Raw genomic sequence first — 138,286 nt, 5'->3', positions numbered from 1 at the left:
AAGAAACACAACTTTCCAACGTGTCCTCCAGACTGGCAACGAGTTCGAGAGAGATGTTAAGTCTATGCTTCTGAGAGCCAACCTCATCAAGCATGATTACAACCAAAGGACTGGACAACGGAAGATGTGAAATTGTGAGCAACGCTGCTATGCACGGCTGCCTGCCTCTCCTTTTGGAAATATCTATTCTGGACATAAAGGTGCACGGGGTCGTGTGATGAATCCTGCTGATGACTGAGCATGCAAATTTGTCTAAATGCCTCATTTTTTGTTTGTTTGCTGAAATGTCCTGTTAGGTTATGGATGTTTTGAGCATCAGTAGATGTTCATTTCGTGGGAAAGCGTTAGTTTGAACTTTAATGCTTCGAGGTGGTACATATGAGTCCATACAGTATTACTCGGTGGTTCTTGAATTAAATTCATTTCGCTACAGTGTTTCTTACTTGGATGCACGCTTGCTTCTGCTGCAGTGTTGCATCTATGGATGACGAAGCCGAAATTTAAGCGCGCGTGTGGCGATCTGCGCCGTTTGGTTTTTCTTTAATGCAGTTTTGACTGCGTTGGGTGATGATCTAGGAGTTATCTATTGCTAATCATGAATTGGTTAATCTGGATCTTCCTAGTACACTGTGTTCATAATTTTATAGTGAGTTGATTCAAATGGAATCTTCCGCCATGTGCTATTCAAAGCTGGCATGTTAGACACATACTAGTACTAATCTACGAGGCAACGGGCAGTGAGAGGAGAAAGACACTTCGAGGTTGTTGCTTGTCCACAGGTTCAAAGATGTGTTATACAGTCGTGCAGAGGGACAGGGAATAGGTTCCAAACCTCAATAATTGCAATATATAAAGAATGAACCAAATGAACAAGAGAAGCTCCCAGCGTGCCTCTACAGTACACGACCCATCGAGAGTGCCTTCTTTAAGCTATATACAATAAACAGAATATATGTATATATGCATAACACTGGATATACGAAAAATGGGCGGAAATTTCTCTGTCGTGCTCTGTTGCTCAGTTCGCACAGGTCCACCTCGAGGTGGGGACGCAGCTGAGGTAGTGGCACCAGTGGCAGCTGTCGTTGGCGTTGGCGCCACGGAAGAGCATCGCCATGCCAACCGCGAATCTGCAAGGGTAAGAACAACACAGAAAGAATGAGTTCAGACCTGCCATTTTGCCGACAGAAACTGAACTGAACTTCCGCGTAGTGGTTGAGAATTTGCGTATAAAATATGGTGCACAGCGCGGCTGTCAACACGGAGCATGTTGGCTAGTAGGTTGTTGGAGAAAAAAGAGAAGCGAAACACGTTGCTCTTGTACTGGAAAAGGGAAATGGCCAGCTGGGCAGGCATATATAGTATGCTAATCTAATATACTAACAGAGAGAGAGGGTGTCCTGTCTTTGTATCGTGCTAGTCTGGTTGTCATTCCACATGATGACACTCTAGAACAAAACCGGGGGCAAGAACAGCGTTGCCGCATGCCCATCGTATCACATCAGTGGGTGCGTCAAATGCTCAAATCTTTCAACGCATGTGGATCATCTAGTTAGTGCTTTCCCTGTGAAGTAGAAATCGATTCCAAATAATAACAATCCTACTGTCTTGAAGGTGGTAACACTGACGTGCACGTTGAGCTAGAAATTAAGGATTTTTACGTGGTGATTGGTGTGGTGGTTCAAATGATGAAAACACTTATTGTGGTGTGAAATCGGTGATTCTTACCCGACGATGACAAGGACCAACGCGACGGCCAGCAGGATCCACTGGTAGACGAGGCACTTCCTGGAGGTGCAGGGGCTGCCCGCCGGCATGCCGTAGCGCTCCATCCAGCCGAGGTGCGGGCGCATCAGCAGCACGAACCCAAGCAGGAAGCCCGTCAGGAACCCGCCGATGTGCGCGAAGTTGTTCACGTGAGGGAAGATGCCGAGCACCAGGTTCACCGCGACGACGAACAGCAGGGTCATCACAGCCGCGACCTGCAAATAGACAAGCGCTCAACTTGAGATGCCTCGACTTTTCTGGTGGTTGCAGAACGGCGAGGACTGAGCAGTGAGTATGTGAACCTTGTTTGTGTAGATGGTCCAGTTGGCGAGGAGCTCCGAGAGCATGGCTCCGAGGAGTCCGAAGAGAGCACCAGAGGCACCAACGGAGATGTTGTTTCTGATGAAGAGAGAGGAGAAGACACTGCCCCCGAGCCCGGAGAGGAGGTAGATTGCACCAATTCTCACTGCAAGAGTCCAAGAAACGGCAATTGAGATTGTTATCAGGTGATCAAAATGGCAGTAGCCTATTTGCGATTGAAGTGGTAAATTATAACTGAGAATTGGACTCACTGTATCCGAACTGCCGCTCAAGGCGCAAGCCAATGAACAGGAGGCTGAGCATGTTGGCCACCAGGTGCAGAACACCGGCGTGCAACCACATGCAGGAAACGAGGCGCCAGCCCTGGTGCTGGTGCACGACCTTGTCCCACACAAGGGCCCCCATCTTCGTGAGCCTGCAGAGACGAGGAAGCACAACCGTCAGGCCCCATCTGATCCCATATTCTCATGCATGAGCCCCATGCATGGACTGGAACTATGGTGCTGCGCCGCAAAACTGATCCAACTAAGTTCGTCGCACACTGTTTGCGTGACTGACTGATAAGATTAAAGTGATGTGTCATACTAATTATTTTCTAAGTGATCCAGTCATATATGCTCCATACCCTCCTGTTGGGTAAATCATTTCGGTTCTGGATCTGAACTAACTGGACCGGGTGCAATTCGTTCAAACTAATAATGTTCTGCTGGGGACAGACTATGAATTATCATGTTTCTCATGAAGGAATGGAAAAGACATATTACGATGCCATACACTGAACAATTGATGGTCTTAGCACGAAGCCAACTACAAGTCTACAACGACATTTAAAAAGGTAACAGAAAAAGAAAGGCAGAAGAATGAAAATGAATGAAGAGACAATCTGCAGCGTCTCATTTGTACTATTTATCACTTCTGATTGGAAAAGTTTCTCTGATAAGGAAAACAGATTGTAAAGAAAATGGATAATCCGCAATGATTAACCTGGAGTAAAAGAGGTCTGAGACTAAGCGAATTATTAACAACTTTGCAGCCATGCAAAACAACCAGTATGGATTCTGCATGGACAGAATCCATGTTCCAAATCATTCATTATTCCCAGTCCCAGATGACTAGATCCAATGCGGAACTACCCCAATCGAGCGATAAGGCCAGTAAAACTCCGAACTCCAGTCGATCATTCAACGACAAGTTGAAGAAAGATCGAGAGCAGAAGGAAGGAGGCACGGATTAATACTCACGTCGCGGAGGAGGGGCCGAAGAGCGGGTTCTGGCGCAGCGGCTGGAACGAGAAGCGGCCGAGGAAGCGCGCGATGCACTTGCCGTCGCGGGCCCGGGTGTGGGCGGGGCAGTTGTTGGCGTACATGGTGATCACGAAGACAGCGATGTTGGCGACGAAGAAGACGGGCACGATCCACGGCACCCACTCGCGCTCCCCCTCGTGCTGCGGGTACAGCGGCGACGGCACCTTGCCGGCCTCCTTCCTCACCCCGCCCTTCTCCACGTCCTCGTGCGTCGCCATTGTACGCTGCGAATTGGCGCGACGGCGAGCTTAGCTAGCTAGCTGAAACCGCGGTTGCCTTGCGTGTGGTGTGGTGAGGGAGGCCGAGCTCTGGAGGGAGGTGCTGGAGTGACGAGGGCGGCGAGAGGAATAAATAAACGCGCGGGCCGGACGCGGACGCGGACGCGGACGCTTCAGGAGGTTCGGCTCAGGCGGTCAGGCGCGCGGCTCACGGCGCGGTGGTTTCTTTCAACTTTTGAAGGGTGCACGGCTGGCCGGTGCAATGCAAAGTTGCAAACCGTGTGAAAGAAATCAAGTGCTGGGGCAGACACGCACGGAGCGTGGTGGCAAGACTCCAGGGTGGAGTCGAGCCGACGGGAGTTGGATTCCCCGTCGTGCACCCAGTGCAATTTTAGGAGGCACCGGTAAAAAAAAAAGGAAATCAAGTGCTGGCGGCTGCAGGTAAAACTGACCTCGCCTGCCTGCCTACCTGCTTTGAAGACAACCGTTTTTGCTCAACTTTACTACTTGCTTTTCATCAATGCTTCTGAGCTCTGATCGATCGATTGTCAAGGTAAGAAATCATCTGTCAGGACTAATCAAATCGATACGGTTAATGAAAAGATGCGCGACTCTGCTCTGTATTCTGGTGGGGAAAAAGTTACATATTAACCGTTAGGGAGCATGTGATCGCTTGGGAGTATTTTGTCCATGTGTGCTGTCACGTTGGCAGCTGAATTTTTATTTACTCCGGGATAGCACTACTTGACGTGTTGAATGTCAACTGTTGACTTTAACGGTGTTGCTGTGCCTGTGCATCCCGATCAATCATATGAAGGTGGCAACTTGGGAGTATCCTATCTGTTTAATGGTCAGTATCAGCGCAGACAACTGACATTAGATCGCAACCTAATGATGATGCTCTGGGTGATTATAAAAGGGGCGCTCGGTTTCTCCAGCTTTTTGCGATAGCAGTTGTGTAATTTGGTTGGCACCGACAGGGTGTGTGGAACATGCATCTTGTGAATAAACACCTCTAGCAAACATACATCATTTAGATATTTAATCATGTGATCAGTTACATTATCAACTATCAAGAGTTGTGTCTATCAGTAATAAGTGTCTTCCTAATAGATATGTCATTTTATTATATTCATACAATATATATAAATATGTAAACACCCTATAAATCAATAACAAGAATTTTCATTATCTCTACTTCTTTTTCTTTCTACAATCTCATGTAATAGGTTATTACGCAATTACTCTTACACCGCTAATCAGTCACTCCTCAAACACGAACAAGAATCGAGGCTATGCTACTTTTGCACCAAAAAGATTCACATGGTTGTTTTGTAGGATATGACATCCTTCTCTCCGGCAACCATGGCTGCAACAACAACGCATCTGTACCGTCCATGGTCACGACACCGGCCACTATAACAATGCCAGTGTTGACATCCCAACGGTGTACGTCTTCTTCACTGCCGCGCACCCACCCACTCCTCTAAATTTTGCAATTGAGTTTGTTTCTTGCAAAATTTACATTCTAAATTCATCTTAATTAAGCTCAATGTGCTCACATTCCCAAAACACTTAATTCAAATAAAATTACATACAAAATCATTCATAGTTATTACCTCATTTAATATTTAAGAAACATAAGGTAGTGAAAACAAAATATCTACTATATATTTGCATATTATACTCTCACTATTGTGAGGTCTACTTCATGTCATATGGACATGGTGACTACTTCCAATGTGCTATTTCAAATATTTTACTTAGCATAACATAAGGTAATAGAAATATAAGCATTTACTGAAATATGTTAGATTATGCCTCCTACTACTGTGAGATCTATACCAATTCTGGTGATTATCTCCAACGTGTTAGCTACATAATTGAGGTATACACTATGTAATTCAAGACTCAGCTTGACATTACAAAATTTGCGTTATATTACAATATTACCATAATGATTTTTAATTTACTCATGGTAAATTAATCAAATATATGGTCAAATCCATGTAGGACACAATGACCGGCAAAGAGTTCGATGAACTCATGTCTGACAGTCATAATTATCCAACATGCGCAATGAAGATCACGTTACTATTTCAAAAAAAAACCCTAGGTTTTTTGGTATTCGCAACACCATCCATTTAAATAGTGTTATATATCTAGTACATTTATTATTTGAGACTTCAGGTTTAAGATAAATTGCAATGCACAATATTTGCCTCATGTAAATATTCATTTCTGACCCACGTGTCCTCAGAAATTGCATCGTGATATGTACTGAAATTCTATTGCATTCCCAATAACATGCATTTTTATTTTCAGGCCATCATGTCATAAAAAACCAAACATATATTACCTCAGTAATACCAATGTTATACAATATTCTATAAATATGCAATTTTATTACACATTTCATTTTATGATTGCAGTTAATTGCAATTCAAAAGATTATGCATTCGTGTATTATTTAAGCCTTATTTGCTTAAATCAACAGTAAAATTAAATGCAAAAATATTTAATGCGATTTACTCCTTTAATATTGGGATAACACAAGGAAGTGGAGAATAAGACATCTATTGCAACTATACCAAACTATGCCTATAGCAATGAGTCCCTCACCCACTACTATGAGTCTACACCATGTTCTCCTGACATGGTATCTACTTTCAATGTGAGCACCCAGCATTCCTACTAGCATAACACAAGTGGAGACTAAGGTATCTACTGTGACTATGTCGTTTTCATACTATGCCTATAGCAGCGAGTTTCTCGCCCACTACTGTGACGTCTATACCATTTTAGTGTCTATCTTTAATGTGTTAACTCACTGCTACATAATGATAGAGGCTATATATTAGCAATGACTATCGTCCACCCTCGATATTAGCAACGATTTTATCGCCTATCCAACATGAGGTCTACATTACTTGTAATTCATGGCTCATCTTGACTTTACAAAGTTTTGCATATGTGAATTCAATACTCATCTTGAATTTGAAATTGTTTAAACCTCAATTTTTCTAAAAAGAAAATATGCAACATATTTTGATGAATACCTTCTATCATTTATTACACGGAGCCTAAGTTTTTAGCAATAATTCACACATAACCTATTATCTCAGGAATGGAGTCCAAAAATATTAGCAGTGTTCTTTATAGAAGGACTCATCTATAATCAAGTATCATCTTGACTCTAAAATATTACATAATCATTCTAGTCAATTTACTTTCATAGTAAATTCAATGAATACATTATCACCTAATGTAGTACATGGCTAACATTTCTGAATTTTTTGAACTTGCATTGGATGGGACCGATTATCCCACATGGGGGTTCGTGGCATAAATGTCACCATAACCCAACCACAATCCAAATACTCAGTCATTCCTAAAATTGCCACACATGCAATTTTGTATTTTTGCTACATCGTCTTTACTCAGATTTCTAAAAAAATAAGTATTCAACGGAGAACGATACATCTATTATTTGCAACTCCCTCAAGGAGTGATCAACAAAGAACGTATTACTACCCAAAACATAAATAGGTGCTCACTCATTCATTTATCAGGACTTCACGTTCATGGCAGTTTACAATTTTGCTGGTCAAATGACAAGCAGAATTCTAGTGGACCTAACAAAGGCAAAAACTAATTTGATAATAATGATCATAATACCAAATTCTCAAACATTTGGCTGAATTATACCTCTAACTCATTGGAAGCTAGCAAATTTACGTGAATCAATTTGAAGCTCACTTCAACAAATGAGACCTCTAACAAGTCTCCATATTATTCCTAGAAATATCATTAGCTCAATATTGTACTACCACATGTAATACATTGACAATCATCAAATAATATCATGTATCTTAGACATGGTATTTATATTATATATGAGTTAAAATTCATATTGAATTCTCATACTCTATGTAAAACTTATTTGGACTTTCAACCAGATATAGAAGGATTTTTGTTTAGTGGACCATTACATTCACTAATATAATATCAAGGGAGACTACAATGTTCATCGTGGATGCATCCATGTATCCAGGTTCAACATATAACCTACTCTATTTTCAATATATCCGTATGTATGGTTTCAATATCGAAACCCAATACTAAGATCTATGATGAAAAATATGATCTCAACCTAGTACAACTGTACGAAAACCAAGTATCTCAGAAAACTTCTTCATTATATCTAGGATGTATCACAGATATATCATTCTCATACCACATATTGCGTATAAAATAATTTTTCAATCTAGATCAAATTAAGACTTGATGTGATTTCCTTCATCATTCTACCTTAGAGATGATGAGAAAAATTATTAACAATTCTATTGATCCTATCATCAATTCACAAAATCCTTAGATATGTGTGCACCGTATGCATCACAAGGAATTTAATTTTAATACCTTCTTATCTTAAAATTCATAACATGACATCCAATTTCTTGAACGTATTTAAGAACATATGCGACTCTATTTAACAATTTTATAGACCATCTAAGTATTCTACAATGCTGATTGATGCATTTACAAACTAATATCACATGTGTTCCTTATACATAAGGCGTCATATTTATGCCAAACTCATTGCTCAAATAACTAAAATTAGAGCAAATTATTCTAGATGCAATATCAAATCCATTCACATGGAATAGTTTGATTTGGACATTACATCATTAAGTATCTTATGTCTATAATCATAATGGTCTATCTGAATCTCTCATCAAGAGAATCAAATTATTTGCATGACATATCATGGAATTGCAATTTGTATCTTGTTGTCTACATGCGGCCTTGCACACCATATAATTAACTTAAATTCATCCAACTGCAATCATACACTTCCCTACATTGCAGTTAGTACGTGAAAAATTAGCCTCAGCCAAGTATTTCACATCTGTAAATCAGTTACGTTCTGTATATACCGATACCACCACCGTACAACATACATCAAAGGGTATTAGGGATCCATATAAGGTATAATTATCTGTCAATCCTATAATATATCGAGTCCCTCACAAGGAACTTATTCATTGTCCGTATGCTCATAACATTTTAGGGATAATTTCCGGCATTAGAGGAGATTAATACCACAAAGAATGCAATGAATCAGAAGAGAATGTCACACACGTTCACATTTAGTCTTTATATCCACGTAACAGAGATCTAAACTCTTATTCAAAATATCTTATATTTGCAATATGTTGCAAATAATCTGCTATATGCTTTTACTCGTCATAAAGAAAGAGTGGAGGTACTTAACAAAACCATTTAACTCCCAAATCAAAATAAGAGGAGGAGAAATATAGTCACAAGAGATACAACTTCTTGCAAGCATTCACGAAAACAAAAGGAGAATATTCTCTAAGATAGTAAATACAAATGAACATTAAGTTGATAGACATCTTATGGATATTCACTATCTAAAGTTTATAGATGTTGAACATCTAAAAGAATAGCACAAATATGTACACAAATTCCGACGCTGGGTCATTGGAACATCGTAACTCTGTTGTTTTGGAAAATACATGAAGTTAAACAGGATAATACTTCCAAAAACTATATTGATTCCATAAAATCAATCAATACAAAGACTACAAATTATTAATATATATTTATACTCAAAATTGCTATACATCTTCAACTGGATCCAGATCAAAAGTCCTAGGCAGAGTGTTTTAGCACTCAAATTGGTTAAACCAAAGTGGGTAATTAAGGAGAATTGCTTTCGCTTGACAAACAATATCTTCCCCATGGAAGCAAAATAGATTTTTATTCTATAAGGTGGTGAAATAGTGAGGCTTATAGCAAAAGGCTCATGCAGAGATCCGACATCAATTACGATGTTACATACCCTATGATATACGTGAAAATTATGTTCTCATATTCAATGTATTTGCTAGATCAAATGACTTTGATAGATTTGGACATATAAGTCCCTAATGGGCTTCGTGTGTGTGTGTATATATATATATATATATATTTTGTGTAAACCTTAAGTCACTTTATGACTTCAAACAATTAAGTTGATTGTGGTACAACTGACTAATTGAGTTTCTTCCACAAAAGGGTTACTTCAACTACGATGATTGTTTATATGTGGTCATAATAAAATACCAATTGAATTTTGTATCATCTCTAACCACATACGAGAAAATTTGCAATCATCTTAAGATGGAATTTTAGATGAATGTTTGGGTAATACCAAATTTAACTTAAGTCTGCAATTTGAGCATACTCCTTTAGGAATATTTATCTATCAGTCCATTAATATCCAAATGATATTGGATATTCATATCCTTTAAAACATTTATGGTCATTCAATCTCTAAATATGAATCAAGATCCATTCATATATTGGGTTGACGATATTAAACCTAAAGTTCTATACCTTAGTGCCATCAAAGCACTCATGAATTTTGCAAATCGTAACATGCCTATATTGCATTTACATATAACTTGCTAGCTCAAAATAGCATAGCTTCAACAACACCATTAGGTGAGAGTCAAAGAGGATATCCTCAGATATCTTTATAGCGCCATAGATATTTGTTTATTCTATAAGAAAATTCAAGATATAACCTTAACGAGATATCCAAATACCGGTAATATGATCCTTATAATACAAAATCATAGACTGATTTCATGATGGTATAACCTTCTCATACGATTTATCAAAATAGATTTCAGTAGCTAGTTTCACCTATCATTTTGAAACATCACATACTTGTATATGGCTTCGTAGAATGATCAAACACATATAACAGTGGTATTGATTCCACTGAATCATCAAATATTATCTACAAAAATAATACTACTTGTGTTGCTCATATACAAACATATTACATAAAAAACAATATCACTAAATATATTGCCTCAAAATTATTTTATCCTTTTGAGTTATGACAAAGTGGGGAGATCAACATCTTGCAAACTAAATCTTATGATAACCTCGTAGATTTATTCACAAAGTCCTTACCAACTTTGACATTCTAAAAATTTGTTCATAGAATTGGTATACAATGACTTAGAGATTTGCAAAGTTCAAGAGGAGACTCCTCTTGAATTATAACATGTTTATACATCATATTATACTATTTTCCTCTATGAGTTTTACTCACAAAGGTTCTCAGAAAAAGATTTTAATAAGAAAATATCTACACAAGTATGTGTGTGTCTATATATATAGACATATTGATCCACAAATCATATCAATTGTTATTTAAACTCGTTTATAGGTTTTTTCTTTCAAGATTTTCTCATATAAGTTTACAATGAGACAATAATAAATATATACACATCATTTTATCCTTATTTTCCTACTGATTTTTAAAGGGGTTTTAATGACATATCACCATATTATATTTCTCATCAAGTTATTTTCACATGATTTTTTGAGTAGTTTTTTAGGTAATGTGTATGGATGACCAAATTGATCAATGAGAGTGTTGCGAATAAACACCTCCAGTAAACAGACATTTTTTAGTTGTTTAACATGTGATCAATTACACTATCAACTACCAAGAGTTGTGTTTATTGCAAATAGATGTCTCTCCAATAAACATGTTCTTTCATCATGTTCATTCAGCATATATAAACATGTAAACACTCCATAAATCAATAACAAAAGTTTTTATTTTCTCTACTGTCTAGATACAGTTACTTGTAATATATCCGATGCTTTTATGCCTATATATCTTCCTTACAGAAAAAAGCAAGACCATCTTGTCTGGTTTTGCCCTGTTAATGGCCGTTGACTCATTGAACAATTAGAATTATGATCGTGATCGCAACACAGTAAATATTGTAATAGATGTTGGTATAATAACAGTTCGTTCTCATTTTTAATGGAGTGAGTGGATGTATTTATAGGCATACCTCAATCACTCATGTTGTCATTACATATTTGCTCCTTATCTATAGAAATATTTCTACTAATAATTGGGAATATTTCAGGTATCTCAAAGGGCATTATGATTATTATCTGTATACATTGCCCTACATAACGAAATCTTGACACATGTCTTGGGGGTCTCGCACCGGACGTTTCACCGAGACTGCTAGTGATCTTCCTTGAGCCACCATTGTTAGATTCCAGCTAACGCGTGGGTCACTCTTTAAGCTAGATTTTGCTCTGTTACCGAAGGGCTTCACGCTGCCTCCCTTCGGTGTTAGGACTTATGCTAGATCATTTGTCCTTCGGATCTTGTCGCACCCCCTCTGTCTCAGGGTCTCGCTACACTCTTCTCATTTTAGACCTCGTTACGCCCTTCGGTCTTTTGGACTTCACATCCAAGCTTTGCTCCTTGAATTGTTACGCTTTATCGAGTCTAACTCCTGCAGGACATCGAGTCTCAATGTTTTAGTTTTTATGATTTAACCATTGGGAGCGAAGTTAACAAACGGGAGCACACGTGCCACCGTCCCCCCTCACCCCAAGGCAGTTTACCGCAGGGGCGCAGAGGAAGGAAGAGGAGGGCGGGGAGAAAGCGCCCAGAGTCGGAAGCCTCGCAAGTTGGACAGGGGAGAAAGGAGCACACAGCTTTTCCGTTGTCGCCCTTAGGATGTCGCGAGCTGAAACGGCGGCGCTGGTTGGTTCGGCGCCTCGCGTTGGACGTGCTCGCGTGTGTGAGTTGCCACAGCTGTTGCCATTTGGGACGGCAGTGCAGTGCAGCTGGCTGTGGCGTGTGTGATTTTTGTCCAAGTGGAAGAAATGCGCGAGCTGGGCTGGTTGTTTGCTGCGGCCGCCAACGAAGATTCCAGCGGGCTCGGTTGGTGCCCTATACTATCTAATTCGATGACGAGATTCTGCCTCATATGATGCGTAGGTATTCTTTTACGTGCATTCTTTTTGGTTTTTAGTTATGATTCAGGCCTCGGCATCATTATAAACCTCATACGATCGGCCGGCCCGGCTGCGGCTCTGCCCACGCGGCCTTGATTTGCTCTATCAAAAGGATCGGATCCATCCGCCCAGTTGACTGATAGTAGAGTCAACTCAGAACACCATGAAACCTGTAGATTCGTGACTTGTGCTTCATCATCTCGAGTCCCCTGCCGTCTCCGCTGGGCTTCAGCACCAATCTGGTGAACACGGCGAACCTTCCAATCTCAGAGGTATGCAGCCTTTATCGGTCAATTCATTGTCTACCCTTCCAAACAACTTGGCAACACACAAGTTGCTTTGCACTCACTTTTTTATCATGTAACATAGTACTGAAATAATTTTAAAAATTAGTTAATTATATAAGAATATTATTAGTGATTTTTATATATTTTTAGAATTTTATTTGAGACCATAATAATTGTTAGCAGCTATAAAAGTAGTCTTTTTTATAAAAAAAAATAGTTTAAATTCTACACTAGCTTGTTGGGTGAATTCTATTAAAATATGTTGCACATTATTATGGAACAAGTACAAAATATTCTATGATTTTTAGATAAACATAAGACTATTTTTTGGATGAACCTAATTAAAATCAGATTTTATATGAAATTAGTGCACAATACTTATAGTTTTATGTTACTAGATATAATACTTAATTTGTTATAAATAGCATAATACTTTTAGTTTTATGTAATTCACTCTTAGATATATGACACTCTCCACCAACCGGTATCAGTATTATGGAGCGCTGTAAAGTAGCTAGGTAAACTAAATATCTTTTTCCGAGAACACACGAAGGTGAAATCCAGAGGGATAAAAAACAGGGAGGTGATTACTAAACAAAACCGAAGCCTTCCATGGATGGATACTGACTAGGAAGCATGTACAGGTTTAGTGTGTTGAAAGAATGAGAGAAGGTAGCTAGGTAGAGACTAAGCATAGGATAGGAAAAAAAAGTATGTAAGGTTTAACCTTTCATTACGTAGTTAGTATATGTCTAACAACTCTTTCAATACTTTTCCACTCACCATCTATATACCATAGAAAAGCAATTATATTGAACATATGCGATGAAATTCACATGAACTTTTGTTGTTCATATGTTTTCTACAATCGCTAGCCCTTGCGCTGCATGGGTTGATAGACTAGTATGCTCAACCGAAAAGGGTCCTAAGAACGGTGTCCCCCAGCCCGGGCACCGACGACAGGAAGTGCCCGGTGCGGGGGAGCTCATGGTAGTTGACCCAGCTGAGCCGGCTGACGAGGTATCTCTGCAACACCACCGGCACCAGCCCGTCCTCGTCGCCCTGCCACAGATGCACGGGGCACGGCGGCTTCGGGAGGCTCATGGGGTCGAACTCCCACTTCCCGAACATGACCATCATGTCGCGGTAGTACGACTCGTGGATGCCTTGCTGCGTCGCCAGCTCCCTCTTCTGCTCGTACGTAAAGAATCGCGACATTTTTGTTAGGTGCTGCAGAATTAGCAATGGCGCTTACTGCACTAGAACAGGTAACTCGAGCGGAGTAGGTGATCACCTTCTGGAGCGTGCCGTCCGCGGTGAGGGTGCGGCGGATCTCGGCGTCGCGCTCGTTGGGCAGGTGGGTGGTGTTGGCGACGACGGTGGAGGTGGGGAGCCAGCTCTGCTCCATCCACCAGTGGAGGATGCCGGGGGCGTGATGTGACACGCGCAGCGCCCACTGGTCGCCCACCTCCTGCTTGGCGTACACCTCGGCGGTCAGGTCGGCGGGGAACCCCGGCCACCAGTAGTTCACCACCGGCGCCATCATCGCCGCCCCAGCGATCCTGCACAGAGTGACTTCCACTTGTCACTCACTCTTCTTGACACAACAAACCGACTGTTTGATCCATCGTGACCATCGCTGCATTGCTTACCTGTCGGGGATGTACTTGAGGGCGCCCCAAACGGCATGGCAGCCAAGGGAGATGCCGATCACGTAGAACTTGGGGCCCAACCCCAGTGCGTCCGCGAGTTCCTCGACGTCGAGAGCGGCGCTCTTCACAGAGCGGTTGGGGTTTGGGTCGCTCTCGCCGTATCCTGCGCGATCGAAGCCCACCATGTACACGCCCAGTTCTTCGGCCACTTCCTGAAGATCACAGCAGATTCAAACAAACAGTTAGATTATCCGATCCATTTCTTACAATAAGGGGAACCGAATTCATTTGATAGATGCAAAATGAACGCAGAATGTGGGTCTGCGAATTATACGCAATAATTCAAAGTTACTCACAGGTTTGAGTTGTAACTAGGACTTTGTAGAAAAAGAACACATCTTATTGACAAATTGAGAGAAAACGTAATCGGTTGACTTGTTCATCTTTCAAGGTCAAGAAGATAAAGTCACAAGTTGGGATGTCTGCGCACAGGATTGGTTAATCATCAGACCTTAAGGTGGTTCGGTTCGCTTGGACTTCGCTTTCTCTGCGATCAAACCGTTTTCTTGACTATTTTGCTTAGCTAGCCTATAAATGCAATTTCTTCCCACCGACAGAATTCGTGGCGATTATCCACCTGCTGAAACAAGCTGTATTTCCCCCAAGAAAAACAATCAACACATGCTGGGCATGCATATCAATGAACGTTGCATCTTGACTTGAAAAGATGGCGAGCTAAGAGACGCCAAGTTGCTATGGCAGTTGTTCTCATAAAAAGCGTGGCAATATTCATCCTGGTATTTTTAGTGGCTATGCGGTGTGCCTCTGGTCAAAGGCAAAGTTCCGCAGTTGAGAGAAGGGACCAAAATGCATCCACCTGATCTAATATTGAAGAGGTGAATTGCCCTAGACATTGGATACTGCAATCAGTCCAGCACATATACAATGTAGGTAATTTATCCCACGAACTGGCGACGAACACGGCACAAGATTCAGTAACAGAAAAAAAGCCACGAACTTTTCAATGGAGATTGCCGATTCCACATTCCATGCACCGAAAAGAATCGATTCAATCGCGCGCTCACCATCCTCGAAGGCAACAGGGAAACTGGACCTAAAATTTGCTCAAAAAAATAGCAAAGGAATGGCCCCAATGCCCAAAACTAACCGGCGCGGCGCGGAGGGTGTCGAGGCGGGAGCCGGTGAACCCGTGGGAGAGGACGACCCTGAACCGCGCGTCCTCCTTCCGCACCCCCGACTCCGCGTACGCCAGGTGCCGCCCGTCCCTGAGCCGCACCCTCGGCGCCGTCACCGGCGGGCCCCCCGGCGTCCCGCAGACCCTTGGCGCGGACGGCGGCGGCACGGCCCTGAAGATGCACCTGCCCAGCGCGCCCACGAGCGGGCCCATGGGCAACCCCGCCGCGCCTCCGCCTCCCCTCTTCCCGCCGCAGCTCAGCACGGGCGCCTTGGCTAGCAGCTCCATTGCCCCGCGCCGAGCTGGGCCTTGGTGGCGGGGCTCCAAGACGCCGACTCCAAGAGAGTAGAAGAAAGAAGAGAAAGAAACCGAAGTGTCTGTGTCTCTGGGCTGCAGTAATTAATTCGTGCGGTGTCTCCGGCTTAGAAAACGTGACGTCCGATCCGGCCTCGGTTGCCGTGGAGCTGCTACCATTTTCTCCGCAGATCTTGGCAGCTTACAGCTCATATGAGAGATGAGGGGAAGCGGAATGAAGTGACGGTGACTTCACTACTGGATCTCAGCGAGAGGTAGGATGATACAGCAGTTTTATAAACACCAAACCTCTTGTACAGTACACACCTGTAGATAACCGTATCCTTTTTCATAAATTACTGCACACATCTGACTTACAGGATCTGCATTCCAGGGAATACGGGCGGAGTAGGTGGAGTGATCACGGAAGCAAAATTTTATATGATTTGGTTTTATAAAAGGTCATCTTTTTACGATGACACGTATTTATTCTTTTTTTCTATTCTTTAATTTAACTATTAAATACAAAATAATATTTGATAAAAGTCTTTTTAGCTTAAAATAGATGTTATAAAATTTGTTTTCGATAACCACCGGCCAGCAGTACTTCCGTGTCCTCGGCGCTGACAGCTTGGTACTACCAGTAGACCGTGGACGTGTGGAGGACTGTGCACGTACGTTACGTCTTCTGGTGCTGGACCGATCGAGCCGGCTGGACGACGGAATGGTCCAACTGATCCGATGTTTCCAAATCGGCCGGAAGGGAGGAGGTGTTGGGCCATCGCTTCAAGGGTTGGTTGGTTCTGGCTTGGCTTGCTAACTCCAACTCACAAGGTTTCGGTTTCAAATCCTTTTGACCTCTGTGAGTGCAATTTTTCTACGGCATAATAGGGGTGGCGATTACGAGTTAGATAAAGGGGTACGCCCAGAATTAAGTAAGTATCAGTGTGACCATATCATCACTGGATAGTGTGAGCCTCTGATCGGAAATGAGGAGGTACTAATATGGCAACATGAACATTAAGTGGACTTATATTATTTACTTTCACTCTTTGCTTAGGAAAAGGAAAGAAAAAAAAAGTGGCTATGCATGCGTACTAGGAGTTCCTAATACTGATGGTACTCCTACCAAAGACTATTCCGGTGAATCTGGCCGAACTTCTGAGCCAAGACAAAGCAAACTACACGACGCTTTAGGCAATTCAGTCAGCTCCACAATTGCCATTTGGCCATTACTCCAGATAGCAACATGTACGAGTAGACGGACGGTGACACATGCGTGAACAAATTGCATGTATGCTTGCTTAAATCTGGAAGATGTCAGTAGTAAACTCATGTCCTGCACGCCACTCTGGAATGCCGAGGCTGTGAAAGCAAAAGGTCAATGATAGATTCCATCTGTCCCAACCGTTGTGAATAAAAATCCTATGGCTTCGAATGACAAGCAGGGTTTACGTTACCGACCGGAGCTCGGTTATTGAGCTCCGGCGGTAACCGAAAATACGCGATAACCGCGGTTACTCGTCAAAAATTTAAAGAAATTCGGAGAAAAATTATTTGGCAAAATTTGAATTTTGAAAAAAAAATCGCGATTTTAGCTGTTCGGTAACCGCTTGGTTTTGGTCGGTTACCAAGCGGTTTGGGTCGGTTACCGAGCGATTTTCTCGTATTTTTGAATTGGTCGGTTACCGAGCGGTTTGGGTCGGTAACCGCTCGGTTTTCTCGATTTATCGAATTTCAGCGCAGTTAAAAAAAACCCAAAAAAGGGCTCAACCTTGTAAAATCAATAACTAATTCATCTGAGCTTCAAATCAAGTGAAACAAATTTTGTTGGATTCCTTGTAACATGATCTACATGATAAAAATATTTATACTCATAAGAAAGTTCAAAATTTTCTGTGAGAAATTGTATTTGTTAAACCAAGTTAAATGCATAGTTTACTCTTTGCTAATCCAAAAATCATGAAACTAATTTTGTTAGTCTTCTTACATGATCCTATGTCTTTTAAAAATACAATGTCTTTTAAAAATACATGAACTCATGAATTAGTTATTGTAACATGCATGATTGTGTAAATGTGTTGCGACTAGATTAATTCATAACTGACCCATCACACCTCAAAAATTAGTGAAACTACTTTCATTAGCTTATTTAACTATGATTTACGTAGAAAAAATAATAGTAGACATGAAAAAGTTAATTACAGTGATGTTTCTTAACATATTCACTTTATGCTTGTGAACTTTGTAAAAATCACAGAGAATTTAATAAAACTCTAAATAAAGTGAAATCAATTTTAAAGATTCTCTTAAAATACGTTTTATACAAGAAAAATATGTGTTTGCATGTTACACTTTTCCTTAACGTGAGTTAATAACTGAGCCGCACGCTTCAATTTTTTTCATTTTTTTTAAACTTTCTCCCTATAGAATATGATGCAAACGACATTATTTTTGAAAAACATTTTCACAAAAGGTCTTAGAATTGTGTCTAGTTTTTATTAAGATTTTTTTAAATTTTTTTTTTTCGAATTTTTTGAATTCAAATTTCGGTTACCGTTCGGTTTCTGAAACCGGACCGGACCGAGAAGGTCGGTAACCGTGATTTTTGGGTGGTTACCGACGGTTTTTTAACCATGATGACAAGCACGCAACTGGTACAGAACTCCAGTCGGTCCTATAAAACGATTTATCTTTTTTCTTTCTGCATTAAAAAAGAATTAAATAGACTTTTTCCCCGCTGTTCCATCTTCCAAACTAACGGTACCTGCGACCTACCAACCATCAACGACTTTGTGAAGCCAAGGAAGCGTCGCCGATAATTAGGCAGCTCAGAGAATGAAAACGCCGCTTCACCTAACAAACAATTCCTTCTTCCAAGTCTAAGCTGCACACCAGCTCATCCATACCCGACTTTTCCTTCCTTTCGCCTTTCAACACCGACAGCCGCTCCTCTCGCCCGAAAATTCTCAGCTAAGGTAGCCTGACCACACGCTAATCATGGTTCACATGGGTACGTGATCACTACCTACCGTAACTATCAAAAGTTTTTGGAGGCGTGCCTAGTTTTCTTTGCATTTTTTCTGCTTAAATTGCACGCAAGAACAAAAAAAGACGCGAGAACAAGCATTAATTTCCATCCGTGTATTGGCATCAATTTACTTGGCGTGATCAGAAACGATGGCAAGAAATAAACGGGCCGGCATGCACGCACCAAGATGCATGCATCTCTGCAGCAGTAAGAGCAGGCGAGAGCGGCGTACCTGCGAGGCTCGGACGCTGTCTTCGCGGGAGCCGGTGAACCCGTGCGAGAAGACGACCTTGAAGCGCGCCTTGTCCTTGGGCACGCCGCTCTCGCAGTAGGCCAGGTGCCGGCCGTCGCGCAGCCGGAGCCTGGGCGCCGTCACGGGCGGGCCGCCCTCGGTGCCGCACACCCTGGGCGCGGGCGGCTGCGGCTGCACGGTGCGGGACAGCCATCCCGCGAGCGAGCCCAGCATCGCGGCGGCCGGCGCGGGCGTCACCACGCCGCCCTTGGCGGCACCCTCCTCGTCCCACACCTGCGGCATCGACGTCACCCACATGGTTGCTTCCGCGGCTACGAACCGTACGTGGACCTCTCGAGTTCTTTCTCTTGGGTGGTGGTGGAAGAAACGAAAGCGAGACGGTCGTGGTGGATGCCGCTGGTCTCTGCCAAGTCTCTACATGTCGCGGGTCGCGCTGCTTATTTATACAGGCGCGCCGGGTCGGGTTGGAGGTTGGTGAGTGGGGTGACTGGCCACTTTACCTACTCCCGTGGTACGTCTGGACACGCGCTCGCGGGACACGGACTCTGAGCAACAAATTGGGTTTGTGTTTGACGAGCCAGGCGAGCAGGTGAAGAAGATTTTTTTTTAGCACACCTCCGGTCAGCAGACGGGTTCGGGTTAGGGGTTTGGGAATTTTGGACTTTTCATCATTATCGAATTTAGCGACAGAGGATGGTCGGTGAGCCAGAGTAGTATGAAAACGATTCATTAGTGAGGGAGGGACGACGACCGTGGATCTGGCTGCAGGGCCGTTGTCGAAGACGGATGGAGGTGGATGGGAGGCGGGGGAGCGAGCTGGTGGGAGGCGTCGGTTGAAGAAAGTTGCATGCAGGCGGAGGTGGAAGGGAGGTTGAAGAAATGTCGTGAGCCGTTGGATGCCTATCTAATGGCTCATAACCATAAGCCTGAAAAAAACAAACAAAAATAGGTGTATGAAAAAAAGAATAATCTTTTTTGAGGTTGCACCATAGGGAAAACCCCTAGTGTGTTACTTTTTATTAACTAAGTAACTGTCACTTGTTATACATATAGAATCAATCGGAAGTCAAATAATAGAAAATTAAATGTAATTTTAGAATGTATGGAGAGCAAATATTGGACGTCTAGTATGAAAGATAAATATTGAGAGATTAAATATATTTTTTAAAAGATAAATATGATATAACTTTATACGGTGACCGTTTGATCAACTCGAGTGAACGGTGAAGATCGCTCTGATCAATTATAATTGATGAATTATATAGAAATATAGATATAAACAAAATAAATAAAAGGGAAAAAGCTATACAAAGAGAAGAAAGCAGCAGAAACAAAATAAGGACTGAAGAAGAGATCGACTAGGGGAGGGAATCAATCCAAGAAAAAACAGCTAGGCTTAGAACATTGTTCATATGTGAAGAAGATATTGCGCGGTGAATGGAATGAAATCCGCGGCAACGCATTGGCTGGCTCCCCGTTGTGTAGTGGCGGCCGGCGCGGCCCTGCGATTGGAAATATTATTTCTTCGTCCCTCTGTCTGCAGTGCACGACTGGCCGCAAACACGACGCCACCGCCGGCCGCAGCCCATGCAAGTCGGCTGAGGAAGACTAGTGCTTTTCTCGTCAGGAATCATGGAGATATATATAGATGGCACTATATATAGATTGCGCGTGATGAATGGATGAAGGGCGTGAACATCGTGTTGTCTCTAGCTGGCTGCCGAGTGCCCAACTCGCAGTACAAAATGTGGCTGCTGAGCTGAGCATGGCGGAGGACGCATCTTGTGCATGCTCGTCAAATAGATTGCCATGGCCTCCCACACATCACGCCATACTCGTGCCTGTGTTATAACTTGTAATATCCAATCATTAGTTAGTCTCTGAACCAACTATACATCTTCTGGACCTGCAACAGATCACATCTCATTCAGTCATTCATATATGAAAACAATAATCCAAAAGTAGGTCCGGCTGCGGCTTCAATTACGTCAGCGGGATACATATATATTGGTGTTTATGTATGGTCTTCTTTCGTTCCTGTTTTTGGTGGATATTTATGGTCTATGCAACGCTCAATCTAATCAAGTTTTAAAAAAATCATGGTTTCTAGCCTGATTTTTAGCGCATCAAACTTTCTTATTCCTAAAACCACTATGAAAGTTAAGTATGATAACGTGTGGTAAGCAATCAATCAAACCCTAAATCTTTGGATGCTTTACAAAGGCTAAAAAGCTGCGATTGCAACTTCAAGTAGACATGGCCTTGTCGCTGCTTTTCCCCTTTTCCTTTCATGATCGATGGATGATGGATGAAAGTTGCAGCGTGTGCGACATCTTGGTGTCATTGCTCACGCTACGAATTTTCGAACAAGCTAAGCCAACTGCCCAGCAAGTCTTATGGACTTCTGCCTTAGGCAAATTCTATAATAATGCGCAACATGTTTGGTCAATTCAGTAAGAATAGACTGTTTCTTCCTCCTTAATTCCATATTAAACGCAGTCTTTGCAATGTATAGATCGTAACTACTACCCTGACCAGCACTGGATATTATTGTGGGCAGGTATGCAGTTGTCTATATCATCCTCTAACAAGCTGCCTAATATTATAGAAACTACCATGCTATTTATCCGTATAATACCTCCATGGTCATCTCCCTTGCTATCTCTCCATGATCATTTTACCTTTTTTTTAATTTTACCAAGTGTTCTATGACTACCAAAAAATTTATTGCAATGTTATGAATTGTTGGCTCAACTTGCTGTGCTCGATGGTAAAGCTGACTCTAAAGGGTTAGATATGGTGGATTGGAAAAATAGATACAAGCTAGAAGAAAACTTTGAGAAAATTCTCTCTATGGAGAAGATTTTCTGGAAACAGAAGTGTAGAAAGACCTTGGTCAAAGAGGGTGACAACACAAGATTTTTTCATCTACTAGCCAATAGAAAAAGGAGGAAGAATCTAATCATGTCAATGAAAACTGATCAAGGTCAGATCACCTATAAATATCAAATTAGGGGGCATATTTATGACATCTATAAAACCTTGTTTGGGTCTGTCTCTAGATATGGCTTGAGGTTAGATGATGCTTTATGGGACAATCATAACGGGCTACCACATGAAGCGAAAGATAGTCTAATTCAACCCTTCTCTACTCAAGAGATTCAGAAGGCCTTTAGGGATATGAAAGAAGATTCTGTCCCAGACCCCAATGATTTCACTACTTCTTTGTATAAGTGGAATTGTGTCAAGGGAGACATCTTTGACATGTTCAATGATCTCCATGGAGGGAGGTTGGACCTAAAAAGAATCAATTATGGGGTTATAACATTGGCCCATAAGACAAAGGAGGTCAACACCATCAAGCAATATAGGCTTTTTTGCCTCCTCAATATAGATTACAAAGGTTTTACCAAGGTCTTTAATAATAGGCTGACCCCAGTAGTAAAGGAGGTTATTGGTCCAAGCCAAATAATTTTTATCAAAGGTAGAAACATTTTGGATGGTGTAGTGATTCTTTATGAAGTAATACATGAGTTAAGAAGAACAAGACAGTAAGGACTGTTAATGAAAATATACTCTGAAAAGGTTTATGACAAGATAAAATAAAGTTTTCTGAAAGAAGTCATGGAGGGGAAAGGATTCCCTCCTATGTGGGTACAGTGGATTATGCAATCTGTTAGGGGGGAGGGACAGAGTTTGCATAAATAATAATGGCTAAAGGGAGCCATATTTTAGAACCTACCAGGGGTTAAGACAGGGTGATCCTTTATCCCCCTGCTTTTTAACATTGCAGCAGATGTTTTGAGTGCTTTGATGTACAAATCAACAACTAAGGGGCTGCTAAGGGAGTTGTAGGCTACCTGATTCCAGGAGGGATCACCCACATTTAATATGCTAATGATACAATCCTCATGATTGAAGATTCTGACAGTTCTATTTTCGATCTTATGATCATGCTATATTGCTTTGAATGGTTATCTAGCCTTAAAATTAATTTCCATAAAAATAAGATCTTTGCATTTGGAATGGAGCAGGTTGATCAGGAAAGGGTGATAAATATGCTCAACTGCAAACTGAGAGAACTCCCTATGAAATACCTGGGAATTCCTGTTTCTGACCATCAGTTAGTAATTGTTGCCTCATTTGATGTCCTAACAAAAATGATCAAGAGATCAAACCCATAAAAGGGCAAAAACCTGACTTAAGGGGGTAAACTGACCTTGACGAATTCTTGCTTAACCAATTTACCCATGTATACCATAGGGTTTTACCTCCTACCTAGAGAGATCTATAGCAAAATGGACACTATCAAATCAAGATTCTTTTGGAGGGTGGCTGAGGATGTGAACAAATATCATATGGCGAAATGGGAAGCTATATGCAGGCCTAAAGACTATGGTGATCTTGGCATTTTAAACACTTCGGTTATGAATGAATGCTTGCTTGTCAAAATGGATTTAGAAGGTTTGCTCGGATCTGAGGACATATGGTATAAACTCCTCAGAGACAAATACATGTCAAATGATAACTTTTTCACCTTCAGATAGAGAGATTCTTCTCAATTCTAGAAGGGTTTACATAAGGTGAAACACTTATTTCAATGGGGAGCCATCTATAAAGTGAATAAAGGTAACAAAATTTCTTTCTGGAGGGACATGTGGTTGGGAGAAACTCCTCTAAAAGTTATCCTTTGACCTGTGTGCTGAGCCAAATGCTTCTATGTCTGATTGCTGGATCCATAGTGAGTGGGGGTTTAGATTCAAAGAAGTTTTATCGAAAATGATATGGTTCATTGGAAGGAGTTGATGCATAGGCTGCAAGATATCCAGTTTAATGATAGTGAAGATGAAGTGAGTTGGGCTTTGGATAAATCAAGAAGATTTACCACCAAATCATTGTACAACTTTATTACTTTTGAGGGCGTGTCTAGCATGGGGGTAAGAAAATCTGGGCTGCAAACTACCCCTCAGAATTAATATCTTTCTATGGCAGATGTTGCATAACAAAATTTCAATAGTCACATCCCTAAATAAGAGGGATTGGAAAGGGAGCAGGAATGACTGTCTACGTGATAGGTCTGAGAATATCAACTATATTTTTTTTGGATGCATGTTGGCTCAATTCTCTTAGTCTCTTTAGCTTTTTTATGAGGTTAATGTCCTTTAGCTATAAAACGCATAGAATTAGAAGAAGAGATGAAAATTATGTTAGTGGAAGAGAAAATTATTTATGTTTCAAACTTGGACTCAAATCATGTATATGTATTTGTTCGATTCGTATACATTTTGATCAACGAACAAAATAATACATCAGGTATAGACAGCCAACCAAAATCAGAATAAGTTTATCTTATCTGTTACTTACTTGATATGACGACTTTAAGCTAAATACTTATTAATCTATTATCTTAGTTAATTTTTTTGTTTTTTTATTTTTTATTATGAATTTTAGCTATTGATTAATTGTATTTTACATAGATTCTTTATTTATGTTTTTGATTTTTTATAGTAATTTAATTTTTTAAGACCATTTTTGATATACATCTCTCTCTTTTTCTATTCTAACCCCAATTCATTAGTTTATTTGAACTCTTTATTTAGATATTTTGTTTCCCAAATCGTATGAAAATCAAATTATTATCTTTTATAATTTTAAATTTCGAGTTTAGCAATTTATTAATCATATTTGATATGGACTCTTTGATTTAATTTAAAACATTAGATGTTTATAATAATAAGTGATTTAGATCTTTTTCTTTTTAGGTTAATACGATAATTTGTGACCTTAGAGCGAACATAATAGCTCTTTTTAAGACTCAAATAATAACATAAAGATTTATGTATTCTAATATAGGACTCAATCCTGATATCACGCAAATGCCTTGTTCATGCACCGCAAAAGGCTAGCAGCACAGCATGCGCAACATGGAGCGAAAACAAATATATCAAAAACATTGCAGAAATGACACCTTATCTAGAAGCACACAGTGCCAGAACATTAGCAGGGATCTTACTAGATCACTACGGGAGCTCCAGTATATTGTAATGCGGTAGTAATCATTTTAAAGGTGTAGAATTTAAAGTCGCATCAGAATGTCAGTTCTCTCTCCAAAAAATACACGTCGTTGCAAATTTACAGATACAAGCTCGATAAATCATTTGAGTTTCGAGCATCAAGCAAATACAAGAAAAACTATCAGTGACTGCTGCTCAGCAGTATCTATGATTGGTCCAAGGAAACACCATGGCTATTGTTAAACTAGTAAAGTTGTATCGTATTGCGAAACAATTTTACATGTCAAAATTACTCCAGTTTATTCACAAACGATAGTGGCCCCGTATGTTGGAAAAATAGCCACCTCTTCCAAATCAAATCTCAGTACAATGCCAACACATATTGGGTATCTTTTGCTCCCAACATAAAGTTACTAAGTCCCAAAATGAGGTGTGCTTCTTTTACTTCCATGTGAGCAAATTTACGAATTACTCTTGAGATTCACCTCTAGATTTAGCCCTGTTCTCAAGATCTCTGATACGGAGACTTAGCTCTGAGCTAGCTCCCTCGGATTCCTTGACTTGAATAGGAGAATCAACTCCAGGTATTGACTTAGGTCCACTCAAAAGGTTAAAAGCCTGCATTCGCGCAAGTGTGGGCTGAGATCCCAAGGGAGGAAGATCTAAACAGTTACTTACAGTCGGCTTCCAGAGAACTGAGAAAAATGAAATCAAGGTTTATAAGTTAAGGACTACACCGGGGGATAGAAAAGAGGGCGTGAACCCATGCTAGATGTCACCAAAGCTGGCAAGTGAGATACTGACACCATATACAGATGAGAACAAGTTTGATGAGACCCAGTAAAAGAAAATTGCCTGCAAAAGAAATCAAAGAGCCAATGTGTGATGTGTGGTGTTAAATTCCAAAGGTAATCACTAATTGAACATATTAGATAGGAGAATGCGTGCCAAAATTTGGATTAAAAAGGGCCTCAGCACATGTATGTATTTTTAGGTGAATTGAGAACACCTGGAATAAATTTTGGCACTACAAACTACAAAGTGTCCCTTGCCCCAGTCTTTACATTCAAGCAATACAACAAAGTCATCCTCCGATTATAAGGTGCTATGCTAAATAACAAAAATAGGCATCCCTAATTTCAGTCTTGGTAGTTCTGAAATGCAGCCAGCCCTAATTTTGGTCATGGTTGTATAGAAATACAGAGTAGACTTTACCAGTTCGGGGACCAATTTGGCAAGTTTCAACAGCTAGTCTGGGGCTGACCAAAAACTGGTCATGGCACTGAGCATTCTTATGGTGAATATTAAAATAACCCCACAAACCATTTATTTGTTTATTTATTTTGACAATACCATACTTAGTCATTAGGTGGGGTCAACTAGCTGGAAAACTTGCCAGCATTCCAATATTTTTCAGCGAATTAAGAGCTGTAGGTCCATTTACTTCAAATGTCCTTATAGATAATTTCCTATAAAATGTTGCAAGTATATGAATTCTGGATACTTAAGAACCTGAGTACTTCACATTTTCGTACCTTCAGAAAGGACATTGTAAATGGAACAAACAGAACACCAAATACTCTGAAGTTCTTCAGTTTTTGCCATAGGATTTCCCTCCATGCCATCTTGCATATTGAGCTGAAAACACTAATTTCTTAACAACAAATAACAGTTAAGACATCTGAGTTGTAGCAGCCAAAATGCATACCTCCACCGTAGCCAGAAAAAGTCAGTGATGTTAACACAGGGAGGATAAAAAGATCGTCAGGAGTTGTCAAATCAGTAAACCAATATGCTCCACCTCCTTTCATAGAAGGGACTTTCTCAACCATGTTTGATATCTACAATTGGAATAGAGAATGCAATACAAAGTGCTAGATGAGAATATATAAAACGGTGACAACGATAATCCTGATGAGAACTTTAGACGCAGCATGGAAGTGGTGTAAACTTACAGCAAAGAAAAAGCTCGTAAATATAGGCCCTTGTATGAATAGACCCTTCAATGGTGTAAAAGGAGTAACACCATTTCTGGAGGAAGACAGTAAAGAATTAAAACATAGTAATATCTCAAATACATTTTATGACCAAATAAAGGAACGACTACATGAAAATCCTAACTGAAAAGGACAGTCAAGTTTGTTCGGACGTGCAGTGATTTGGGAAGAAAGGAGAGACAATAGCAAGAGCGAAAACAACATCCAAAAAAATTCAACGGAGCTATGCAGGCATAGTTACTTTAAGGAGCAATTTTAAGTTTGACGGACTGCTGGAGTAGTAAAATGTTAAGTTTGTAAAATTGCACTGACACAAAACATTTGTAACTATGCAGAGATGAAACAAGAAACTCTAACAATTTTCAAATATAATCCAAAAGAGTTACCATTGAAAATTGCATACCTAAGGAATGCAAGACATTACAAGTTGTATATAATTACTAGTGTAACAAGTAATTAACATCAAGTGCAAGGTGAACTGAACGAATTATAAAAACTTACATTTCGCGTCTCTTCATTGATGGCTTCAATTTCTAGTCTCATTGCCTGCGTGATGTAATAGTTGTCAATATTTCCAACTAGATGCATAATGTAGCATTTTAGAAGAACATTGAAAAAGGAAGATATACATGGCTTATTTAACACCTCTTTCGTTATTTAAGAACTCAAGGAGATTATGTTTTGTTAATCAACAGTATCGTCGCAGCATGGATTTGCAGAATTTCGAGGGACGCTGAATGACTTCCTACAACTTACTTTTGGTCTCTTCAAAAATTCATTGCATTGTATGTCGCTAACTGTTGTGCCTTCAACTATAAGTCTACAGCCACAACTTGGTAATGACAATCAGGATTCAGGACAAAAGTGCTTTGACATGTTAAAAAAGGGGCAAGAATATTGAATCCTCTTTGATAAAAGTACATCAGGCGTTTGGGTTGACTCTCTACTCCTTGAAAGAAAAGGGTTACAACACATATAAATCCAATCCGTGTTGCTATAGAACTCATGTGATTCCAAATGTATTTCTTATCTGAACCAAATGCTGTAATCAGATTCTTTTTGTCCCTAGATAATTATTCAATTTTGGCTATTATAGGCCGGAGACTGCAGGATGCAAGAATAATTTGAGCCACTGCATTGCCTATGAATACACAAAGGCAATTTAGGAGACAACCAAGGCAACACATAGTAAAAAATTTAAGCCCCAAATTCACCCATCCCTTTTCGGGATTACATTTCCTCTATGAGCATAATGAAAATTCCAAACATCCAAAACATATGAGCTTCATACCCACTTACGTGATAACTGCATCCAAACTACATCATAACACCATGCATCCGTAAAGCCAGAAATGTGTTGTAAGTTTCCAGAGCTAATACCACTTGAAATTGCACAGAAATGGTATACTCCGCTTCACCACGCTCAATGTTCGAAGTTGATAAGTTTTAGAAGTTTGTGCGCTCCAATATAAATACCTTGACTACTAATAAACATGTATAAAACAGAGCATTAACTAGGAACAGAAATTATAAAATGCGTGGATTACATTTAACTTCACCGTGGCCTTCATCTGGTTCACAAGCAGAGGGACAGTCACTAACCGGATCATCACCGTCGTCAGCGCTATACAAGCCCACCTACACATCACGGTGCAGGAAAATATAACTTTATTACAGTACGTCACAAGATAAAAACCCAAACTTAAACCCAGCGCAGCCCCAACGAGGCATACCAGTTGAGCCCAGTGAAGGATTACACAGCGTCCATGAGGTGCTGCAGGGCAGCGACCGGCGGAAACGATTCGGCCGCGGCGGCGGCCACCTCCCCCGAGTACGGCGCCGAAGCCCAGGGACCGAAGAGGTGGCGGCAGTAGCCACTTCCTCCGAGAGCAGCTCCGGCACAGAGACCGAGGCGGCGGCGTCGGAGAGGGCTTCCGCCGCGGCATCGATGTCGGGGGTGGAGGCGGGGGAGGAGGTGGAGGTGGAGAAGCTGCGATGGGCCGCGAGGTAGAGGCCGAAGGGGAGAGGGAGGCCTAAAGCTTGGGATCTCCACGGCCGGGGAATGGCGGACGGAAACGACGTGGGTTGGGTTTGGGGCGGGACGGCGGAGGATGGGTTTTCGGAGTTGTCGTGGTGAGGCGGGAGGAGGTGGGAGAGGGAGGGGTGCAGGCGGCGGGAGAGGCGGTGGGAGAGGCTGGAGGCGAGGCTCCTCCGCGCGGAGAAAGCCATGGCGGCGACGGTGAGATCGCGAGGTGGAAGGAGAGGGGCTGAGGGGAGAAGAGAGGGAGGGTTAAATCGGAAGGGAATATTCGGCCCAATACTGACATCTGGGTCCCATCCAAATGAAGATGGAAAGCGGCAGAAAGTTAAATGGGCTCAGGCCCAGCCCATCTGGATTGCCTTCGGGCCTCCACAAATTACCCGAGTCCTGGGCCTTCGCCCTCCTCGAAACGAATCACACTGCAATGGTGATCCTCACTGGGCCATGCCGTTTTCGGCTTCTCGCGACCCCCCACTCCTGCGACCGCCCTCCGGCAGGTACCGGCCGGCCGGCGACTGCAGCAGGCAACTAGGATAGCGTCTCGCACCCGGCACTTCACTTCGCCATCTCCTCCTGTCCCCTCTCTCTCTCTCCCCGTTCCATCCCTGTTCTTTCTTTCTGTCTGTCTGTCTCTGTCTCACTGCTGAAACTCTGGAGCTTGTCGTAACAAGACAAGCTGAAAGATCTTCGACTTGTCCAACTCATTTACATTATACTGACCGACTACTGTACTCAGAGCTCTGGGGCCTCCACAGTCCACGCAAACATTGAATGCTTTATACATCTGCTGTACTAAGAAAGTCCTGTGCGTTCCTATACAGTTGCACTTTTATACAGTATAGGTTCTGATCAACAGAAGTGAGAACCTCCTGTCTCATCAGAAAGTCCTTGCTTCCATACACAGTGGAGAAGTTCTTGTGCAGAAGCTTGTGATCTACGGGGTACCATAGTGGAGTACTACAACATGCTATCATGCCCGTGGTACTACTGCATTGTTGACCTCATGTGTCTTCCATCCTTGTCCCCTGTACAGACTACTGAAAGATTTTCAATGACTTCAAAAAATTGTACATGTCGGCGTTGGGCAATGAACCAGTAATAGTCAAAGCGGCCAAACTTACAAACTCGCATACTGCTAGTGATATCAATCACAAATCAAGGAGTTGGTACCGGACCTGTAAGCTCCCAGCCGGACACAACTTTGGACTTGTGATAAATATTAGGTTTCTCTCATACAGGAGTTAATTACATGTCATGTGGTAAAGATCGATAAAAAATGATCTCTCATCTTCCCAACCTAAACCACAGACAACCAAGCAGAACTCAGCACTTCATTCTCTCCTACCTTGATCTCAATTGGAGTACTATTCAAACAGGTATCCCTGGATAAATTTAAGAAATGGGTAGATGCTCCATGGGAATCAGAAGGCACTTAAAACAAGATTGACCATTCCTCAGTTTTTACACACTGGATTGCTTTTTCTTTTTCCACCCTACCCAGACTGCTAGAGCATTCATCATCTGCCAAAGTGCCAAGACAGAACAAGAAACCCAGAGGTTTACGTATATGTTGACCAAATGACGTTTTTTTTATGGCGGGTTGATTGATACGCGAATCTTGCAACTCTGTCTATGCAAGGCCAATAATAGCCTTTTGATAATTATTAGCGGACCACTGTCTCTGACTGAAACTTATTTTAGTCGAACAGGATGCAACCGGACAACATAATATATAGCACCAAAGAAACTGTTTCATCGACCTATTAGGATTTAAGATATACGGATAGTGCTAATCAAACTAATTATATTAGCTTTGCAAAATATATATCCAGGCCCCTTTTTGGCTTCTCATGATGCAATGGCAACGAAAACCTGATTAGCTAGGTAACATCATAATAGGCTTACAAGAGACAATTATTCCCAGAGCTAGTCGTACCAATCTGAAGGTTTATACTATATCTTTTCAAGTTAGATGTAACAAACCACGGAGCAATCAGTCAAGGCCCGGCATAAACAACTAGCCGATCCGCATGATACGGTTGCAAATTAGCAACAGCATGACAAGGGATTTGGTGGTGAATAAAATTCAAAGGATTTTAAACGAGGGTGAGATCCTCTAATCATGAGTCTGAACCTCCCCCAAGTGAAGTGACACAACTAACACATGTGAAGTTGATCAGAGTACAGAAATAAATCGCAGGTTAGGATTTTGTCGCATCGACTTATTGATGAAGCAGCATGCAGAACCAACATGTGGATGTTGAACTAATGAAATACTTGCATGTCAACCACTAGGCACTAGTACAGCACTATCCAAGAAAAGACAAATTATGTATTCGAGTTTGAATTGGTCGAAATTTGGGTTGGTGGAAACAACTAATCTACCGAGGCGATGAGTTCGAGTTTTTTTTTCCCTAGTACACACCGGGGACATGGAGCAGATGAGGAATCAAAAAAAAATACAGCATCAGAGATTAGATAATGCATGCTACGTTGCTACGGTTGCGAATTTGGGATCTTCTTGACAAACTGACAAGATATGGTTAGAAAACGATCGGAAAAACCTGACAAAACAAAAATAGAAGAGGAAAACTTTGAGCAAACGTAAGTAGACAGACAGCTTCCCTGATTCTTTCTTCTTCTTTTGTTTGCACACCTATCTTTAGTTTCAGAACCAAAGAAACATTTGGTTTGTACACTCATGTGAATCTGTGTAGCCAAATACGGAGTACATAGTAGTACTGTTTTGCTTGCCATGTTTTCTTCGGCTCGGCTATCCAGAACTGTAAGCAATACAAAGTGATCTTTTACAGAAGCCGAAGGCATGCTGCCCGGGCCGGCCCCTACTCTCAAGAATCGACCGTGGTGAATTTCGATCTGCGAGGGTTTGGCCCATGGAGGAACACAGGGATCTGAACAATAATTGTGCGTCTCGAGGGTTTAGCTAGGTAGGGGACACAAGCAGCAGAACAGCATTTGAACAGTGGCACCGGAGAAGGTATCTAGGTGCCATGCATGGCCGGCCTACCTAGCAGATGGCATCGCATGTGTTGTCGCGATTTGCAATTGGCTTCTCCAGCAAAACAGCAATTGACTGTTGAGCACGTAATGAGACCATCCTAGCGAAACAGCAGTTGACTGTTGAGCACTTGTCGTCTTCCATTGGTGTCACAACGAGGCATGCGGTTCTAGGCCTGCTTCTTCTTTGACCAGATGGAAAGAGACTGGAGTAGCTAGCAATTGCTGTTCTAAAGTGCCGATCGATGGAGCAACGGGCCGGCTGATTGCCTCTTCGTTGTCTCTAGTAATCACAAACACACACCGTGCACTTGTTTAGTGACTGTGCGCGTGGCACCAATGGAAGACGACAAGTTCATGCATGGAGACCACAGCTTTTGACAAGTGCGGCGATAAGCATGTGCCCCTGCCCGCGCGCGCGCATGTGTAATCACGTACGTCAGGAACCATGCATATGCATGCAATGCAAGCACGCACGCGCCTTGTTACTTCCTTGTCTCGAGGAAGAAAGAGCTAGTTGGTCATGCATTTATAGGCAACGTCGTTAACGCCTAGCTAGCCTAAATCCTAACATGCCCGTACTGATAATTTTGCTGCCTAATCTAAAGGTAGCCGGGAGACTTCTTGATCCACCTTTGACAAAAGGGTACGTAGCACACGTGAAGTTGAATTGACTAGTATTCCTTGACAGGAGCATACAAGCATTAGAGTAATCATCGAGAATCAAAGAGCACTATGCAGCTCGGAATTCTGATCCGCGACGCGGATACATTAGTATTTTTTTCTCTTCTGCAAATGCTGGAATCCTAGGCGTTTAAACAAGTGCTGCGACTGACTAGGAGTCATGCGCGCCGAGTCATCGATGAGAGTGACGTGCATAGTTGAAGAACCAATCACTTAAGCATGTTTATACTTGAACCGTCTGAGTTATTTGGGTGCTTAAAATTTTATTATATTAATTCTTAAATGAGTCATTTAAAAATATAAGTTTTATAACATATGGAATCATAGTCATACAACAAAAGTTATGATAAAATAACTCCATAAAACTAACAATACATAAAGGATTAAGCTAAAACCTACGAAAAACACAATCTCCGACATCAGAGTGCATAGAAGGGCTAGTACGATGAACACGTCACTCCACATGTAACTCAAATCGGACGTGATCAAGACTATTCGTCAGCCTCTATAAAATCTAGATCTTCCTATAAAACTATAAGCAATGATAAGTACAAAGTACTCATCAAGTCTCAACCCATATCCTATATAAGGAGTATAAATATATGCTCACAATATTAGCAAGGGTTAGGCTATACGTTTAATATTTGCGAAAAATTAAGTTTACATATGCAAGGATTTATTTTTATAATACGGTTTTATGAAAAAATATATCTTTATTATTAAATGAAGGAGGGTTTCGACCGTGGTTGCTAGACACCCCGTCTATAGTAACCCACGGCACACTATCGGACCTATTCTCCAAAAACAAGCACACCTTGTCCACTTACACTCCAAGAAAACGCATACAACATATGCTAGTTGTCGGGACCAAATCATAGTTCGTTCATGACCGTGAACATGACTATTCAAAAAGTTTTTACCTTTGCAGAGTGGTACACTTTTACCCACAAGCTGAGTTTAGTAACTTACCACCGTCGTAGCGATATGACTCAACAAAGTCATTATCCACTACAACATCATCTCACTAGCCATCTATGGGAGCTAACAAGGGGGTCCTAACCTATACTAGGCCTCCAACCAGGTCGACAAGTGTACACATACTCTATGATCTCCTGTTGCACACCTATCTCCGGACATCTAGCAAACTAGCTAGTAGGATTCAGACTAAGTCATGCTTTATACAGAGTCAAGTGGTTGTACAATGAAGATTAGGCAGTATATCACACCAACTCAATCCTTAATCAAGCCAAGGCAGACATCTTCACATTATGCCTACCACATAGGTAACACTTAAACTCCTAAAATGTTTTCGACGAAAATCCTAATTTGCCATAGCTCTAACATGATCTCTGCTATTATAATTATTCGGTACATCTTCCTATCTCAACAACTCACTCAACACCAAAGTACTGAGTTTCACACAATGGGCGCCCTTTGAGATGAACCGTCAATTCTTCAAGGATAATCATTCATCTACTTTCTAATTCGGAGCAACAACGTCAACTATTTCGAAGATATCTTAGATGCAGCCCCTTTGAATGAGCACTGCATGGTAGATTTTGTTCACTTCTTGGACCAATCCTACTGTTGCATCGTTGCCGAGCTTTGGGAGATGCGAAGGCGCTACAATTGACCGCGACATGCGATGGAACCACAAGTACGCTGCGGATTGGTAAACCGCAGGGTGTTGTATGGAGATGGGCATATGATGTCATATGACATGGCACCTCAGACTCACCATTTTTCTGGTGGTGCAGGGCACATTGGTACCTTGTCCCTGTGGTCGAGGTGTGAGGGAATCCAATGGATTGCAAGTGTAGTAGTTCCACAATTCAGGCTACACGAGGAAAATGTTGTTAGGCGAGTCGCAACCTCTCATCCCCCCGATGGCATTGGCGACACAGGCTCCCCCCTAACATCATATCTTAGATGAATTTTCAAAGGACTTTGTTCTGGATCCGTATCGTGTGTGGTTTTAAGTCGATGGATTTAAGAATTATGTAATAAAACGTAGTTTCTTTTTGTAAAACCTTTGAGAATTTTAAATTTGCTACACAATGTCCTATGTATGAGACTTGTATGATATATCTTTATATTGTATGAGTATTATAACTATTTAATATGTCTTTTAATTATATTAATTTCTATTTATTAAGCTATCATTTTTCTCATGTTACATCGACGATAAAGGTAAGAAGGTAAGAGACGTGTTTCGATAGCGTTTAATATCAGAGCCTCTACCAGTACGAGACGGGGCCTGATGTGTCTCGTACGATGATGATACAGAAAGTGAATACATTAGCAATAACATATGAATATTCACCATACGATGGTAGTTATGGTTATCTACTTATGTGGCGATTACATAGGATATTCTATAAGACGAAGATACATGAAGTGAATATGATAACAATAACGTATGAAACGTCGCTTGTGCGGTGAGTTGAACAAGCACCGTCCGCGTGAAAAATATTTATTACCCACGAGAAGTGTGATGATTATGATTTTTATGTTTATTTAGGGAGTGTTACAATCGAGAAAGAAATGTATAGATAAGAATCGAGTATACTTCATTTCATATCTATCATTTTGCACGCAACCAGTTATCATAGGTTTGAAGGAGCCCGACCACATTCATGTTGTTTATCGATTCCTTGTCGTCACAATTTTTTTTCGTTATCTTCCTTATCAAGATCTTATCGTCACTAATCTTAAAATTGATGCAGGATAAGGACTTGCGGCAATTCAGTGATCTTCCTGAGGGTTTTAATGAGAACAATTCCTATACCGTCTTCGTTGTCGAGCATGACGAATGTACTTTTGTAAATCGAGTAAAATTTCCTATACCGTCTTTGTTATCGAGCATGGCGAATGTACTTTTGCAAATCAAGTAAAATCACCAAATACAGGCCACTTTGTTTGAGCTACTCGAGCGCAATGCGACCTCTTTAGGAGGAGGAGTAGGACGTCGTGACGGCTACTCAAATTTTCTCCACGTTAGTCCTCTCATCTTTACGTACGCCAAAGATTCTTTTGATACGGATCATTAACTTTGCATCATCGAGAAAAAGCTCGATCTCCTTCGATACCAAAACTATGAAAAAGCTCTCTTTACCCTGTATCAACTTTAAGACACACCGATACATGCTGAACGAACTATCTTGCTATGAACGAGGCTGATCATCGCGTTACGTTACGATACTTAGCTGATGCTATCACGATGAAGCAGTGTCCAATCGTGGCTCTCCAAAGTTCACAAGGAAAAGAATGGTCAAAAAGGCGGCGAGTAACAACGACAGCCTAGGCTAATTAGCAAATGCGTACTACTAGTAGTAAAAGAGATTGTCCGAGTGCCTGGCATGCATCGGTACGTACGAGCGAAGGCGAGGACGTGACGTGAGGTGACACACGCGAATGACACCTCCGTAGGAAACGCGCTCGTGCGGGCGATGGGAGTGAGCCTCGTGAGCTGCGCCCGGCGCCATATCGAGGACGACGACGAGAGCACTACGAGGGGAGGAGCATAAAGAAGACGAGATGGGCTGCGTGTACTGTGGCCGCAACAGCGAGCTGATGCATGGCAAGTTGGCGAGGCGAGCGGCCAGACGAAGGGAATAGGTCGATGGAACCTCTCGTCGCGGCGGGCCCCACGGCTTTGTTCCCCTCTTCTTCTTCCTCGGTCCGCATCCCAACGAGACACGACTATAAAGATTAAAGAATGAGGGGAGAGATGAGAGCTGGACTGCTGGTCTGAATGTGATGGTGTCACCAAACTGCGTGATCGAGCGAGGACACCGAGCTGGGAACTGTTTGTTTCAGCTGTAGACTATGAAAAGTAATTTATAGATTATTGATTGTAAGGAGTTGAATTGTAAAATCTGAATTGTAAAAAGTTGGATTGTGGATTGTTAGAATCCGGTGGAAAGCAGATTGCTGGATTGTTACAATCTATGTGTTGGATTGTAACAATCCAGCTTTTTCAACCAGCCGTTTGTTTCAGCTTTTGGATTGGTTTGTTTCAGCTTTTGGATTTTGATCACAATCCAGCTTTTATAATCTGAAACAAAGGCCCTGTTTGTTTCAGCTAGAGATTCTGAAAAGCAGCTTATAAAAGCTGGATTGTGAAAAGCTTTTAGACTGTAGATTCTAAAAAAATTTAATGGACATTTTAGTAAAATAGACTTTCACAATCTATCAAAAGCTGAGAAAAACCAGCTTCTCAGATTCTTACAATCCAACCAGCAGATTTTAAAAAGCTATAACCAAAAACTGCATGTTTGTTTCAGCTTCGGATTATAAAAGCTGAAAGCCAGAATCCGAAGCTGAAACAAACAGGGCCTAAGAACCTCTCTAACGTTTTCCTTCACCAGTCCCGTTATTTTTTAAAAGATTATCATTTTTTAGCACTCTAACAAATTCTTTTTGCAGTTTCCTTCTTAAAGGAATTACCTCTCATATTACTTTCACCTTGAGATTATCTTCTTTATCTTTATAAATACGTTCGAATATAAACAATTGAAGATAAGAAAAAATAAATGGTATAAAAACCAGGAGGAAAATCAGAAAATAAACGAAAAGAACAAAATATGATTGGAGATGGTTTAATCATCAAAGACTGTTGATTTTCCTTTTTTTTTTGAAAGATGGCTGCTACAAAACCAACTGTATAAGTATCTTTCATTTCGTTAAACCTATATAAAGAATAAGCAACCATGTATTTGAATTCGTCCTTTATGCCCTGTTCCTTGTCCTGAAAGCTAGTCTCCACTTAACTTTGATACTAACGCTGTGATTACCTCAGCATAACATCATGCTAACCATTTTTCTAATCAGCGCTTGCTTTGGATTACCTATGGTCATCATGCTATGGGGTCAATTACCGGCCTTTAATTTTGTCATCGAGCACCGGGCGCAAGGAACAGAGTTTATATCGAACCGATGCAAGATAGACAGGCCCAGGGCACCAGGTTGATAGTACTAGCTAGGATGAGGTCTGGCAATAGCATAGCAGTAGCCTTTCTTTTCCCTCAGCTCAGCTGCTCGTTCGACCTGCACTGGTCATCCACCCATCCCTCCTCCTCCTCCATCTCGATTGCCGTTCTCGCTGCCTGCCTCCATCCAATTCAATGCCCGTGTCCAAAGCTGTCTGTCTCTTCTCACAACAGGCATCCCTCAATTTACCGCCAAAACCCTACTGCATGCTTGATTATGTCAGCAGAACATCAGTCAGAGCATGCACGGTCATTGCCTCTGCATGCCCTGTCTGATGACGGCCTCCTTATCTCGAGGGTGAATGCTGCTCCCCATTAATGGCGTAATGTGCTTGTAATTAGCTGACCTGACCACCCTTGTCGTTGAGCAATTTGCAGATTTAGCAGCGCTGTTATCACAATCACGGCTCAAATACGGAGCAGGAGTATCTTTTTTCCCCGGGCTCGTGGCGGAAGGCGCGGAGTAGATCGGAGTGCGCAGCACTGTGGAGAAATTAAACGTTGGAGTTACTGCTGCTGCTACGAGTGCGCAGACTACAGTCTGAATCCTCAAGGGTAGGCTGGTCACGATGTACGAGGGCGCATGCAGTAGGGCTTTCTAACTGCACAAGAGACAACGATGGGTGCGTTATTAGAAAAAAAAAAAGAAGAGACAGAGCTAGCGAGGAGCCTTCTCCTCTTTGTCAAACGGGAGGACGCGGCAGAGCTTCCACATCTCTTCTCCAAACCGCGTAATACAGACTCACTCGTCGGTGACCTCCTCCTCTTGAGAGGTGCTATTAAAATTTATAATTCTACTAGGTGACTGGCATCAAATATGAATAGTAATACGACTACTATTTGCAAGAGGGGTGGATTTGGAGTGACTATATAAACAAAGAGGTGAAGATCGTAAGAGCAATCCAATCAAGTCAAGCCAACACAAGGTATCATCAAACACTTGCAGATGCAATTAGGAGCACTTAAGACAGCTAGCGTAGCTAATTTTTTAACACTAGATTCTGGTATAGGGCTATACAAGAATCTGAGAGTCCTAAAGGATCGAGTAGTCTTGTAAAAATGATAATTACTTATACTTTTTTGGAGTTATGCTTAAAAGAATTAGCGGCCGACTTTGTTAAAATATTGTTCTCTTGTTGTGGTTGCTTTAACGCCGTTATTTGGTTTTTCTACCAGATTCATCCAGCATTCTTAATACGGTGTAAGCTTCTGTTGTACTCGCAATATCGTGTATAATCAGGGGTGCGATAGTCTAATAGCCGTGCATGTGTACAATATTTTTTGGACAAAAAGAAGCGTGTATATGTCGAGATCTTGAGGTTGGTAGTACACGTGCGTGGTGAACTGTTGTTCGCTTTAACAGTAGTACTTAGTACACCGTACTAATCTGACGTGCTTGTCGCATGGAAAGATAGTACGTACGGGATCATATGAAGGCAGAAGGCATCAGCTAGCTTCAGTACCACGTACCATGTCTGTGAGTCGTCCCATCCATCAGAATTCAGAGCATCCCACACACGAGCTCCCATCGCCGGCGGGACGCATGGCGCCCACGGCTACCGTGCCAAAGGCCACACAATATTCACTCTTCTGCTACAAGTATATACGGCTGTAATGTTTAGAACTAGTGCTAAGTATAATTATTAAAACATGTTTTTTAAAATTTATATGGACCCACCGTTTCTAAGTTTCTATCTCTTGCTAGAGCATGTTTGGTGCTTAAAATTATCTCTGGATCAAAAGATTTCTCTCATCACAGTAAAATAAGATTTACTAATTTCTACCTTTACTTTCACTCATTTTTCTTCCCTCTACATTTACAAAATAAGGGCTAGCAGCTAGCTCAACTATTAGAGCAGCCCTTACAAATATGGTTTGTTGTCTAATCACATATTCATGCAAATTTGTCATTCACATTGCACAAATTTGAAAGAACCAATGTTAGTAGAGTGAAATGATTCGATCGTCAAATCAGGTGGGAAAGGAGTTAAAACCATGAGCATTCATACGAAAGCCTCGCAAAAAAAAAGGGGAGGCTAGCTGTGGCCACAACCAAACATGTGAGCAAGGAGAGGGATCAGGTGGACCTGCCGATTCCCACATGCCGATACGCTAGTACTCGCATTCAGCCAGTTGACCATATTCCTCGTGGTCTTGTGGGGCCCGGAGACGAGTGGCCCAAAACAACCACACGTTCGAAGCCAAGGAGTTGCACGGCAACACGACCAAAATCAGTCGGCAAAGTCACTGTTCAGAGAGAGAGAGAGAGAGAGAGAGAGGACCTTGTTTGTCGCTGACATTAAGCAGATGGCATCAGTGCAATCAGAATGAGAAGTACTAACAGCTTCGACTGCCGATTCAGCCGACCTTATTAGTTCCTGATGAACGGTGCCGATCGCGGACGACCTGCTCCAGCCTCCAGCCCGTGACCGGGCGGACGATCTCGTCACCGCCGCGCAGGTCGTGTACAACAAGGAGGATCACACCAAAAACCGCCGCACGGATACGGAAAAGTCGCGGCTAGACGCGCTGTCGTGCGTGGATGCGTCGGCTCCCTCGGCCGTCCCCGCCCGCAGCAAAAGCTAGCACCACCGCCGGCACGCCGCGGGGGCGCAGTCAATGCGATAAATTCCGCGGGAAATTAACTCCATCTCCTTTTCCAGTGCGCGCTTAACCTTTTCCCCGATCGTCTCTCTCTCTCTCTAGCTACTCACTTCTTCATGCGAGGCCCCCGAGCTTTATATAAATCGTGGGTCGGCGCCTTAAATTTCTCCCTGCCATCCATCGCCTCACGAGCATTGCTAGCTCGCGCGCGGTCGCCATGCTGCAGGCAGTCAAGTACCTGCTGGGCTCCCCGGGAGCGAATGGCTTCGGCTCCAAGTCCACTGCCGAAGACGTCACCGCCGCGAGCCCCGACCTCGGCTCCGTCACCGCCATCATCACCGGCGCAACGTCGGGGATCGGGGCGGAGACGGCGCGGGTGCTGGCGAAGCGCGGTGCGAGGGTAGTCATCCCGGCGCGGAACGTCAAGGCCGCCGAAGACATGCGCGCGCGCATCCTGAGCGAGTGCCCCGGCGCCGACGTCCTCGTGCTGCCGCTCGACCTCAGCTCGCTCGCCTCCGTTCGCGCCTTCACCGACCGATTCCTCGCCCTCGGCCTCCCCCTCCATCTCCTCGTGTACGTGCACGTCTTCTCTTCATCCTCCACCACCCATAGATGTTTTCCATGGATCGAGCACTTGCCCCCTGCCACCCGTGTATGTACATGCGTGTGCTGAGTTCGTCCGTCGATCGGACGTGGTGCTGATGCAGAAACAATGCCGGCAAGTTCTCTCACGGGCAGCTCGCGCTCTCGGAGGACGGCGTCGAGATGACCTTCGCCACCAACTATCTAGGTACGTACGCGTGCACTGCATAAGTTTCTCCTGCGATCATCAAGCATCCATACAAATGGCGCGGTACCGATCGAATTGACGGTCGAGCTGTGGTCTCCTTTCGATGGGTGTGAATCATCCAGGACATTTCCTGCTAACGAAGCTGCTGGTGGGGCGGATGGCGGAGACGGCGGCGGCGACGGGCGTGCAGGGGCGCATCGTGAACGTGTCGTCCAGCGTGCACGGCTGGTTCGCCGGCGATTGGGCCGAGTACCTCCACCTCGTCACCCGCCGCAAGATGTGAGTGGCCGCTTCTCCTCCTGCTGTTGATTCCTCACCAAACCCGATCAGATTACTTTACTCGTTAAATAACCTTGGCATGTGGATTGATTTTCTGCAACAGAGCTTACGACGCGACGCAGGCGTACGCGGTGTCGAAGCTCGCCAATGTGCTGCACACCCGAGAGCTCGCCGCGCGGCTCCAGGTCCGTCAATTTTGCCGTTTCCGTTTCCTTTGCGCAACTTTTGGTAGGCGGGGGGCGTTCCTGAGCTAGCTTTCCTTTTCGGGCGTGTGGTCGGGTTTGATTAGGAAATGGGCGCCAACGTGACGGTGAACTGCGTCCACCCGGGCATCGTCAGGACCCGCCTCAACCGCGACCGCGAGGGCCTCCTCACCGGTATGTATGCATTGCACAGCAGCACACTGTCACTCTGCCTCTGCCTCTGCCAACTTGCGATGCTCATGGAGTATTTGATGCACAAATGTACAATGATTTGGAAAATAAAATCTTGGCTTGTGCAGATCTGGTGTTCTTGCTGCTGTCCAAGCTGCTGAAAACGATCCCTCAGGTGATTAATTAACGTACCCGCCCACCAAATCTCTCTCAATTTATGCCCTGCTCCATGTGTTGGGTCCCGTGCACTGCCTCCCTTGCTGTTGCTGCTCTCTCTCTCTCTCCGTGCAAGCTGCAGCGGCAGCGTAGGAAAGAGACTGGACAGAGCTGCCTGAGCATTGGCTTAGGAGTAGCAGTAATTATTGCACCGCTCGTTATTACCAACCCCGCGGTTCCCACACCGGTCAATCAATCTAATCCCTTCTTCCGCTGGGCAGGCTGCGGCGACCACGTGCTACGTCGCGGCCCACCCGAGGGTGGCCGGCGTGTCTGGCCGCTACTTCGCCGACTGCAACGAGGCGCTGCCGTCGCCGGCCGCCACCAATCGCCACGAGGCCGCCCGGCTGTGGCAGATCTCCGAGGCCATGATCGACTGCAGTACGAGGAGCCAACAAAACGATAGTATTCCGCTATTATTCCCAGACAGGAGCATCTCCAAATCTGTTCAAACCTGACAAGCGGCAGCTTATCCTGATAGTAGCTACTCTACTTTTCCCCTTTGTTTACCACAGCGTGCGAGATGTACAATACTTATACATATTCCTACCATTGTAATTCGTAGTAGTATATATTGTTGGTCAATACTAAGTGATCGTACGTGTTGCACAGAGGTATTTGTAATGTAAGAGTTAGTATGAGCGTGTTGTACAGAGATAATCTGGTACTAATGTACAGTACTCCAGTGCTCTGCTCCAGTACTATGAGCTATACTACGTGCGCTTTGTCCTGCAGCACAAGTTCCTTTCGTCAGTCAGATACGCACGCACGCATGCACTCCTACTCCACATCTATCGACCGATCCGATCTGCCGGGCTCTAGTTTATCCGTCCGTGTCAGGAAAGGTGACATGTCGAGACATGCGTGGCGCACGCCTGCAGCGCTTTGCTTTGGAGCATCCGGCACCTCTTGACTGTTGCGTGCAAGTACATGGCGATGCTGGATGGCTGGGTGAATTGTCTTGTTCGATTAGATCCATCGATCAGGCCAGGGCAGCCGAGCCATGCGCCCATGTTGGGACGGACGGGCTTCGGAGTCGCGGAAAGCAGGTGTGGTGTGATCTCATGACCATGATCCTCATCCGAATGATTGCGCTCGTGGATGCGGGATGCTCCTGCCAAGGAGTTCCTAGTCTTTGGCCTTTTCGGCGCTGGGGATCCAAGGATTGGATGTTTCTCGGAACTCGCTTGGACTTGCTTTGTGGGATGAGATGCTGCTGCTTTTGGATGGTAGGTGACGTCCATTGGAATTTTTCCTCTCCCCTTTTTGTTTTTGTGGAGGATAATCACATCCTACCATAAAAAGGGTGACGCATTCTGTATGGGGCAAGAACTAGGTGGTCTATCAACATGAGAGGTACGGTTGAGGATTTGTGGCATCAAGGACCCTTTTACAGTATAAAACCAGATGCTTGCACGATAGAAAAGACTTCACAACGATCAACATCTATGTATTTGTGTACATAGAAGGCTCTGGATAGCGCGTCTTTACTATAAAAAGCTTAAACGTCTGCAGTGCAAGTCATCTGTTGAAACCCAACCTAGTAAAAGTCACTACTAACTCCACTCTATGAGCATAGTGAGCTGAAATGACAGGAAATGGACAGGATAACATACTAATTTAGGTTCAACTTAATTAGCTCCTTTCTATCCCTTTCATGGATCACAAATCATGACCAAAACAGGTTGATGAGTAGTATTTCTATAGAAGTTGTACATGAAGTATTTCCCTTTTATGCTTGCTCTACCAAATGTAAATATGTGAAGCTGCTAGTGCGCACGCAATTAGTACTATTAAGCTAATTCATATACAACCCTTGGGTTATGAAACCAAGGGAGGAGAAAGATCACGATACCTTCCTTCCGGAGACTTGAGTGCTGTCCAGTGGTGTGACACGACTAGGTGAGGATGTCTATCTGTGCATGGCCCACAGCTTCCAGGCCTTTAGACCAACAAAGGCCCAGTGGGTTAAAAAAAGAGAGCACTGTCTAAAGACGAAACCAGAAGGCCTTCTCAGCCTTTCGAAGAACCCCAACCTTGCGATTGACCTCAAACAGCCACTTTATACTCAACAGCAATATGTCCCTAGTGTGCGCTGCAAAGCGCAGGGACAAGTGTTGAGGCATGACTTCTGTTTGGCACCACCAGAATACCAGATCGAGTTGATAAAGAGAGAAAAGGCTGCCATTACTTTTCAAGTCTTCAAAGTAAAAGCTGAATACCCAATTTAACAGCCACCTTTGACCTATGCAATCAGTGCCACGAAGCTGCATTTGACTAATCCTGAAAGGTTGATCATGGTAACATGTTCATCATAAGTGCTAGATGATTGCATCTGCAGTAGCAGTATAGTCAAGATGAACCAATAGTCATATGGTCCCCCCAAAAGAAAGTCTAGAATTGCTATCACCAACACATGCAACTGGGGACTCATGTCTAGAACCGTTCGCTTCTCCTTTCCTTTTGCAATGGCAAAAATGCTATCGACACGTTTCTCCTTCTATCAAAACTACACTTCATAATCAGCAGCTGAGCTGAGCACCTGTGAAGCCACTGCAGCCACAAAGATTTTTTTTTTTTGATGTATTGCTCTGCACTATTAGAAAGAAAGAGCGAGCAGATCATGTGATGTGTCTGTCTTGGCGTTGCAGGGTAGTAACAAGTAGCAACAACCAGCTTTTGATTTCGACCGCTCCATTCATGGCCTGCCCATCCGATCTGAACTCCAACCGCCCAACGGCCTTGAGCTCTCTGGTCATCAATGTAACGGTAGACAGAAAACTTCGATGCTTCGCATATACTGATGGATTAAAGGCCAAAAAATGCCGTCTTTCTGCTCACACCAATAACTGCCAAAGCACCAAGCTCTTTAGCCATCGTTCAAAACACATCAAGATTCAAGGGTCCGCCTCGTTGCAGCAAGAGGAGTTCACCATCAAGGCGTTACTTTATGAACCAAGATCAAACACGAATGGCAAGCTACAGTTACTACTAGTAGTAGAGTAACTCATCTTCAAACCATACAGTTCAAGTCCTATACAGGATCAATCAAACATGAGCCACCACATTCTCCTTTAACTTTGAGCACAAAAGAGGATTATATTATCCCAAATACGCAATGTGTTGGCACGGACGGCCCTACCTGATGACCTTCACATTCCTCTAGAACCTTTCAAATGATCATCTTTCTTTTTCTAAAGGAGCCTCTGTTTTTTCCTAGCAAAGTCCTCGAAAAAGAACAAATTTATTATTGACCATTGATATGGGTACTATCCACTGATGCAGCGGGCAGCTGCAAGCTTAGGTACCAAAAACAGTACAGATATCGCATCTAGCGTTTAAGAAAATTATACTGATCCATAAGAAGTGACTTGCTGACTAAGAGTTCTCAACAAGATATCCCCTTGACATTAGTTAGCAATATTACAAGCATCTTGTATGTTCAGGTACATTAAATTAACAAATCACTGTGGTTCAGACAAAGGATTCTCAATCTCTCGAATGTATGATCGTCCAGAAAATCTCAAATGTATAAATTAATGACGCTCATCTAAACAATTTGAAAGGATAGAAAAGATACTAAATAACCAAGATACCTTTCTTACCATAAGTTCACAAACAAATATGTAGTCCCAGTTATGGGCTTACTTTCTCGGCCATCCAATCATAGGATCCATCTTCCTTTTGACTTCTTGTGAACATCATCCTTTGATTGTTCTTTAGGTTCAAATAATCAACCTAAGCACAAAATATAACAGTGCATATTAGATGGCTAACCATTGAAAAGACTTCCTGTGTTAGGCAAAAATTTCTAGTGCCTCTTTTTTTTTTTGAACCACAGGCAGGAGCACTGCCATTTCACATAAGAAGAAGGGAAACAAGGCCAAACCGTACAAACACGCGGTTAATTAGGGAAAGCTGGGCTAAACCCACAAGAACTGCGGGCGAACACCCTAGCTAAACTAGGTCAGAAGCATCGCAGAACAGCCTAAACCGCAATACCTGACCAACTACCTAGCTAAACTAGGTATGTTGCAGTCAACGCTGCCGCCAAGCTATGGACGCTGGACCCAAGCCAGCGGCCGAAATGTGGGGAGGGACCTCCAAGGCGATGCATCCAAGGAGGACATAACGTCAAAGACGTTGTCGTCGCCCATCTTGAAGCCCGGATTTGAATTTTCACCCGGAGAGCCCCCCATGGGTGGTGGGACGCAACCACGACAACGCCTCCAGGGAAGGGAGTGGCGTCTGAGGGTGTCGACGGCGGCGGCACTGATGGCGAGTTGGGTTAGGCTTTCACACGAAGCCCCCACACCCCCACACACCGCACATTCGAACAGCACATTTCAAATATGGTGATGTTGGATGAAGCATGCATTCTTGAATAAAAACGGTATGCTACCAAGATTTGCCAAGGTTTTCCAAGATTTGGGCAGTTACCAGCAATGCCACTTTAGCAGGGGATTAAAACAATATGGCATTGAGATGGAAATACTACACAAATGTGAGTTATATTTGGTAGGAACATAGTAAATATGTAAATGCGGGTGGGTTCAATAGGATTAAAAGAAACACAAATATCATCGCTTTCCTAATCGCAACCTAGTGCCAAAGTCATAGCCATAAGTTCTCGCACTATCTTTCTACTTAGTGTTGCAATTTTTATGCTAACACACATCCCATCCGATTTTGGCCTCTAACCAGTAACTATGAAACTAAAACGTCAATTCCAAATTCAAATCTGAATATAAATAATTTGTGCAGGAAATTATTATCCCGGTTGGGACAAAATAAAAAAGGTTCCTAGCAGTAAGTTACTGCCAGGATTTCCTTCCTGCATGCAACTGCCAAACTCAAGTTTTAGGTTCGTACTACTCCATAAGTTCAGGAAACACATGTCAGTAGAAAAACAGTGACCAAGCAAGAGCAACACCAGCAAAGTAAACAACAAGTTAACTAAACTAACCTTTTCCGGATCAAGAATCAGAAGGCAGAAGGCATCTACGGGGCCACCTGATGGATCGAGATGAACATCCTTAACAGAGTCATCTTCTACAACAGGAACACCTGGCTGTGGTCCTAAGTACTGCAATCTGGACTTGACTGAGCTTGCAAACCAAGCTTTCTCCCTATGCTGTATAAACAAGTGACAACCATTGTTTACCATGGATTGAACACATAATTGTACATTATATAAGCAAAAGAACACAGTAAGAGATAGTGCTATTTCTGAGCAGCACAAACAAAGACATTGACAAGTGAAAGTTGAGGCGACATGAACATAAGGCTAAGTCCGATGGCATGAGCAAACCCCAGGTGTGAACTTGAAGCTACATTAAACTGAACTACTAGAGCAACTGGATAGGGTGCACGTAACTAAACCAGTGCACTGCAGTCTGCAGTCATGCTTACATCTGTAACATACCACCAGTATATACAATATAGGATAAAACACAATGCAGAGTCAAGCTCTAACCTGAAGCTTTGCAGGGTCTGAACTGGAACCATCAATCACACCTATGCTTCCGGTGATACGGAATTGCTCCCAGCTGTCTGTGAAGTACCAACAAATCTGCAGGGTTACACAAGATCAGGAACTTCTCTATTTGCACTTGTCATCTGTATGCTTAATCTGTACCTTCATATATCTTGATTAATGGATTATACAGTGATGTAAGTGTGAGTGTGTAACAGTTTTTTTTTTTTGTGACGCTAATGTAAGTGTGAGAGTTCCGTACAGCACACCTCACCGAAGGGGCAACTCTTGATGTCGCCAATCTGTTCATTTTACACATCGAAGCGCACAAGGGAATCAGTGAGCAGAAAAAACAAAACCCCGCTAAATCAACACAGAAGTTATCAACAAGAATAGCAACATACCTTGTTGCTTCGGGCATCCGTGTTAATCTGAATCTTGTCGCAGTGTTCCTGGAAACCCCTAAGAACAAATTCAAATTCCAGATTAAAAGCAGTAGAAATTGGAGGGAGAAGGGCACGGAGGCACGCGCTCGCAGACACCTGAACACGACGGTGCGATTCGCCGGCCTGCCCCCGCCGCCCACCGTGGCCTGAAACGGATCGATCGTTTGAGAAATTTTCGGTTTCCCCAAAACGGAGGGTGTGAACGGCGATCGAAGCGTACGAGTTGGAAGTATGTGGAGTGCCTGAGGTGGGCGTTGGCTTTCAGCGCTCGCTGGAGAAGCGCTCTCCAGGGGCTCGAAAGCGCCGACGCGGCGGCGCCACCGCCGGCCATCTGCTTCTCGCCGCTTCCTCTCCACTCCAACGCGGGCGATGCTGTGGGCAGATGGTTGCAGATTAACGGACAGATTTGTTCGACTCCTGCGGGTCCCACGCGTCATTGATAACGAACTACTGTAGGGACATAGGTCAGTGAGATTAACTGACAAGCAAGGTTGTCCGAATCCGGCGGGACCCGCGCGTCAGTGCCGCACCAATGCAGACCTCCCGCCTTTACTACGCTTGCGGTAAGTTCTTTGTGAGAAAATGACATATGGTAACAAGAGAAAATAAATTATTTGTCATTGAATAGCGACTAATTCTACTGTTTACTATTGAATAGATCTGATTTCTTTCATGACGTTGAATAACACTTTTCTTTCTTTTATGACATCACCTCCATTAGGCAAGCTGTGGACCTAGGCGTGGAGCTAGGATTGGATAATAAAAGGGGCTAAAAAGAGTTAAATTTGAATCGGTTCTAGAGGCTATTGAATTTATCCTAGTAAAAAATACATAACTTTATCTTAATATTGGTCAATCTCTTTTCTATTCTTTAGAAGAACAAAATACAGGTCTTACATCTTACGATGGATCTATACTACATGATCAGATAAAAACATATTTCTTTTTCATACACAAATTCACCTATTGTAACAAATGTATGCCCTTTTATATAATAAATAATCTATCCATTCAACGTCAAGATATTGCATTTGCTAGTTCAATATAGGCCTACCATAATTTTGCTAAAAAATCTCTATAATTAAAAATAACTTAGCTTAGGTCAATAAAAGAGTAGAATAATAGAATATGAATCATGATCACTAAAGACAAACGCTTTAAACTTGATACAGTTTGGGAAGAAAAAACGCTTCGTTTCTATGCATAGTAAAGTAATTATACTTGACGATATCTAATGCCTGAAATATGTTAAAAATATATATAATATTTGAAATATAGATAATAGATATAAATGAGTTGTATGTCAATGAGCTCTTTTTTCTTTGTTTTAGTCGGTTATACAAAATATATTTATCTTTTAGTATAAATTTGTAAGGATCTCTTGATCCTTTATTAATTAGAGAATTCTTTTGAGAATTAAACAACATTATAATTTCTGATTACGCAAATGATGGAGACCCTGAACGTGCCAGACACTAGTTATCCATAGTCATAGTCATGTAAGAAATACTCAAATACATGCACGATGCAGTACATGCATAGGGGGCAGTACATACATGCTACATGCATAGGGTGGCCTCCCATTGTTTCCGCCCCTGTGTGGATCTCCGTTAGACAACGTTGTAAAAAACTATTTTTCCTGTATTTCAATATGTGAGTAATTTTTCTCATGTGGCTGCGAATTACCGATCAAATTTTTGTTGCTAGTATGTGACCAACAAAAGCTACAAGAAATTATTTTTTAACACTTGACTTAAAGTTGAAAAAATAAATTAAATACATCCTGAGATTCATAACCTGTCTAACGGAGGCGATGACATGGAAGGAAACGAACGTATTTGATGGCAAATCCTAGAATTGAGTGGCAAATAGTTCATTTTCTCTAACAATGTACACCGATCAAGAACGTACTCTTCAAATCTCTGAAGATACTCGAGACATATAGAATGACCTGGGAAATGGATGCCACGATGATTCATGATAAGTTTTTTTTTAAATCTGATCTGTTATCAGAGCCTTCATTGGAGCCTTTAATTGAAGAGGTACGACATAGGGATTCGAACGCCGGTGAGCTGGCTGCACCCTTGCTGTCTTACCGTTGTGCTCCATATACTCTCATATGATCCATGATAAGTTGATATGCAAAGCAGGAAAGATCCTATCCTATCGATCATAGATAGCAGCATCAAGTACACCCGAAAAGTATCATACATCATCTTCACAGAACGGGACCAAAGAGGAAAGGAAAATGAGTAGCAACTTCTCATCACTTGTGCAGCAGTACAGATGCAGCTTACCACATGGTTAAACCGAGAATGCAGTGGATTTTCCACAGCGAAATGCAGCTGCACGATGCAGCTTACCACATGGTTAAACCGAGAATCAGTAGCACTGAAGCAATGTAAAAGGCAATCAAGCCATCAACACTTGCATGGTGCCCCTGGACATTGTCAAGCTCCGTTGGATGCCACCCATGGCGAGGATAAGCTCCAGGCCTGTATGGCTGCTGTATCCTGCGTGCCTGGCTCATGAAACCTCAAATCATAACGAGAAACGCCATGCACATGGATATCTGAACAGCGAGCGTCGGTCACGAAAGAAAGCACAGGGAAGTTGGATCGGCCCATCACCTCACCCGCGGCCAGGGCAGCGGCCGAAGGGGACGCACTGCCATCACCAACCATGGCCATGGGCGATGGGTCCTCTCCTCGTGGGACGTCGCCCTCCGGCGGCCGGGCCCCGGTTTCACAGTGACTCGTCTGCCTCGAGACAAAAACTTCCTTCACGAGGGGGATGAGATGAGCGGATGCCACCATCATTCTCAGTCCTGGTGCAGGAGTGGCCGAGTGGAGTGTACCGCTGCATCTCTGAAAATTACAGTTCCTGGCTTCACTTACAGTTCACACGGCCTTGTCCCCCCGGAGGCATGGGGATCGTTACAGTCCCTACCCATCCACCGTCTGATCGTCCCCTCAGACTGGCACTGAAACAACATCAACTGCTGGATAAAATGAGACAGGCCTCAGGCCAGCATCGAAATTGACGATGCTGGTTTCGCTGAGCCGGGCATGGGCATTGCCATGGCATCATCGCCTAGTGGGCAACCTTGTCGGAGCATCGAGATTAGCGACTAAAGAGTCGGTAAAGAAATATCTCATTAATTTTTTTTTCTAATAGGATGGTCTTCTATTTTGCTTCATCCAATGCAACTTCAAAATTTAAGTGGAAGCATATAGAGAAAAATAGAGAAAAATTAATAATGTATGACTTCATATATGAACATAAGGTTCTATTTAAAACTATTTTATAACTCTAGTAAAAAAAACTCGTAACTTTAAAAGAAACTTAAGAAGATGTGCATCAAGTAAAGAATCTCTCTAATTTGATGACTTAGTGGCAACAGGATATAAGACTCAAATTTGTACTATTGTACACGTATTTTATACCTTTAGCAATAAAGAAATCAACTTTACTAGAGTGAAAAAACTACATCTAAAAAAACAAAAATCACAACAAAAATAAAAAAACTTGCAAGAGAAGCAAGAAAACCTAAGGAGTCTAGAAGAAGATGGACACACCCATACAAAAAAATCAACTTCATTAAACACAAATATTAGTTCTATTTTAGACAGATTATAAAGTATTTTTCTCTCATCCAAAACGTATCACTATGCTCAAATAGCTTATTCAAGGCTTTCATACAGCTATACCATTTTATTTATAAGCCTAAGGAGGTATCTTAACTCTTAAATTTCCTTATTTTCAAAATATCTCTTACTTACAATGATCTTCTATTTACCATTGAGGTATTTTAGTCTATTTTTTACTCCGTCCATCGAACGGTCAACACACTCCGCTCGGTCTCCTTCATCACCCGGTACCAAACTCCCTGCTTGACCCTGATCATCCCGCCATTAAACATCAAGTTGCATCCACCACCTGCACAATATTAGACAAACAAACATATTTCTCCAATTCTATTATGCGTTAGTCCAAAATCAAAATGCTCAATGGAAACACACATCCTGTAGAAAACGTCAACACCGGATGTTTCGATGTATTCACCCTCTAAACATCAGACCATCCGGTGAGAGTAACACCTTCTGCACTCTAAAAAATTTGCTCTCCATAGGAAATAGTCTGGTGCAATACTCCAGTATTCACTTCTGCACTCGCCGGACTATCCGGTGCATTGTATTTTCTTTTTCCACAAATACAACATTCTCTAATAAATACCCTCCGGTATTCACTATGCTCATCGCCGGATAGCTTTTTCTCTCTAGCGAAAAAAACAGACCTTTCTAGAAAATGCTATGATGTTCACATCCACTGAACACCGAACCATCCGATACACAGTCCAAATTTCATCTCAGAAAAGCTCGAGTGTATACTACCTCTGGTCACCGAACCATTCAATATGTATAATTTTTTACAAATTAAACTATTCAGTAAGTACAATTTATCTAGACTCAGAGACAAAAACATTAATTTCATTTCCTTTTCAACCTATAGACATACTCATGCAATCCAAAACTCATCAAATTAAGATTACAAACTTATCAATCACTCATCACAAATAAACCAAATTACATTTCCACTAGATTTTTCAATTGTATAAAGTCCTTGAAAGAACTTCATGATTCACGCAAATTCCGACAAAACCTGCTTCTGAATCGAGAGGAAATCGACCCTGACTCTTGAATGGAACGGTAAGATTTGCAAAGTATAAAATGCAGAGCAAAAGGTAGTAACTTCTTATGGCAAATTTGGGGAAGGTCAACTTCCTGAGCAGTTGAAGATCACCCCTAGACGCCGGAGATCTGAAAGAAAAGAGACATGACAATGCAGGAGAAAGAAAGGCCAAGATCTGGACATGGACCCAGCTTTAAACAGTCATGGCCATGAGTGGTGAGTCCCCATACTCCCATACCCATTCTGGTCCCTGGAGTTAGGAAACCCATCAGAGGATTCAGAGCCAACTGCACCATACCTATCCAGAAAGCCCTTCACAAAGGTCCCCCACAGCCACCTGACCATGTCCACCACAAAGGGCTGGCCTCTCCAACACAGAGAAATGGAAGCATCAATATGCACAGTTCATAAAGGCAGGCTATGATATGGATGACGGTATGTAAACAAATGAAATGAATCCAATATGTGCACCCCCGAACTAAATTTTCCTATCCAACAGTGAACTCTACCTCCCTGCTCGCCTTGTACACCATCAGATCAGGGCAAGGGGAATTCAACAAAAATATGTCCATCCTCTATATCGAAGGGCCCCAAAAGGAGCCAAAACAAAGAAAAGAAACAACATGAAAGTATTGCTGCCCTAACCCCCACTCTCATTGCACAAATCTGTGTGGCGAGCCATTTTCCCTGGGCCAGCCACAATGTATCGATGCTGTCGAGATCTTGGAGGACCACAGGACTTACATACAACTTTGGTCCGCAAGCAATTAAGCACAAGCACCAACCATGTGACTCTTTGTACTATAATCATAATCTGGACGAGCGTCAACTTCAGCCAACAAAGCTTCTGAGGCCATCAAAGTTTTTGCAATGGACTTGTGAGCTGCCATTTCTAGGATATCCACTGATCAAGCAAAGGTGAAAAGATGCATGTCATGTATCATGTCACACTTGCACAGGTAAACCATAATTCTGGAATGACCTGATGTGACCATCCCAACCTGCAGTGACTATGACCTGACCCCAAGCATGTGTGGCGGCACTCTGGCAAGAAGCCTTCAGGAACTTGTACTGAGATTTACACAAGGTGGATGACGGCGTCACTGAATTGGATGGCAGCTGCTCTTCTGGCCATGTTGCCGTTCCCCTTGGTGCAGACTCTGCAAAGAATGCACTGCTAAGAATGAAATTGCCAGATGGCAATTGGTACAAGTTATCACCATCAAGCGAATCTTCAGCATGGCAGTATGACGTAGTGTCTTGCAAGTTGCGAAAGTCATCCGAGACCCCTTGCTTTGAAGAAGGCATATTGCAGGCTAGAGAAATAGAACTCCTTGCAGGTGAAGCATTCCATGTTATTGCAACAGAAATGTCATTGCAGAAGAATCGCTCATATGACCATACGGTCTTTACATGGCTTGTGACTGGGGCAATTTGGTTTGCATAATTCCACATATAGATACTGGAGTCATCACTAGCAGAAATAATGTGATCTCCATCTGGTGTGAATGATGCAGCAACTTGACTCGAATTGCGCAACCCTGAGAACAGAAAAGGCATATTACCTTAAGGGGTCAAGAATGAATCACTTTCAAGAGTAATCTTCAAAGAGGTGTTAGTACCTTTGTAGTTGGAAACCACATGAACCCCATCAAGAATGCGAACTTGTGAGTCACCAGATGTCACCATCAGTTTCTTTGGATCAGATGGACAATACTGTTCATGCAAGTGATGAAAAAGCTATATAAGAATCAATGATCATAATAAAGATATTCAGAATATTAAATATAAGAAAATCTAGTGCACAAGGTCAGTAGCTCTATACCTGGAAACCAATTATTCTTTTAAGTGGAGATTTCTTTCTGCCGTACAGGGGGACTTGAGATTCCAGCTCTAGATGATTCTCTGAATAAATACAATTGGATAATGAATTAGAAACTTAAGACACATATGATTTGATAAACATCATACTTCAGCATATTTAAAAAGAAGGCAGGTAAAGAAATCAAGATTCTAGTACTTCATAAAAAAAATCAAACAACTTAACAGCTCTTCGCATACAATGATGCCTTTCTATAAGCCTTCAAAACATGTTTACTATTTGTTTATGATACTGCTCTTTACAAATACCCTAATCAGTGGATTAATGATATAATAATTTGAACGCTAAACCTTAGTGGTAACAAAAGGAAAGCAAATGTAAGGTGCCACATGTTCCTTAAGATCTATAAGCAGGACAAGAACTCTTTGGTTATGACTGTTAAGGAACCCCGTATATTCTGTCCTTACGTTTTATCCAAGAATACTTGATCATATACTCTTTCACTGATGAGTAGTACATTCATATTTCTGTAATCGACAAAATTTACTAAAAATATATCTATAAATAGATTTAGGAATTTTGGTGTTAGCTATTTAATCTCAACATAAAAGAAAATGCCTGTAGCAATTATATCTTTCCAGTATAAAGGAATCTGCAACATGGCTCTTGCAGCGCAGAGTCAATTTGTACGCATAGACAGATCTGAGACAATTTGTGTAGGAATCAGAGGATAGCAATAGTGCAGCCATCACTATTCTCAACCAAGGACAAAGCATGATATTTCCATCATTGGCAATTCGCGTATACATCTATGATGTCCACATGAAAGCAAATGATATTGACATATTAACAAATAAATATTGTTGTTGTTTGAAGCTACTTCTCTACAAACATTAGTTTACCAATAATCAAAAAGCGTGCAAACATCAAGCGAATCTCATGAACAGAATAACTAGTGATTACCTGACGCATCATAGTAGCGGCAAGTTCCAGTTATCGTCCCAACCACTGCACCCTGAATGAAACCAGCAAAAAATATGAATTTTAGCTTTCAAGTGGCCCAACAAAAAACCACTCGGTAAAATTTGATTATTGTAAGGATATTTGAAAGAACCTTTCCATCAGGGCGGTAACAAACTGCAGTGACTATCTCTTTGCAGTCAGCCCAGTCCACAACTTGGCATCTAGGAACATCCCAAATACGAACCATCCCATCGATACAACCACTGATGAAATATTTGTCATTGGTAGGTTTAAACTGAATGCATGTCACTGCATTATAGAAATATCCAGAATGTCAGCGCCAGATGCCCAGAGCCAAGCAGTGTAATCAAGCAGTTAACAGGGAAAGGGTTTACCATAGTTATTATGGCAGAAAACCTTCAGACAACTATTGCACCCAACCTTCCACAATCGAACAGTTTTGTCCATGGATGCAGAAAGTAATTCCTGCATAAAAGTAAGTAAAAGTTAGATGACCAAAACAGTCATAGGCACATAGAAACACAATGTTTAACTTCAACTGACCCTATTCTTGGACCATGAAAGATCCAAGATAACATCATCATGCCCATGGAATACATGCACAGGATCCTCAGATAGCGCAAAGGTCCGGTGAGGAATCACAACACAAGCTGGATCTGCAGCCCCCTTTGAACTCTTGTTATGCTTGCCCTTACCCCCTTCGCACAAATTGATGGGAGCCAATTCAGAGTTTTCATTGACTGTGAAGAACACACACGAAGGATCATCCTCAGCAAAATCACGATCATCAGGCCTCTCGCCTTCCATCACCCGCCACACGCGCACAACCCCATCCTCACCTCCAGTGGCCAAATACTGACCATCACAGCTAAACTTCATGGTCACAATTGCGCCTTCATGTGCCTTGATGACTTGGCCCTTGTACACCGCGGATAATTCCTTTGACCGCTTCTTGTGTGGCCTCACCTTGACCCGATCAACCTTCCCAGAGCAACTCCGGCAAGAACTGGAGAATGTCGAATTCATCTCGTCGTCTTCCTCAGCATCTACAACACAAGCACCAATGCCCAGCCTTCGCAGCCATCCAAGCCTCCTCCTTCTCCTCCTCATCACTGTCTTCTCCGGGGTGAAGGGCTCATCCGAATCGTCCACCCGCCGCATCAGCTCACGGATGAAAGGTGATGAGCCAAAGGTCTGCTCGAATTCTGCCGCAGTCACCGTCCGGTTCGACCGCCTCTCCCTAAGGCTCCGGAAGCTCCCATCTTTACCCATCTCGTCGACCACAAACACTGTGCCATCGTCCAGGTTCTTGAAGACGCACTCCAACTCCTCCGTGCCACCGCCACCGTCGCCGGAGGCTGTCGGCTCCCCTCCCCTACACGCAAAACTAGGGGCAGCTGAGAACAACTCGGCACTGGGGCTGGCCGGGAGGATCTCTTCGGTGGCCTCAGGCCTCGAGCACGGCTCCTCGTCGGGCTGCGCGCCGTAGGGGCTCTGATCCAAGAAGCCCAAGAACTTTACGAACCTCTGACGACGCTCGTGGACGCTGCAGGGGTCCCTGACCCAGACATCGAGCAGCATCTCGCCGAAGAGCCACCCATCGTCGTCGTGGTTCGAACTCGCCGGCGACAGGACCTCCCTCGAGTCAAAGAACTCCTCTTGCTTCTCACCCTCACCCAAGAAGCGCGTCCGCGCCATGGACACGAGCCAGCACCGCGCCGCAAGAAGCGGACCGGATCACCACGTCGGTCTCCGGGAACCCAAGAACTCGAGGCCGCACCCCGGCTGCATCAAGGAATAAGCTTTCGCCGGCGACGGCGGTGAGCGAAGGGGACGGCCGGATCTCACGGTTCTTGGATCTTGGGAGGCTCGGGTGTCGTCCAGCCGCTGCACTTGGGGATGGATGGCGCGTCCACTGCCGCTGGCGTCCTGCCTCCTCGGTTCTTGCCCCTTCTCTCTCCACTTGGGGATGGATGATGTACCAGTTGGGTTTCGGGGGTCTCACAACTCTCAAGAGGGGAACCAACCAACCAACAACCAAAAGCTAATGAGTGGAGAAGAGTAATAAAAAGCAGAGGAAGAGGAGAGAGATGGATGGGGACCGTGATCTCTGGGATCAGTTGGGAACAGGAGGATTGGAGGATCGGGGAGGCAAGCCAAGAGGGAGGGGTAAAGAAGACGACTGAAGTTGCTCGCCTTTTTATTTGTCCATGGATCTGCCAGTGGCATGCTACAATTACATGCACGATGTGTTTTCTTTTCTTATGAACATTTTGCTGAAAAATTATCTAATCTTTTGTGCAATTAATCGTCATCAATCCTTATCAACTGATGGTTATCAACTACTACAATGTCACCTAAATAGTTAGTAGGACTATCTGCAACTACTATCTCTTATTTCTCTCGAAACACTTCTTAAAAAAATTATTTCTAATTCTCCATACATCATAATGCCTAAAGCTATCTCTTATTTCTTCTCATTAAAAGTTAGTTCTCTAAGATTTCTCTCCACGTGAGTAAGATTTTTCTTCAAATCAATTTCATCACTACCTCACTCACTTATTTTCTCTCTGCATGTCATAGTAATAAGATATCGCTATTATCTATAATCAATGGAGTTGGCCTAAAGATTTCGGAGTTGGGCTGGTTAGCTAATGCTTGCATTGCCATTGTGAGACAAGCTTAACATATTTTGACCTTCTTGTCCTTTTCGGCGTGTTTAGAACGAGCATATGTATTTTGACTTTCTCATCTTTTATTCTTTCTCTTTTTATGGAAGGTATACCTTTTTTGGTCGTCTAACTTTTTTCTTGTGTCATTTTTTCGACCACATCTATAATTGATCTCGTGGTTATGATTCTAAGATGGCGTGGACCATCTTCAAACCAATCACATAAAGGGAAATCTGCCATCCTGTATTTAAATTTCGTATGTTCTTCGAGTGTATAATATGTTTATATTTGCTGTTGATATTTTCGTCTCAGTCACAATTTACCGATCTTTTCTATCACTGTTTATTTCAAAGGGCAATGAGTGTGTCGTTAGAAAGTAGTTCTGGGTGGTGTCTAATGGAAGATTGAGTGGTGGAGACAGATGTGAGAAATCCTTTCACAAGGTACTTTGGACTTCTGGATGGTGTCTAATCTCTATATCGCAGTTACTAATCTTCGATATTATCGGTATGATCAGTAGCTGCTCATGTTTGGACAGAACACTCTTGAGCCTCAACTCTTATTCGTGCCGTTGCACTTTCAGGAGTGGCACTTGATGATAGTGAGCCGGGTTTGGTTATCCCTGTACTATTTATTCCATAATATTATTGAATCTGATACGTACCTCTATCCAAAATAATGTGCTCCCACATGTTCGTTTTTTGTAGGTGCGTCTAGAACAAAACAATCGAATAAGTTTACTTTTTTTAGTGACAGAAGTGCTTGATGTTTTTGTGACTGTGAACTAAAATATCGAATCCCATGTTCCCTGGTAAGCTGGTCCACCAAAAAAAATATTTTGGAGTCTAATAAAAATGAAACCACAGAAAGTTAGGAAAATAAAGCCAAAAATATTTTTTTAATAAAAGGTGGGAGCTCTAGCATTAATAGAAGGGGGGGGGGGGGGTTAATCCTTGTTCCCATAAAGAATCATGAACAACTTTATGTAAGAAATCTACAGCAAAAACTTGCAAAAAAATTCCACACCAAAAAATTATACTAGAATAGTTTTTTTGTTTTGCTTGGAGGTGTCCACCTCAAGTCCCACTGGTTTCAGCCAGGTCGCAACTGGTCCAAGCCAATGGCGGTGGCATGTCCATTTTACAATTATTTTTCCCACATGCCTAACCTTCATTGCAATATGGCCTATACTATCATGGATCCTCTGTGGTGTAATACCTGATGCTCTACAGCACATTCCCGTACTGTATACAACGATGAAATACATAGAGCTTTTTTTAAAATAATATTATTTATTGGAAAATTGTGGAAATAATACCCAAAATCAGATATTTGCATAAGTATGCACTTATCGGCACTTGCAGTACCGACTAGGAATCTGTTGGCACTCTGTGTCCCAACATGCTATGTCATAGGGCCTGCTGACACGCGGTTATTTGTCCCGCAGATAATATTTAAAGAAAAATTCATAATTTTTTTCATACAATATCAAGTAGAAATGATTTTCATATGAAAATTATACCTATTAACGATATCTATAACTTTTAATTGAACACTTTTCATTTAAATCTGTTTAGATACCCATAATAGTGGCTATAAATTCTAGATCTAGCTTTTAATTTCTGATAGATGATTAGTCGGCAATTGAAGTACCGATTGACACATATTTTTTGTAAAGTTCCTATTTAAATAATATTTTTTAATTTCTAATAAAATAATACTATTTCAATAAATTCTGACCTAGCTAGCTTGAAGAAGTAGTGTGAATTTATTTTTTATTCCTAATTCCAGAGATACATGCATGCCTGGCAAGTGTGTCTGGTAAGTGGAGGTTGCATCTTTGCTATAGTTTTTGAACGAGAGCTATCTTTGCTATTGTAGTTGCTGTGCTGATACCCATTTCCTTTTTTCTCTGAGGTCGCGACATAGTGATCTGCAGGCTTGGTAGTTAAGAGTTAGGAGGGCACTGTATCTATAGTCGTAGTGTTGATTTGATTAGGCAGCTTGATTTTGACTAGTTTATGGTCGCTAAGCAATTAGGCATAACACGAGAGCTAGCGCGTGGATTCCAATTATTTTTTCTCACAGCAAATGCAAACTCCACGCGTCTCTCTCTCTCTCTCTCTCTCTCTCTCTCTCTCTCTCATGTTGCTCTAGTGCGCGGGTGATGATCGAGTCGAGATGCATGCGCAGTGCGCCACTACTTTTCCGTAGCTGTTACTGTCACTCATCGGTGCAAGTTCTTTTCGATCCTACGACTAATCAAATGGTAATCAGGGGGCGAGAAGAAGTAAAAGTTTGCGAATTAAATATTACCGGATGTTAAACTCCAAGATGCAACTTCTTTTTTCACATACAATAGAGAATCGAAGAAGATGAAAGTCAATGAAGATGCACGAATCGATAGGATCTCTTACCTGCTTGTAGTATTATTTTGTTTGGACAAACCACACCACTGTATATATCAGATGACTATATATATATATCATCAGTGTTGGTGACAGTTGACAAACACCGACCGCGAATGGTAGTCTATCTGCTACGTTACGTACGCGCCTACGCGTCGGCCGGCTCAGCGCGTGGTTGTGGTGGGGGTGGCGGAGGAGTCAGCGGCGATCATGTCGCTCGGGTTTGGTTAGGTCAGCCGCGCGCTCAGCTCGTGCCTAGCTAGGAGCGAGGGTTAGACGACCATGCATGACGAGGACCGTGTTAGGCCACCGATTATCTATCTGCTTATCCATCGAGCCCAGCGCTGTCTCACCCATCCCATGCATTCGATCACCATCGATTCGAAAGCAGCCACGCCACTGGCTCATTTCGTGCCCGTACGTGTGACACATGCTTTCATGCATGGTCATATCCACTGTGTGTTACGCTAACTTTACCGTGCTCATTAATCTCTAAAATCTCAACCAGACTATCAGAATGGTACTATATAGTACCTGATAAAAATGCAATGTCTATTAATCCACGAAAGGTGCTTAATTACAAGAGGGAAAAAGGCATCAAACGAACATTTATGATTGGATGGAGTAAAATTTACTACTCTTGGTAGAACCTAGCCAATTTACAAAACCTAGAACAATAATACAACTTGACACAGTTAATCCTACATGCAGCTAGAGAAAGGAGATTCTTCTCCTCCTTTCCATCTCCTTTCCCGCTGACAAATATGCTGGAGAAACCTAGATACAAGACGACGAGTTAGGGGTCAAAATGACACTGTTAATCCTACAGGTAGCTAGGATCTATATACTGGCATGCTTGATTCGCCTACGATGAGATATCTTTTGCTTTAGCATCTCGCTTTTAAGCACTGTACCTGCATCTGCATGGTGCATGCCACTGATTGTTTGTCGTATATAGGTGCATGTCTGCGACAACACTAGCTAGCTAGAAGCATAGAAGAGTGCCACATATGTGTATATTCGGAAAGCGTGCGTTTACGTCATGGAAGGTGACACAGCCAAAGTCGCAGCACGCGATATGGTCGTTGAGAAGGCGTTGTTAAGGTGTGAAACCGCGCGCTGGTCTTCTTTGGAAGCCCGGCTGCAGCCCTAATCACGGACTTTGAGCTTTGAAATTAACCGGCAATTCTTGTATGCCGTCAAGACAGTACCCAGGATTAGAGGAAGCTGATGACCAATAATCAATGTGATTTGAGCTGCAAGATGCACAAATGATAGTAGCAGCAACTATGACCAGATATTTGAACAATCTGATCCGGACTGCGTTTGACTCTGCGGCTAATATATATGATGCAGTCTGGACCACATGACACAACTTACGACAGCATGCATACAGTTTGTTCTGCATCTACCTGCTGCAATTTCATATGCTGGCTCGCTCTTGGGTTTTAATTTGCTTCGGTAGTTAATGATAATTAATCAACCAACACTTCTGTACGCCCGAGAAACTTCCTTGCTGGTCTCTTGTCGACAAAAGAAAAACTTGACCAGTCGATCTGATCTTTCTTTAAGCACATATTTCCAAATAGGTGGTTGTTCTTCATAAGCTAGCTCCTTTCCAACCAGAGATTTCAGAGACCATTCTACCAAATCAAGACAAATTGGTTCGAACTAAATTGCTGAATATATGCTTTATTGGCTCCATATATCTCTCTTTCTGATGACCCTTCTTAGTTTTCTTTCAGGAGAAATTAGAGACACGCACTTTCAAAATTTGAAATAAGAGGCGAATTGTGCTACTGCATCCAGATTCCAGAGTAGAGGACTATACATTCTTTCTTGAGAATTGCTACATGATAACACGAGCACTTGAGCTGCAGTATTAATACTGCAACATGTTGAAAGCTGAGATCTTGATGGAAAAGTGCTGTTAACTTGTTTTAAAAAATCAACAGCTTGATCTTGTTTATGCTGAAATCCTGGAAGTACTGCTTAAAACTCTAAATACAATAATAAAAAGAAAAAATATATCAATTTGCAAGTAGAATCTTGTACTAATTCCTAGCGTAGCAAATAGCAGCCGTACTGCTGCCTTGCTTAGTTCTACGCTTCCATGTGCTATCATGTTCATGATTCAATACTAGCAGTTGTATCTAGCTAGCTAGCTACTTCCCTCCCCTAAATGGCACATATAATGCAACTGATATTCACTTCCCTGTGTGTAACACTTATTTACCCCGCTTTAATCCTCGCAGTTTCAGTAAATAGTCAGCAGGACAGTACTACAAATCAAAGTGGTAAAAACATGCGGTCTTAGTTATCACCGGCAAACACTTTCTAATGAGGTGGTTTCATCGTACTTTTGTCTACGAAATTCCCTACCTCAGAGCAATCATATGATGCTGCACTAGTTTTTTTTAATCATCCAGTGTCTTGCGCTCTAATCAAGGCGCACCTTGCTATAGCTTTATTATATTAGTAAGTATAGTACACCAGTGCTAACTAGAGTGAGATGAATAATTAAGCAAAAACCCAAGTGCGATGTAACATGGCACCTTCCTTGATCAGTGAAGATAAAATTCAGAAGCAAAAAAGTTAAAGGAAAAAAAGCCACGCTTATTAGTGGGAACTCAAGTGCACCATTGTCATTTTGGTTTGGCTAGCTTCCTTGACATCTACCTTGGGGTCCCTCCTAAAAAAGTTGCTTAACTAGGTAGCGATTATGCGCACATGTGAGCTGCTAATCACATGCATCACCCAACCGCAATTAAGCTTAGTTAGCTGCTGCCTGCATGCGCGATTCTACGCGGGAAGAGCTAGCTTTGTGGCATCTGGCATGCTGGCTTCACTTGAGACCTGAGAGAGAAAGAGAATTGATTTTATCGCCGCGCGCCTAGTACGGCTCTCTCTTGCATCGCATGCATGCATGTGAGGTGTTGCAGGTTAATTACTGCAAGTTGGGGTTAACCTGGTGGCGTGTCTCATCTTCTGGTTGGGGCTTAAAAAATATTGATCTGTGTGTTGTGTGTCGATGTATCATCCATAGATAGCCACTGTTGATGCTTGCAACTGTTCACTGTTCATGGCCTTGTACAGCAAATCAGCTTACGGCCCTCCGAATTCAGCTGCACCATGCATCAGCCGCTGTGTTTGTGTGTGTGCGCGCGCGTGTGCAGCCCCGGGTTTTGAGCTCAAGTTGCTGGGAGAGAAGTCAAGAATTCATCAGTATATCCTGACCTGTGCCGTAGGCTATAGTTAGAGAATCATAAGCTTCACTATGCACAACTTGCAAGAGTCTCATGTGCCTTAAAGCTGAATGAACCGATGTTCGTACACTGTCAGCAAAGTGGTTAACCAGGTTTTATTTGCGAATGAACCGATGAAAGCAAGGCATGCAGGTGCCGGTGGATTATTGATATCAATCGAAATACTTTTGGATCCACATAACAGACACACGTACGATGCATCTTTGTTGTAGCCAGGACAGGTGTTAGCACAACGCAAATGCTCTTTTACTCCCAACTAGCTGCTAAGTATCTTCTAAAAGGCATCGAAACTATCATCATCTTGAGCAGATAGCCAGCTACATACACAGTAGGATGCTGCAACGTAACCTTTCTCAGGTGTCACGAATACTTTAAACCGGACGTGTGTGTGGCCAAAGTCTCGGCACATGTTGGCGCAGATACTGTACGTCCACTAGATACTACAGCAGATCAATCATGCATGCAGGCCAGGAGCTGGAAGTCGAAGAACGAGCGGGAGAACGTGCACGGGCTAGTTGTATATTCTCTTCTCCCTGCAGGTTTGTATATATATAAACTGGTCATGCCATGCGAGGTGGTTGCCGCCATGCGTGTCTGGCTACGGAGCACGGTACGGTGAGATCGATGCTTCTCTGCGACTCCGTCTGGTTTGGAATCTAGTACCGGGGAGAGGAAGGTGATGACAACTACGAGCGATCAGTTGAGAGCTAGCTAGGTTGTAGCTAGGGCGGTGACCCCATCTCTGAAACTTCTCTGTAATCACTTTCAGCAGTCACCAACACCTAGAATGCACTGTGTACATGGATGGCGTACTCTTGAGTTGTGACTGGAGAGCACGCACGATGCTTAGAAGGATCTATCAAAGGATTGATTGTTCTCTCTCTGGTCTCTGCATGGGATTAATAACAGGAAAATTCAGCAACCCAGTTGGATGGAGCTGGTCAGGGACGAAGGACAGCTGAGGTCACATTCCTCGCAAAAAAAAAAAAAAACCTTGGGTCACAAAAGGACGGTCGATCTGGCCAGCTGAAACGGAGCAGCTCATTAGAACGAGGGCGACTTTGAAGAATACAATCGCAAAGATCACCCAAGTTAAAAAGATCATTGATATTTTTAATATAGATATCTTTACAATAATATCCACTTATTTCTATTTTTTCCTTAGAACGATGAGCCTACTCCAAATGACAGAGAGAAGAAGATGCTGGAGCCCAAAAAAAGCGAACACTCCCAGATGGCAAAAGCCCGTGCATTCGGCCCAAAGCCTTACGAGAGGTAAGGCCCACGGGCCGCACGCAAAACAGCAACAGCACCGAGGTAAAGACGGGCCCGTGGGTTGGGCCGAGGGGCCCGTTTCCAGGAGCCCGCCCATCCCGTCGCATCCCACCGCGTGGCGTCTCCCTCCCTTGCTCGCATCGTTGCAAAGTTTTTCCCCTGCGGCCTGCGGCCTTCCTCCCGACCGCTCGCCCGCTGCCTGCCTGCCTCCCTTCCAGTCTAGGGTTTTTACCTTTCACCTCTCGCCTCCCTCCGTCCGAGCCTTCGCCGTCTCCGCAGGTTGGTAACTACACCTTCTCGGCGCCTTCCCGCTCGATTCTTCTGCTCTCCTCCGGTGGTGTTCTCTTGGACGATTTGTAAGGATTCATTTTTTTTTTATTGGTAGTGTGCCCGCGCCGAAAGGGGACAAGGAGGTTTTAGGAGTACGGCTGTGAGAGAGGGGAGAAGGAGAGATGACGAGGCCCGTGTTCTGTGGCAACTTCGACTTCGACACGCGCCAGTACGACCTGGAGCGCCTCTTCTCCAAGTACGGCCCTATCCGCCGCATCGACATGAAGTCCGGTATTCAATCTCATTTCAATTTATTGCTCGAAAAAAACCCTCCTCACAATCTCTCCCTTCTTGCTTGTCCGGTGCTCAGATTTAATGAAGGGTAAATTCACAAAAAAAACTAATGAAGGGGGAAAATGCTGTTTGTTTTGTCATCACCACAGCCTATAATAATACCATCGCATGCCCTGTATCAAAATCTTAAATCGAACTATCTTGGCTCATGAACCAAGCATGAATTCTGAATCCGTATTGGTTCCTTATGCATATTATGTACTAGTGGCAGCAGGGAGAAGGGAAACCCTAAAAGCCCTTGCTCAGTTTCTCCATCTATGTATCCATTGTAGGCTATGCTTTTATTTACTTTGAAGACGAGCGTGATGCAGAGGATGCGATAAGGCGGCTTGACAACGTGGCATTTGGTTATAATAGGCGCAGGCTCTCTGTAGAATGGTCAAGGGTAAATCCTTATCTTGGCACATGGATGAGACATTTCTTCATTTCCATTTTCTGTACAAGTAGACAAAAGAAATTTTGCTGATTGCCATCATTCATATGTGTACATTCTCCAGCAAGTTGAACCAGTGCCAAGGAGCCGTGACAGACCTACTGGGGATGTAAAGCCGACAAGAACTCTCTTTGTTATCAACTTTGACCCCATCCGCACTAAAGATCGAGATATTGAGAGGCATTTTGAACCTTATGGCAAAATTACGAATATCCGTATTCGTAGGAATTTTGCGTTTGTAAAGTATGAGACACAAGAGGAAGCGACTACCGCTGTCAAGAACACTGATAAGAGGTATGCTTGCTTCCTTATGTTGCCATTGACCATCCTTTAGTCCGTCCATTGCTGCTAAAAATTTTATTGCACAAAACTTGATTAGTGTGTAGTTCCATGCCAAAAGAGTTTCCCTACAATCTCAGTTATCGTCACTCTAGAAGGCCTGAACATGGCACTGAATATGCTTCTAGATTATAACTAGGCTGATTTTTTATTTTTTATAATGGATTGTATCCCTTGCCTGGTTGTCCCTGGATATTTTTACTTATTTGGATGATGATTTCTTATTCCTAAATATCACATTATATTATGCTGATTTATCTTAATGGCATTCAATTGCAACCGTGTTGATTGCCCTGATTCCTATAAAAAAGTAGGTTAGTGCAGCTGTATTGATTGCACTGATTCCTATAAAGAAATAGATCAGTGTCAATATGAAATATGAAAGTGATGAATACGTTGCATCTGTTTTATGCTTATACCCTCTGAAATTGTCTGTGGCCTCAAGCATCTTCTAGTCCAGCATCATAAATTTATTTGGCAAATGTTTCTGAGAGTCACTTTTACTCATTGAAGTGATACTTGCTCTTTTCTTGGGCCTTCCATTTTTGTTCCGATAGCCATTTGATGAATTTGCACATGCATTTCATATGCATTGTTTCCTTGTAATAAAAGTCAATTTTGACTTTTGACGTCTAAAACTTCAACTTTGTGACTGAAGCTCTTCCTGCTATTTTCTTTTGTTGCATGCCAGCAATAAGATAGATGTAATAGACATATTGGTCATTTCATTTAGTATATCTGCTAAGTTCTTGCATTTATAACTGCGGTTACTTACTTCGCTTGCCTTGAAGGTAATGCAATCGAGCGTTGCTAGTTTTCTTAACTGGTGTAACGTCATGAATTTTCTTGCCTACATCGAGTTTATTTTCAGTGAATCAACTTTGTTACATCACATTTCTCCTGATTAGGTGCTATTACTTTATATTGCTGCGCAGCACGATATTGGACAGGGTTGTGACAGTTGAATATGCCTTCCGGGATGATGACAATGAGAGAGAGGACAGATATGGTAACCCCAAGCGAGGTGCTCCTGACAGACGTCGCGGCAACCCATACATGCGCTCACCTAGCCCAAGGTACCAAAGGGACTACAGTCCAGATTACAATCGACATGGACGTAACCCTGGGTATGGTCGGGGTGATGGAGCTATGTACAATAGGAGAAGCCCTGTTTATGATCGTTACAACAGGAGCAGAAGCCCTGTTTACGATCGTTATGATAGGAGAAGAAGCCCTGGTTATGGTCAATACTAGGTAAGAACGAAGTTCCTTATTTTAGTTGGAGAGTGAATTTACTGTGCTGAAATGTTGAGTTTTTCTTTTGGTTTCTACTGGCATAACATCTGAAGTGCCTAGTTCTTGCAGCCATGATTCTTTACTTCATTGCTGCTTTGGAATTTGCTGTTAATCCGTTGCTCGAAATCTTTTGTAGTTGGCCGATTCTGAATCCAGTAAGGAAGTAGTTCCGTGGAAGAAGTGGTTGACAACATCATCTTGCTGTGCCAAGTATTCCCGGAGCTGTCTTTGGCGGCGCAAAAGAGTGAGAGAATGTAACGTGATGGTGTAGTTCCTGTTGTTGATAGGAACGCCTTTTTATTCAAGAAGATTGGATACATCAATGGATGCTTGCCCATTGCCTCCCTGCTGATTTCGAGTATCGTTCGTGGCCCCATACTGAAAATGTAATGGCTCCAACTCTCAGTTCTGAGGTAGTGATGTGTGTGAACTAGTTTCAGTGGTGATCTGTATCTGCATTCGGCAATCAGATATTTATGTTTGTTTTGCTGTGCTTGGTGGCATCTACCAGACGTGTGAGATCTGATTATTCAATTCTGGGATCTAACGGTGCTGAAAGTTAACCCAAAAATCGATGGCTCTGCTGCCCTTTTACACACATCGCTTCGCTTCCCTTCCCTTCCCGGGTGCCAGCGCCGCTCCCATCAACCACCTCGTCGTCCCGCCTCCCCGCGCGCTGGTCGCCCTGGCGGCCCACCACGGCAGCGGCCCCCGCCGCAGGCGCAAGCCGCCCTCCTCCCCGTCCACTCCCGATGCTGAGCAGCCGGACGCCCTCGCCCGCATCCTCCGCACCGTGGTCGCCGTCTCGGGAGTCTCCCGCGGGGCGGCAGTCCACCCGCGCCGTCCTCGAGGCCCTCGACGCAGCCCTTGCCTGCAGCCGCTGGGAGGCCGCCGTCGAGGTCCCCTCCCTTAGCCTAACCCCCTTCTTCCCGAGGATCACTAGCTTTCTTCCCAACGATGCTGACCCGCTGTTGCTTGCGCTAGATCTTCGAGCTGCTGCGGAAGCAGCAGTGGTACAAGCCGAGGTCGCAGACCTACGCGCGGCTGCTGCTGATGCTCGGCAAGTGTCGGCAGCCCGGTCCTGCGACCGCCCTCTTCAAGGCGATGCTCTCGGAGCGGCTCAGACCGACGGTGGACGTGTACACGGCGCTTATCAGCGCGTACGGCTACATCGGTTTACTGGAGGAGGCGCTGGCCACCGTCGACCAGATGAAAGGCGCCGCGGATTGCAAGCCCGATGAGTACACGTTCTCTGTCCTCATCAACTATTGTGGCAAATCGCGCCGCTTTGATATGATTCCAGCTGTTCTTGATGAGATGTCCTACCTGGGCCTCGAATGCAATTCAGTTATTCATAATGTGATAATTATGGGAGCAATGGAAGGACAGATGAAATGGAGAAGTGGTACAGTGAGTTTGAGTTGTTGGGTGTTGAGCCAGACACGAAGACATTTAGCATCATGATCAAGTCTTATGGTAAAGCTGGCATGTATGATAAAATGATGTCGATATTCAAATATATGAAGAAACGTTCTTTCTCACCAACTGCTGTTACCTTCAACACAGAAATAGAATGTTTCAGACATGCTGGCAACATCAAAAAGATGGAGTGCTATTTCCGGATGATGAAAATTCAGGGTGTCAAACCCAACCCCATCACTTACTGCTCGCTAGTTAATGGATACAGCAAAGCTGGGCTTCTTGACAAGGTTCCGGGAATTATTTGACAGACCGAGAACACTGACATTGTCTTAGATACTCCATTTTTCAACTGTGTGATCAATGCATATGCAAAGTCTAGCGATATGAAAATAATGGAGGGAATGCTACAGCTTATGAAGGACAAGAAATGTAAGCCTGACAAAGTAACCTATGCCACCATGATTCAGGCATACACTGCACATGGGATGGACGGAGCTGCTAGGTTGTTAGAGATGGAAGTTGCAGAAGTTTGTAACAAGTTACCAGTAAGTATCTTCTGTCGTTTTAATGACCTCATATTTATTATCCCATTTTGATTCATGGATGTCAGTGGTTATCTTTTTCTTGGATCAGGGACCAGTTTCTGAGGTTGATGGAAAATAATGCCTACAATCGTTCCTCTTTCGGTTCGTCCTATCCAAGATCGGAGAAAGATAATGCAATGCAAGAGGGGCTTTTGGAGAACATGGCTTGAAATCTATGACAGGGTCTTTACCAAAAGGAGTGCTCCCAATTAGATGCAGATGAAGACGGCAAGGTAATTAGAAGTCAAGAACTCTTTTCATATCCTGGTCCGTCAGCTAATTCAATGGTCAGATAATCCATCTATTTAGGGTTTCATGTTTAGTATCGCCGCACGGCATGACATCCGGTCAGTTTGGTCCATTGTGGTGAAGCCAAGGTCAAGGCGTGCTACTTATACTTCTTACCAGCAACCAACCTTTGTTGCTGATGGTCAGGATCACCTCATGTACTCGCACGCGCGAGTGTGCACGGGAGCAGACATGCCGCCGTGCTGATCGCGTGATCCTGCTGCACATTTTGATATATTGTAACGTGTTCCAAGTGGGACTGTAGGAGATTGGACTGTAGGAGATTACCGATGCAGAGAATGAGAAGCAGCATGGATGGCACCGTGAGCTCATGAACAAATCACGGGGAAACCGCGGAGGGGCCACAGGGGTTCCGTTGCAGACTTGGTTGAGGTGTAACCAATTAGCGGGTCCTTCAGATGAGGGGTTAATGGTTTATAGAGGGCAACCATCGTCAGTGCGTCAAGGAACACGATTTGGAACAATCAAGGTTGTCCATTGTCAATTGTCACTGAACATTTATTTGTTTGCTGATTAAGTGGTGTAACTTCGAAACTGCATATGCAACCTTATGTGCTTTGAGGCTGTAAACTGATGCACACTGTCTAGCTTCATGTCATTTCTTGATCAATCCTGCATTCAGAATTGTTTGTTTTTTCTCCTCCTCTGCTATGTAAAATAGGCAAAGCTAGAGCTATCTGACCAATGCACGTCACTGAACAAATCAGTGTCATTAGCCCTCCGTTGGACGCAGCAAAACGAAAAGAAAAATATTATGAAATCAGAGCCAGAGACCCATGAAGTGACTAACAGCGTGGTGATCTGGTCATAGAGTAATCTACAAAGCCAACCGTGAACACTAGCAGAAAACCTAGGCTTAGCTTGTATGGTTAAGTAAAGCTGGTTGTACTCTTTATCTATTGGTGATTATATTTTATTTTTTATTTTTTATGTGCCTAATAAAGGTAGAATTTTTTTCTTCAGTAAAAGACAATGTATCTATTGGTAACAAAATATTTGTAGCGACCTCGTCAATCTTCAAACTAGGCATCTTTGGACTTTAATACATATTGTATGGATACGTGCGTGTGGTAGTATAAGTGTGTACTGTTGGTTATACTATTAATTAACAAACTAAGAGATAAAAAAGGTTTGGACTCACATTCATGTGCCCTGATCGGAGGCGAAAATCAACTTTTGACTTTAGATCCCGTCCACCAACACTACATAAAAGGAGGGAATTGATGACCTGGCAGAGGTGCTCTCACCCGTGGCCGAAGAAAGCACCTGGTGGCTGAAGGCCGCTGACCGTTGCAAGGCAACCTCACCGGGGATCAAATACGACTCCGGCGATCGGCTACTACGATGGTGACGCTCATGACTGTATCATGTCGCTGCTCCCCACCGATCCATCAATACTAATGGCATCTCCTAATCAAGATTATCTCAATTGCGCCGCTTAATTTTGATGCTTAGTTAAATTGGGTTGATAATCAGCGGCTAATTAGTGTTGGATCAATTTAACACGTGCATGCGTGCATTCCATCCATACTTGCAGGATCAGACGGCTACGTATACCAGCAGCGTGCAGTACATGCCACGTATGAAGCATCTAAAGCCCAACCAGGATCCTCTGCAGTAGTGCAGAGGTATTGGAAGCGTGGAGTAGTGCAAGGGTCCGTGTCCGACAAAGCCTATTGGACACTAGGCAACCACCGTCTGGGTCCAACTCCAAACATTTCACATCTCAACGGAGTGGACAAATCAACCAACGCCGCGTCCAATTCCGAGGGGATGGATACGTCGTCGTCGGGCCACCAACGCCGCCGCCGGCGGAAGGCGCACACGGCGGAGGAGGCGGCGGCGACGCTGCGCAAGGCGTGGTGCCGGCTGCGGTTGTCGGCGCGCGACCCGGCGCGCGTGCCGCCCTGGGACGCCGTCGTGCTCACGGCCGCCAGCCCCGAGCAGGCCGCGCTGTACAACCGCCAGCTCGAACGCGCCCGGAGCCTCGGCCGCTTCCCCGCCTCCACCGCTGCCATCGCTATCCCCGACCCCGACGGCGCCCGCATCGGCTCCGGCGCGGCCACCCTCCACGCCGTCGCCTCGCTCGTCCGCCACCTCGCCGCTCAGGTCCTACTGCCTCCGGCCTAGCGCTAACGCTAATTTGATTGCACTAGCCCGCTGCTTTCTTAACCAATTAGGACATCTGAATTTGCAGGCTTCCAAGGAAGAGATTGGTGAATTCCTAACGGAAGCAAATGATTGTTCTGGGGACGAGGGCACACTTGCCGCCACAGCGAGCTCCATGGCGAAGAAGCACGTGCTCTTACTTCATGCCGGGGGTGACAGCAAGAGGGTTCCTTGGGCTAACCCCATGGGGAAGGCTTTCCTGCCTCTGCCTTACTTGGCCGGAGACAATCCTGATGGACCTGTTCCGCTTCTGTTTGATCACATTCTCGCGATTTCATCTAGCGCAAGGCAAGCTTTCAACAACCAAGGTTGTAGCTTAGAGAAAAAAAACCTTTTAATGTCCAAAAAAATGGACTGCTACTTTGTGCCCGTTTCTAATTGCCTGTAGAATGACCAGGTGGGATCTTCATAATGACTGGGGATGTTCTTCCGTGTTTTGATGCCTCAAACCTAGTTCTTCCAGATGATGCTGCTTGCATTGTGACAGTGCCCACCACTCTGGATGTGGCTGCTAATCATGGAGTGGTTGTAGCATCGAAGGATGGAACTGATCAGGAGAACTATTCACTATGTTTGGTTGATAATCTCCTGCAGAAGCCGACAGTGAGCGAGCTTGTGGAGGGCCAGGCCATCCTAGATGATGGGAGAGCACTACTTGACACGGGGTTAATAGCAGCAAGGGGTAAAGCATGGCAGGACCTTGTTACCCTAGCACATTCATCTAGCCAGACCATGATTAAGGAGCTCATGGATAGCAAGAAAGAGGCAAGCTACCGTATCCAGCATTGATATGTGAGCTATAACATTTTGCAAGCATGATTTTCTTTCTGATGGCTTCCTGAGACACCTTTGGATGTTGCACAACGGGACAGTTCATTTTTATTCTGCCAAAATACTTGCTCCATTCATAGCAGTTAGAAGTGTCTGTTTAGTGATGGCCACTTCTACTTTGTTTACATGGTTACTGTGAATATTAAATACATTTACTATGATAATTTCAGTGCAGGTTGTTTCTCATCGTACACTCTAAGTAGTCTTCAAACCCTGAAGATAACCCGATTTAGATATTCATTCATCATATAGATTTCGATCTATACTTTGATGTGCCACCATCCTGTTCTTAAACCAGTAGTTAAATTGGCTTCAGTTTTCCTGCGGACCGGTTCCAGCTTGCGTCTCTGGCGCATGTTTTGTAACTCTCCTCTTCTTATTAACTCATAAGCTGGACTAGTTCCAGGTCTTTCGAAAAAAAACCATCCAACCAAGTTTGGTGGTACAAACTCAATTGGTGAATTTTCTCTCCTAAAGAAAAGCACTAACATTAGTATAGGTTAGTTGACACTTTGTTCCATGTTGAAAGTGGATTTTCGGAACTCCATTAACATTAGTATAGGTTAGCACTAACATACTCCTTACGCTTCATTTGCTTCTTGTTAGGCACATTTATCTAATTGCAGATATGCCTTTTGAGCTTCAACTTGTGTGATCATACTTGCCAATATACTGCAGTTGAGCTTATATGAAGATCTTGTAGCTACATGGGTACCCACAAAGCACGAATGGTTGAGAAACCGTCCATTGGGCAAGGAACTGATTGCTGCTTTAGGAAGACAAAGGATTTTCAGCTTTTGTTCATGTATGTTCCCACTGATGTGCTGTCACCATTGCTTTGGGCCAGTGCAATGTCTTTTTTTTTAATATAGAGGTTATGCCTTCTAAGTTTTCATGTACTAGTGAAATGGTCATCTGTTCTCTGCCTGATCAGGTGTAAGAGATATTATTCCTTTCATCTTTCCTTTCAGTTATGCAAATGAAGTTCTAAGTTGGGACGGTTTTCCTTTTCAGATGACTTCTCATTTTTACATTTTGGTACATCTGCGGAAGTTCTTGATCACTTGGCAGGTTCCTATTCAGGACTTGTTGGTCGAAGACATATGTGCTCACTGCCAGAGACCACTGCTTGTGATATTGCAGCAACAGCTATTATTTTGTCTACCAAGATTTCTGCTGGGGTCTCAATTGGAGAGGATTCATTGGTTTATGATTCACTACTTTGCGGTAGGATACGGATTGGCTCACAATCCATTGTTGTTGGGGTGAATATACGTGAGTTTCATGGGTACAGTTCTCAGATAATTAGCAGTAGCGCTTCTTTCACATTACCTGATCGGCATTGCCTCTGGGAAGTACCTTTGGTAAACTCTGCGGCAAGAGTTTTGGTTTACTGTGGTCTTCATGACAATCCAAAAGTTTCTATTAAGAGGGATGGGACGTTCTGTGGCAAGCCATGGATAAATGTCTTGCAAGATCTTAGAATCCAGGATACGGATCTGTGGAGCTCAACCAACCAGGACAAATGCTTATGGAATGCAAGGCTTTTTCCCATCATGTCTCTCCCTGAAATGCTAAATGTAGGCATGTGGCTTATGGGATCAGCATATGACCCAGATGGAGAAGTTGCTTCCCAGTGGAGAAAATCACAAAGGGTCAGCTTGGAAGAGCTGCATCGTGCTATTGACTACAGTCAGCTTTGCACGGATGCGAGCAAGCATCAGGCAGATCTTGCAGCTGACATAGCTAAGGCTTGCATGAACTATGGCTTACTTGGGCGTAATCTGTTTCAGCTGTGTGAGGAAATGCTACAAAAAGATACCTGTTTAGCAGTCTGTAAAGAATTACTTTCATTTTTCCCAAGTCACGGGGATCAGTATTCTGGGGTTCTTCCTCAGAGCAGAGAATATCAGGTTAAAATGGATCTGCTTAGAGCTTCTGGAGATCTTTCCACTGCATGTATGGTTGAAGAGAAAGTATGGGCTTCCATAGCAAGTGAAACTGCATCAGCAATAAAATATGGATCAAAAGGTACGTACTACACAACTTTAACAATAACTAAAAACCTTGTCTTTCCAAAATTAACTGTTGTGCTTTCTGTAACTTTTCTCGAAATTCCATGATATCCTGATGGGCAATGAGCTAATTTTGGTTATTGTTGCCATTACTACTATTGATATTGCTATTATCCTAGTTAACACATCTCATCCTTTTATAGAGCCATCAAGAGATCCCATGTCTTCAAACAATGAAAATTTGCATCCTAGGAAGGCCTTTGTAGAATTACCAGTCCGTGTTGACTTTGTTGGGGGTTGGAGTGATACACCTCCATGGAGCTTGGAGCGTCCAGGTTGTGTTTTGAATATGGCAATAAGCTTGGAAGGAAGCCTTCCAGTTGGTGCTATGATAGAGACAGCAGACAACCACCTTGGAGTTTTGGTTGAAGATGATGCTGGTAGAAATGTTTATATTGATGATCTGGCATCTATTTCTTCTCCTTTCAAACAAAGCGATCCGTTCCGTTTAGTCAAGTCTGCTCTTATTGTTACTGGTATACTTTGCCATAAAATATTGTCAAAATCAGGCCTGAACATTAGGACATGGGCAAATGTTCCTCGCGGAAGTGGTCTGGGAACTTCTAGCATATTAGCAGCTGCTGTAGTTAAGGGACTATTTCAACTTATGGACGATGACGAAAGTGATGATAATGTTGCTAGAGCTGTGCTAGTGGTAGAACAAATAATGGGCACAGGCGGTGGGTGGCAAGATCAAATTGGTGGCCTGTATCCTGGAATCAAATGCACCCAGAGTTTTCCAGGACAACCGTTGCGTTTGCAGGTTATCCCTCTGTTGGCTTCTCGTCAGTTGATTCAGGAATTAGAACAACGTCTCCTGGTTGTGTTCACTGGCCAAGTAAGTTCATTCTTTCTGCTTGAAGCATAGTTTTTTTTTTGGGTCCGTTTCTTTTGACCATGCCCTGCTATGACTAGAGGTGAAGAAATACACATCATCCATGTCTCTGAAATTTTTTTATGCAGCATATTGAGGTTTTAGGTATTAGCAATTATCATGCAATAAATCATTTGACATTGAAGACCCAAATGTTGAAAGCACAATCAAAATGTTGGTCCAGTTTTACCAGTTGTATGATGCATGCTATCATTGAAATCGTTGTCTGCATCATACATCTGGTAAAAGCCATGCTATCCATGTGCCGCGATGTTCGTTGTTTTTCAACATTTTCCACATTGCTGTTCCTCCCTAAATGAATCTTACTACTGTACAGGTAAGGCTCGCCCACCAAGTCCTTCAGAAAGTTGTAACCCGGTACCTTCGCCGCGATAACATCTTGATATCCAGCATCAAGAGGCTTGCCAAACTGGCCAAAATTGGGAGGGAAGCCCTGATGAACGGTGAAATAGACGAGCTTGGCGGCATAATGTTGGAGGCCTGGAGGCTGCATCAGGAGCTAGACCCTTTCTGCAGCAACAAGTTTGTGGACGAACTGTTTGCATTTGCCGACCCTTACTGCTGTGGCTACAAGCTGGTTGGTGCTGGTGGAGGTGGCTTCGCGCTACTGCTTGCCAAGAACCTGAGCTGCGCTAAAGAACTTAAGCAAGCACTTGAAGAGTCCACCACCTTCGATGTGAAGGTGTACGCTTGGAACATCGCCATGCCACGATGAGGAACTGAGGTACGTAACACGCGGAGGATACATCACTTTTGGCATTCTGAAGAACAGAAACTGCCTATATGCTGTAATCATGCCACGATGATGTACGTTTTTTATCTTTCTTCTGACTAGTCCCTTCTTATTAAAAAAACACGTCGTGGAAAGAACGTTATTGGATGTATAGTGATCTTACTAACCAATCTGTGGACATGGGGATTGCCGTGCCGACAAGTTTTGCCGACAGTGTTATGGAGTGTGTCATGTTCCGCGATCCGTGTTTGGCCCCGGCGTCCCTGCCCCCAGCATGGTCATCGCAGCGTTGGCTGGTGGCGGAATTCACCAATCCCATTGCTCCTATGCTAGCTCCCGTTTCGTCTAGGCAACCCAGGGTACCATTGGAGATCCAATTCCCGGCCCATGGAATATGTTCTGTCTGCGACCGACACGATCGAGCACCTGTTCACTACTGCCACGGCCACCACATGTGGGTTGTTTGATCTCACCCACGAGCTTACAACCTAGCTAATGATCTGGTAAACTGATGAAGTGAGATAATCACTTGTCGCTGATGCTGCAGATGCAAATAGATTGTTGTTCGATCGATGCAAAATGATCCATCTCATTATTTGCATTGTACAATGTAATGAAGAGAGATGTAGATACTACTAGAGTAGTAGAGACCAATAATTTTTTTTGGAGATCCAAGCTCTGATCATCCAAATGTCCCATCTGCCTCAACCAATGGAATTCTCAAAAGCGAAAGAGACGAGGGAGCTAGCGATCACAGGAGGAGAGAGGCGGCGAAAGAGAGAGCAGCCGCAGCGACGACGGATCCAGCGGCGGCGACCGGCCGGAGCGCGGCCGAGGGGTGCGCGCCGGCCGGAGCTGACGCGGACAGGAATCCCGTGGGTGCCTCTGCCGCGGCGGGCGCGAGGGCTGCCAGGTCGTTGGCGGAGGGCGGCAGGTAGGTGCCGTTGGCCATGGGCACGTCGACCCAGAGCTTCTGGCCCTTCCGGCAGTGGCCCGGCGCGCCGCTGGTGTAGTAGAAGCGGCCTGGCGTGGTGAGGTTGAAGACGGAGTTGCCGTCGTCGAGCTTGAGCACGGGGTCGGACACCTCGCAGGCCGCGAACGCCTGCGGCGTGACCTGCAGCACCGAGTCCTGGCTCGGCGGGTACAGAAACCCTGCGCGGGCGCGAGCACAACAAGGAGGTCATCAGCAGCCATCAGCGAGCGGTCCATGCGGCTTTGAGGAAGTAGCAGCAGTAATCACAGCGGAGGTGGAGGTTCCTTACAGATTGAGTCGCCGAGCGCCAAGTGGACGGACTTGGCCCAGCGCTTGTAGACGTCGGGCTTGGACGGCGGCGGCACGCCCCAGGCGTCGAGGTCGCCCACCTTGTACATGGCACACCCGCAGCCGTCCACCAGGAGGAGAAGCACCGCCGCCGCGGATGCCAATGCCGCCCGCGCACGCATCCTGCCTAGCTTGTCTTGGTGCTTTTTCCCTCTGCTCCAAAGCCCGTTCGCTTCTTGTACAACTGCTGCTCGATCGGCAGGCAGCCTTACTGGTTTCCTTTCTCTTTTGCCTGCGGCAGTGACAGTGTGGTGCAGCTGCAGCGTGGTGTCTTTCTCTCTCCTTAGTCCTCACTTATGAACCAGGACTTGGATCCGGCGGGGGAGCAGGCAACGGCCGGGTTTGACCTGACCTCGAGCCATGTGCTTGGGCGGAATCCCCGGCGTGGCCATGTGTTTAGGCAACGGAACGGTTGGATTAGGGAGTGCTAATGGTGGTCCATCGAGTTTTATTAACGGTAAGGCTGCCTCCTTTGCTTTGGTTTGATTTATTAATGGCTAATGGTGCTCATCAGAATCCAGGGGCAGCACGTGGGAACGTGGGACCAGCACGTGGAGATCCGACTCCGAGTGAGCATAGAGTACTTTGCTTGCTCGTGCAGTGCAGCTGGCTCATGTGTTGAGGGCAGGCTGAACAGACGGAACAGTTGGTTCCGATCACTGCATGAAAGAGTAAACACAAGGATAGGGAAAATGAATTGGCCCGACACACAGATCCTCTCAAGATCTCTTCTATTAAATAGACGGTCTCTTCTATTAAATAGATGGGCAATTAACACTGCACACTCTGGCGTCCTTGCACACCTGCTAGGCTGCTACTGTGTGTCGAGCTCAATGTCACGGCTGGGCTGGGTGGAAGCGCGTTGCTGGAGTTTTCCGTGCCGCCGAACCTGCGCTGCGCTGCACATGGCGGTCGGTTTGGACGGCAAAATCCTCGCTGGGGCCGCAGCCCGTAATTTTGCGTCCTATCAGGTGAGTTCGGACGGCCCGGCCCGGCCCGGCCCATACTTGAAGCGACGGCTCTCGACCCTTCCTTCGTTGAGGTGAGGTCAGGGAGACGCGGCGCGGCCAAGCTCCCGTAGTCCCGTGCCGAAACCAAACCCTCCTCTCGTTTCTTTCTTGCCTCCCACGCACGCCGCCTCCGCCCCCGCCGCCATGGCCGATCCGAGGCTGTCCCCGTCGGGATCCGACGACCGCCAGGACGCCTCCGGACGCCGCCTCTACAACCCGTACCAGGACCTCAACATCCCCTACAAGCAGCTCTACGACCTGCCCACCTCCCCGGAGTTCCTCTTCCAGGAGGAGTCCATCGCGCAGCGCCGCTCCTGGGGCGAGAACCTCACCTACTACACCGGCATCGGCTACCTCGGCGGCGCCGTCTCCGGGGCGGCCCTCGGCCTCCGCGACGCCGCCCGGGGCGCCGAGCCTGGGGAGCCCGCCAAGATCCGAGTCAACCGCGTCCTCAACTCCTGTGGTAGCTCGGGCCGTCGCGTCGGCAACACGCTCGGGGTCATCGGCCTCATGTACGCCGGGATCGAGAGCGGCATGGTCGCCGCCCGCGACCGCGACGACTGGATCAACAGCGTCGCCGCGGGGCTCGGCACCGGCGCGCTCTTCCGCGCCGCCAACGGGCCGCGCTCCGCCGTTGTCGCGGGGGCCGTCGGAGGGATCCTCGCCGGCGGCGCCGCGGCCTTGAAGCAGGTGGGCAAGAGATACGTGCCCGCCCTCTGATGCGTTCGTACGGTACTCTCTCTGCTGTGATCAAATCATCCAATCAATTCGTCGCCGAGGATGTCATTTGTTCGTTTCTTGTTCTCCTGATTAATTATTTGGGAAGAGTCATGTTCTTCTCGACATTATGGTTATATCCAGTCGTATGCTGTTACAGTATATGTGGACGATCTGATCAAATCAGATCAGAGTGGAAAATTTTTGGCCTGCCTCGCAATGTAACGTCTTCTCTAGTAGCTACTTAGCTGGGATCGACACAATAATACTGCATTTACATGATGCTGCAGAAACCATGACATTTTGAAATGTCATGTTCAATGTAGTGTAGTTTGCCTGACGGTTACATGTTAAATTAGTCTGTTTTGATCTGTCTGTGAATGTCTTGGAAGCCAAATGCTGTACTAGTTACTTGAATTCGTGCATAGTTTGGTAGTAGCAAGCCCTTGATTCAGGTTACAGGATCAATCGGTTTAGCTTGTGAAAGTTGCGATCTATTCATCTTGCATCAGATGTTGCTGTTTAGTCTTTTGGTAAACAGACCTCGGTGTAGCTGGCAGCCCTTGGTGCTGCGTAAGTCCTTTATTTGTTTCTAGTTTACGGTCTTCAGTTTTCTTAGTTTCCTCCTTTCGTTTGTCGAACTGAAAACTATATTGTAATTTCGTTGCCTTGGTAGTGAAATTCGGTTATAGCTGTTATGGAAAAAGAAAGTTACAGGATCATTCAGAAATGATTCCTATTGATAACTATGATCCTTTTTATCCATTTGGATTCTGACCATTCTCATGGACTTGCAAATACAGCCTTGGTGTATCCTGATGCTGTGAATACGACATTGATGTTAGTATTTCTCTCGGTGATCATTACATCCTTGTTTCAGTTTGAGAAACCCATTGAATCGGACTTGATTTGTATGCAGATGTTGCATATGAGCATCACGTATTTAAGTCTCCGCATCAATGTTCAAACTATCGAATGTCTTGTTCGATGGTATCTTGCGACGCTTTGCCAAATGGATGTTTCATCCTACCAAAAATGCTGCATTCATGTTTTACGGTTGCTGCTACTGCAGTTCTCTACTGCCGCTCTATGGCCATGCTTATAGTCCTTGTTTCCTTGCACTCGAACCTTTCTGGGTCCTCAATTTGTTTCTTGATGTGAGTACATAACTGAAATGAGTCATAGCTTCAGATTCTTCAGTGACTTGATGTTAACACAAAGCTGAAATGTGTTGATGTTTGCACAGCGCTGAAATGACTCAATAAGTAGCAGCAAAGGGGATCACCAAAGTTTTAGGCGTGGTTGATGTATTTCAGCACCCCGCATGTTTTCCTCTCGTGTGGGTTGATTTCAGAATGAAAGTTGGCAAAGTTATCTTCCCTTCCCTTCGGTCTTACGCCATCATGTTTTGATGTTGCTGATTCTATTGGTTTCTTAACACGACGGTTGCACTGGTAAGCAACTTATTCTTTGATCCATTCTGTTGAGCTGCGCTGCCCTGAAATCTTGAGCTTTGCTGTATTCTGGCAAGTGTGGCCACCATCTGACTGATGAAATTGCGTCAGCTTCTGATGCTGCGTAGCCTCATCTGGACCTCGGGGAATTCTCCGCCGCAATCCAAACAAGTTATCGAGTAAGCCTTTCAGCTTTGAAGCCGTGATCGGCATGGTCCTATATATAATTGTGTCCGTGCCAAAAATGGCGTTATCAGCCCTCCGATTGTGTTCATTTGGCAAATTCGAACAAAGCAAAATTCTTGCAACCGAGGTATAGCTTCCTCTGGAGATAAAAGTCAAGACACAACAGAGCCCAAGTTCAATTACGATGAACATGCACAGACAAAATTTGAAGACCTCAGCACGACTGACAGCAGACTTTTCCTTTACAGCAATCAGCATTGTCATCAGATGTGGCAATATAGCTTTCATGAATATATATCCTAGTATCGTTTAAAGGCAGTGTCACGCTCGATATAATAAGAAACGACAATGCGAATCAATTCACCAGTCCCTCTAATCTCGGACATAGGTATAACTCAATGCTTGCGGAACTATATATTGCCTCTGGATGTGCGCAAATCCAGGGTGGAAACTAACGGCCTGGTCAAATCTACACTACAGAAACGAAGTTACAAACAAAAACAACCGGATCTTGTTCCAGGGTTCTAACGTCCATCTTATTCGGCAGAACAAATGAATTGCAGTGTCGATGCCATCTTTATATCTGACTTGCGTGTATGATTCGGTTGACATCTAAGGATTTAGTGGCTCGTCTTCCGCAATCATTTCTTGTGCTTCTGCAAGGAATGTTACCCCATGGTTAGCAATGAAGGAAACTGAATATCTATGTCAATTAGAGATAACAACTTAAGCCTTTATCAGTGCTGTAATGGAAGAAAGATAATAACATACTTGTTGATGATTTGTGCAGGTCAGAAACAACCATTAGCCGTCTCTGCAAGATTGCTGCCATGAAGAGGAAGATAGAGCACATTCCAAACATGACAGTGATAGGGAACGCATTCACCTGCAAAAAAAATGTTCACGGGCAAAATGTTAACTTCTTAGCTGAAGTTTCTGTATTATTCTTGCCTGCTGAATTAAACAGATCAGAACAGTAGGGTAGGGAAAGAACTCTTGCTTACGTTGTAAAGCACCACGCAGACAAACAAGTTGAGTGGTATGCGGAAGAAGTTCATGATCGTGCTTCTTGCCTCCTCAGGAATGTACTGAGACCTCATCTTCATGATTGATGGCCAGAATATGCCAACACATGCCTCAAAGGTGCAGAAACCAAGAAGCTGAAGAGAACCTCCAAACGAGATGCTACCTCCTTTGACAGAAGATGGCGGCACTAGAAACTGTTAAACATAAACAAACAGATATTAGCAATCTTTCAAAGGCAGAGAATAAACAAGCAGCAGTGAATGAAGATCGTACGTTGGTGACAACTGGGAGGGAAAGGGTGACGGCTGATATTGAGAACACAATCTGCATATAACCCTCAACCTTAAGTTTTCGGGCTAATAGACGTGACGCAATGGAGCTACCCAACATTGACGACAGCATGAATGTAGCAAAGATAAAACCGTGAGGGATGTCTTCATCATTTGGGCTCAACGCTGGAGTCCATAGGAAGACAAAAGTGTACATTGAGCCCTCAAACAATGACTGTATGGCTCCCAGCAATGCAATCTTTTCATCTGAAGATTTAGCGGGCAATGTTAGAATGCAAACGTAAGTCTCAATACATATTTGATTCTTCTGCAGTCGGATGAGATGATGGGTTAAGCATACCTGAAGCAATTGCCTTAGCTGCAACCTTGAACTGGGCCATCAGATCATTGCTTTCAGATGAATCTCCATAGTTTTCACTCCATGAGGACATTATGATAGCCATGCCGATTGCCAGGAAGCACGCAGCAGCATCAAAAGGAGCCACAGGACCAAAACCCAAGTTTTCAGCAAGCAGGTTCGCAAATAGCCCAGATATAATGGCAATCAAGCCATTCCCAAGAAATATGGCCTTGGAGAATGTTATGGACAGCCATTGCGGATCAAAGCCTCTCTGTAAAAGAGAACAGAAGAGTAAATATTCACATTGCCTGTACAAATCAACCAGGTGTAATGTGTGTAACGCGAGAATTGTCAAATGCAATATCATTAACTAGTACAGCTTTTGTCATGAGCGGAAGAGCTTGGCGTTTTGTATCACAGGCAGCAGATACTGTGCCAGATCCTTAGATTCTATTGATAATTATTGTAAGTGAATGAGACTAAGATCGACAGCACATGGCCGAATAAAAGGACAATTACCAATAAGACCATCCGTGAAGGCTTTATTAAGACTGGGCCATGCTTGTCAAATGCTCAGCGTCTTGGTCATGCCAGGTGTCAACCACCTGATCCACCGACACAAGAAACAAAACATGGTGGATTTGAGCTTGCAACCGGCGAGATTTCAGTCTTTTCAGATCCTGACAAAGCCATATTTTACCGGGCAACTACACATGTTCTCCAATTTACCATACTACGTCAGTTCCTTTTGTAAGTGTCCCTAACTCTCTATTGCATTAGCAGTCAAACATCCAGATCCAATACATTTAGCTGGCTTCAAGGACAAGCATGTGAATGAATCCAAAGGGTGTTCCCATTATAGTAGTAGTTTATCCACGACAATGATGAGGAATAAGATTACTTAACATAAACACATTCCAATTATGCATACTTTGTACAACTAGTAGCACATTAATACGTGTCTTGTGGATAGCGGAACAAGAAAAGAAACCTTGGGATTAAAGGTAAAGGCAGCCCAGCTCTAAAGCATCAGTAATTCAGTGAGGGAGACGGGTGACAGGCAGATCTGGGCCGCGGCGCGGTCATTACCTTGTTGTGCTCGGCGACGAGCCAGGACTCGAACGCGGAGAAGAGCAGCGAGGTGGCGATGCCCCCGAGCACGCGGCCGATCATGAGGATCTTGTACTGGGGCGAGTGCTTGGTGATGCAGCTGAGGATGTAGCTGATGCAGTAGGTGATGCAAGCCCTCTTCCGTCCCCTGCGGATCCCTCAAACCCGTGAAGCCACATTGGTTGGAACATGGAACGCGATTGGGGAGAGAAATCGTACTGCTTGTCGGCGAGGGACCCGACGATGGTGCCGAAGAGCATGGAGGACCCGAATCCGGCGATGAAGAGGCGGCCGATGTCGCCCTTGTCGAAGCCGTACTGGCTGTAGAGGTAGTACACGTACGGCCCCTGCAGCCAATCCCCGGCTGCAATCCATCCCATCCACGGAAAACACCATCAAAACCACAACATTGAAGAGGAATAGTGTCCGTCGCAGATCTGAACGCACGACGGATCGAGACGATTTTTGAGGAGGATGAAATTTCGTACGTACACATCATGAGGGAGTAGACGAGGACGTAATTGTTCTTGAAGGAGTTGAAGGCGGAGGTGGTAGCGACGCGGTCCTTGCCGCTCTTGCCGAGCTCGAGGCCCGTCACGACGGCGGCGAGCACGCCGAACACCAGGCAGTAGAACACCTCCATGGCCACCGCTCACTCAACGGAGGCCGCCCGGACCAGAGAGAGAGAGAGGAGGGAGGGGGGTTGGATCGGTGGTGGTGCCGCGCCTCGCCTGGTTCCGTCCCGTCGATTTATACGCGCGTTTCGTGGGGTTCCGGGGCCGCGCAGGCGCAGGGGCGGTGCGCAGAGTGCGGTGCGCGCGTAAAAATTCCTCCTTGGGCAGTGGAGTGGCAGTGGGAGTGAGTGTGCGCGCGCCAAATCTTTGGCCCGGCCGCACTTGCTCTTGGGGCGGGGGCGCTGCCACTGCTGCGGTTGAGGTCGTGTGCTCTGCTGCCTTGGGGTCCCATCCGATGGTTGGTTGGTGAGATTTCAACAGGTTGGAGAAATAATTTTGCTTGCGTTGGATCTGATAGATATTTCAGGGCGATTCTGAACGACCAATACTATACTGTCGATTTGGGTTCGCCGAGTGGAGTACCCACACGGTAGGCAGGCAGATTCGCATGCTCTCCACGGTACGGCCACTGAACCGGAATTCTCGGTCTGTCTGCAGTTGCACTCTCTGCGCAAGTCAAGTCGGCACCAACGTCTGAACATAGCCTAGATGCATAAGTTAGTGTTTGGTTAAAGTGTGAGTGAGATAAGATGATTTTATCTTATTATTTTAGATGTTTAGTTAGAGAATAATGTAGTATGAGACTAAGGCCAAGGGATTCCCTTCACGGTCAGATTCTCATCGTGAAGGGATTTTCGTTCCCTTCAGCGCTCCCAACGGTTTCCCTTCACGATGGGATTCGCAGGGTCATTCTCTTCAAGACAGGATTCTCTCTCCTTTTCCTTCGCGATTCCTTTCGAAGGGAAGCTGTTGAAGATGAGAGGAAATAAAGGGAATGGGAACAGGGAAGGGAATCGGGAAGGGAACGAAATGAAGGGAATATGGTTAGGGGTAGTCTAGAGAATCCTGTCCTGAAGGGAATGACCCTGGGAATCCCGTCGTGAAAAGAACCGTGAAGGGAAACCGTTGGGAGCGCTGAAGGGAACGAGAATCCCTTCACGACGAGAATCTGACCGTGAAGGAAATCCCTTGGCCTTGGTCTTAGAAAGCAAATGCCGGTCGAACCGACAACGAAGAAATAACAGCCAGCTCTCTCTCCCTTTCTACTGTTCTTCACATTCATTCGGCTCTTCTTCCTCCCTCGGCGTCTCTTCTCTGATCCCCTCCCTTGCTGTTCTACTTTCTTAACCTCCTTCCTCTATTCTCAGTCTAAAGTGCTTCTTCCTTCTAAGCTCCTCTAGAGTTGTACTGTGATGTGTAATCGAACCAGTTAATCAATATAGCTTCCTGTGCTAGCGGATTTAAGTGTGCAAGTGTTGATCTGAGTGATTGCTCGGTTGGCTACGTAACAATCAAATATTGATCTGGTTGATTGCTCGGTTGGGTACGTAACCGTTTGGGCGCAGGGCGGAGGAGGCAGCGGTTCGTGGGCAATCGGGGAGGCTACGGCCGGCGACCGCTCGCTGATTTTCTTAGTCCAAAACTAAAACGTGTAACAGCCAACTCAATGAAGTTGCCTCTCTTGTCGTGCAAATTCGTGGAGCAGCTAAAAGGGTGCTCCTGCCAGTGTCCTAGTGGAGTTGGGAAGGTAACCACCTGCCTGTGCCACTGGGATGATACTCCTGTCCGTCGCTCACCCTTCCCCATCTCCACTCTCTTCCACTCCCTCCTCAGGCTTGCCCATGCCGCTCATCGAAGCTCCTCGTCCCCGGCCTATTGCCGTCCATCCAGGCTCGGCACCGCCATCCCACCCGTCGCCCAGCAAGGTGAGCTCCATCCATCCCACCTCAGATTTGTGCGTTTTTCTTATTCTGGACGGATGAATGGATTAGGGCTTTACTTACGTGAATGGTGGACTGATGTATTCATGGTTTTTGTACACAAATTGATTAATACGTAGGCTCTATACAAATAGAAATCAATCATGTTGTTCTGCACATCTCTGAATATTGCACTTGTCTGTACAAATATTCTTGTCATGCTGCACAGATGTGGTCTGTTTTGTTGTCCTCCACCCCCTGTTGGTTGAGGTAAGCTAGCAAATTTGACAGTTCAGTGCTATTGTATCCTACTGTTTTCACTATTTATTTGCATTTCAGTAATCAGTTCTGTAATTTACATGGGTGCAGCAAAGTCTGATGAATCAAGATGTATTGATACGATCTTGATGCTTTGGAGAAGGATCGCATGCGTGTATAGTCTGTGAAGAAGAAATGAATGGAGATAAAACCTTAGAAGAAAACAATTGTGCTGCGCCATCTTGTATTGCAACTCTAGTTTTTTTCAATTATACGTATATGATCTGCACCGTCAACTTTTCTACTTTGAATGTGAATCAATATGTAAATGAATTATGTCCAAACCAGAAAATTCTATATACACAGTTTTTTCAATTCATGGTGTACTTCAATTCACGAAGACAAATAATATGTCCGTATGTAATTGTTTACCGGTGACTACGCCAAGGCTACTTGTAGTGCCCTAAAATTTTGGAAGGAAATTGGAAGTCGTTGTTTCCCATTTTTTTTATTGAATCGCTCTCGCCGGGAAAGAAAAGAGAAAAAAGTGAGGCAAATTGCAACAGTGCATTTTTTTTAAAATAGAGAAGCTTTAACCATGAGAGTGGGCTGAGCCAACCTGGGCTTGGGCCGGTTAGCCTAGCCCCTCCCCCAAAGGCCCATGCGCCCCCACCCCCCCACCCTTCTTTTCCCCCTCCACCCCGCCAAACCCTAGCCGTCCCTCTTCTATGCCGCCACCCCCCTGCTGTTGCTCTTGTGCAGTAGAGAGAACAGAAAGGAAGAGGAGAAGAAGAGGAAGGGAAGGGCAACAAGGAAAGCAAGGAGAAGAGGGGAAGAAGAGGTTTGGAGCTAGAGGATTTTGGGGTTTTCTTGCTGTGGTGCTTTAAAGTAATAATTCTCCTGATGTTCTTCATATTTTGGTTGATGATTATGGCCGGTAGATCTTGATTTGAGAGGTTTTGGTTAGGGAAATTTGTGGTTTGGGGTCGAACTGAGTGTTCTGCGCGCAGGCAGATTGAACAGTGTGCGTATTCTTGATGTTTCGGTGACCTATATGATTTTTCCTGTAGAAGTGATCAACTAGAAAGTTGTAGCTAACGTCTAAACCTATCTACCAGTGAAATTTTAGAATTTTTGGCCATGTGGTTTAGGAGATATTGCTGTCTGAATCTGACTGTTGTACCTCTGTCGAATTTCTATCAGTATTAGATCTATTCTGTTTTTGGGCATCTTAGTTGCCGAGCCAATTGTTCATAATGCTAGAAGGTTGTAGAGGATTTATTAAGCTTTACAATGGTGTAAACAATGCAATTTTTCATTGGTTGTAGCTCTAGTTACGATGTTCTGAACTTTTCTGCAATTAATGGTTGACAGACTTCATTGTCGAAGTTCAGAACTTGATTAGGTCTTGTTAGAGATGTTTTATGTAGATCCGAATGATACAAAAGTTGAATCTTGTGTTATGATCTACATGTCCACAAAACTTTAGAATTTTTCGTTGCGTATTTCTGAAGATAAACAAGTTTGGGTGGCTACTGTCTGAAATTGACGGTAGGTTTCTAGAGCTGTTTTGCTATGTCATTTAGGAGATCTTAGAGGCATGAGAAAATTATGTCGTCTCAATGAAAGTTGTAGCCATTGTTCTGTAGTTTCCGAAAATATATTCGTTTGCTATTATATCTGTGGTAGAAAAATAGTTACGAAAAAGATAAGTACTGCTGCTCCTGCCAAACTATTGCGTGTGTGCTGTTTTTGGTCGATATGTCTTGATTGAGGGTTTCGGGCGTAGGAGCGCTTTATTTTATGTATTTGCATATTATGAGGAGTGTTGGTGCTGAGTTATAGTTATGTTTAGGTAGTGGTTCTTCGTCTCACACTTGAAGTTGGCAATTATCGTCGGTAGAAGGCAAGTAAACATAGCTATGTTGTTGCTACCGTTTTGACTTGTTATTTTCATCACCTACACCTTTATTTCAGAACCATGTCAATTTAACTGTGATCTAAACTTTATGTTATGCTTTATATTTAAGCATGTTTAATCATTGACTTATATCTATCCTTACGTTGCTACAATTCTTGTGAGCTATATTGTTATTTGACTTGAGGATGAAGTTGAAGTATTATTGGTAGTATACTTTAATGCAATTGCAGCATATTTCTACCATGTGCACTTGCATTTACATATGTATTGGAAGTTATGTCGTAAAGATCACGACTGCACCGATACACATCGTACGTTGCCCGAGGAGGGGTGCGATGTAAAAGAAGACATATCATTGCATTCATATGCATTCTTGAAAATTAATAACATTTATATGTTATTGTGGATATGAAGTTACACATGTGGTTGTGATCTTTAATTGAAGTTATTCTTTAATATTGTTAATACTATCTTAATATATCTTATGTCTTGAGAAAACTGTATTAAATCGATGCTTAATCAACTTGTGGTTTAAATAACTTGTCAAAACAAGTTTGCTTGCTGGGATTTTATATCTCACCCTTGCATTACTCCTTCCAGGTATTTCATACATGTCGTGAAGGGATGAGAATTTAGCAGCACGTTTTGCACTTCATGCCTATATTTTTTTTTTTATCATTGTACTGTAATAATAAATAAAGCTTAGTCCTTAGAGTCGTACGTTTGAAGTTTAAAGTGTGGTGGTAAAGTTAAACTTAATATTTTTCTTTTGGTTCATGTTAGGATGTTTTTATCCGTTATTGTGAGAATCCGCATATCTTGTTTATCTATGTTAATGCTTTCGCGATGTTTTTTTTTTTATAGAGGAGATGCTGTCATTTTTTTTTATTATGGCTAGTTGTAGGTTACGTAGTTTAGTGACATCTCAGAATTTTGGTGGCCCTGGGGTGTTACACTATTTATATGTAAATAATAGTGTATATGTAACAACACCAAGGGCAAGACTGACAGTTCACCCCAAAACCCCTCATTGCTAGCCAAACACCTCACCGACAGTTCCAAATCCATCGTGAATATGCTCCACCTTGGATTTTCTGGAGCAGAGATGAAAAAACTGAAGGGCCTAAAGCACACGGACATGCAACACATGTCAGGATTCTGCATGATTGATTATTCAGCATATATGCAATAGCAATATCTGACGCTGCTCGACATTCTTTGCACCGAAAATTTTTATTCTGACGGACGGGTTGATGTTTGGCGGTCCATGTTGCAGAATCTTAGCTTGATGAAGCATCTTATTAGCCTTTTTCCTTTATTGTTCTGTGTTGGGATAGCCCAAATAGCCCTGAAATATACCCATATAAGAAATCAGTTCAACTCATGAAATAGCATGTGTTATAAATCATGTATCCAACCAAAGACAAAAGGAAGATTTACTTTCTCCTCATTCATATATATAAAACCCTAAGAGGATCATGAGCTCCTAAGCTCATTTCAGCACCACTACATTCTCTTTTCTATTGGGAAGTTTTCCCCAACATCCTTGTATCGTAGGTATTTTGCTCCATGCTTGGGTGGGACAAGTAATGAATTTCCCCCACGAGAATACCTTCTTTGGTGTTCATAAGTTGGTAACCGTGAAAAGTAGGACTCTACTGTTAATAAATGATGACAAAACTCGATCTCAATTGTTTTTTTAAAACGGCACGATCTAAATTGAAGACTCAAAGTGCGGGACTGAGAGCTCGAATTCCGCCGACTTTACCCTAACCTCGGATGTTACCACTGAGCTCCGTGCTCGTCCATCTCGATCTCAATTGTCAACAAATGACGCGTTTGCGTTGAGACTCCGGGGCCCAAAACGCATCTCCTGAATTTGAAGCTGTGTGCGTCCTCGTGACAGCAACTCTCGTCTCGTTCGTCATCTTGAATTGGCGCGGCAGTCAATCCATACGGCTTTTCCACTTTTTCGCACGCCGTTTTGGCGTTTTCGTGACTGCAAACCACGCGCCGAAGCTTCTATTCTGACCTTGAGAAAAGCCGTTCGCTCTGCTTTTTCTGACCGGAGAAAGACACCCATTCATATCCTACCGGAGTAGTGTATTGCCTTGTGATTCTCCGGTCCAGCGCCAAAGTTTTTCCAAGCATGCATGCGAGAAAAAGATAACTAGCTCGTGCAGTGCAACAAACATTGGTTGACATGTACCAGCAGTCGATGGTCCCGGGCGTATACGCATCATATGCGTTGGCGACGATACCGCGGGTCGCAATCGGACGGAGATCGAAAGCGACGGGAACTTAACGTGGCGGGCTGCACTGGCACCGGCGCAGGTTGGCGTATGGCCGGCGCCGGCTAATCGTCCGACCCATGCGGTCATGCGCGTGATCCGACTATTTGCCGTGGAGATGCCGACTCGCGATCGATCGAGGACGACGACGTCCATTCTGCACACTGCGCACAACGCTTTGGACATCTCTCTGATTGACTCGCCGTCCAGCTCCGGGCAGGTCTTGTGCTGAACACGCCGTCGCGCCGCCGATGCCGAACGTCCCGTCGAAAATGTCAACCGAGGAAGGCTCGACCTATACTCTACGTGCGACGCGAATATTATACATTAATTAATACATTCCTTAAGCCTTAACCACCCCCAGAGATGAGCTAGGATCCGTTGTAATTAGCGTTTTCACGCAGTGTGTGATGTAACGTTTTTTTAATAATCAAATGTGTGATGTAACCCAAAAAAGTAGAACCATGTGGTACGCACTCCCGTTCTCTTTCTCTTGCTATTTTCCCTTGCTACAGTAGAGAGTGACACCGAAGGTGAATCCAAAGCTAGTGTCAATTTCGCTGACTCTCTTCTCCTCTGATGGCTTCTCTGGCACCAGAGTCGTGGGAAACTAGTGAATCGACGTCCAGTGATACATGTAGTATAGGAAGTAGTTGTTAGATTTGTAAATCTGGTAGTTTAGTTGGGTTTTCAGTGGAGTCGTGGATGGCGACGTCCGGTCGACTTTTGATCCTTTTAAGTGTTCTTGGAGCTGGCGTCCTCTTCGATGTGACCTTCGGCGAGCTCTCAATGAGGTATGGTTATATTTATGTGTTGAGATCGGATGGGATGGCTTCGATCCCCTTTGCTTTGCTTCTATGCTCCCGGACTACTGGTTTTTGGCTTGGTGCCGATAATTTGGTGTTTCAGGTCTCCATTCTCGGTGTGTCCGATGGTGGATATGTTGGAGACGAGGTTCCTCCTTTGTTACTGGTGAGATGGTTGCCGATATCCGTTCAGTGTGCAAGTTGCGTCCCGACGGTGGGTATGGGGGTGTTGGATGATGTGGCGAACCAATGTTTGGAGGTCTGGGTTCCAACGTCGATGGTCTGCTTTGCTTCATTGTGAGACGACTCCACCGTCGGCAGAAGGTTTCGGAGACAAAGAAGATTGCAAAAATGATATTGTTGTTCTTTTTTTCTTTGTTTTTTGGAACTTGTTTGTAAAAGGATGTACTATGCTTTAAATTTTAATATAATCTCATTCTCTTCTCGCAAAAAAAAAAAGGTGTTACCAGCGTGCGTGGTGGGTGCATGTTCAATGGCTCATACAAGTGTTAGTTAGGCTACGGAAATCTCCAGACTCTGTCCTTTCTTTTCATATATGTTGATCGATTGGCAATTCAAGTACTAGGGATTGTATCCAATTGTTCTCCATCTTTCTCACTGTTGAGAGATGCTAGTAAGGTTCCATCTGGGATTGTTCGATCGTAGTTCTACTGTACTAGCTAGTCGTTCATGGTAACTGTAAATAATATTGTCACCTAAGCCCAATTACCGTCCAAAATTACATGTGCAGAGATCTCACGTATGTGTACAGTGCCAACTCGCAGAGCTGCTAAATGTTGACACATGCCGGTAGGTTAGAGTTGACTGTCACGTTCCTTCAGAATAACCGTTGACTTGAACAACTTTTTTTATGCAAGCAACTTAATTTAATTGGGTGTCGCATCAGAGGGTTTCTCATGGTGTAACTAGTTGGGGGCACATATGAGACCTGACTGACCCGCATTCAAAGCCCTCCACTTCTTCTTAATCAGTATTCAGGTTAACTGGTCGTGTCTTAAAAAGAAAAGAAGGCGAACTGTTTCGTACGAAATTACTGCGTTCAAAATAAAACCTGCAACGATTTCTGCTGTTCTTGATTATGTACGGTTTAGGTACAGTCACGGTCGACATCGCGCCGTCTGCCAGTCCCGACCAAACAGTCCAACAATCATCACGGTCTTACAGTTTTACACAACTGCCAGAGATGATGAACCGTGTCCTACAGGCAACAAATGAACAGTGTCTTGCTGGCAATAGCAGAAACAAACATTTTTCAGGTTGTTGCTGTCAATGGACAATAGTTGTCTACTTCCAACTGTCTTCTCCGTATCTGTAATTACGAGTCTCCTTATTTTCTGTAAATTTTGTGGCACCGATTTTGGCATACAAAAGTTTTAGGTTGGCATTCATGGTTTCATTTGAGCATTAACAAAATGAACCCCGTGAAACAAGGTTTCACTAGGGTGGTTAATTGAGGTGGCTGTACCTCGCACCAAAAATTAAATCTGTAGTAGACGATATATTCGTCGATAACAAGATATTTATAATAATTTTATTAATCTCTAAGATCTATATATCCAGTTTAGATTTATCGTTTCTTTTTTTTATTATAGTCCCCACTTTCTTTGACCCTGTCTGCGAACGCAGTTGCCAACTCTCTGTGATCAAATTTCTTTTTCTTGTTAAAAAGGCACAACTTAGGTGGTCAATTAAGATGGTTGTACCTTTTATCAAAAATCAAATCTCATATTTGTTTCTTATATATTTTATTAAAATATTTTTTTAATAATAGATGATGTACCTGTTAATAACCATAGCTTGATATCTTTAATAACTTTATAGACTTGCCGGTTGCATTCCCCGCCTTGTTTGACCCCTGCGATCAAATTTCTTTCCCCTGTTAAAAAGGCGCAACCCTCTCGCCTCGCCAACAGCCACAGGAGGATACCCACACGACACAGACCTGACCCGACGCAGCGCACCACCACAAAAAGCGTCATGCTGCTGCACGCCACGAGCGGCGGCGCCGTGGGCGTCCTTGCCTACGCCGCCCTCGCGTTCGTGGCGCTGCGGCTGCTGCTGTCCTACAAGTCCGTGCTCTATGCGCTGCGCAGGCTGTGGCGGTGGGCCGACGAGTGGGCGCAGGCGTACCAGTACCAGGAGGTGACGCGCTTCGCGTGCGACGGCGCCGAGAACCCGCTCTTCAGGAAGGCCGCGGCGTACGTGACCGCGCTGCCGTCGCTGGAGGACGCTGACGCCGCGTCCGTGCTCTCGTCCGCGTCCAGGACCAACGGCGGGTTCTCCCTCCAGCTCGGCCCGGGACACACCGTGCGGGACGCGTTCCTCGGCGCGCGCCTCGCGTGGACCTACCTCGAGGACGGCGGGCGCGACCGGCTGGTGCTGCGCGTGCGCCGGCACGATCGGACGCGCGTGCTGCGGCCGTACCTGCAGCACGTCGAGTCCGTCGCCGACGAGATGGAGCAGCGACGGCGCGAGCTGCGGCTGTTCGCCAACACCGGCGTGGACGGGACCACCGGCGCACCGCGCTGGGCGTCAGCGCCGTTTACCCACCCCGCCACGCTCGACACGGTGGCCATGGACCCCGACCTCAAGGCCCGCGTCCGCACGGACCTCGAGAACTTCCTCAGAGGCCGCGCGTACTACCACCGGCTCGGCCGAGTGTGGCGTCGGAGCTACCTACTCTACGGCCCGCCCGGCACCGGCAAGTCGACGTTCGCGGCGGCCATGGCGCGGTTCTTGGGCTACGACGTCTACGACATCGACCTGTCACGCGCCGGCAGCAACGACCTCCGCGCGCTGCTCCTGCACACCACCCCGCGGTCGCTTATCCTCGTGGAGGACCTGGACCGGTACCTGCAGGGAGGCGGAGACGGGGAGGCGCGGGCGGCGAGGGTGCTGAGCTTCATGGACGGCGTGGCGTCGTGCTGCGGCGAGGAGCGGGTGATGGTGTTCACGATGCGCGGGGGCAAGGACGGCGTGGACGCGGTGGTGGTGCGGCCAGGGCGGCTGGATGTGCACATCCAGTTCACGCTCTGCGACTTCGAGGCGTTCAAGGCGCTGGCCAGCAACTATCTGGGGCTCAAGGACCACAAGCTGTACCCGCAGGTGGAGGAGGGCTTCCACGCCGGCGCCCGCCTCAGCCCCGCCGAGCTCGGCGAGATCATGCTCGCCAACCGCGGGTCCCCGAGCCGCGCGCTCCGCAATGTGATCAGCAAGCTCCAGCACGTGTCCGGCGCCGCACCGCTGCGGAACCCGCAGCACAGGCGGAACACGAGCTGGTCCGGAACCGGGGTGCAGTGGGAAGAGCAAGCGGGCCGCGTCAGCGCGGACGCGACGGAAGCCGTTGAGACGGCTACCGCCTCTGCGGGCGGCGGGGTTTTCGGCAAGGACGCGCCGATGAGGGAGTTCAAGAAGCTGTACGGGCTGATCAGGATCAGGAGCCGGAGGGAGGGCGCCGGCGTCGTGCCATTGGAAGGCGAGGCGCATGGGACCGCCGACTTCGGCCAACGGGCACGGCTCGAGCAACCATGAAAAGGAGCGGTGATCATTCGCTCTTGGTGGATGGTAGAATTGTAGTACTCAGCAAAAAAACATTTTTGATTTTTATTTTTCTTGTTATAATTTACACTAGTAACTGGGGAAAAAATAGATTTGGGTGAAGATAAATGGTGGATTGGGTGATGTACGTGAGAGATATCACGTGTGGTTTCAATTCTAGCAGTCAAATTGCTACACATGATGAAAGAAAAAAGCAAGGGAAGAATCGGAGTTCATGAAAAAATCACAATTTTCTGTCGAAAACTACCCAGGGAAAGACTTGTGCATCAAAGATTCTATGGCAGAGGCGTGTTCTTGCTTGAAAAAATATTAGCAAGTGCAGTTCAACACCCAACTCCCAACATCCAGGCATGCGGTCCCAAATATCAGCGGCATTCAGTTGAGAAATTGACTCGATAGCAATGGCGGGCAGTTATTGGTTCGTCAGACCGCTCGACGCGCGCGCTCCCTCCTGCTCTGCAACTTGCCTTGATCCGACAGCGACGACTCCAGCGCGGCAGCCACCCGGCCGTTCAGTGCATTTCTGCAGGGACCATGTTAATAATGCGCTCAAATTGGCCACTCATCGCCGTCGCCGCCACGCTGGCAGATCGTAAAGCTAGCATTGGAGTATGTTGGTGTCAGTACTATCTTTGCGATGAAATATGCTCGCCTCGCACGCGCGCCTGGAACGCGTTTGTTGGAGTGTGGGCGTCATGATACTTTGGGTTAGCTGCTAATGATGATTAGCTGGGGTGTCAATGAATGATTGCCCAGCCATCTACACGAGGACGCCGTTCCTGCTCTTGCAGTTTTGTTTCGTGAACAGGAAAGCTCACTGCCTACATGATACACGCACTGTCATGTTTACATGAAAGGTGAAGTCTTAAAATTTTGTCATGCAATCGTGCAAAAGTATAGCACGATTACGCAATAGAGATTCATCGCACTTGATATCACCTAACTGTATTAAACATCTCTCTTTCTTTTTTTCTCTCTAGAATATGCAGAAGAGCTGCGCATCGATAACCCTATCGAGTCATGGTTTCGACCACCAAACACAAAGAAGATTATACGCGAATGATGCAACAAGATGGTCCCATTGCCAGCTCTAAATTAGATAACCGACTCAAAAATACGCATCTGCTCCTTGAGGATGGATAAATTATTTGCCCCGGCACCACACCAGCAATCGACGTCATCCCAGATGAGGGCCATTAGGGAGTCTGAAGAGATACGATACTTGTTGAAGATGATATCATTGCGCGATAGCCACAACCTCCACCAGTCCTTTGCGGTAGTCTTTGGCCATTCGCACCTAGAGATCAAGCCACCGGTGTAGGAGAGACATCGCAGCCTCAAGAGTATGAACTCCCAGAATCCACCACCATATCTCTTGCGCCAAGGTGCAACGCAAGAGCAGATGATAAGTGGTTTATGGTAGCTACACACAATGTGTGCAGGAGTCATCAGGTTGGAGCCCATGTCATTGCCTTCGGGCCACCGTCCAGAGTCAGCCATGGAGCCCTAGCCATCCGAAGAATTTCATCTTCATAGGAGCCCATGATCTCCACACCAACTTAGCTCCCCTAAATCGGACACAACCATGAAACATGAGGTGGTATGCCAATCAGGTTGAGTACTGGCCAAAAGGAATCCATTTCCAAATCACTCGGTATTCTTTACTGCTCAGGTTGATGAAGTCAAGTTGACACCATAGTTGTACGTATTGGGTTATCGTTGGGATGGAAAGGGGCTCTATAATGTTCTGGATCCACCTTTGATTGTGCAAGACATCCACACCATAGTTGTACGTATTGGGTTATCGTTGGGAGTGACACATTTGAAAAGATCTGGTGCCAAAGAGCGGATAGAACGGCCCTCAATCCAACAATTTGTCCAGAAGAATGTGGATTTACCATTGCCAACCTCAAACTTAGTAGAAGCATCAAAGATAGCGACAACTTCCTGCTCATGCTATATAGGAAGAATGGCCCATGGCTTAGAGGGTTTGCACTGCTACCACCATAACCATCTGAGGCGCAGTGCCAGCCCCACCAACTGGAGATCCTGCATTCCAAGGCTAACGTATTCCAATGACCGACACACTCTAGGCCAGGCGAGAGAGCTACGACCACCCGACGTTGCTTTGTCACCTGCCCCAAAGGAATGCCTTCCTTATCTTGTCAATCTCATTATCACCCACGGGGGGATCGTAATGGAGATGAGCGTGTGCGGGGGAGTTGAGGACAACACCGACTTCACCAGGTCCTAGTTTTGAGATTAACTTGGCTTGCCATGGAGGTAGCTTGGCGACGACCTTGTCCACAATCGGTTGCAGGTGGCTCCTACGGAGACGGCTGATCGTGAGAAGAACTCCCAGAACTGAATGGGGAACGATGATGATCCACATGGGAGGTTCTCACGGATGATGCTGATGTCGTCCTCTGTGCAACTGATGGGAACTGCCACACACTTTGTCCAGATCCATCTTGAGCCTAGAGGCCGCTATAAAGAAGTGAAAGTGTTGGGGGTTTATTCCTAACAATAATTCTGGGGTGTACCGGTAGATGGTCACGTGAACGATTCTTGCGGTGTGCATGTGTTTGTGATGAACTAAAGAACACAGGGGTTATTCAGGTTCAGACCTTCTGAAGGATAACAACCCTACGTCCTGTGTATTTTGTTATCAGTGTTTGTGAACTGGTTATCCCTCCCTCTCCTTACAAACGAGCCCCCCCTCTCTTTATATATCAAAGAGAATGAGACTTTACAAGTGGGCCCTTTTTTGCTGATCTATACCTTAGCTAAAGCTCCCACCCCTAGGCTATTTAAGATGGATGACGGACGTGCCTCTTTTTGTTCTGATGAAGTAGCTGAGCCCATCCCATCCGCTGGACACCTCCACACCTACGTCACCCCAGTCAACCGATGTGCTCTGTCCCATCATCGATCTCACACGCGCGCCTGTGAAGAAGTTTGACACGCCTGCGAGCCCGTCCCGTAATGTTTAATGCTATGGGACGGGGCATGACACCACTGTGCCAACCACGACCTATCCGCTGGGTAGAGACGCCTAGTGAAGGAAAACACTTAAGTGGAATACATTTAGTGAGAATAAACTGGTTAGATGTGTACCTGTCCCACGACCAGCGAAGGCTGGTCAAGAGAATCCATTATGTGGTAAGGATCCTGTTCGTGAAGATCTTTTAGTTTATACCCCTCATAGGCGGGGTGAGTCCAATTTAAATTGGGCTCATCTCATTTTGTTATCGCTGCATAAGAATCCTTAGAATTTACGGAGCACTAGATCATCCTTTTAGGTAAAGAGAAGAGAGAAGGAAAATGGGAGGGAAGGGACAAAATTTTAGCTGAAGTATTTCATTACTCTAAAACGTGGGACCCACTAGTTGGCCCCACCACCTCTTTCTTTCTCACTCGGCTGCAAGACCAGCAGCTCCACTTCACTCCTTCACTCCCTCACATGCTCTCTCTCTCTCTCACACACACACACACACACACTCTCTTGCTCACTCCAACCAGCCAAAGAACAAGAAAGGGCAGCATCTCCCTCTCCTCTCTCAAGCTCTCCCTCTCCACCCCAAAAATCCACCTTCTAGAAGCTAAATCAATGTTTGCATGTCACACCACCGAGTTCCCCACCTCTCTAGCTCTCCATTCATCCAAGAAATTATTGCATGCATGTAGATTTGGAGGTTTTGCAATCAATTTTTGTCACCCCTCTTTTTTAAAAATTTCAGCACCTTGGTTTTTCTTCTCCAAGCCATTTCCTCCATTTCTTCCCTAATTGAAGGTCACCAATCACAACAAGAAACGTTTAGTAAGTTCCTTAGGCTCCTATGGTGGGAATGCATGAATTTGTTTGGCTTTGGATAGGATTTGCAGTTGTGTTCTTGAGGTTACAAAGTACTTTTTATTCTTGATGAAATGGAGATAGTAGGAGGAGAATGGATGAGATAGAGCTAGGGATTCATGTGTATTTCGTTGTTGGATGAAGACTAGAACCCATGTACTAGTGCAAAACTACCTTTTCTTTGAGTTAGTGAGACATGCAATCGAATCGACCTTGAGTTCCTCATAAAATTAGACAAATTGGAAGCATCGAAGTTCCAAATTTTGGATAAGAACTTCCGATTAACCTTGAGTTAACCCAACCTAGAGACTCATTTTTGTATAATCCGGAATATCCAACCCGATCAGAAGTTCCGACTTTTATACCGAAACCTCCGACTGAATAGAGCTACAACCCGAGAACTTCATTTTCGTAAAACACCGGATGTTCCGACCTGAGGATCGGAAGTTCCGAAGTTACTGTTTATTAGACGGTTTTCCTTTTTATTTACTTTGTTGATAGCTTGTGTATTTCGTAATTAATTCATATGAACTCCAAAAATTATGAAACTGGTTGAGTTAGCTTCATATGAGTATAAACTACATGTTAAAAAAATGTTGGAACTCCCGAAATACTCTTTGATAATTAATTAATCAATCAATCAAATGTGTTTAAATTTAATTAAATCATAGTTAATTAATATCATGTCCTAAATTATAAAAGCACTTAGAAAATTCATTTTATGATCACTGCTATCTAGAAAAAAAAAATACATTTTGGTATGAAGGTGTTGTTTAAATTATTGAAGCACATTTAATCTTGATAGCTAGCTTAATTAATGTCCTTTTTGAACATACCTTAAATAAATCATTTATACCATGAGCATATGTACTTCAATCCAAGTGAATCTTGTTGCATTTGATCTTTATTCAGTACTGTCGGAGAGTGAACTACTGTCGCAGGGATCCCGAGAGACCCCTTTTTAGAGATTCGGCCGGGGGGATGATCCTGGAAAAGCTTGTGTGGGAAATAAGCGGGAACAGAAATAAATGCGATGGCTAGTGGGAGACGATCACCCTAATGCAAGGAAAAGTGGGTACGCTGGGTTTTAGACAGGTTCGGGCCGTACGGAGGCGTAACACCCTACTCCTGTATGAGCGCTATATTTATCCTTGAAGGGGATTCTTCAAGGAGGTATCTGGTTCTAAGGGGAGAACTGTTTACAAAGAGCTTGAGGCTCTTATGTTCTAGCTTAACTTGAGCTGGTTCGAGTGTCTGTCGATCTATCTTTGGCCTGGTTCGCCGGAGATTGTTGATTGTCTGGTCTCTTGGTCGTCTTGTGGTCGGGGGCTGTTGCTCTCTCTCCTTTTTAGTGTTCTCCATCCTTTCCTTTTATAGGCGCATCGACCTCAACATATCCTGAATGGGAAAGGGGGGACGCGAATGCCAAGGTGCCACGGAGAAAGACGCAATCATTTCGTCTTGGCGAAGTGACAGTGGCGGTGGAGAAATACGGCGCGCATCCGACCACCCGTCACTGTGGAAGCCCTCGGGCGCCATAAAGGGGGCCCACCGGGCAGCCTCAGAGGTGCCCGGTGCGCCCACCCTGTCTTGGCCTTCTGCCAGGGCAGGGTGGCAGGCGGAGCGCTTCGATTCTGGCAACGTTATCCCGAGGCACCTGGATGAAACGGGACGGGACCCGTGCATTTAATAGATCCACGCCCCCCTGCCAGTGCATGGCAGGGTCTGACACTGGGGCGTGGGCAGCTGAGAATGTCAGGATGTCAGGATGTCAGACCGCGCGTGCCTATTAAATGCGGCATTGGGCCTTTGACTGGATGACACCCTGACGACGGGACCCTTCGGGTCGTTGAATGATCTTGCGCGAACCTTCGGGGAACCGAGTCCTCGGGGGCTACCACGTGCAGCCCCGAGCACTCTCTCCCGAGCACTTCGGTGGGACCTTCGGGGCACCGAGTCCTCGGGGGCTGCCACGTGCAGCCCCGAGCACTCTCTCCCGAGCACTTCGGTGGGACCTTCGGGGAACCGAGTCCTCGGGGGCTGCCACGTGCAGCCCCGAGCACTCTCTCCCGAGCACTTCGGTGGGACCTTCGGGGAACCGAGTCCTCGGGGGCTGCCACGTGCAGCCCCGAGCACTCTCTCCCGAGCACTTCGGTGGGACCTTCGGGGAACCGAGTCCTCGGGGGCTGCCACGTGCAGCCCCGAGCACTCTCTCCCGAGCACTTCGGTGGGACCTTCGGGGAACCGAGTCCTCGGGGGCTGCCACGTGCAGCCCCGAGCACTCTCTCTCGAGCACTTTCTTCTTGGTATTTGGGCTCTGCGGATCATCGGGGAACTAGGGTGCTCGGGAACCAGAGGCGGCGGCCCCGAGCACCTTCTCCCGGGGCTTAGCCTCTTCTTACCTTGCAGGGTGATGACATGTGGTGGATGGCCGGCCTGGCCTCGGGACTTAGGGACCCCTGGTTCTGAATACACCGACAAGTACCACATCCCCCATTAAAATTTTATAGCATTTGATGCATTTCTCATAGCATTTCGTCATGTTGATTGTGATGCACCGTTCTTCCTTTTAGCGATCAACGAACCAAAGAACGACAAGAGTATTTTTGATATGAAACCTGATTGTGATTTTATGTATGAAGCAACTATACACCAAGACAAGTATCTAAGCATGTTGCACCTATTACTTTGGATCATATGTTGCCTTTAATTTGATAAAGTATGCTATAGGTATGTCACGCATGATAGTTAGTCGAGATCGATTTTTGGGAGTAGATCCTAATTGTTATATTACCCTTACTTGGTATTGGTATCTCTTGATCCATTATAATCCTAGGTGTAGCACTAAATGGTCTAACTTAAAATGAATACATCATGCTTAGCAAGGCTTAGGTCATCAGCAGAAGTCGAGCGGTGGTTCGATCATCGTTCGCAAGCTCCTCCTCACCGGTAGAACCTGAAAGAGCAACGTAAGTACGAAGTTACTTGCAAGATTTAATTCATAATAGGTACATATAATAACCCGACTTTAAGGATTATGCATTTAAGTCATTAGCAAGGAGTAGGTCACACGGTTAATTAAATTCATAAGCGTAAGCAACCTGGACACCTATGTGTAAGCATTTATACTTAACCAAAAGTACCTTTCTACCATGTAACCAACAATTTGAACATAAATATAACTGGAACCATCTGATGTAATCAATATCGTTTCTAACCATCCCCAACACACCATCTCATATCACACATCTCAGAATTATGAAACTCTACGACAGATGCAAATGGACAGAAGCATGCTCATGACCAAGATCACGTCAATTCGAATTATTTTTACACCCTGCAAGGGGTACTCCTTTATCTACACGACTTGAAGACCATTCGGCTCTCGTGTTCACACAGGCTTGTTGAAAAAAAGCCCCAACTGTTTGATCATGCGTCGATAGGTGCGGGGATCAGCTAGACCTACTCCCGGAGCAAACTGGATATCCCTACAAACCTATTATGCCCAATACACCATCGACTCATAAGCCAAAAGGCTACAACTACAAAGGTACTGGGCTTATCGTTCCCGTATGCGACATGTAGTAAGTACGGAAAGTGCTAAAGCCAACTGCACTGATGAACAATGTTTAAATGATGCAAGCGATCTATAGCATCTGGGCTCCTCTCCCTAACTACACCGAGGAACTCCTCCGATGCGAAATATCCCTTAGCACCGCCCATATCTCACCTCATTCTCACATCTCATACAACCCACATCATTGTCATTGTGTTTGTAAACAATAAGAAAGCCCTAAGCTCGCAAACGATGATTGAACCATTGCTCGTCTTTTACCGATGACCTAAGCATTGCTAAGCCTATCGAACAAACTTGTAAATTAGACACTAACAATTTTATCAAGGCTACAAGAATATGTATAATCAACAACTCAAGATAGAGGTAATGCAATTCATCAAAGTAGGTTCTACCCTTCTAAACCCGATAATGGACTCGCTATTCATGCAAGCATACATAAAGTGTAATTTATCAAGCTATACAATACGAGATCCAAAGTATTAAATTGAGTATGCTTAGATGCTTATCTTGCTGATCCCACAGTTGCTTGATACTCCTAATGCAACACTCACAGAACTCTGGTAGATTGACATCGCCTTCACTCGCTTGGATCGCCGGCGCAATACTCTCTAAACGAAACAAGAATGCATTGCATAAACAAATGAACAATGGTAAAATATGCAAATGTACATGCTTGAATAAAAATAGAGCACCGTGTTTCAAAAATATATGCAAAAGACCGCCAGATGATTAGGGTTCTGAAGTTTGAAACCATGTACAATACAACCTAAGTGCATATAGCTTTAAGTGGCTGGCGGTCAGATCGGTGTTGAAGTGGCAGTTAGATCGCCGGTGTGCAGAAGGTTTTGGCCTTTGATGGTCAGACCATCGTTTGGCGATCAGATTGGCCCTATTGGCGATCAGACTATGAGATTCTGCCGGCACCACTTTGCGAGGCCACCGGCGAAACATTCAACCACAAAGGATACCAAAATGCTCTATGATACTAGTTGAGTGCTTCTAGGGTGGTTTGGATAACTTTCACCAAGCTAAACTTGGAAAACTCCATAGATAGGATCTAAGCTAAGGTTGAACTTGGGTCTTAAATGAAATGAGGACCGACTCGAGCTCGGGAATGGAGGAGAAACGGTAGGGAAACATTTAACTCAGCGTAGAGGAACTTACTAGTGGATTGGAATCCTCCGGGAGAGCTTCGATTCCCGGATCAGGAATGAATGAGATTTCGAAATCTCATTTGGCATCTCTTTAAACCACTTTGACCTATTGTATAGATTAATTTCCTCACATGAGCCATCTGGATAAGTGTATTTGGTTTAACTTAAATTGTGAGAAATACACATATCATGAGGAGCTTACACTATACAAGATCTTGCACTAGCTTTCGATGATTCCTTTTGTGGGATAGAGCTAGCGTGTTTTGAAGAAAAATTCTCTTTTGGCGAGTCCTCCATAATTCTTACCAACTTGATATTAATTGGAGGAGAATTTGTTTCGATGATTCTATTTTGGAATTGATGTCAATTGGGAGAGAATTTAGACTAGATGTTATATTTTGTAAGAGAGCTTTGCTTATAAGGGAGAATTATTTGCTCATGGTGGAGAATTTGCAATCACTTATGTTTGTAATGCAGATGTCAATTGGGGGAGTTTCAAAAGCAAAATCTATGAAACCTTTTTGAAAAAGTTTTGCTTTGCAAGGCACATTCATTTTTCATCTTGATATATATTTAGTCATGTTTGATACTTTAATTGTAGGTTCTCCGTGGATCTACTTGGGTTCTTCACTTGGAACACACGATTTCACTTGGTTTGAGCTGAAACTCTTTGGACGCTGTTTAATTTCAATTTCAAGTTCATTCTTTGTTGAACCCGGATACTGTACAATCAGCTTTGAACCCGGAGTATTTGGGTCAACTCAGATTCTCTAGTGAACAGTGTTTTCAGGATTTTTCAATTAATATTTTCTTGCATATCTTTTACTAGATTTGAGTAATCTTTGTCACCATAGGATTGTAACCTCCACACTTATTTAGGGTGATTGTGCACTAGTTGAGCCTAACATATTTAGGATTTTGACTTATGAAAAATCCGTTAGTTTATTTTTTGCTGCAAGTTTAGGCCAACGGTAAAAGGGGACGAATTTTTGTAAAAATACCTATTCACCCTATTTAGGCGACATTATTGTGCTTTCACTCATCGACTAGGAAGTTATCCTTATGAGTGATGTGCTAGACTTCAAAATCGAAGGAGCGTCACTCTACCTTTCTCACTTCGGAGAGGTATGTCGCCATCGTCTGGTCTGAGCATAGGAACCCTCCACACCTGGTTTATGGCCCCGAGCCCCTTATCGCTAGTGGGCGTCTTACCCCTCGTGCGAATACTCCGTAATAATGTTTGGTGGCCTAAAAATTTAATTAAAATGTGTACCTGAAGGTGTCACAGGAGTGTGGGTTCGAGATCACTCCAGCTCCCAGTCCAATCAATGTGCACGACCTATCGACATGTGTGGTCCTGTGCCTATTCGTCTCTAGTCACAGAAAACCTTCATTGCTCGATAGTACAACTCTCACGACCTATTGGGATCCTGGAAGACTACCCATGTTCCTGGTATCTGCCGGAAGTTGTCATTCTTTCTATTGGAAACTTGAAGAGCAGAAGACCCTTTTTCCTGTCCTCGAGATAACCCTACTCAAAAGGCCACAAACCCGGTTGGTTTCAGGGTACCCTCTTACCTGTTTAGGGATTTTGCCTGGTCGATGGCTCCGGATCACACTGTAGAGATCATGTTGGCGCATGGAGTCGTGCGGGTCAGAGGGTTGGCTGTCCCGATACGACGGGGGTCTCCTAGCACTCTCTGTTACCGAGGGAGGATGTGATCTTTCCTGTCGTGGGACTTGTCGTGGTTCTTGGCGATCGTGACCATCACCAGTCCTACCGACGGATGTTGTGCTTATCGCCACAGTTTGGCATCATGTCGCAAGGGGGGAGCCCTCAGCATTCATGCAGTGTAACAGCCTTGGCGATGACGCTACCAAAGACCATGTCCTCTACGGTAATTCCTCCAGACGATGTTATGGTGGTTGCGGGCTGTGTCAGAGCGTCCCCGTGTCCAGCGCCGGTCTGGTTCCCCTCTGGGTGTATGGCCTAGGGATCATCGTCGGTACTCGAAACACGGAAGCCTCTGCTTGCCCCCCCCCCCCGGTTGCATGAACTGTAATGCAAACTTCCCGTTGAGCCTTGGAGTCTTCGGACTCTGATTCGGTGTCCCATACCTGGGGCATACCGGGCTCATCTGGGTCGTACCCCATGATGAACACCTCACGGTGACCAGGGTCCTCGGAATGGAACTCAGTGGTTGTCGTGGATCCGGCCATGGGTAGCCCAATCTAATCTCCAACACTTACCAAAATGCCAAAACGCGCCTCCTACCTGACGTGTCAACTATCGTAGATTAATTCCTAACAATGATTCCGAGGTATATCGATAGATGGGTGCATGAACAATGCTTGTGGTATGCGTGTGTTTGTGATAAACTAAAGAACATGAGGGTTATCCAGGTTCAGATCCCATTAAGGATAACGATCCTACGTCTTATGTATTTTGTTATTAGTATTTGTGAATTGGTTATCCCTCCCTCTTCTTACAAATCGGATCCTCCTCTCTTTATATACCAGAGAGAATGAGACCTTACAAGCGAGTCCGTTTCTGCTAACTCATACCTTAGCTAAAGCTCACACCCCTAGGCTATTTAAAATGGATGGTGCACGTACCCCTTTTTGTTCTGATGAAGCAACTAAGCCCATCCCATCCGCTGGACACCTCCACATCTACATCACCCCGACCAGTCGGTGCGTCCTATCCCATCACCGGTCTCGTACGACCTTTCCGCTGGGGAGGGGTGCCTAGGGAAGAAAAATATTTGACTAGAATGCATTTAATGAGAACAAAAAGAAAGGGTGAGAGGGAGTCTCCTTGTCGCAATCCTTTGGCATGGACAAAAGTTGGCTAGGAACAGAATTGAGAAGGATCCTTGTTGATGAAGAACCGAAGATGGCTTCAATCCAACTGCACCATTGGGGATCAAACCCTAGGCCTAAGAACCTTCACTAGAAAAGCCCAGCACACGGAGTCAAATGCCTTAGATATATCCAACTAAAACAAGATATCTGGCTTCTTTGCTTTCTTAAGTAACCTCGTAGTGGAATACACCAATTTGAAATTATCATGTATCGAACAGTCAGTGATGAATATACACTTTAACTGCTGGTAATGACAAATCTCAGCCGAGGAGCAAGCCTCCTTTGGTAGCAACGTAATAAGGGCGCTGTTTAGCCGATGAAGCCCCCTCCGGTCGCCGATGCCAAAGAGCAAATGGCGAGGAATCTCTCTTTCTTTCATTATCTAAAAATATTAAACATCTGTCCGAGTCGGTGTAAGTACTACTCCGCCCTGCCGTAAGTTGCAAACAAGAACGTGGCCTAAAAAGGCCCCTCCATGACCATCTAGTGCATGACTGTTGGGGAACATAAATCAGTACCACGATTAGCACTTGAGCAGGCACGCGGTGGCCATTTGGATCATGCTATTCGCTTCTGATCTCTGAAATCGGCAATGGACAACCTACTGAACCTGAAAAGAAGTGAAGCATGCATTGCTCGTCAGGAACACTAATCCTCAGCTTCTTTCACAGCTTTTCAGAAGCTTTTGTCCTGACTGATGATTGTTGATTACTAGATCGCTGCATGTCTATTCCTAGGGTGTACAAGCATGTACACTGTCCTGGCAAGGATTCAGATGAGTCACGGACCATGAAGATTCAATGCCATCGTCGGAGTTGGACCGTGTTAGGTGTTGAAAAATGGGCTTGACTGCTTCGCATGCTTCACGCTCGAGCAGCACGTTGAAAGAAACATGTTATTTTGCTAAACTATAGCATCCGTAGCCCTTAATCAACGGCCATGGTTTTCTGAATATTCTGACACAACTTTATGGTTTTGCCTTTGGCCAAACGAGGGCATCAAACCAAGCAGCGCCAAAGCTCGACAAGGGATATTTCCAAATAGCAACATGCGAAACTAAGCGGTCGATAAGAGCAGCAAATGTATTTCCAAAAAGGTGCTAACATTTAGCTACATATACATTCTGCTGTTTCTAGATGTAATGCAATTACTCTCGCAGTCTTTCTGCGGTACAATGGTGCTATACTGCTATACTATATTAGAGACTGGAATCATGACCATCTCAATCATAGGTGCGGCCAAAATGAATGGACACCACAATGTCATAAACACCTAAAAACTCACTGAATGAACTAAACCCGGACTGAATAGATGGACTGAATATGCACACTTGTAACAACAAGCCCAAGCTGACCATCAACGATCATACACCTCCAAGAGCTCTCCCCTCTCCTTCAAATTCATCGTAGGTTCCAGATTGCACAACAATTTCCTTGTCTAACGAGAGCCGGAGTTAGCTGGCTTTGCAGCAATGCAAACACCTTGTTGCAGCCGGTTAGCCAAGCCTCAATGCATGAGCCGGGAGCAGGTTGTTTTTAGTCTTCCTACTAAGAAAAAGCTGGCATAACACATCATGCTTCTTCATTTTCGTCCTCTCTCGCGTCGATGATTTCCTCTTGGCAGTACAACGCATTTAGCTCTTCTTGCAGCTGAAAGTAACACAGGGGATTATAAGCGACGAACAAATTACACAAGGGAATTAATTTGAAGTTTTGTTTGCAACTTTTAGATGCTCTAAATTGACCACTCATGGTGTACTAGGCTATTTGGCATTTTAGAATATTAAATAACTGAAAAGGTATTCTTTGGAGCCATAACAGAAATGGAGTATTCTACTATAATGGGTCTACAAGCAACTGTAGTCCACAGCAAAAACAACGCAGTAATGCTAAACTAGCCCCAAGCCCACACACGTTCTCGTAATACTATTACTAAATTTTCTTGAGGGTGTTATTGAATAATGAGAATAAGAAGAACTTCAACGTAGGGTGCTTCCAAGTGCCAACACAATAAAGAGTGAAATAGCCTGGTACAGACCTGGACATGTTTCAGCTTTGCCGCAATCAATTCATCAGTTAAAGAAATCATTCTGCAAAGGGGGAAGGTAAGGGGGGGAAGGTAAATTACCAGCTTGATCACAAACAATCATCACCATAAAGGTAAAAACAAATGAAACAACATAATTAGTGAAAAAAGAATAAAACTGCATCTTAATCAAATCTTGATTGCAGCTTGTATCGAGGAAATAAACTCAAACCAAGAAATTTTGTTAGTCGTGGTATTTGTAGATTATGCTAGCTGGCAGCCAGTCAATATCAAGGTATCAAACCTATTCCAGACCAATTTATGCAGGGGGCTTTAAACACTTTGATCTGAAATCCGTTCGAGATATAAGTCTTGAATCTACTAAAGCTCACAGGATTCCCTAACTCACATAAAAATGTAGAAAGTAACCAGCTATATCTTAGCTGATCACCAATCAAGATGCCATGAACTTCGGGTCTTTGCTATATCTACGACTTCACATTGTTTTTCCATTCAAAATAGCCAAACTCACAGCACCCTGCGTTATGCAATTAAGCCTTGTGATGCAAATCTACTTTGCCAGGTAAAAAAATTCCGTCACAATTGAAAAAAATTTGGCTTGGCTCGTAATCAAGTTGTTTAGGGTGAGAAATTGAACCAAAATGCTCGTGCCTAGGGTGAGAAATCAAATTGCCTATGCCTCGACGTGCACAGCATCCTCGTGCCTTCCCCATGGATACAGCCTCCTATTCCACCTCAAGGTAGCGAAGCATCATGGAAATGGCTATTATGACCGCAGTAGGGGCTTCCCCTACTGTATTTCCCTAAAAAAAATGACTATTATGACGTAATAATGATAGCAGTGAGCAGAGATAGCGGTAAGAATGGAGGCTGGAGGGAGTGGGGAAGGTAATAAGAGTGCAAGTGGAGGCAGGCAGTAAAAGTGACAAGGTACTACAACTAGAGGCAAACGAGGCAACGACCAACAGCAAGATGTACAAACGATGGCATGAGGTGAGTGGCAAGACATAATCCAAGATGACAACATGCGGCAGTTGGGTCATGACTCATGATAAGGCAAACAGGAAGCAAAAGACAGCAGCTCACAGCATGGTGACTAATAACATGATTTGGCGAGTGAGACAGCAATGACAAGCAGAAGCATGGCATAAGGCAGAGGAACATATTTGAGATTTAGAATAGACTAATTTTATGGTGAAATATACTGTTTGTGAATATGAGGAAAAAACTTGCAAAATTCAAAATTCTGAATGTTTGAGGATGTGACTACCCCTTATAAACACGGTTGACCTACCTAGATTGTAATTCAAAAAATTTAACAAGTAACGAGCATTCTCCCTCAGCACTAGCCATTTCAACCTGCCAAAAGAAAGTAAACAACTTTACGAGTTGATCATAATTCTTCTCTATATATTAATGATTTGCAAAATAATTGCAAATAACAAACTACGCACAGGAGCAAGTTCTGATATTATGCCGAGGCTCTACTTACCACCATACCATTCCCCATAGTCTGAACTCTTGTCTGGGCTGCTGGAGAAAATCAATGGTTTTTAATCATAAATAGAAAAAAATGAGCATTCAGCAGTACAGAGGAAAATACATACCATCAACTTTCTCATTTTGCTGCAAGCTACTTAGTAGGTTCGTAATCATATCCTGGAGAGAGGAATGAAAAATCATTACAATAATACAATATGCTTAAGAGTATAATAAGTTTGTCCATACTTGCTGAAATGCAGTCTGCTTTACAAGGTTTTGAAGGTGGGGAATCAGAATCGATGCAGATACAGAGCTATTGCAGAGTTCCTTCCGTTGATGACTAGTAGACTGCAATAACAAAGTACCAGTCACACAAAACTGTTTATTTTCTTGATGAATAAAAAACAGCTTTACATCATTAAAAAAAATCCCAACAGCATTACTACCAAGATAGAACTAAAATTTAGCATTGAAATCTATTATCACAGTAAGTGTTTACAAGCTTTTAGTTTCTAAGAAGTGGTACAACTTGAGAATGAGATAGCATACCATTGGCTTAGCATTCACTGACGAATTACCAACACTGGCTGATTTTCTCAGTGAAGGTCCCTGAAAACCCCCTATATTAGTCATGATGGACAGGCACATCTGAGTAGAGTGTAATAGAGCTTTATGAAAAATGGATCTTGCACAAATTCTTACCTCTTGCAAATTGCGTAAGACACTGCTCACTGGAACTTCTTGAACCTGCAAAGTAAACTTTATTTAGATTTATTTGCTTGAAGTGACCTTGTTCAGTCGGGGGAACTGCCTATTGGGGAACTGCCTATTGAACCCCCACCTTTGCAAGATCCACATTCTCAGATGTCACTGAAAAGCGGCCTTTTATTTCCACCATATTGCGCTTAGGTTTATCTCCCAAAGAGCCTACATAACCTGTAACAGCCAACAGAATATCATGTTTTTCAGTGCACAAATAATTAGAGCAACTGACATGATTTACACTCCAAAAGTTAAGCTCAACTTAAATATGCTGCATTAGAGCTTTTTTAGTCCTTGGGAGGCACCAAAATTATAACTTGGGAGGTACCCAAATTTGGTACCTCCCAAGTTATAATTATTGGTACCTTCCCAAAAATGATAAAAAGCCTCGCTACTATTAGACAAAATTGTACAGCATTCATTAGGGATAATTGCATTGCCATGCATGTTTGTAACTTGACTAGATTAGCCCCCCTAATTAGGCTCCTGTGAACCTTCCTAATCTAAGGCCCCGACTGACTATATATGTAATGCCATCCCGGCCTATTGGTTGTGCGGTGCTTGCGCCATCCTCTTTACATGGTACCAAGCGATCTTCGATCCTGATCTTCCGCTCCCCCCCCCCCTCCCCTAGCGCCGCCCCTTTCCTCCTCGCACCATCACGTGTCCCACCCTACCTCCGTCTCTCCAATGGCTACTGCAGGCGCTGGAACCGGGGAAGGAACGGCCTCCACGGCCGCCTCTGCCATTGCCCCAGCCACGATCCTTTCCCCCTACTGCATCGTCGCCATCAAGACCCACGTGCCCATCATCCTCGAGTTCCAGCACTCTAACTACACCAAGTGGTATGCATTCTTCACCTCCATGTGTGCGGGAAATTCGGCCTCATGTCCCGCATCAATGGTTCTGCCCCAGTCGAACCCGACAACGATCTGTGGGTATAAGCGGATTGTGCCGTCCGCAGCTGGCTGCTCGGCTCGGTCGCCGATGATGTCCTTGACCTCGCCATGGAAGATGGCCAGAACGCGCGTGCCCTCTGGCTCGCCATCTAGGATCTCTTCAACGACAACAAGGAATCCCGCGCGATCTTCCTCAACAACCAGTTCCACTCCATTGTACAGGGCGACCTCCCCATCCTTGAATACTGTCAGCATGTCAAAACGCTAGCGGACTCTCTCCGCGACGTCGGGCACCCTGTCAGTGATCCACAACTTGTGCTCAACCTCCTGCGCGGCCTCAACTCTCGCTACTCAGAATCCTCCCACTGCGACTACGAGCGGGTATTAGACAAAATTGTATAGCATTCATTAGATAATTGCATTGCCATGCATGTTTGTAACTTGCCTAGATTAGCCCCCCTAATTAGGTCCTGTAAACCTTCCTAATCTAAGGCCCTGACTGACTATATATGAAATGCCATCCCAGCCTATTGGTTGTGCGGTGCTTGTGCCATTCTTTGCCTCTTTACAGCTACATTAACAATAACGCAAGTGCAGGTCTATTATGTACATAGAAAAAAGTGATCAACAATTGAAGGTTTTATCCTACCTGCAGATGACCGAATAGGAGCAGACAGACTATTTGCAGAAGCACGAGTTGGAAGTGACAGAGGACCACTAAGATTATTGGTTCTTCTAGTACCATTCTTTTGTTTGTCAAATACCAATTGACCTCCTGCATCCCTGTCACGAGGAACAATGATAATAAGAGAACTTTGGAGTATATACATGACATAAACTATGAACTGCTTTATACATATATTTTCAAGAAACTCAAATCAAAATGGTGTTCAGTGCCTTAATACTCAGATATCCAAATTATCTACCAGTGCGCATCTTCAAAAACAAATTTAGCCATGAATTATAGATAGGAATTATCAAAACAAAATCGAGAACTGAAATGGAAGAATTCTGAACTAGCAGATGATAAATCAGCTTAAACTGGATTATCCTTTTATTCGAGTCATTTTTGTATGTAATAGGCCAACTAGAAATGGGCCAAACTCTGTATATACTGGTCCATGCATATAAAATCCTAACAATAAGGATAAGAAATTAAAAATAACTCGACCTATGGGGGAAGACAGCCCACCATGGCATCACATTTAAAGGTCGAGAAAAGGCAGGCCGGCCACCCAGGGGCATCTCTGAAAGCGACTTCACGGCCACCTAGGACCACGCTGAAAACGACACACAGCGAGGTGCCTTTTTTTGTGAGAACCAGGGTTTGAGCCCTGGTTAGTAGCACCAACTATTGGGTGACTTACCTTCTCAATAAGGATAAGAAATTACAAGGAAGCAATGTAGTTAGAATGGAACATGTTCAACGAAATCTGTTAAACATACCTTTCAATAATGTGGCCCTTTTCAGTCATCGAAATGTTATGTAAACCAGATTGCAGAATTGGACTGGAGTAAGTCCTTTGTTTTTGTCTAACTTCACTTCCACATTTTTTTCTATCAGGATCATGCTTCAATGTAGAGGGTAATGAATCATTTTCTGATCCTTGGTTTCTATGTCCATCAGCCTTCCTTTCACTATCAGCACTACCAAGGTTGGAAGCCAATGCTTCACTTATTTCAGGGCCATTGAGAACTGGATTTACTGCAGCAGAAGTTCGTTCACTGAAATATAACAGAAGACTATGAATAAACTACCCATAATAAGGCATGAAAGATATACAGCAACTGAAATATGTATGGAGGCTCAGTGATCCCTCTACTGTTGTACAAACAAACTTTGATCGCCAATAAGGAGGATGAAAAACCAGAGAACAACTGAAAAAACATTAACAGGAGTATTGAAAAATAAAGGATGCTAAAGTGTTACATATTTACTCAACCTGCAGTTATTTCCATTCAATGGTGTTGGCTTTCCAAAAAGACTCTCACAAGATGTATCCTGGCAATCGAGCATTCATTAATGACTTCCATGAACCATAATTTGTACACATTTCTCTTGCATATAAAAACACAGTAATAACTCAATAGAGCAGGCAGATGTTTTTTGCTTTTAAAATTAGTGAGAAACAATTTATAAGTATCAAAATAAAAGGGTTGCAAATCTTTGTCCTGTACCCAGAGGAGAAAAAACTAGTGTCATAAAGGAAATGCATCCTCAAATCTACACAGAAGCATCTGTAGCATTCTATGTTCTGGCCCCACCTAAACATGTTTTACTGTTTGAATTCAACGCATGGTAATCTTTTCTCCAGTGAAGATAGACATATGATGTATCATTCCTAAAAATACATATGATGGATCATTTCTTTGATGACTCCATAAAGCTTTCTTGTCAAGCTTACAGCTTTTTTTGCGTCATTACTAGAGGACAGGGCTAAGGTCTTTCTTAAAAAGAAAATTGGAAGTCAAACAAACCTTATCAATGTCAGTTATTCTAACACTGTCATCATCTTCTTTTAATTCAGTTGGATCGTCATCGTAAATCTGCAAAAATTGTATAGATTACTTGTAAGGCTAAGATGCAGTCATTTTCACTCAAGACGAGTAAGGTAGCACAGCAATGGAAAAATATGAAAAGCTATTGCTTTACCAGTGAAGCTTGAGCCTTTAGATCCTCAATATCGAAGTTCCATGCACTGACACCTCGTTGGTACTCACTCTGTCACATGAACCATGAAACCATAAGAAATAGTCACATAAATGGATTGAAGGATGGAATTGCAATATGAAAAGACAAAATGGCATGCTATCCCCTTAATAAAACTGTGCCAAAACAATACAGCAAGCAAAAACATCTTAGTTGCGAGTAGCCATGATATTATCTAAGCAACTGAATCTAATGTAGTTAATTGTTTGTATATGAAATAGAATAGACCATAGTAATATAAGTGTCATGTTGATATATTTGAGTTTCACAATTCTTGAAATGTTCAAGGGGTTAGCTGTTAGAGTTTTCTTGTTTGTTTTTTAAAATTTGTCCAACTCTGAATATGTGGAGCATAGAAGCGCCTCCCTAGACAATTAAAAGAAGCTCGCACCTCCTTGACGAGCTAAATAAATATCTCATACATACCATTGATTTGGCTGAAACATGTTTTGTATCTTCTTTAACATAAAGAGTTGCATCATATGGGTTATGAAATGAGTTTTTATTTGTTACATGGTTCTTAAATCACTCTCCACTAGTGCTTGTTCAACCAATTAACATTGAGAAATACCAGCATACTCTTCCAGCCTCTTGACAGAATATTATCACAATTGGAAGTTCATTTTGCATAGGGCTAGAATTTTGATCAAGGCATATATTCCTACAGTCTCTTAAACTGAAGCAGAAGATTCACCTATACAATTAGAGTTTGTGGGGAAAAAAAGGCAAAGTATACTTTCACGAACCATGGAAAGTGCTTCCTGTTCGGAAGAAGGCATTTTCTTCAAAGCCAGTTGTGCTGCATCTTTTAGCTGGAAATCCACAGTAATTTACTTAGATATATTGTCACCAGTATTAAGTAAAAAGAAATAAAAAGGAGGTACATAGAAAAACCTGGAGTGCCTTTACACGATCCCAAAGAGGGGGCAAATAAGTTAAGATACTCTTAACAGTCAGCTCCGGAGGCTTTGCATTCTTGAAAAAAGAATGCTTAAGTAGTTTTTCGGCTGTTGGCCTCTTTGTTTGATCTTTCACCAAGCACATTGCAACCATTTCCTTGAAGGACTGAATACAACTGAAAAACTTTCATTAGAAGGGTAAACACAGTAATCTAACATAATGTCCATACTCTGTAAATAACAACTGAAACAGCATTCTAGAACAAATAGATAGTGCCATAAAACCATAATTAGAAAGCATTCACTAGCAAAGAATTAGCTGAAAGGACTAGTAGTACCTTCGAGAATCTTCTATCACGGTCATAGTCAAGACCTGGTGGAGCATTTTGAAGGGTCATGAGAAGAACCTGCAACCACCATGGACATCCTCAGTTTAACATTGTATACACAAATTGCTAACTTCATGGAAATAATTACTGAAACAGAAAATTTGTAAAGTTGGATCACTAACTTCAGGGATAAGACTATTCAAGCTTATAAATAATTTTACAAGCCGATGAGAATCAAATTCCAAATAAGTAATTCATGAAAGAATGTGTGCGCATGTGGGCTTGTATTGTAGCATACTGAGAAATTACCCAAATGACAAAATGAAATGTATTTTTAGCATACATTGGCATAAGAAAATAATTAAACACAAATATACTTGCATTGCAACTTGCAAAATAGACTAGTTGGTGAAATTTCAGATCCAAAAAAACTGAAGCAATTTAGTATCAAGCTGCCCAGACACTTTTTAAAAAAAAGAAATTGCACGATTCCAGAAGAGCAAAATGGAAAAGAAAATAACATCTAAATTTGAAAATAGCAAATGACACATTACCTTCATGGGAGGGTACTTTGAAAAGGGAGCATGTCCATGTGCTAGCTCCAGTGCAGTTATTCCAAATGACCATATATCAGCTCTGTACAGAGAACATACTTGTCATAAGATGTCTGCTTACAATAACAATCAAGAAAACTAAAAAGACACATCGAAAAGCTATACAGTGTTAAACGAAAATGAATATTATATTAATGCAATCACAAGCATCGTAAGTGAAAAGGGTCAGCAGGGAAGTTGCTAGCTGGAGTATCATTAGGTGCAGTGATTTAACGTTTACTCACATTTGCTACTTCTACTTGCTTCAAGAAAGCAGTTTATGGTTTTTGCCCAGAACCCTCGAACTGGAATCAACCAGAAGTCCAGAATCAGTGTCTCAGAATGCTTTCAATAATCAGTAGGCTAACTCAGGATTTCGGCACCACTACCCAAGGTCCCCACTTTAACAAAAAAAACTCAAGACTGATGATTCCTGGTGGTTCTCTCTGTCAGCATATGTTAGGAAGATTTTAAAGACGATGATGTGCTCCAATCATATTTAAACACGACATGCAAAACTAAATTCGGATACAATACTTGCTTAATCTCAGATGTAAAAACAATGCTGTTTGTCAAGGCACAGAACTAGTCCATAGATCATATTGAGCTTTAATAAAAAGGCTGAGTGATAGAGCGATGGTCATATTATGGATCAATCAAAGTATCAAACTATGCATGTGGCATGTAGAACGCATCCAAATGTGTTCTACAGTAGCAAACATAACATATAGGTATGATATTCATAACATACTTGAAGTTATATCCGGTTCCAGGCTGGAGAACTTCTGGAGCCATCCTAAACACCAAATAGAATAAGAAAAACATGTCAAACCATTTATATAAAAAAATACTTATTGAACCACTGGCAGCAGATACATAGAAAGAAATGCAGTTACCAGCATGGTGTTCCCACAAATGTATTCCTAGCCCTCTGCCTATCACCTCTATCGAACATGCAAGCAGAGACCCCAAAGTCCCCAAGCTTGACTACACCAGGACTATCAATAAGGATATTACCTGCCTGCAATAATGGCATATTGAGCAAAAGCACTGATAAAATAAGCCCAAATAAACCTTATAGTGGAAAAGCTAACCTTCACATCCCGGTGTATATGTCCTTGCCTATGGAGGTACTCTAGAGCCTTAAGTGTTTCCTTCAGAATAGAGGCGATAACCGGCTCCTCGAAACCATCAGGATATGCAACCTTCATTAAGTGCAAACATGACCCCTCTGACATGAATGGCATTACCACCCAAAGGTTATGATCCACAACAAATGAGCAGTAAGCCCTGATGACATTAGGGTGATCTATCAAGCTCATTGTTTGAGCCTCCTTTCGTACTTCATCCTGCATAGGACATAGAGATACCACCGTGAGATGCTAATTACACTGTTAGTTTTGAGAAGGAGAACAGCAAGAGGCCCAAAACAGACTTCAAACATTACATGTGCAAATTCATTAATTCTGAAAAGTGTTTTCATGGACAGGAGTAAAGTTTGGCACTTCCAAATCAAGCAAACATTAATTCTGGTGATATTAGGCCAGCTAACACGAGATGCTGTCATGATCCGCAGCAATGAAGATACAATTTCAAAAAAAAAAAAACTATATACAAACAGAGTATAGCATGCTGTAGCACATCTACTTCACCGGATCAATAAGACGGTAACTACATCACATCATAGAAGCCACAAATATAGAGAAGGGTCCCAACCAGCTGCAAGCATAACTGCAGGCGGACATCATCAATAGTACAAACGATAAAACCGAAAATTGCAAACGAAACTTAGAATCGAAGCGATCAGCTATAAATTCTATATTATCCCCAACTCCTCTAGAACAATCTATAGTATTATTCAAAAGCTAATCGCTTCAATAACATTAAAAAAACAGCAATAATCAGATCGATCATTCAACTAAGCACAAACTACATCAACTGCGTCCAATCCACCACTACATCCATCATGACAAAACCATCGATCACTATGGAACTCTAGTAAGCGAGCGATGGAGTTTGCGCGAGAGGAGCTCACGAGGTTACTGTTGACCCGATCGAGATCCAGGCACTTCACAGCGACCATCCGATTGGAAGGAATGAATACCGCGCGGTACACGACCGCGTTCGCGCCGTAGCCCACCTCCTCCAGCAGTCGGTAGTCGCCAGGCGACGCGGTGAACACCGGCACCGCCGGCGGCGTGGGCACCGAGGGCCGCCGCATACTCGCGCTCCTCACCATGGCACACGCCGGTCGTGCTCAGAACCACCTGCACGTAGCTCCGGCGATCGCCGGCGGCGGCTGAGAGCTTGACTCGTGTCGCGCGCTGGGGACTGGAGAGAGAGAGAGAGAGAGAGAGAGAGAGAGAGAGGGGAGACACTGGGAGTTGAGAGGAGTGGGGATTTTGGGAAAGAGAGGAGTGATTATTTTGGCGTGACGTGGCGGACGTGGGACCCGAAAGGCGGGTGCGGATGGATGGAGATATTGGTTTTAGTCAATGACATGTAGGTCCGGACGAGTGGGTCCGAGATGTCAGTGTCAGTAAAGGGTGGTGGCTGTGAACGCATGGAGTGACTTGGGGCGGCAGATGCAGCCGACAGTGAGAGATCTCCGCTTCCCGATGTTGGTCTGTGGTCAGGATTGTGTGCGGGGTGATTTTCTGTGGCTGAAAGCGGCTTTCGGCATGATTGTCCACTACTCCACCGGTTTTGAGAAAAAAGGTGCTATGTTCCAAAGGCAGGTTTTTTCATGTTTGATTATAATTTTTAATATATTATATATTGTGACAAAGACATAGTGCCACTAAGCGGTAATAGTCAAACAATATTTAAGGGATTAGAAAAATGCTATAATTTAGGATATGGCGTTCGCTGTCGTCGTATACGAAACCGAAGCTTTCCTCTCATTTGACATCAACTTATTTTAGTAAAAAATCAATTATTAAATTCAAAAAGTATCTTGGTGAGAAGGTTTTTTTATTATCATAATATTGACGAATCAAACAAAAGGTGCTAAGAACGAATTTATTAAAATATCACTTTGTATTTTTCTTTATATCAATATACTCTTAATGACCATTAGTCACAATTTTCATGCTATTGATTCTAAAATGGTACATACCACATTCATTGTCTTTTGTGTTTTATTTGTATGTGATCTCTTTTTTCAATAAACCTAATAATTTTATTTGATGTACTTTGTTGTGTATCTAAGAAAATGCTACAAATATTATTAGAATATGCATACTACTCCTTGTATTTTAAGAAGTCATCCATATACACATAGTATGAATATATCAAACAAACACTAATTTTTAGTGATCAGTAATGGAGTCGTGGCATATTTTACCCTACCGCTTGATATTTTTTTAAGTATCCTAATAACTTTAATACACCGCATGTAGTATGGAAAAGAACAAAAGAACTACAATGATTTAAAACGTGAATGACAATTTTAAAAAATCATGAATCGTCTTTGTTGCAACGAATCAAGACTGTTATCGATGACGTGTCAATTTTAGCCTTATAAATTTAAGGAACAAAAGATGGGGAAGATAGAATAGAGCTCATGCACTAGCGCCCTGGGCACAGAAGGGTCATGGCCAAAACGCCCAGGGGTGAGTTGGGCTCGTTGAGAGTGGGGCAGCGTAGCGTGTGCCGCTGCGGCTCGTGAGCTGTGTCGAGGACGCTCGTACGAAACAGAACGGCTGAGGGACTCTATGGGCCCCCCTTGTAACTACAGCTGTGGCTCTAATCCGGTGCGGCCGAGTGGGGTAACGGCCATCGGGCGGTGGTGGAATGCCGTTGATGCCATGCGCAGGCGTGCGATTTGGCACGATCCCGTGGATGGGCTGGGCTGGGCAGCATTCTTTGATATAATTCCGCGGCTCGGTGGGTTCGTGTTCTATTCCTCAAATAGCAGAAAACGTTCAACTCGACACAATCCAACACGCACACGCATTACTGTCACTCATAGACGACATACACATCAACAATAATGCGTTTCATGTGACTTTTGCAATCTCATATCTCCGGTCTTCCGCAGACGAGTGCGTGTGTGCAGTATCATAAATGTGTGCGTAATTCTATATGTTTACTGAGTTTTTCGAGAGAGAAAACTAGTCTGAAAATAAAAGAGAGAGAAAAAAACTGTATCCAAATCGGGACGCACAGATGGTTTCTGTGATCCAGCCCAAACCATGCGGCCTGTAAATATCATGGGCCATTTCGTATTTGTAATTTTGGGCCTACTCACCAAACAGGTCCAAGCCCAACTTAACTTAGAGCAGCCAGGGAAGCTGAACGAACCATCACTCGCCTCCGCCGCCGCCGCCGCCGCGACCTCGAGGTTATCCTCCTCGTGCTCTGGTTCCCCGCGAAGGAAAGACTCCCTCCCTCCTTTGCTCCGCTCGAGGAAGGAAGCGCGGATGAAGGCGGGGAGGAAGAACCTGCGGAGGGCGTGCGGTGCCGCCGTCACTATCGCCGAGGGCGAGAGCATCATGCAGGTCCTTGCGCTGCGCGGATCCAACGTCATCGAGGTATGCGCTGCCGCTGATGCCCCCCAGTGTTCCAGCTTTCTCGAGTCGCGTCGTGCTCCCCGTGTGTTCTTCACCACCGTGCTTTTGTTAGGTGATGGACGGCGAGGGCGTGAAGTCGCTGGCCTTGTTCCCGGCCAAGTTCCAGAAGAGCTTCTGGATCAAGAACGGTGAGTAATCCAAGATTCACCAGAACTTGAATTGAACCTTCTAGTTGGATAATTCTCCTGGAGCCAAAGGAGCTCGTTTTTACCACTAGTGCGTGACTGTGTCTGCTCTGATATGCAGGGAGTTTCGTGGCTGTGGATGCGAGTGGGAGGGCTCAGGCTTTGGAATCAGGCAGCAAGATTGCTTGTGTTGTGTCTCAAGTCCTCTTTCACGACCAAGTTCGAGATTTGGAGAAATCCGATGAGTGGTAAGCTCTGGGTTCTATGATGTATGATAATTGCCAAGTACTACACTACTAACAATCATGACTATGACACAAGAAAGTGTAACCAATGCATTTTTTCTGTGTATACACAGCGTGGATGGCTTATTTCATGTTTTCCTTGATCAATTGTACATGATAAATAACAGGAAGAACCGGTTCAAAATAATTTGCACCAAATACAATGCTTGCTGCCTTGTTTGCAGGGCATTGTGTTGTGCGGCCGATGATAAACAACAGCAGTGGAAAGTGTCTGCTATCGAAACCCTTCTATATTATATCCTTTTTGTCGTGGCAAAATTGGAATAAAAAACACCCTAGCTGGTAATATGCATCAATTTCCTTGATTTCTTATAGTCGCTATTTAATTGATACTCGAGTTACAGAGTGATCATCTACTGCTTGCTTTTCTACTATTTACAGAGTTTGGATATAAATTCACTTGCCTTGTAATTCAAGAAAATGTCACTGACTAATGAATTTCAACAGCACGGATACTTTTATCTAGGTTCTGCTTGTCTAATATCCATGAAAAATGACATGAAAAGAATTGATGCAACCAATTGCTGATGTATTGTATAACAATAGCTCGATTAATTAGTGGGACCAAATGTCATACGTTCATCCCATTTTGCCTTATAAAACTATCAGCTGTTGACTGAAATTGTATGAGCACTGCGTTGGTAGTTTCTTCTCTACTAGATGTTGCTAGCCTGACATCCTCAAATAGGCCTCTGATTAAATTCATCTTTTCTTATGTTAGGCCAGCTATCTTCAAGTCAACTCCCAGTGAAGGTTCAGAGTCGGGAACACAAGGACAAACTTCCCAGATTGACGAGGAACCAAATTCTGATGAAGATGATGATATGCCCCCGCTTGAAGCAAACACGAACAGGAATAGACCATCTGAACTGTATTCTGATTCAGACAGTGGTTCTGATTCTTAAACTAGCTTACATAGGAATAGGCCATTGATATGTTGTGATCTATTATCAAAAGTACCAAGGTAATCCTGTGATTGTTCTCAGAACAACTCAGGTTCGGGGGGCATCCACTATCCATCTGTACACCTTCTGTATTTTATGCTCAAGTTCAGGCATGGCATTATTATCACTGAAACTTGCCTGCATTGTCAAGATATTTGAAGAAATGTGATGTCATCCAAGTGGCTTGACCTCGAGCATGTCATGCCTGGTCTATGATGGCAATTCATATGTTGCATGCATCTTATATATAATCCTCCCGGTCTAAAACCGCATTGGCATTGTCGGCTAGAACAGCGAACCGTGCCCTCGTGTTTTCTTGTGACTTAAGCGGTGCCGGGTAACGTGGAAGATTAGATGAACCGTAGTCAAAATGGTGTAAAAGGAATCCTCATTATCATGGCGTGTTTTTCCAAAAAAAATCTATGTCCAATGAACTTCCGCTGGCTAACTTTGATGACTTGCTGTTGTTGCAAGTGTTCTGTACCCCTGTCTGCTGCCTTCTGGATAAGGACCCAGCAAACTTGCTGATTAGTCTCCACTCGTACGCTTGAAAAGTCTATCAAAGCGCCGTTCAGTCGAGGAAAAGCCGGATATTTGGGGTCAAATTTGAGAATTTTTTTAGCTTGAACCTTATTTATCTGTGAAAAAATACAAACTAAGAGCAAACACCAGCTGCAAAGGCAAGGAAATAACTGTACAGGTGCGGCGTGTAGTGTGTACTGCGGAGAAGGTTCAGAAGACGAAATTTGGAGTCTACACTGAGGATATGCACTTTTGTCACGCGGGATCTGAACTACAATTTGAACAGGTGACACAGAAATGCCATGCAGTTTCCTTGATCCTATAATCCCGGGCTTCAGCACGCAGATTTATTTGGTCAAGAACCAGCGAAGAATCTTGATGCTTGGAAGTTGAACATTTCTAATGCTAGAGAAGATGGAGTCCTCTTCGTTGATCAAAGCAAACGTACACTCACGAAACTGACTCGAATCAGTACAAAGCCTATACAAAATTCTCGAGATTACACTAGAAACTACGAAAAAATTCCTTTTGGCGGGATCACCGGAAGGCCATGCCGGGCGGCGTTCACCAGAACGCGCGCTTCTGCCGGAACCGCCTGGCCGTGGCGAGCAGCCCGACACCAAGGCACACCGCCCACACCCCCATTTCCATCGCCCACCTCACTGTCTCCATCTCGACCTCCTCCTCTTTCCACTCCTCGCCGTCATCGTCCTCAATCGCCTCCCATTCCTCCCCGCATACCCCGCACTCGCACCCCCACCCCACGTCCGTAGCCTCCTCCGAGATCCCCTCTAGCCTCGTTGCCCTGCACCCAGGGCTGGCCCTGGGGTCAAGCGGGGCGGCCGCCCCGGGCCTCCAAAACCCAGAAGCCTCGTATGTATATGTATATTGTGTATATTGACCTAAAAAACTAAAAAAATTAAATCTATGCGATTTATATTTAATAATAGAGCTCCATTTTTAATTTCGTCCTGGGTCACCGAAATGTCAGAGCCGGACCTGCTCGCACCCCAGCCCCTGCCTCGACGCCCTCGCCCTGTCCCTCATCAGCACGCCGCCCTCCGCGAGCACCACCACCTCCGCCACCGTTGCATGCGACGTCGTCGTCGCTCGGCGGCACTTCACGCGCCACCCCTCGCCGCCGAGATGCCGGCTGAAGACGCCTTCCACGGCCCTCTCCTTTCCAGCATACACCTCGAAGCGCGCGCCCTCGGCAGTGGCGACATGGTCGGCGCTCGTGTACGCCGCCACGTCCCCAACGGGCCCGACGACCTGCCGAAGCCTCACCTCACGCCGACCGGGACTAGCTTAGCTCAGGCAGCCAGCACAGTCGGCATCCACTGGCCGGATCCGATTTGAGGATCGGTAGCTGTTTCAGCGGCTATCAGTGTTCCAGCTACAGCTACTATAAATTTGCTAATTCTAGCTTCTATTCGTATCACTCTTACCAGAAGATAATGGATTTGGGTTGAGAAAAAGAATAATAAAGGATAGAAAATAGGTTAGGTGAATAATAATCTGGCATGATGGGAATCTCCTCACCTGTGTCGTAGAGAGGCCAGAGGGACAGGTGGATGGTGAGGTTGTAAAGCAACTTGGTTCGCACTAGGCAGCGGAGTCGACTGTTGACCGCAGTACCGAGCCACAACTTGTTCTTTCCCTTGTCCCCTACCTTCCTTCACAACTCAGATAATCTGTTAGTGAATTCCTTCCTTATTACAGACAGTATCTCGTCCCTTTTAGACCATCTTTAACCATATTTTCTTTATTCCGTTCACTTTCTGATTCACTTTCCCGTTCTTATTCTCTTTATTTTCTCTCATTTTCAACAGCTTCCCTTCGAAAGAAATTACGAAGGAAAATAAGAGAATCATATTTTGGAAGGAATGACCTTAAAAATCTCTTTACGATGGGAACCATGAAGAGAAACTGTTGAAACGCTAAAGAGAATGAAAATCCCATCGTCAAAGATTCTACACCCTTAAGGAAAATCATTGAAGGAGTTAGCTGCAGTAGATCCAAGAGCTTGCAGTTGCTCACTCTACGCAATAGTTTTGTTAGCTGCAATACAATACCGGAAAACACGTGTTCAGAAAGAGGATCCTTGCACACACGGGAATCTACAGGAATCTAATACGCCTTTTGTGGAGGCAATGCACGACCGAGCAACAAACACGCGACACTGCAAGACTGTTTGTTGCTCGGTGAGTGCAGCACAGTGACAAACACCTCAGGACAGTAGGATTAGAGATTCGGAGATAATATCTCAACAGTATAAGATCACTCGCTCCAGAATCTGCAAAACGTAGCAGCAATGTAATCATAGTCGGCTACACAGGAGTGAAGTTACACTCACTGCAAGGATGCAGCAGGACTCAGCCAAAAGTTGAGCCTTCCAGTTCCAAGCCAACACATTTGTATCCGGAACTTTACAAGCCAAAAGTTGAGCGGGACAATGGCATCTAAAACTACAACACGAGCACGCATGCGCACAAAGACCAGCGTTAGAGGCATCATCTACCTAACCCATCCTCTTGTTTTGTTCGCGCCTGGTTGCTGCCGGGGGACTCTGGAATTAGGAGCCGTCTTGTGTGTAGTAGCGGCGGCCCTTGACGATGCCGTTGACCTCCCTAGATTCTTTGCCGGAGGTTCCGTTGATCTTCTCTTGCTTCTTGCCTCAACACCTGGCAGGCTTCTCTTCCTGGCAACATTCTGAACATTCTCCTGTTCACCACCAATCGATGCATTCCTTGCATCCCCTTTTCTCTTCCTCTCATTGGTCGCCGGTTCTGGGGCCTCAGGAAGAGAAGAGTTGTCACTGACAGGCTGGTTGTTAAGGGAATTCGAGCTCCTCAGGATGCGATTCTCCTTCTCACTCATTGCTTCCTCTCTGGAAGACGGCAGCACCTTTGCCTCTCCGGGAGTAGAAACTCTTGTAGAGTTGACGGAATCCAGCGTCATATTTGTGCCCTGCAGTTTGGTCCTCTCTTGCAAGTTGCTTTCAAGATTTCTCAGCTGAAAATCGGAGAGGACAAGCTCTGCATTACTCTCCCCCACCTAAATGCAAGATTGAGTACAATGTAGCAACTCTGAGAAAGAAGGCTACCTTAATCTGAAGCATTGACTCCGTTCTCTGTGTTTCCAAGAGTTCCTGTCCGATTTCCCTTGCCTACATTTTTGGGGGGATACGAGTGTCAGCTATTGCTTTGAAAACATATAGTAGGGTCAAAGAAACCACATCTTTTCACCTTTAGTTCCGCAACTGATCGCTGGTGTTCTTGTTCCTTCAATTTAAGCTCCAGCTCTTTGATCTGAGAAAGGAAATAACAATCATTAAATTAACACAAGCATGTAACTAAATCTCGTTGACAGTTATTGATAAATTAAATTGGTAATGAACCAATCCACATAATTGAGTCAAAGATAGCAGCACATCTTTCTAGGAGTCACCTTTAGTTCCGCAACTGATAGTTGGTGTTCTTGTTCCTTCAACATGAGCTCTAGCTCTTTGATCTGAGAAAAGAAATAATAATAATAATAATACTAACAACAACAACAACAACAACAACAATAATAATAACAGTCCAACCATGTCACCAAATCACATTTAGATAGATGATAGAAGTATAAAACTGATAAATATAGTGGAGTCAGAGAAGGCACATCTTTCTAGGAGTCACCTTTAGTTCCACAACTGATCTCTGGTGTTCTTGTTCCTTTAACTCGAGCTCCAGCTCTTTGATCTGAGAAAAAATAATAATAAAACCAATCCAAGCATGCCGCTAAATCTCATTGATAATTACTGGTAAATTACCGTTTGCTTAAGAACTGCAACCTCGGAGTCTGATTGGTGCGGCTGTCTAAGTTTGCACTCTAAGTCCACTATCTGAAAACAGATAGCATGGGTACACATAAAATTTTAAGTTTTCTATATCAGAAGCTACAACAACAATAACTAATGATGCTCCTAACACATAAAGGACAGCAACTACTTTCGCTCATACCTTCTGCTGAAGGGCAGTACACATTTCTTCTTTCTCCTTCAGTTTTCCAGAAAGCTGACGCTGCTGTTTCTCTGATGCAGTTTGAGAATGCATCTTGGAATCTAACTGGCCTTCAAGATCTTTTACCTATTACAAGTATAAAAAAAGGCTGTCAGACACAAGTGAATCACAACAATCGAAAACACCAGAAGAACCAACACTTCAAATATTACCCTCAACTACATATACCTTTTCTTGCAAGTTTTTGCAAAGTTGTTCTTTCCCTTTGGCTCTGGTCTCTAAATTCTGGAAGTTTTCTTCTAGCTTTCTCAAAGAATCATCCTTGAGTCTGACATCCTGCTTAGCTCTTTCAAGCTGACATTCATTCATCAGGAAAAAAGTAGAGCTATATCATTAGGCCAGCTTCAACCAGGCTGCAAGAATGGTGTGCAAGTTCATCAAGAAAGTCAAGCTTCAGGAAAACGTAACTAAAACTCACCATCTGTTTGACCTTTTGAAGTTCAGCAGTATCGACCTGCCTCTTTCCTGGCCCTAATTCAATACGACGAACACGGCTAGCGAAGTTTAATGAGCTCAAGGTTTCTGAAACATCATTGTCGGATGGGCTAATTTGCACAAACATAAGTGCTTTAGAGTCTCCTCCTGTTATCAATGTGAAGAAGCACAGAAATAGAAATTAATCACATGCTAAGTGAGAAAACAAAGAGTAATAATCCTGGGCATGGTTTCCTTCAGAGCAGCAGATCAACTCACCTAGAGAATCTTGCAGCAGGTGTGTCAACTTGGAATTCCTGACCACAAAAGGTACACAAATAGTGAGAAATAAGAACCAATGGGTTACATATGCGTGTTATATGAATACTGCAAACCTGTAGGGTATATGGCTGCTTTTTGTAGCAAGAGCTGAAATGACATCACCCAATGCAGAGAGCGACCTATTAATATTTTGTGCTTCCTTAAGCCGTTCACCTTGCACATCAGTCTTGGCTAAGCGCTCACTTCCAGCCAAATCTACAAGCCAAAGTTTACTGCTTGTACATTCTCCATTCATCAAGTTTTTTGCTCTCACCATGATGCATAGCATGCTGAAGCAAAGATATAAATGTTAAAATAAATATTTAGACCACAAGCAATAGTCCACAGAGAAAAGATGGAATAATACGAACTGTGACCAACCAGTGTGAGCGACTGCTGTGCTCATTTACATTGTTTGACCCTACAGCCCTTGCATTGCTTCCAGCTTGCAAGACATCCCAAACCTCCTTTATGTTCTCGACTTTGGCCTCCACTATGCCAGGCACATGATGGGATCCTTCACTGCCCTGTTTAATCTCCAGCCTAAGTGCACAAGATAGATGTACGAATTACCACAAAGTGATGCTGCTGTAAACAAAGAAAGGATCATAAAAGAAATTTTCATACTTCTTAGATGAAGGGGACGTTGCAAGAAGGTCTCTGATTTGTTCGTTGTAAACCTCCAGCACGCTAACAGATAAGTTGTATGTCACAGTTTCTTTCCTCTCCTCCGCAATCTTAAACAACTCTTCCAGAGTTCTATAATTTACCCCCCTATTCCTCTCTGTCCCTTCCATGGTAAAAGTTTTCCCTGTTCCTGTCTGTCCGTAGGCAAAGATGCATACGTTGTAGCCATCTAAGACCGAAGTGACCAGAGGAGATGCATCGGCGTACACAACAGCTGCTCATTAATTCAACTTGCATATTAGATGACCAAACTCAGGTAAGGGAAGTTATGCATGCAAGCAGATATAATGCAACATAAATAGTTAAACAAATAGTGTCTAGCAGTTTGCTAGTTAGCCAAACAGCACATATTAGTGCTCAGCTACCAATATTGCCCTTAACATCAAACTCAAAGAACTAAATCTCTTGACTAAGATGTCTAACACAGTGACAGGATTACAATGGTTAAAGACAAGTACAACTTAATTCAAACACTGGAGTTATGACTAATATATACCTTGATCATCCTTTGATGTGAACACTCTGTCAAACTTGAAAATCTTTTTAGTTGTTCCAGGGTTCGCAATTACAATGTCACCGTCATTGGCTCCATCAAATTCCACTACACATTTCTGACCTGATGAGGCCTCATATTTGCTTAAGGGTCGGCACCGACAGAAAACCCTGATATTTCCTGATATAGTAGAGATAGCCAGATAGAATGAGAATATGAAATTCATTCTTTCAGGTAAATTTTAGAGTAACTGTAAACATCTGAATAAACAAATGAGAATCGATACCTTTCGTCTCCTGAACAATATTATGAAGTTTCTTTCTCTTAGCCATCTCTTCGTAGTACTTCAGTTTCAGATCTTCACACTGTGCAACTGCAATAACAAAAGATATCATACAATGGTTATTGAACAGTTGCAAGGCTGCACAACAACACAACTTCAGATATTACCTAAGGCCTGAACTGCTCCAATCATCTTGCTCAAATCAGGAATTGAGTTTGCACAGTCATGTGCTTCAAGAGATAACAATGCCTGCTCTTGTTTCATGGCCTGAGGATTAAGGAGTGAAAATTTATTAAAGTTACCAATTCCAGCTGTTGTTGTGATATTGCATGCATTAAATCAGCTTTACCTTGATTTTCCTTTCCAAGTTAGATATGGCAGCAGCCCACAATTTCTTGTCATTTTCGTAGTTCTGAGAAACATTTCTTAGTTGGTCGCTGTCTCTGCTGAGGGCTTGCTCTGTCGACAAATGGACAATAATGGTGAGCATATGCAAACAACCAGGATGGGAAGATGTTTACTGTACTGGCGTAATCCATACCTAGACTCTCCATCTTAACACCCTTTTGGTGAAGCTCTATTTTAAGTCTGCCAAGCTCCAGATTGATAGAGTCTACTGACGACCACGCCATATAACACTCACTTGACTTCATAGTGCACTGGCTGGTTAGCTCCTCAATCTGTTTCTCAAACTTTGAGATCAATTTACTTGTCCTAGTCTGCATAGTCATAGAAAGATCATGCATGAGTATCACATCAGATATGAAGTTATAACAGTTTGTGAAAGTTCTGACCTGTAAAGCTGAAACATCAGTATCAGCAGAACATCTACTGCACAAGACATTCCCATTTGTAACTGAGTTTGCTGCCACAAATGCAAGGTTAAGGTTATCTCTCTGAACATAAGTAAATGCACAAAAACCAACTCCTTACCTGCTAATAGTGGTGCTTTTCGAATACATATCCCGCAAATCATGGGACTTCCTCTTACTCCTTTGAAATTGATCATAATAGCACCATTCATCTCAACAGTAACCCTTATATCACGCACTTGAAGGGGCCTGTTACCTCCAACCACAGCATACACATCGAGTTGAGATAATATCTGTTGATTGAAAGGGAAACAAATTAGCTGAACCTGAAAATAAATTAAGGGACACAAATACACAATTATAAGTCTCTAACAAGTTAGTAGTATTTGCCTTTTCGTCTTGCACAAGGACATCAAATGCACTAATTCCTTTTGGCCCACATGTGTAGAGTATCTCCGCAAAATGCAGATCTAGAAAATAGTCTCCTGGGGCAAGACCGTCAAATTTGTAGCTGAAACTGCCGTAGCGCGCTGAGTGATAAAGAGAGGGACAATCACCACCGTCAATTATGCTCTCATTCGTCTCTATCACATCCCCTCCTTCAAAGAATGAATCACCAGAAACCATTACAGAGGGATCACAGCCTTCTATTGCACCGCCACCAGCATTAATGAATAAAACAGAGTCATCTGCTTCATGACAGGCAACAGAAAAGAGAATAAGAGGGACCGTAGAGCTACCAAAAAATAATGAAGCAACAGTTTCTCAAACTAAATTTATTCTTGCATTGGGAATACAAGCTCAAGAACAGCCTCCTTAAATTTGTGTGCATGAGATAGGTGATTCAGAAACAACTACTAAGAAATTCATAATTCCACTGCCACGGTGTGTGGCTGACCGTTTTTATAAATGAAGATGCACTGTGCGGGGCTCCCCCACAGTTTTGCGTCATAAAAAGTGTGCGGCTGTCCGACCCAAAAATGTTAGGCCATTCGAACCCAATAAGGTTTGACACTACTATATATTCTGAACACAAAAGTCATCTAGATATTTTACACAAAGGGTAGCAATCCTGCAAAGTGTAAATGTGATACGTATAGGTAGTAGTTCCATGGTAATGAGCTTGCATTTACCTATCAAAGCTTCATTTTCTTTGTTCGATAGTGGCAGAGTGCTACCGAACTTCAGAGCATACGATAAAGTAAACTCCGAGTTATAATCTTAAGTGCTACCGAACTTAAGATTATCCTGCTATTTACTTAGTTTCAGCTGCAACATAAAGCTCAAAACTATATTAATATGCATGACAATCCTAAAGGACATAAAACCTCGCCATAAGAATACTAGGTCTAAGACAGTTCAACCACCATAAAGGTTCCTCTTTCTCTGTAGGAGAATTTTGAAAAGCTCCCTGTGCAGCACAACGCCGAACACCCCGCGAAAGTCTAATTAAGATTGCGGTTATAACTTATAAAATCAACGCATGTGAGAAAGCTTCACAATATGCGAATTTGGAGTTGTCAAAAAAATGCGAATTTGGAGAGATTCTTGGGGGGGGGGGGGGTCTAATTTGAGGAGGTGCAGTTCCTAGGGTTTCTTCCCCCCATCCCCAACAAGTACCAAGTCAAGATCTCTACTGCGACCAACCACAACACCAGGAAACTCCCGAACTCCAATAACTCAGGACAAGGAAATAGCACGATTCAAGGCGATTTAACCAACAAGAAGGAAACCTAAGAAGGTGTCAGAACACGACCTGAACGGCAGTCGGCCAGCCTCAGCCCGGACATGACCACGCGCGGCCCGGACACAAGGATCATGGACTCCGCCACCTCCTGCGGCGGTGGGCGCGGGGCCGGCTCCTCGTCGCGGTCGGGGCTGGCGCAAGGCGCCGTCTTCTCCCCGTCCGCGTCCCACGAGAAGTCCATGGGGTCGCCGCCGGGGCACCGCGCCTCCGCACCTTCCATTGGATCGTAGAGCTGCTGAGCGAGCTGGAAAGGGATGAAGGATTTGAGGGAGAAATCAGAAATGCGGCGTTGGATGGATTTGAGGTTGGCTCCACCCCACCCGCGGCTGGAATTCGAACTAGCCTAGCCTGGTGGAGTATCGACGACCGTTGGGAGTCGATCGCATCGGGCCGTCGCCCTCGACGACGGGTCTGCTGCCGGCGCCATTGGGCCATCGGTGGGGTGTCACGTTTTCTTCAGTTATTCGGCTGGATGAGCTGCAGGCCCAGATTACTGACGGCCTGGCCCAGCACCAACTGGCGCCGCGCCTATGCCAGGGCAGCAGAGCAATCGTCACTAGGCTCGCCTCGTCCGGCTCCGGGGTGCACCCTGGCCCTCTCATGTCTCGTCTCGCCCTGCAACCTGAGCACGCCGACGACACGGCCGGGCGTAGGTAGTGGAACAGCAGGTCGGTGTAGGGCGCCACGTTGGGCTCGACGCCCGTCCTTCCTCGTCTCATCGTCCACCTCGCGTGCTTTCCCGGAGCAGCGCACGCGTCGAGCAGGAGCAGGTGATTGGGCACGCGGCAAATCGCCGTGATAATAGTTTTTTAATTGTAATTAGAAGAGTTTTATTAAATAGCAGTTTTTACTCACTGAGTAAAATTTATAGGAGTGATTCTCTTAAATGAATTAGAAGCTGAGAAGCTAAAAAACAGTTTTATTTGATTCACGTCCTGCACAGAATCAAATCTTTCGTATATTTTATTTTAAAAAATCATTTTCAGTCACAAAATCATTTACTACATAGAATCATTCCTCGTAAAAAATTTGAATCAGATAAAACTCTACCAAACAAGTCCATATACAACCCACAAGGACCTAGAAAGACGCACAACGGCGCAAGAGCTTCAACCCCCTCATCTTCTTCATCGTATCGAAGGCATTCTCGTTGCATCTTGGCGGATTGAGCCTATCGGGACTATCCTCGCAGAAAAAGAAGAAAATAAAAAAGATTATCAAGACCAAGAATCTATGAAGTTTCTCAAGTACAGCTGAAAGCTGTGTACGAAAAAATATTCTTCCTCTTGCGTGTGTGATGTAAGTCCGAATTTAGGATGGCTCCATCGATACTTGACTCGTCTTCTTTTTTATAGATATCCGACGAGTTTTGGATTGTGTACCACGCATGTCATCAGGATCAGGGGCGGCATTGGTGTAGCATGGTGCACTGTCACTAGGGTGAGCAAAAATTTTACTACCAACTTGCTCTATCGATCATATAAATTTATGTACGTTGTTAGATGTATAGTGGAATGGCGCCACTATTATTTCGGCTTAAGCTTTGCCCTGGTCAGGATGAAAAGTTTGTGTTTTTGATATATTCAGATGGCAAGCTTCCTATTCTCCGGTGAAGAATTACTTTGCCATTTTCTAGACAAGTCACTGACCGAGTGTAATTAAATATACCATGGTCGTAGTCCCAATCCAAACAGAAAAGATAGTACGATACAATACATTACCCTTGCAATCCATCATCACCCGTGGCATTGACTCATCAACCAACGAGAGTAACACACTCCACAGACCCATAGAAACGGATTAACAAGGCCAGTAAAATGCTAATCCAATCACTAACCGAAGATGAACATATAGGGATTAACCATCGATGATCCATCCATCCCACTCACGAGTCATGACAGGCACAGCCCGGGCTGAATGAAAAAGACGAGAGACAAAAAGGACGGCACGGGCACCATAAAAAAATAATACTAGCAGGAATCTGAAGCCTGGAACGGCATAGGGATCTGCATTTCTGATCTCTGATTTCCAAGCCTCAACTGGCGACGAGTAAAATAATTCAGGATCGCTGTACGTGCGCCACCAACCCCACCACTGATGACTGATGAGCTGAGCAGAGGAGGAAGAAGAATGCGAGAATGATTGGAATACCTGAGCGGCCTATTGGCTTCCATGTCAAGCTGATTGGGCAAATGGGTACAAAACTACAAACTACGTTGCATCATGCTGGTGTGAAACCACCACCGAGCTGCAGATGCTAGTATATTAGACTAGGATGGTTGATGTAGTGTAGGGTTCGATATTGTATTGCCCGTGTCAAAATCATGGTTTCTTTAGTGGTAGAAGAGCCCAATTTGATCATAGAGTAGGGTACCACAGTGACCTAATTGATGGACATGTTGATGTTGGCAACAACATCATCGATTGTGATTGTCGTGCTGAGAAAAATGAAGGTTTTCCTTTTTCCTTTCTTTCTTCAGCCCGGTGAGTGTTTGAATTCAGGTGAAAAAGTGGAGTCTTTTTCATCAAACCAATCAGATTGAATGTATTGAATTCAGTTTAGGAGTTGAGAGACATTGAACAAGGTCTGGTTTTTGTTACACTGGAGACTAGAGGGCAGGGGCAGCTGAAATGGCAGGAGCTGAAGAGATCTGATGCTTTCTTTGATGGGGTCGATGGGCCTTCGCTTGTTCACAGGTCCAGGAAACCGGTCTGCCGGAGGACGGCGTTGCGGACCCGGCGGAGGTCGCGCCCCTTGAGTGTCCTCCCGGCGCCCTCCAGCACCGACGACGATCGCGCGTGGCGCCGCGCCGCCACCACGTGCGGCGGCATCATCTCCGCCTCCCCTTCCTCGTCGTCGGACTCATCGGCCTTCCTGGCGCCCCTCCCGTCCTCCCCAGGGCGCGCCGCCCTCCCTGGCCACACCGGCACCATCACTGGCGCCGACTGCCTCGGCGCAGCAGCGCCTGCTCCCGGCGCCACCGCCCTCACGGGCACGGCCACCCCCGCACGCTCTCCTCCGCCGTCGGCGAGGAGGGAGGACAGTCCGAAGCTCTGCGGCACGGTGTGCGATCGACGCCTCGCGCGCGGCGGCGCCACGGGCACCAGCGGGTCGCCGCCGCCCGCCGGCCACACCACGTCTAGCTCGTCGAGCTCGAACGACGGCGCGTCAGGGCCCGACTCCGGCTGCTTCAGGAGGCCAAGAAACCGGAGAGCGCCCGCGCCCGGCGACCCCGGCATCGCCATTGGCAGCAGATCGATTCAAGAACAACTCTCCACTCCCTGGCCTCTGACGGGCTCGTGTTCTTGAGAGTGTTTGTGTTGGGTTTGGATGCTGCTTTGGTTTTGCTTATATATAGGGGTGGAGTCGGAGATTGGAAGAGGAGAGGAAGGAGAGCGTGTGAGTGGCGGCGGGCAAAGGAGGGCGATGAGGAAAGTGTCCATGGAATCTCCAGGTAGATGCAGTGGGATTCCTGTGTGGATTTTTTGTATCAAGGCGATGCATGTTGCGATCTTTTTGGTGCTTAAGACGGGTTAGATTTGTTAAAGCGCTTGCTCTAGTAAACAAAACGGATGACAAAAGTGCTCCAGTAGTAAATGGATTGCTATGCAGAATCAGACGCCATCTTTTTCGATGAATCTAAAGATTTGTTAGTCCTCTCTATGGCCGGGCTTTTGCCAAGAGCATTTTCCTCGTGACAACCATCGCGTATCCTAACTGTTACTGTTATCTCTCCTTTTATCTTGTGCAGGTTTCCTCCTAGTGTATGCATTTTTCTAGGATTTTGGACCTGTGATCCACGTGTTGTCCATCCTGGTTCGACTATACCGTCCATTGTGCAGCGATGGAAATTAGTGTAAATTTAGCGGCTATTTGTTTTAAGTTGTTTCTAACTTTTGTTTCTGTTAGAAGTTAAGAAGGTAGAATCTTAAATAAAAGGATTTATTGAAAAGTAGTTTATAAGAAAATGAAATAGAAACTGAGAAGCTAGCTGAGACTAACTTTTTTGGAAAATAGTGTGTTGAGAAGCTAAAAAAATATTGAAAAAAATCAATAACTAAAATTCAAAAACAACTTTTAAAAAAACTAAAAGCACAACTTGCCGGAGAAACCAGAAAAACCTGAATAAAAAGCCCTTAGTTTGACGATGGTGACGCCTACTTGGCTCTGTCATCCGAGCTTCTCTTTGTTCCAGTTCACTAAGAAGCTGACAACCTGTGGTGGCTACATGTACAGAAAATTGTCCATAAGGTGACAGTGGCCCGTGGAACATTCCAAAACATGTTCTGCGATGCAATGCACCTAGTAGCATTCTTCTCTTACCTTTTTCTACCTTTTGGACACGAATAATGCATAATCCTTAGAAAATCAGCAGACTTTCCACCCCATGCATGAAACCTGCTGCCTCCCATGGTGGTGAAGCCATCACTCAGCTATTGGCCCAGCAAACACTAGCAAGTCGAAATTGGTCGAGGACAAAAGAGTGCTTGATCGTCCTTGGCTAGGCACAAATAAGTACCTTTGGCCGGAGCACACGAGATTGAAAGTTGAAACCACTTCGCATGGCAAAAGCGAAACGGACGGCCAGCCGCAGAGCTGCCGGCCGGCTCCATGGCTGTCACCGTGAATGATTGATTGGTGGCCGGTGGTGGGGTTTGGAATGGGACGGCAGATGTGGAGAGGACTGAGGAGGGAGCTAGGGCCACGGACCCATGCTACCAGCCCCGCAACGCACTGTGGAATGGGCAGACACGCCGTGTGCACTGTGCTCCGCACCGCATCACGTCCGGGCCTCGCTCGGCGCGGGGCAGGGAAGCGGGCGATGGACTCTTTTGGGAAAGCAGTATGTGCCGGTGTCGGGACTCGTCCTGTCGCTCAGCAGGAACAGCGTGGTATGTAGCTTGGTGCATGCTAGCTTCGTCACGTACTCCTCCATCTAGTGTGTACTTCAAGCTGCAGAAGCGCAACGAGGCAAATATGTAGCGTGGTACTGCCCAAGCTGTCCGACACGGAAAGATAGGACGGAGTACGCGCATAACTAGGGTATATTTGGCAGATCTCACTTTCATTTTGGATCTGAAGTTTTTAAATTAATATAAAGTGGTTGTATATTTGACAGAACTTTACATCTAAACTCCACTTTTAATCTAGAGTTTTTAAATTAATATGAAGTGGTTTATACCTCTATTTATAGATTAAAATTAAAATAAGATGTCTTCTATAAATACTAGAACACATTTGATGTATCTGCAGCTTCAGCTCTACAGATTCTTAAAGCTATGGATACTCAGTTCTAAGTTTTTTAAAACTAAAACTCTACTAATTAAATAGATTTATAGTCTATTTTACATAGCTTTTATGTAGCAACCTTTTCTGGCCTATTTTACATAGCCTTTATGCACCAACCTTTTCTAGCTTTGTGCATGTAGCACGGCACTATAATACGTACTGCCAACCTAGGCGTTCTCTCACGACTCACAATAGTGTTGTGCTCCTACTGGAGGCGTGCAGGATGTGCTCTTTTTTTCTTTTTTAAGAAAGAGGATGTGCTCATGAATGTTACTAATAGTGACAGATCTTCAAAATTAAGATAGATTAACTTCTTCTTTCACATTCCCTTTTTCTCTTCTTTCTTTTTCTCTTCACTTCTTCCTCTTCTACATTCAAAAAATATAAAAGAATTAAGCACGCTCTCAAGTGTTTTCGAGGTAGAGGGCTCGAACCCCCAACCCCCTTGGATCTACCTATGTGATACTAATAGGGATGATAATCGAGCGTGGCGGATACAAATAGTGCTCACTCATACTTGTAACTGCAGGTTTTTTACCCCGCCCGTAGGTATACCCGCGAATACCCACAGACAAAGGGTCGATATCAAACTCGTCGCTCGTGGGTATACCTGTTTACCCATAGGGAGGGGGCGGCGGGACGACGGGGCAGGGCGGGGCGGGGGTGCAGGGGAGTCGAGCGTTGAGTAGAGGCGCAGAGCAGCGCTGTTGCTGCTGGGCAGCTAGGGGAGGCAAGGGGAGTGAGGCAGAGAAGAGAGATATGGTACTTATACGATGTAGAATGTTAGGGTTTGCAGGAATAGCCAATTTATCATAAATTTATATGGGTATATGTTTTATCTATATTCGTACAT

The 138,286-nt window shown here is 44.1% G+C and overlaps 16 protein-coding genes and 3 pseudogenes across 27 annotated transcripts in view; 8 read left to right on the top strand and 11 right to left on the bottom strand.

Moving 5' to 3' along the window:
• LOC133911406 (COP9 signalosome complex subunit 1-like) overlaps window positions 1-442 on the top strand; it is a 5,961-nt gene extending 5,519 nt beyond the window's left edge. The window contains exon 6 of the mRNA XM_062353638.1: window positions 1-442. This exon is cut by the window's left edge and continues 50 nt beyond it. Coding sequence (XP_062209622.1) covers window positions 1-130 — 130 coding nt within the window. The 3' untranslated portion in view covers window positions 131-442.
• A 380-nt stretch (window positions 443-822) lies between these two features.
• LOC133911408 (RHOMBOID-like protein 2) lies at window positions 823-3,851 on the bottom strand. Its single transcript, XM_062353639.1, has 5 exons — window positions 3,330-3,851; window positions 2,340-2,503; window positions 2,070-2,233; window positions 1,729-1,982; window positions 823-1,130 (listed from the first exon to the last, which is right to left on the bottom strand). The coding sequence occupies exons 1-5, from the start codon at window positions 3,608-3,610 to the stop codon at window positions 1,019-1,021; spliced, it is 975 nt and encodes a 324-aa protein (XP_062209623.1). The 5' UTR covers window positions 3,611-3,851; the 3' UTR covers window positions 823-1,018.
• A 9,607-nt stretch (window positions 3,852-13,458) lies between these two features.
• On the bottom strand, window positions 13,459-19,612 carry LOC133911405 (uncharacterized). Of its 2 annotated transcripts, none has more exons than XM_062353636.1 (4): window positions 19,161-19,612; window positions 14,409-14,620; window positions 14,051-14,318; window positions 13,459-13,947 (listed from the first exon to the last, which is right to left on the bottom strand). In XM_062353636.1, exons 1-4 carry the CDS (start codon window positions 19,476-19,478, stop codon window positions 13,666-13,668), a joined length of 1,080 nt encoding a protein of 359 aa, XP_062209620.1. In that variant the 5' UTR covers window positions 19,479-19,612; the 3' UTR covers window positions 13,459-13,665. The 2 variants fall into 2 exon arrangements, with proteins under 2 accessions (XP_062209620.1, XP_062209621.1); XM_062353637.1 differs by lacking the exon at window positions 19,161-19,612 and adding an exon at window positions 15,577-16,295.
• Window positions 19,613-25,276: 5,664 nt separating this feature from the next.
• LOC133911404 (mitochondrial inner membrane protein OXA1-like) lies at window positions 25,277-29,492 on the bottom strand (annotated as a pseudogene).
• Window positions 29,493-40,348: 10,856 nt separating this feature from the next.
• LOC133910853 (short-chain dehydrogenase TIC 32 B, chloroplastic-like) lies at window positions 40,349-42,819 on the top strand. Its single transcript, XM_062353092.1, has 7 exons — window positions 40,349-41,103; window positions 41,238-41,320; window positions 41,443-41,599; window positions 41,703-41,784; window positions 41,889-41,976; window positions 42,102-42,148; window positions 42,411-42,819. Exons 1-7 carry the CDS (start codon window positions 40,748-40,750, stop codon window positions 42,645-42,647), a joined length of 1,050 nt encoding a protein of 349 aa, XP_062209076.1. The 5' UTR covers window positions 40,349-40,747; the 3' UTR covers window positions 42,648-42,819.
• A 2,749-nt stretch (window positions 42,820-45,568) lies between these two features.
• On the bottom strand, window positions 45,569-48,511 carry LOC133911403 (pyridoxine/pyridoxamine 5'-phosphate oxidase 2). Its single transcript, XM_062353634.1, has 7 exons — window positions 48,332-48,511; window positions 48,208-48,257; window positions 48,070-48,127; window positions 47,935-47,967; window positions 47,666-47,761; window positions 47,156-47,323; window positions 45,569-45,927 (listed from the first exon to the last, which is right to left on the bottom strand). Exons 1-7 carry the CDS (start codon window positions 48,440-48,442, stop codon window positions 45,826-45,828), a joined length of 618 nt encoding a protein of 205 aa, XP_062209618.1. The 5' UTR covers window positions 48,443-48,511; the 3' UTR covers window positions 45,569-45,825.
• A 4,732-nt stretch (window positions 48,512-53,243) lies between these two features.
• Window positions 53,244-57,804, bottom strand: LOC133911402 (uncharacterized). 2 transcript variants are annotated; one of them, XM_062353633.1, is made up of 8 exons: window positions 57,135-57,804; window positions 56,153-56,996; window positions 55,984-56,074; window positions 55,740-55,897; window positions 55,589-55,640; window positions 54,629-54,708; window positions 54,426-54,519; window positions 53,244-54,344 (listed from the first exon to the last, which is right to left on the bottom strand). In XM_062353633.1, exons 1-8 carry the CDS (start codon window positions 57,305-57,307, stop codon window positions 53,749-53,751), a joined length of 2,088 nt encoding a protein of 695 aa, XP_062209617.1. In that variant the 5' UTR covers window positions 57,308-57,804; the 3' UTR covers window positions 53,244-53,748. The 2 variants fall into 2 exon arrangements, with proteins under 2 accessions (XP_062209617.1, XP_062209616.1); XM_062353632.1 differs by having other exon boundaries at window positions 56,153-57,804.
• A 7,543-nt stretch (window positions 57,805-65,347) lies between these two features.
• Window positions 65,348-68,425, top strand: LOC133911400 (serine/arginine-rich splicing factor RS31-like). Of its 2 annotated transcripts, none has more exons than XM_062353631.1 (6): window positions 65,348-65,509; window positions 65,616-65,791; window positions 66,127-66,239; window positions 66,352-66,581; window positions 67,562-67,880; window positions 68,059-68,425. In XM_062353631.1, exons 2-5 carry the CDS (start codon window positions 65,683-65,685, stop codon window positions 67,878-67,880), a joined length of 771 nt encoding a protein of 256 aa, XP_062209615.1. In that variant the 5' UTR covers window positions 65,348-65,509; window positions 65,616-65,682; the 3' UTR covers window positions 68,059-68,425. The 2 variants fall into 2 exon arrangements, with proteins under 2 accessions (XP_062209615.1, XP_062209614.1); XM_062353630.1 differs by having other exon boundaries at window positions 67,535-67,880.
• Window positions 68,426-68,496: 71 nt separating this feature from the next.
• Window positions 68,497-70,911, top strand: LOC133911399 (pentatricopeptide repeat-containing protein At3g53170-like; annotated as a pseudogene).
• A 987-nt stretch (window positions 70,912-71,898) lies between these two features.
• Window positions 71,899-77,091, top strand: LOC133911397 (bifunctional fucokinase/fucose pyrophosphorylase). Of its 3 annotated transcripts, XM_062353626.1 has the most exons (7): window positions 71,899-72,346; window positions 72,435-72,714; window positions 72,804-73,171; window positions 73,916-74,042; window positions 74,252-75,268; window positions 75,456-76,150; window positions 76,524-77,091. In XM_062353626.1, the coding sequence occupies exons 1-7, from the start codon at window positions 72,011-72,013 to the stop codon at window positions 76,920-76,922; spliced, it is 3,222 nt and encodes a 1,073-aa protein (XP_062209610.1). In that variant the 5' UTR covers window positions 71,899-72,010; the 3' UTR covers window positions 76,923-77,091. The 3 variants fall into 3 exon arrangements, with proteins under 3 accessions (XP_062209610.1, XP_062209612.1, XP_062209611.1); XM_062353628.1 differs by lacking the exon at window positions 71,899-72,346 and having other exon boundaries at window positions 72,559-72,694; XM_062353627.1 differs by lacking the exon at window positions 71,899-72,346 and having other exon boundaries at window positions 72,598-72,714; window positions 72,795-73,171.
• A 475-nt stretch (window positions 77,092-77,566) lies between these two features.
• LOC133911398 (early nodulin-like protein 8) lies at window positions 77,567-78,669 on the bottom strand. The gene is made up of 2 exons (XM_062353629.1): window positions 78,203-78,669; window positions 77,567-78,092 (listed from the first exon to the last, which is right to left on the bottom strand). The coding sequence occupies exons 1-2, from the start codon at window positions 78,381-78,383 to the stop codon at window positions 77,692-77,694; spliced, it is 582 nt and encodes a 193-aa protein (XP_062209613.1). The 5' UTR covers window positions 78,384-78,669; the 3' UTR covers window positions 77,567-77,691.
• Window positions 78,670-79,291: 622 nt separating this feature from the next.
• On the top strand, window positions 79,292-80,832 carry LOC133911396 (mitochondrial import inner membrane translocase subunit TIM23-2-like). The gene has a single exon (XM_062353625.1). It carries the CDS (start codon window positions 79,416-79,418, stop codon window positions 79,989-79,991), a length of 576 nt encoding a protein of 191 aa, XP_062209609.1. The 5' UTR covers window positions 79,292-79,415; the 3' UTR covers window positions 79,992-80,832.
• Window positions 80,833-81,774: 942 nt separating this feature from the next.
• LOC133911395 (uncharacterized) lies at window positions 81,775-85,357 on the bottom strand. The gene is made up of 8 exons (XM_062353624.1): window positions 84,887-85,357; window positions 84,614-84,758; window positions 84,374-84,542; window positions 83,285-83,555; window positions 82,928-83,190; window positions 82,633-82,848; window positions 82,400-82,514; window positions 81,775-82,284 (listed from the first exon to the last, which is right to left on the bottom strand). The coding sequence occupies exons 1-8, from the start codon at window positions 85,035-85,037 to the stop codon at window positions 82,241-82,243; spliced, it is 1,374 nt and encodes a 457-aa protein (XP_062209608.1). The 5' UTR covers window positions 85,038-85,357; the 3' UTR covers window positions 81,775-82,240.
• An 8,663-nt stretch (window positions 85,358-94,020) lies between these two features.
• Window positions 94,021-95,859, top strand: LOC133911394 (AAA-ATPase At2g46620-like; annotated as a pseudogene).
• Window positions 95,860-108,189: 12,330 nt separating this feature from the next.
• Window positions 108,190-119,232, bottom strand: LOC133911392 (uncharacterized). 7 transcript variants are annotated; one of them, XM_062353618.1, is made up of 22 exons: window positions 118,888-119,230; window positions 117,947-118,201; window positions 117,749-117,873; window positions 117,604-117,648; window positions 116,814-116,895; window positions 116,269-116,337; window positions 115,926-116,096; window positions 115,778-115,843; window positions 114,975-115,043; window positions 114,800-114,868; window positions 114,265-114,323; window positions 113,768-114,046; window positions 112,971-113,104; window positions 111,502-111,596; window positions 111,363-111,407; window positions 111,210-111,269; window positions 110,907-111,008; window positions 110,786-110,837; window positions 110,671-110,711; window positions 110,473-110,537; window positions 109,170-109,221; window positions 108,190-108,781 (listed from the first exon to the last, which is right to left on the bottom strand). In XM_062353618.1, exons 1-22 carry the CDS (start codon window positions 119,089-119,091, stop codon window positions 108,704-108,706), a joined length of 2,217 nt encoding a protein of 738 aa, XP_062209602.1. In that variant the 5' UTR covers window positions 119,092-119,230; the 3' UTR covers window positions 108,190-108,703. The 7 variants fall into 7 exon arrangements, 5 of the variants coding, with proteins under 5 accessions (XP_062209602.1, XP_062209603.1, XP_062209604.1 ...); XM_062353619.1 differs by having other exon boundaries at window positions 110,671-110,708; XM_062353620.1 differs by lacking the exon at window positions 109,170-109,221 and having other exon boundaries at window positions 118,888-119,232.
• Window positions 119,233-121,150: 1,918 nt separating this feature from the next.
• LOC133911391 (uncharacterized) lies at window positions 121,151-122,974 on the top strand. Its single transcript, XM_062353617.1, has 4 exons — window positions 121,151-121,387; window positions 121,479-121,554; window positions 121,673-121,799; window positions 122,578-122,974. The coding sequence occupies exons 1-4, from the start codon at window positions 121,277-121,279 to the stop codon at window positions 122,759-122,761; spliced, it is 498 nt and encodes a 165-aa protein (XP_062209601.1). The 5' UTR covers window positions 121,151-121,276; the 3' UTR covers window positions 122,762-122,974.
• An 832-nt stretch (window positions 122,975-123,806) lies between these two features.
• LOC133912111 (uncharacterized) lies at window positions 123,807-124,659 on the bottom strand. Its single transcript, XM_062354696.1, has 3 exons — window positions 124,651-124,659; window positions 124,350-124,594; window positions 123,807-124,145 (listed from the first exon to the last, which is right to left on the bottom strand). Exons 1-3 carry the CDS (start codon window positions 124,657-124,659, stop codon window positions 123,887-123,889), a joined length of 513 nt encoding a protein of 170 aa, XP_062210680.1. The 3' UTR covers window positions 123,807-123,886.
• A 907-nt stretch (window positions 124,660-125,566) lies between these two features.
• Window positions 125,567-132,455, bottom strand: LOC133911390 (kinesin-like protein KIN-14E). Its single transcript, XM_062353616.1, has 22 exons — window positions 132,153-132,455; window positions 130,787-131,085; window positions 130,518-130,689; window positions 130,379-130,449; window positions 130,126-130,303; window positions 129,934-130,043; window positions 129,752-129,851; window positions 129,588-129,674; window positions 129,305-129,481; window positions 128,749-129,022; window positions 128,503-128,664; window positions 128,196-128,411; window positions 128,080-128,117; window positions 127,805-127,968; window positions 127,555-127,680; window positions 127,327-127,452; window positions 127,137-127,208; window positions 127,003-127,065; window positions 126,773-126,835; window positions 126,571-126,633; window positions 126,429-126,491; window positions 125,567-126,337 (listed from the first exon to the last, which is right to left on the bottom strand). The coding sequence occupies exons 1-22, from the start codon at window positions 132,361-132,363 to the stop codon at window positions 125,840-125,842; spliced, it is 3,333 nt and encodes a 1,110-aa protein (XP_062209600.1). The 5' UTR covers window positions 132,364-132,455; the 3' UTR covers window positions 125,567-125,839.
• A 1,410-nt stretch (window positions 132,456-133,865) lies between these two features.
• On the bottom strand, window positions 133,866-135,672 carry LOC133911389 (protein S40-7-like). Its single transcript, XM_062353615.1, has one exon. The coding sequence runs from the start codon at window positions 135,387-135,389 to the stop codon at window positions 134,835-134,837; it is 555 nt and encodes a 184-aa protein (XP_062209599.1). The 5' UTR covers window positions 135,390-135,672; the 3' UTR covers window positions 133,866-134,834.
• Window positions 135,673-138,286: the final 2,614 nt, after the last annotated feature.

The sequence above is a fragment of the Phragmites australis genome, chromosome 3 (assembly GCF_958298935.1).
Source record: "Phragmites australis chromosome 3, lpPhrAust1.1, whole genome shotgun sequence".
Taxonomy (NCBI): Eukaryota; Viridiplantae; Streptophyta; class Magnoliopsida; order Poales; family Poaceae; genus Phragmites; species Phragmites australis.
The sequence above is the reverse complement of the archived record's forward strand: the minus strand, read 5'-3'. Positions and strand labels throughout refer to the sequence as shown.

Bases quoted from the DNA above. Each gene is read 5' to 3' on its own strand.
- LOC133911398 (XM_062353629.1), bottom strand. From the start codon at position 78,383: ATGCGTGCGCGGGCGGCATTGGCATCCGCGGCGGCGGTGCTTCTCCTC. The intron at 78,093-78,202 runs GTAAGGAACCTC...GCGCCCGCGCAG, and splicing joins GGCGCTCGGCGACTCAATCT to GGTTTCTGTACCCGCCGAGC.
- LOC133911396 (XM_062353625.1), top strand. From the start codon at position 79,416: ATGGCCGATCCGAGGCTGTCCCCGTCGGGATCCGACGACCGCCAGGAC.
- LOC133911389 (XM_062353615.1), bottom strand. From the start codon at position 135,389: ATGGCGATGCCGGGGTCGCCGGGCGCGGGCGCTCTCCGGTTTCTTGGC.
- LOC133911400 (XM_062353630.1), top strand. From the start codon at position 65,683: ATGACGAGGCCCGTGTTCTGTGGCAACTTCGACTTCGACACGCGCCAG. The intron at 65,792-66,126 runs GTATTCAATCTC...TATCCATTGTAG, and splicing joins CCGCATCGACATGAAGTCCG to GCTATGCTTTTATTTACTTT. The intron at 66,240-66,351 runs GTAAATCCTTAT...TACATTCTCCAG, and splicing joins TCTCTGTAGAATGGTCAAGG to CAAGTTGAACCAGTGCCAAG.
- LOC133912111 (XM_062354696.1), bottom strand. The intron at 124,146-124,349 runs GTCGAGGCAGGG...GCTTGACCCCAG, and splicing joins ATGAGGGACAGGGCGAGGGC to GGCCAGCCCTGGGTGCAGGG.
- LOC133911390 (XM_062353616.1), bottom strand. From the start codon at position 132,363: ATGGAAGGTGCGGAGGCGCGGTGCCCCGGCGGCGACCCCATGGACTTC. The intron at 128,665-128,748 runs GTATGAAAATTT...TTGTGCACTTAG, and splicing joins ACGTCCCCTTCATCTAAGAA to GCTGGAGATTAAACAGGGCA. The intron at 128,118-128,195 runs GTTTGCAGTATT...TTTTGTGGTCAG, and splicing joins AGCAGCCATATACCCTACAG to GAATTCCAAGTTGACACACC.
- LOC133911391 (XM_062353617.1), top strand. From the start codon at position 121,277: ATGAAGGCGGGGAGGAAGAACCTGCGGAGGGCGTGCGGTGCCGCCGTC. The intron at 121,388-121,478 runs GTATGCGCTGCC...TGCTTTTGTTAG, and splicing joins GCGGATCCAACGTCATCGAG to GTGATGGACGGCGAGGGCGT. The intron at 121,555-121,672 runs GTGAGTAATCCA...TCTGATATGCAG, and splicing joins GAGCTTCTGGATCAAGAACG to GGAGTTTCGTGGCTGTGGAT.
- LOC133911392 (XM_062353618.1), bottom strand. From the start codon at position 119,091: ATGGTGAGGAGCGCGAGTATGCGGCGGCCCTCGGTGCCCACGCCGCCG. The intron at 116,896-117,603 runs GTATGTTATGAA...TTCTCTGTACAG, and splicing joins GGAACCGGATATAACTTCAA to AGCTGATATATGGTCATTTG. The intron at 110,538-110,670 runs GTAAGTAGAGCC...TTCTTTTGGCAG, and splicing joins CTATGGGGAATGGTATGGTG to GTTGAAATGGCTAGTGCTGA.
- LOC133911397 (XM_062353626.1), top strand. From the start codon at position 72,011: ATGGATACGTCGTCGTCGGGCCACCAACGCCGCCGCCGGCGGAAGGCG. The intron at 74,043-74,251 runs GTATGTTCCCAC...TTTCCTTTTCAG, and splicing joins GATTTTCAGCTTTTGTTCAT to ATGACTTCTCATTTTTACAT. The intron at 76,151-76,523 runs GTAAGTTCATTC...ACTACTGTACAG, and splicing joins TGGTTGTGTTCACTGGCCAA to GTAAGGCTCGCCCACCAAGT.
- LOC133910853 (XM_062353092.1), top strand. From the start codon at position 40,748: ATGCTGCAGGCAGTCAAGTACCTGCTGGGCTCCCCGGGAGCGAATGGC. The intron at 41,104-41,237 runs GTACGTGCACGT...GTGCTGATGCAG, and splicing joins CTCCCCCTCCATCTCCTCGT to AAACAATGCCGGCAAGTTCT. The intron at 41,321-41,442 runs GTACGTACGCGT...TGAATCATCCAG, and splicing joins CTTCGCCACCAACTATCTAG to GACATTTCCTGCTAACGAAG.
- LOC133911403 (XM_062353634.1), bottom strand. From the start codon at position 48,442: ATGGCCGGCGGTGGCGCCGCCGCGTCGGCGCTTTCGAGCCCCTGGAGA. The intron at 47,968-48,069 runs GTATGTTGCTAT...TAAAATGAACAG, and splicing joins CGGATGCCCGAAGCAACAAG to ATTGGCGACATCAAGAGTTG. The intron at 47,762-47,934 runs GTGTGCTGTACG...GTAACCCTGCAG, and splicing joins AGAGTTGCCCCTTCGGTGAG to ATTTGTTGGTACTTCACAGA.
- LOC133911405 (XM_062353636.1), bottom strand. From the start codon at position 19,478: ATGTGGGTGACGTCGATGCCGCAGGTGTGGGACGAGGAGGGTGCCGCC. The intron at 14,621-19,160 runs GTACGCCGCTCT...TGTGATCTTCAG, and splicing joins ACAGCGTCCGAGCCTCGCAG to GAAGTGGCCGAAGAACTGGG. The intron at 14,319-14,408 runs GTAAGCAATGCA...CACTCTGTGCAG, and splicing joins CTCAAGTACATCCCCGACAG to GATCGCTGGGGCGGCGATGA.
- LOC133911408 (XM_062353639.1), bottom strand. From the start codon at position 3,610: ATGGCGACGCACGAGGACGTGGAGAAGGGCGGGGTGAGGAAGGAGGCC. The intron at 1,983-2,069 runs GTTCACATACTC...GTCTATTTGCAG, and splicing joins GGACCATCTACACAAACAAG to GTCGCGGCTGTGATGACCCT. The intron at 1,131-1,728 runs GTAAGAATCACC...TTACCCTTGCAG, and splicing joins TTGGTCCTTGTCATCGTCGG to ATTCGCGGTTGGCATGGCGA.
- LOC133911395 (XM_062353624.1), bottom strand. From the start codon at position 85,037: ATGGAGGTGTTCTACTGCCTGGTGTTCGGCGTGCTCGCCGCCGTCGTG. The intron at 84,543-84,613 runs GTACGATTTCTC...AGGGATCCGCAG, and splicing joins GGGTCCCTCGCCGACAAGCA to GGGACGGAAGAGGGCTTGCA. The intron at 82,285-82,399 runs GTATGTTATTAT...CATTCCTTGCAG, and splicing joins CCTGCACAAATCATCAACAA to AAGCACAAGAAATGATTGCG.
- LOC133911402 (XM_062353632.1), bottom strand. From the start codon at position 57,307: ATGGCGCGGACGCGCTTCTTGGGTGAGGGTGAGAAGCAAGAGGAGTTC. The intron at 56,075-56,152 runs GTCAGTTGAAGT...ACTTTTATGCAG, and splicing joins TTTCATGGTCCAAGAATAGG to GAATTACTTTCTGCATCCAT. The intron at 54,520-54,628 runs GTATAGAGCTAC...TTGCATGAACAG, and splicing joins AAAGAATAATTGGTTTCCAG to TATTGTCCATCTGATCCAAA.